Here is a 144,179-nt window from a genome sequence, read left to right as displayed (position 1 = left end):
TCAACGTAATATTACCGTATTGCGTGTGTATAAGGACCATAAATGGCTCCTGTTCAGAGACATGGTTACGAAGCGGATTTCAAACTCCAGGCTGTCAGTCACGCAGTAGAAGTTGGGAACAGAGCAGCTGTGAAATCTGTATGTTATTATGCTCAGCGTCTTTTAGTTTACATTTTGACTGCACAATTGTGAGTTCTTTGTTATGCACAAAACAACATAGTTTTATTTTATTTATAGAGCATCATTATTTAATAAATGCTCATAATTTATTTTTGAGTAGTTTTTTTCATGTACATCTATGCTGTATGTTACTAAAAGTGCCTGTGTGACATCTGGGACAGCTTTGACTAAGAACTGTCTTTTTGTTCTTACTTTATGGCTTTAAAAAAATATCGAGATATGAATTTTGGGTCATATCGCCCAGCTCTACCTGACAGCATTTACACACTGCTGTCTGACTGCATTCAGCTGACACTGAGATGAAGCAGAAAAGAAGCAGCTGATATTTGGACAGCACACATGATGGTAAGGAGGATTTCAGCTGACGTGCACATGAATGATTTGTGTTTCCTCTGCAGGTGAAGGTAGAAAGTGTGTGTGAGCTGATGTGGATGTGAATTCAGCAGCATGGATCAGTGTGAGGACAGAGAGGAGGGAGTTCCTCCCTCTAAAACCACTCTGTGTGGGGAACATGAGAGCCAGACCAAAGCTCAGAGGTGAGATGACCATCTCTAACTGTCCATGACTCTTCTCCATGTCACAGCTCAGCACTTTTCACTATTCACACTCAAAGCTGTGTATATGTGTGTGTGTGTGTGTCACGTTATAGTTCAGAGCAGCGGTACACACTGTATTCTGCCAGACCTGGGCCCAGCTGCAGATCCCTAACGACTGACTTGTACTTGGAGTTACACGTGTTTTTTACTCGAAAGCGTCTCCCTTCCAGTTTGTCCTCCTCAATGTTTTGCGGAGTGAATCAAACACACGACTGTACTAAACTTGAACCTGAATCTAAACATGAACTGATGCCTGAAACAACAAGCATACCTGAACAAGAAGCCTCTGCAACTTTAAAGTAAGTCACTGAAATACTAGTAACAGTAAAACCACAGAACTGTAAATCAACAGAGTGTCTGTGATTAAAAGCCTGAAGTAAAGGTGTGTCTCACAAATCTGCTTTCTCACTTTACATGAAACACTTCTTTATAGAGATATTAACCATGCACAGTTAAATAATTCATTAAAATTGGATCATCTCTCTTCAGTCTTCAGATCCTCGGTTGTAAACATGTCATGGATCAGGATCAGGCTGGGCCCCGGCAGATGATCTGTCCAGTGTTGAACAGCAGTTCTGTAAGTCATGCTTCATCCTGTTTCAGGTCCTTTTCTTGATATTAAAAAAAATGTTATTTCCTCTTTTGTTCCTGATAAGCAGACTCTGAGGTAAATATCACATTACATCCACAGCCACAGCAAAGGGAAGTGTCCTGATTTGAACCTGAACAAGTCATTATTCTGTCTCTTCTTCATTTTAGAAAACACCTATCCACCTCAGCGTACAACATCACGATTGACACCACATTCATGCTTGGCATAGAATATCACAGAAGATAAATGCACAGTAAATTTTTAACTCTAATGTGGAGACACCTTGAGATAGGAAACAAAATTGGGAAGCTTTGTCAGCCTCAGGGATCAACAGACTGCACTCTGATAACAAAATCACAGGCAGGATGACAAAGACCAAACAGCAAAGAGTAAACTCAGGTCACTTGGACCTCTAAGCAGAACACTGACGTAACAATTAGACTGTCCTTTTTTAAGAAAGCCTGTCTAAAATGAAACAATCCCAGGTTAATGCAAAATTGGACTATTTGTTTATACAAGCAAAGTTAAATTTGATGTTATTCACAAAAAAATGTTGAAGTTTATGGCTTTAAAGCCTATCCGGTCTTTAAGTGATGACGTGACAAATCCTACTTCCGGGCCTAAAGTAGTCTGCGTTTAATATGGCTTTTGTGTTGTTAACATGTTTAATGTTTTGTATTTTCTTCTATTTAATCTCAAAAAGCTCCTAAAAACAGTCAGTGATCACTGTTGACCTCCCTCGGCTTTTATTACCGCTAATCATTTATTTAAGCTCAGTTTTTAAAACCTTACGATGTAACTACAGCACAGCCCATGCAGCAGTATATGTATGATTAACCTCGTATTGTGGATGGATTATCTCACTTGTTCTCCTGGCTGAAGTTTAGTCCTTTTACAGCATCCTGCCATGCGATTACATTTGTTCCTGACCACCGAGAACCCTCACGTTAACTTTTATCGAGTGGAAAAAAAGTTAGCTTGTTTATATTATGCTAACATAGCTGTGTCGCTAGCGGTCACGTAGCACATCATTATATACCAACTAGCAAAACTTCAGTAACCCTACAAACGTCACTGCTGTTTAGTTTTCTGTCTTCATTTATGTTGGAAGTGATAGCAGAGCTGTACGTTTGAATTTGTTTCCAAAACCCCGCAGTCAGGACATGCTATATTGTATTTAGATGGAAGCTAGCGAGCTAACTTCCTGCTAACTTCTAACTCCGTTAAATGTCATAAATTCCGTTTTCATGGATGCCTGGATTTTAAACTCAATTGTTACACCTGGTAGAGCAGAACACTGATCATTTTATTAACGATGAAAGACTTTAGACAGTTTTTAACTCTCAGTAATGCCACAGTGATCGTTTGATATATGGACCTGCAGCGGAGTTTAGGCCCAGACACGGCCAGTGACATCAGACTTAAAGACCGGATATTTATGTATCTGTTGTGTTTGACCAATCTATTTGTTGTTTTTTGATGTCGGTGAGATTTTGTAAAACGACCCTTTCTTTGTTCATTGTTTAGTGTACATATTATCAAAAACGTTCTCTTACTTTATCAGATAAAAAAGACAGACGGGCTTTTAAAGGAATGGTTGTGGGAAACTCTGGAGACTTTGGGAACTGAGGAGCTGAAAAACTTCAAGTGGTGTCTGCAAAATGTTACTGAGTCAAAGGATGGCTTCAAGCCAATCAAAAAGAGTCGACTGGAGAACGCAGACAGATTGGACACAGTGGACCTGATGGTGCAGATGTACGATACAAAGACTGCAGAGGTGACGAAGAAGATTTTAAGGAAGATCAAAAGGAATGAAGGTCTGCTATTTAGAGGAACTATAAAGCCTGTACATGTTTTTTCAAACAATAATAAAAATGAATCCATTATTGGTTTTCAACAGGACAACCCTTTCCCCAAATTCTGCTGCAGGATCAACCAGCTAATGCCACAGGTATGTGTTCATTATGGTACTAAGTCATACTACACTAAGACTGATAATATAACTGTAATATATGTAATAAAAATGGGGGGAGATCAAATAGCTGCCAGTCTGATTTAATCTAAACCTTTCTCACCTTTCCACAATTCACTGACATTCATTTGTGTGAAAAGGTGAGAAAGACTGCCCAAAAAGGAAGTCTACTTCATCTCTCTATAACTCAGTTTGATATTTAACTGCAAGAAGCTTTCAACTCCAGTCAAACAAATCTTTAGTTAATCTGCTATATGAGGTGGACAATTTCTCAGTTTCCTAGACTTCCAAAAGTACTGTATTTCTCAGACTATAAGGCACACTTAAAATCGTTTCATTCTCAAAAATCGACAGTGCGCCTTGTAATCCGGTGCGCCTTATGTATGAATTTTTCCTTAATGACCTTGAACCGATTTTATGTGGTACACGTAGGGATGGGTATCTTTTAGGTTTTATCCGATACCGGTGCCAAATCGGTACTTTTGAAACGGTGCCGGTGCTTAAACGGTGCTCGAACCGGTGCTTAAAGAATGGAGAACACAAACTTTGTCCAAAAACCTCTGATGTTTTTATTTTTAGCAGTCTCTTTTTTTATGCAAAATGATAACTAAGTTAGCCTTTTCTGTTGATACAACATATCTCCTTTGGTTGGAACCGGTGCTTAAACAATGGAAAACACAAACTTTGTCCTAAAACCTCTCATGTTTCTCTTCTTTTTTTGGGGGGGGGGCAAAAGATAATCATATTAGCCTTCTCTGGAGCTATACGGCTAAGCTACTTACCCAGAGTAGTGATGGGATTTCCAGCTCTTTTTAGAGAACCGGCTCTTACGGCTCGGCTCACTAAAAAGAGCGGCTCTTTCAGCTCTGAACCGGCTCTTTAGGTTGTTTTGTTGCTTTAATTAATTTATTATTAACAATAATATAAAATTATGCACAAAAGGAATTACTAATGTAAAAAAAGTGGATTTATTTATATGTGTTTATATATAAATATATGCGGTGGCCCCTAGAGACAAAGCACGTACAAACTCCAAAAAGCACGTACAAACTCCAAAACACATTTCTAGCGTTAACTGAACTTCCAAAACAGAGCTACTTAGATCACTTAAATTACACAATTGAAAGCATATGTGTATTGTTTGTGTATTTATACACAAGCACTTATATATATTCAAATAATTAAACAAAAATGTTCATTTACCTGTTACTACCACGCACGATCTGATTTCGTCGTGTTGGTGTTGTTCCCAGATCATCATACTAAATGTTGTTCCAGGATCAACATTGCAAGTGACCAATCAGAATGTTGTGACGTCATACTTTTGCGACTTCGGGAAAAACCGCCGTAAAACAAAAAAATGTACTTAAGCTGCGAGAAACCGCCTCTGTCCACCGATCAATGGACCCTGACCCTAATCCGAACCCTAACCCTTTAATAAACTGTAAGCAGAATTGATATTGTCCTTCCAACATTGGAATTTCATAAATGCACGAATGGCTTGGCGCGCAAAATAATAACGTCACAACAATGTGATTGGTCACTTGCAATGTTGAACCTGGAACAACATTTTCATGATGATCTGGGAACAACACCAACACGACGATATCAGATCATCCTACTACCACACACCAAATCCGGTCATTGGTACTTGCTGGCTTGTGTAGCCACTAGGTAACAAAAGCTCAACACTGCGCCTAGTATTCTAGAGCACTTCTGTTGTGTTTTGTATGTGTTTTGGAGTTTTTACGTGTTTTAGAGTTTGTACATGCTTTGTCTCTAGGGGTCACCGTAAATATACTTTTATTTATTCACTCCACATAAAATGTAATAAATAAATCATATAATACAAAAACCTATGGAGGACCACAAGAGCCACGCGCATCGAAATAAAGATTTCTGTGCTTAAATAATTAATTGTAGAATAAATTCTGCATTTGTAAATTCATTTTTGAATTCCAATTTAATAAACTGCATTTCAAAATCCTTTTTCCAATTGCACTTTAATAAACTGCATTTCAAAAACCTTTTTCCATTTGCACTTTAATAAACTGCATTTCATGAAGTCCAGGTGCTGGTTTTCCAGTGTGTGCGTCTGATGGCCCAAAGCTGACTCAGAGGTGTAACACCATCAATGGCTGCAGTATGGAACAGATGTGGGTGTGTCCTCATCTCCCAGAGGAGTCCAAATCGTCATCAAACAGCCCTACAGACACAAAAACGTGAAAATATAAAGAACCAGACTATCAGCAGTGATTTAAGTACTTTAAGACCTCTGTGAAAATCATTTACAGTATATATCACAGAATTTAAGGCCTTTATAATCACAGAGCATACAGAGAAAAGTACTAAACTGAATCAATTTCAGCTTTCATTTTTCATGATGTATATTGTATTAATAATTAAACTTCATTATCTGTGTCTTTACCACACATTTGCCACACACGTGTAGATACTGTAGGTTCAGTGAATGCTTAAATTGCATTGATTAGAATATACTGGACATTCAAAGCTAAGATTCAGCGCACTGTGTTAGAGGCTGGGATTTGATGAATTCATCATATATACAACCTTTGATCATCATTTATGTCCAGTTGAGAATGAATCTGTGCACTCACATATTAAATGAACTGAAATCAGTAGTGTGATCTCCAGTCTTGATATAAGGAATGAGAGAACTGACAGCTGTTATTTTAATCAGCCTGTCTCAGTTGTTTTAACTCTAAGTATCACAAAGTAATGTGGTAACATCTGGACTGACGAGTTTACTGTCAGCATTTTAATCGCTAGTTTAAAGGCTGTAGGTTGCAGCCATTGCTCTAACACTGTATAAATGTAACAGGGCTCAGTGCTGGTTCTAACAGTCTGAGCTGCTTCCAGCTTTATTTGTGAAGAGCACAGCAGCTTACAAAACACGTAGCTAGCTCGTACAGCTGCGATGTAAAATTTTCATGAGCTAAGATGACCTTAAAATAACGGGGCTACGTGAGGTGATGCTAGAGTTAGCCATATTAGCACGTTACCTTCAACAGGTGGTCAGACTGTGAAAACAGGCACTCAGTCAGATGTTGGGCTCTCCGTTTCGCTGCAGGATCCCTTCATTCTTCACATATCCGTGTCGAGCCGAGTGTAAATCCTGAGGCTGAACGGCCTTTGTACATGCACACACGCTTCGTAGCAGGGCGAAGCTATGAGCTAGAAAAATCCAGGCTGGCAGACAGCCTGTGTCTGTCCAACCAATCAGAGAACTCCTTACATCCCACGGTGTGGCTAATTTGAATAGCCGCGAGGAAGTTGTTAATTGAAGAGCTAATCCAGCAGCTAATCCAGAAATTAATCCCTGAGCGAACAGGAAAGGGAAAAAGATTTTGAAATGCAGTTTATTAAATTGGAATTCAAAAATTAATTTACAAATGCAGAATTTATTCTACAATTCATTATTTAAGCACAGAATTCTTTATTTCGATGCGCGTGGCTCTTGTGGTCCTCCATAAAAACCAACTAGTCACAGTTCAACTTTTAACTATTTAAATTTTCAGCTTTTTCCTTTTAAACAAATTTAAACTGAAACAACACAAAACACTGCAAACCACAACACAATTAAATATAAATTAAAATATGAAAACAAAAAGAAGATGCACATTCTCTGTAATATGGGCCTGCATGAATAAACTTTCTGAATCAACTTTTGGGTTTTATTTCCTATTTATTTATTTAAAGTGGGCTGCAGATATTTTTTTTTAAAGTGGTGGGTAATGTATGTAACAACTCAAACGAAATGCACCGTGACTGGTGCACAATGGGTGTGGTGCTCATGGTCAGAGTTAGTGATGTTCGATTCGTGAACGAATCGTTCAATACTCGAGAATCACTTTACTGACTCGTGAATCATGATTCACAAGCGCAACTGACTCACTGACTCATCCCTGTTGCTCTTAGCAAACTAATTCCATTAGTAGAAATATATCTAGCTTATAATTAAAATTGTGGGGGAAAAAACAACAGCCAGTTTCTTAACAAAAACATTTCTGCTCTGAACTGGAAGAAAAAACCCTGAGTAGAAGCTCACATCAAGACAATAGCTCCTCGGTTCACAGTAGCATCGCTCAGCTAGCATGCTAATGCTAACTGCTAACTAAAAGCAAAGGATCCAGAATTTGTTGCGCTGGCTGCTGAGCTCTGTGGGTTTTTGCAGCAGCTCTACCTGTACTAGATGCACCTGCTCCTTGTCGTTTCTATCTCTGACTTTATGTCCTCTACAACAGTTTCTGGTTTTTTTGCTAGTTCTTCAAATGTTCAATAAAAACATGTATACGAAGAAAGCTTTGTAATGAAGACTGTCATTTCCAAAACACTGCCCCGCCCCCCCCGCGGTCCGCAGCGCTGTTGAAAAGGCTGTGGAAGTCCCTGTATAAAGCACGTAGACCTGTGACACAAAAATCACCAAACTCGGACGACCACAGACTGTTTTCCTTCGTGGTGATGAAGGAAAACGCTGGGTTGGCATGTAAAGGGCATTTATTCCTTCAAGGACCTGCAGTTCAAAAAGTGCCCTCTGACAGCCAAACCCACCTGTTCTCTGATTGGATTGTTACATTTGTGATTGACATGACATTGACCAATCAGATGACAGGAAGAAAAATCAGGTCAAAATTGTACTTGTAACTTGCAGGGGGTTTTGGCTAAGTCCACACACAAATTTTTTTACACATACAAATCTTTTTACGCACGCACAAATTCTTTTTACACATACAAATCTTTTTACGCACGCACAAAAATCTTTTACACATACAAATCTTTTTACGCACACACAAATCTTTTTTTACACATACAAATCTTTTTACGCACGCACAAATTCTTTCTACACATACAAATCCTGATTTACAAGTACAAAACTGATTTACAAGTACAAAATATTTATGACCACATTTTGAGCCCATACTCCCTCCCTTGCTGTGCTGAATCATAGTGTAAGGCGAATCACTCACTGACTCACCCCCTCCCTCCTGGATCACAGCTCGAACGAGTTGAACGAATCACTGACTCACTCACTCACCCCCTCCCTTCCTGTTACGAATCACTCACTCACTCACCCCCTCCCTCCTGGCTCACAGCTTCTTCGTCTTCTTCTTGGTTGGCAACCAATGTTAAGGCACTTTACCGCCCCCTGGCTCACAGCTCAGTGGACATTTAGATGAGAAAATATATATTTGACACATTTAAGGAAAATACCAATAAAATAAAATAAAAATAAATAAATGTTCCCTTTAGAATTTTTTTGCTCTAAAGAAAATAGTTGTTTTCTTTTACAATCATTCATCATTTACATTAAAAGAGAAACAAATTAAGTTTGAGTGAAAATATACATTTTTGCACTCTCTGGTCAACTGACTCAGTGACTCAAATGACTCAAGAAACCCGATTCACTTTGGTGAGTGACTCATTAAAACTCGATTCAGTAAAAAGAATCAAATTTACCATCACTAGTCAGAGTTAGGTTGCATCAAGTGTACCACAGATGAATCACTGAATTCAACCTTTATGTCCCCCTGAATACAGTTTAGTGTAAAGAAAGTATAAAGAGTAAACTGTCAGTTTAACGCAGACCTTCCCAAAGTGTGGGGCCCGCCCCCTGGGGGGGGGGGGGGGCGACATGAAAAGGAAAAAAACAAAAAACAAAAAAACAATGCTTGGACATTGCTAGCACGGGGTGCCTCCACAAATGCAAATCAGGAGATGAAGCATTGCTAAATATGTTTCCAAACCAACTTCATTCTAAGCCAAAGACTAGAAAATATGGTGAAGCATATCTTCCCTTTGGTTTCACCTGCACAAGTGCCAAGGTAGGTCTCCCCTGCATAATTGGTTTTCCCTTTGTAGGGAGCATGCGCTGGGCTCTCCAAATCATGGACAAACAGTATCCGACATTCTTGATTTTTAGTTCACAAACACTTGTTGTAATGACTAACTACTCCTGACATTTTGGAGATGTTAGCTCTTTATATAGTAAAATTACAGTGGGATACAAATAATATCAGGCTGATCCTGCCAAAATTTGTTCCCCCTATTCAAATCACGGACAAACAGCATCCAACAGTTGTTTATGTTTTTGAACCCATTTTGCAGAGGGATTGAAAAATGTATTGATAGCAATGTTGAATTTTATTACACAGGGAAAAAAACAACTACATGTAAAATAATCACACCGTGACCCCGCTGCCTTTCTAAATAGAGGGACAGTAGCTGTGTGTGTATATGTAAGCGTGTAAAACCTGCAGATAGTCAGATTAACAGTATTTTGTCTCTACCTGCTATTCTGCAATTCATCTCATGTAAACAATAACCTGCGCACAGCGTGACATGAAAAAAGGCACATACCTTTGACGTTGCATGATGAACTCTGTATTCCTCGTCCACATTTAAATGCAAAAAAGGAGTTTTAAAAAATCTCCGTTTTCGCTGATTCGAAACGCTGTTTACGTGTGGACGAAACAGCTGCGTTTTCAAAAATACATGTAGGTGTGGACATAGCGTAAAAGAGTTAGTAGTTTATTTTCTTACTACCTGTAATTTATTGCAGATTACTTGTATTTGCTTAATTGTTTACTAAATGTTTGAGGTGTGGATTTTTTTTTCCTTCTCTCACCCTCTCTCTCTCTCATTTTTTTTCTGCTTCACTCCAAACGCTGGGCAGAGGGGGGAGGGGCGGTAGTTACACTCGCAGTAGCACAGGAACAGAGCGGGAGGGAGAGAGAGAGAAAGAGAGCCAGGGACAACAGCGTCACATTAGAAAGGTATAGTAATGGTCCACAAGTATTTTCAGTTGTGGATGATAAAGGATTCAGAAAGTTTATTCATGCAGGCCCATATGACAGACAATGTGCATCTTCTTTTTGTTTTCATATTTTAATTTATATTTGATTGTGTTGTGGTTTGCAGTGTTTTGTGTTGTTTCACTTTAAATTTGTTTAAAAGGAAAAAGCTGAAAATTTAAATAGTTAAAAGTTGAACTGTGACTAGTTGGTTTTTGTATTATATGATTTATTTATTACATTTTATGTGGAGTGAATAAATAAAAGTATATTTACGGTGGCCCCTAGAGACAAAGCATGTACAAACTCCAAAACACGTAAAAATTCCAAAGCACGTAAAAACTCCAAAACACGTACAAAACACAACAGAAGTGCTCTAGAATGCTAGGCGCAGTGTTGAGCTTTTGTTACCTAGTGACTACACAAGCCAGCAAGTACCAACAACCAGATTTGGTGTGTGGTAGTAACAGGTAAACGAACATTTTTAATTATTTGAACATATATGAGTGCTTGTGTATAAATACACAAACAATACACATATGCTTTCAATTGTGTAATTTAAGTGATCTCTGTAGCTCTGTTTTGGAAGTTCAGTTAACGCTAGAAATGTGTTTTGGAGTTTGCACATGCTTTCGAGTTTGTACGTGCTTTGTCTCTCGGGGCCACCGCTTGTTTTTTTACATTAGCAGTATTGGGACTAACGCGTTATTAAGTAACGCGTTACAGTAACTACGTTATTATTGTGGTAACGAGCACGGTAACTAGTTATTATGCCAAAACCAGGAACGCGTTACTCGTTACTGGGATTTAGATAGGCTCGTTATTCGTTACTTCGTGTGGTGGCTATGGCGGAGCTTTCACAGATTCAATAACATTAGCAACTGGTGGAAGCCAGCAGGTGGATGAAGGAAAAGGGAGGCAAGAGGAGAGAGCCGAAGCGGCCGCCGGTCCGAGTGTCAGGTGAACTGGACTTCAGGTAAGAAGTTATGACCTGCAGTCTAATAATTAACCTTATGAACAAAATAAAGTTCAACATCAGTAACATCATAGCACCCACCCAGCTGTATAGAAACTCCGTCATGCTAGCTAGTACCCAGTACGAAAAAGTCAGCATAATGAAAATAAACTCCACCTAAACTTGGTTTATATCTGACCCAGATAGAGTTGCCAACCATCCTGTAAAAAACAGAATCGTCTGGTATTCAGAGAAAATATTACACATTTCGCATTGAGGTGAAAAGGAACACAGTTTGTCCGGTACTTCAGCTACAATGAAAAAGACACAAAGCTGGAGTTATTCTGTGTCTTTGCTGCACAGCTGCCTCTTCTTCTCTCATTCGCTCCCCCTCCCTCTCCTGTTTCTACTTCAATCATGAAACTGATCAATGATCAGCTGACCGGCTTTTCTCTCTCGTTTGTTTATCGCCCACTTTGCGCCAGAACGGGAAACTGGCGGATGTCGCACTAAACAACAGCAGCACGTTTAAGCTTGATCAGCTGTTGTTAGAATTTATTTAATATTAATTTCTAGTATCAGCTGATGTTTGCTGGAGCCACAGCTGTAAAGCTGCTGGTCATGATATCGGTTTGGTTATCTGGTGAGAGGGAAACATGAAGATGAAACCAGGAGATGTCCTTACTGAATCATCAGAGCTGAACAGGTGATGGAGAAACAGGTTTACCTTTTAGGTGACATGAATGAGTTGAAGGGAAGTTATGAACTGTTTCTGACAAATAACACCAGGATCCTTTTTTTTATGTAGTATCTCTACAAGTATCTCTACTTTTCCTTAAGTGAAGATCTTCTGTACTTTTGCCACCTCTAGGCATTAAGAAGAGGCTCTGAACAGAGCAGCAGTCCTGTGTATTAATAGTGACTAATGTGTCTCAGATATCTGCCTAAAATGTCTCCTGGATATCTTCTAACTGAGGGGTATAGAGAAAGTTCAACTTCGAAGAGAGCCCAGGGCAGACTTAGGACACACTGTTAAGATTTTTCTCTCAGCTGGCTTGAGAATCCTTTGGTAACCTCTAGAAGATTAAGGATACAGTGGAGGATAAGGGAGAGGTCTAGAAGGCTCAGGCAGCCTGGATCTGGATAAGTGGTAGGAAGATGGGTAGATTTTTTAATATTGTGCTGATATCCTACACTGTAAATGAAGAACTGATCACATTCATTGATAATGTTTTCATTGCTCACTAACTGTTACATCTTTCCATTTTTTCTTTCTGTATTAAGATGCTTTTGTTCAGTGTCAATGCAAAATAAAGTCCAAACTAAAGAAGAAGTTCCAGTGTGTGTTTGAGGGGATCGCTAAAGCAGGAAACCCAACATTTCTTAATCAGATCTACACAGAGCTCTACATCACAGAACAAAAGACTACAAAGGTTAATGATGAACATGAAGTCAGACAGATTGAAACAGCATCCCAGAAAATGCACAGATCAGAAACAGCAATAAGATTAGATGATATCTTCAAAGGCTCCACTGGAAGAGATGAACCAATCAGAACAGTGCTGACAAAGGGAGTGGCTGGCATTGGGAAAACTGTCTTAACACAGAAATTCACTCTGGACTGGGCTGAAGACAAAACCAACCAGAACATTGAATTCACATTTCCATTCACTTTCAAGGAGCTCAATGTGTTGAAGGAGAAAAAGTTCAGCTTGGTAGAACTTGTGCATCGTTTCTTTACTGAAACCAAAAAAGCAGGAATCTGCAGCTTTGAAGACTTCCAGGTTGTGTTCATCTTAGACGGTCTTGACGAGTGTCGACTTCCTTTGGACTTCCACAACACTGAGATCTTTACTGATGTTACAGAGTCGACCTCAGTGGATGTGCTGCTGACAAACCTCATCAGGGGACATCTGTTTCCCTCTGCTCGCCTCTGGATAACCACAAGACCTGCAGCAGCCAATCAAATCCCTCCTGAATGTGTTAGTATGTTGACAGAGGTCAGAGGGTTCACTGACCAACAGAAAGAGGAGTACTTTAAGAAGAGATTCAGAGATGAGGAGCAGGCCAGCAGGATCATCTCCAACATCAAGGCATCACGAAGCCTCCACATCATGTGCCACATCCCAGTCTTCTGTTGGATCACTGCTACAGTTCTGGAGGATGTGCTGAAAGCCAAAGACAGAGAAGAGCTGCCCAAGACCCTGACTGAGATGTACATCCACTTTCTGGTGGTTCAAGCCAAAGTGAAGAAGGTCAAGTATGATGGAGGAGCTGAGACAGATCCACCCTGGAGTCCAGAGAGCAGGAAGATGATTGAGTCTCTGGGAAAGCTGGCTTTTGATCAGCTGCAGAAAGGAAACCTGATCTTCTATGAATCAGACCTGACAGAGTGTGGCATCGATATCAGAGCAGCCTCAGTGTACTCAGGAGTGTTCACACAGATCTTTAAAGAGGAGAGAGGACTGTACCAGGACAAGGTGTTCTGCTTTATCCATCTGAGTGTTCAGGAGTTTCTGGCTGCTCTTCATGTCCATCTGACCTTCATCAACTCTGGAGTCAATCTGCTGGTAAAAAAACAAACATCATCCACAATCTTCTACCAATGTGCTGTGGACGAGGCCTTACAGAGTCCAAACGGACACCTGGACTTATTTCTCCGCTTTCTGCTGGGTCTTTCACTGGTAACCAATCAGATTCTACTCAGAGGCCTTGTGACTGATTCAGAAAGTATCTCAAAAGCCAGTAAACAGACAGTCTGCTACATTGAGAACAAGCTCTGTGAGAATCTGCCTACAGAGAAAACTATCAATCTCTTTCATTGTCTGAATGAACTGAATGATTGTTCTCTAGTAGAGACAATCCATTGGAACCTGAGTTTAGGGCGTCTCTACGCAGACGAACTGTCTCCCTACGGGTGGTCAGCCGTGGTCTTCATCTTACTGTCATCAGAAAAGGATCTGGATGTTTTTGAGCTGAAGAAATATGATGTTTCAGAAAGGGCTCTTCTGAGGCTGCTACCAGTCGTCAAAGACTCCAAGAAAGCTGTGTAAGTACACAGATATTTATTGAGATATTCAGCTTACTAGAAGAGCTAATCATTGCTCTGTTATTTTCCTTTTAGACTAAGTGGCTGTAACCTTTCACTGAGAAGCTGTGAAGCTCTGTCCTCAGTTTTAAACTGTGACTCATCTCATCTGAGGAAGCTGGATCTGAGTAACAGCAATGTGCAAGATTCTGGTGTGAAGATACTGTCTGCTGGATTGAAGAGTTCATACTGCAGACTGGATTCACTCAGGTCAGAACAGAGTTAATAGGCCTGAGAACTCTAAATGCTTGATAAACTAAATAATAATAATAATAATAATGAGGGTTCCAAGCACAGATGATAGGGCCCTTGTGTACAGGGAGTGCAGAATTATTAGGCAAGTTGTATTTTTGAGGAATAATTTTATTATTGAACAACAACCATGTTCTCAATGAACCCAAAAAACTCATTAATATCAAAGCTGAATGTTTTTGGAAGTAGTTTTTAGTTTGTTTTTTTAGTTTTAGCTATTTTAGGGGATATCTGTGTGTGCAGGTGACTATTACTGTGCATAATTATTAGGCAACTTAACAAAAACAAATATATACCCATTTCAATTATTTATTTTTACCAGTGAAACCAATATAACATCTCCACATTCACAAATATACATTTCTGACATTCAAAAACAAAACAAAAACAAATCAGCGACCAATATAGCCACCTTTCTTTGCAAGGACACTCAAAAGCCTGCCATCCATGGATTCTGTCAGTGTTTTGATCTGTTCACCATCAACATTGCGTGCAGCAGCAACCACAGCCTCCCAGACACTGTTCAGAGAGGTGTACTGTTTTCCTCCTTGTAAATCTCACATTTGATGATGGACCACAGGTTCTCGATGGGGTTCAGATCAGGTGAACAAGGAGGCCATGTCATTAGTTTTTCTTCTTCTATACCCTTTCTTGCCAGCCACGCTGTGGAGTACTTGGACGCGTGTGATGGAGCATTGTCCTGCATGAAAATCATGTTTTTCTTGAAAGATGCAGACTTCTTCCTGTACCGCTGCTTGAAGAAGGTGTCTTCCAGAAACTGGCAGTAGGACTGGGAGTTGAGCTTGACTCCATCCTCAACCCGAAAAGGCCCCACAAGCTCATCTTTGATGATACCAGCCCAAACCAGTACTCCACCTCCACCTTGCTGGCGTCTGAGTCGGACTGGAGCTCTCTGCCCTTTACCAATCCAGCCACGGGCCCATCCATCTGGCCCATCAAGACTCACTCTCATTTCATCAGTCCATAAAACCTTAGAAAAATCAGTCTTGAGATATTTCTTGGCCCAGTCTTGACGTTTCAGCTTGTGTGTCTTGTTCAGTATTGGTCGTCTTTCAGCCTTTCTTACCTTGGCCATGTCTCTGAGTATTGCACACCTTGTGCTTTTGGGCACTCCAGTGATGTTGCAGCTCTGAAATATGGCCAAACTGGTGGCAAGTGACATCTTGGCAGCTGCACGCTTGACTTTTCTCAGTTCATGGGCAGTTATTTTGCGCCTTGGTTTTTCCACACGCTTCTTGCGACCCTGTTGACTATTTTGAATGAAACGCTTGATTGTTCGATGATCACGCTTCAGAAGCTTTGCAATTTTAAGACTGCTGCATCCCTCTGCAAGATATCTCACTATTTTTGACTTTTCTGAGCCTGTCAAGTCCTTCTTTTGACCCATTTTGCCAAAGGAAAGGAAGTTGCCTAATAATTATGCACACCTGATATAGGGTGTTGATGTCATTAGACCACACCCCTTCTCATTACAGAGATGCACATCACCTAATATGCTTAATTGGTAGTAGGCTTTCGAGCCTATACAGCTTGGAGTAAGACAACATGCATGAAGAGGATGATGTGGACAAAATACTCATTTGCCTAATAATTCTGCACTCCCTGTATGTCCAGGCAAGCTGTAGTTACTTTAGTACATCATGGTTGGAACCTTTAATGTAAATTCAATCTACATGAGATGACACTGTGTGACCTAATATCGTGACATAGATATTGCAAGGCTTGAGATTCTCATGAAGCATGTGATGTTTGGGACAGATGGAACTATACTTAAGTTTTATTTGCCCCAAAAATGCTGTTTCACATAAAACAACTTTCCATCACCAAAATCTTTGGATTGAACTCACAATAGATGCAGCCAGAGTTGCACCTTAAAATCAAAATAGCTGATTTCTTATTGGGTTTTTAGTATGACTTTTTTGCACGTCTCAGCACATTACATGAGGGAGCTAAATTTCAGATAGACAAATTAAATGTAGCACCAGGGCCTAAACTTCGACAGAGGAGTCGTTAATAATGTTATATCCTCAATTTGTAGGACTCTGTGTCACGGCCAGCGGGGCAAGCTCTATGTAAATTATTAAAGGACCCAAAATGCGAGCACTGCTTCTGATGAGAGTGAGCTTTGTTGAAGAGGATGACAAACAACGAAAAAAGGGCGAGGGTGGTGAGAACAGAACTGACAAAACTAACCTGAAACCAGAGCAGAGAGATAACGCAGACCAGAGAACAAAACACCATATAATACAGACAAACCAGCAACACGCAGGAGAACACACAGGGCTTAAATACACACAGCAGTAATCAAGGGATGGGAGACAGGAGGGGAACACACCTGGGAGAAATCAGAGCTGATGAGACAGGGGAAATGTAATCTGAACACACTCACTTGAGACAAAGACCTTCAGAATAAAACAGGAAACTAGCAGACACACAGGACCAGACAAGACACTGAACTTAACAGAGTGACTCACGAGCAGACACAGTGACACCATGGACAGACAGAGGGAACACAGACAGGCATGACAGAAAACCCTAACACATAGCAAACCTAAACAAAAGACATAACAGAATAAACAAGAACATAGAATATTATAAAGAAACACAAAACACTGAGTCGTCAGACTCAGGGCCATGACACTCTGGTGCTTGAAAGAAACCAGAAAGATCTTCATTTAGCCTGGAATAAGAGCTTGCTGCTCTCTATATATGTTATTAGAAAACTTCTCTGTAAAGCTAGGACATCTTAGTCTTCATTGATTGAAGAAATTATGAACAATGCTAGGAAAATGTAGGACTGCTTTCATACATTTGTACAATCTTTCTAAAATTAAAAACATCCTGGATCAGAGTGATGCTGAAAAAGTAGTTCATGCATTTATTACTTCTGGAGTGGACTGTTGTCATTTATTACTATAAAAGCTCAGTGAAACACCTTCAATTGATCCAGAATGCTGGAGAATGTATATGTAGAATTTGTGGAACCAGTTCCCAGTTTGGATTTGTGAGGACTCTCTCTCTGCTTTCACAACTGGGTTTAAAAACCTTCCTTGTTCATAAAGACAGGGTTGGATAAGGTCACCCTGAATTCTCCCGTAGTATTTTTCTATTACTGATTTCTATTATATACAGCCTAGATTTGTATAGCATGTTACACCCAGAGGAATTTGTGGTGACTTGCAGGATTTACATTATGGATAGCAAATGTTTAGCTGATGAAATCAAATGTTTTCGATGCATTTCCCACAACTGCACACTTTGGAAATTCCCACCCTCTGGTCCCTGAAAGATTTCTTTTATTATTTATGTTAGCTGCAACTGTTACCAATCTGTTTCTAATTTCCAATGTTTCTAAATCTTGCTGGTTGATAGAGGCACTTTATTTACATTTCAAATTAAATGTTTTTTGTGTTTATTATTCTCTGTCCAGGCTCTGTGACTGCAAACTCTCACAGAGAAGCTGTGACGTTCTGTCCTCAGTTCTCATCTCACAGACTTGTAGCCTGAGGGAGCTGGACCTGAACCACAATGATCTGCAAGATTCGGGAGTGAAGATGCTATCTGCTGCACTGAAGAGGACACAGTGCAAACTGGAAATGCTCAGGTCAACAAGTGATAACTGGTAACACATAAAGTAGACCTATGTTTCCAGAAAGTCGGGCTTGTGTAACATCTCTATTAAAATAATTTTAAAACTATTTGATGTGTTGGTTCCAGGTGAAATATTCAAATGTACTTCCTTTACACAGCTGTAATTACATCCTAAAGACATTTTAAGTCTGAAAATTGATGATGAGTCAAATTGTAGAAAAATAAAAACGTGTGATATATAAATATCCACTGATGTCTCAAATCAAGTACAATGCTGGAAATCTTGATTTCTTGATCCAGGCTGGACTACTGTAATTTATTATTATCAGGATGTCCTAAAAAGTCCCTGAAAAGTCTTCAGCTAATCCAAAATGCTGCAGCAAGAGTACTGACAGGGACTAGAAAGAGAGAGCATATTTCTCCTGTTTTGGCTTCCCTTCATTGGCTTCCTGTTAAATCTAGAATTGAATTCAAAATCCTGCTCCTCACATACAAGGTCTTAAATAATCAGGCCCCATCTTATCTTAATGACCTTGTAGTACCATATCACCCTATTAGAGCACTTCGCTCTCACACTGCAGGCCTACTTGTTGTTCCTAGAGTATTTAAAAGTATAATGGGAGGGAGAGCCTTCAGTTTTCAGGCCCCTCTTCTGTGGAACCAGCTTCCAGTTTGGATTCGGGAGACAGACAGTATCTCTAGTTTCAAGATTAGGCTTAAAACTTTCCTTTTTGCTAAAGCATATAGTTAGGGCTGGACCAAGTGACCCTGAACCCTCCTTTAGTTATGCTGCAATAGACGTAGGCTGTCGGGGATTCCCATGATGAGTTTTTCCTTTCCAGTCACCTTTCTCACTCACTATGTGTTAATAGACCTCTCTGCATTGAATCATATCTGTTACTAATCTCTGTCTCTCTTCCACAGCATGTCTTTATCCTGTTTTTCTTCTCTCAATCCAACCGGTCGCAGCAGATGGCCCCGCCCCTCCCTGAGCCTGGTTCTGCTGGAGGTTTCTTCCTGTTAAAAGGGAGTTTTTCCTTCCCACTGTCGCCAAAGTGCTTGCTCATAGGGGGCCATATGATTATTGGGTTTTTCTCTGTATCTATTATTGTACGATCTACTGTACAATATAAAGCGCCTTGAGGTGACTGCTGTTGTGATTTGTCACTATATAAATAAAAATTTAATTGAATAACAAGGGGAGTTTAAAAGTGGCTTTGACAGTATTTTAGGAATTATTTCTCAATAGAAACTTTTTTATATTTGGACTGTATTCATTCAAACACTGGATACAATCGTGGGTTGACTTTAAAACTGAAAATCTAACCTCTTCCTAAGTTATTTTTCTTTTTACTATACAATGAGCTTCTGTTTTCTGCTGTGTTTTGTGTCTGCAGGCTGTCAGGGTGTATGATTACAAGTGAAGGCTGTGTGTCGCTGGCGTCAGCTCTGAGCTCCAACCCCTCTTATCTGAAAGAGCTGGATCTGAGCTACAATCATCCAGGAGACTCAGGAGTGAAGCTGCTGTCAGCTAGACTGAATGATCCACACTGGAGACTGGACACGCTCAGGTATGGAGAGCCCTACTGCAAGCTTGAGACCAAGTACAAGAACTAGTCTTTTGTTATATATAATTTCATATTTAGAGACCACATTCACAAGACTTCATTTTCAGAGAACCGTGTATATAAAATTCCTCCTCTTCCTTTTCCTGGTATATAGAGATATCTATCTATCGATCGATAGAGGACCCAAGCTTGAAGGATAGACCGCCCGCAGGGGCGAGAGGGGATTTTGTTTTTTTTTAATATTGCTTGATCTAACCCCCCTTCTTCTTTTAGGTTGGAGCCTGCTGGAGTTCAGTGGTTGAGACCAGGTCTGAGAAAGTGTAAGCCTGTTTCCAATGTGATTCATAAAAGCAAAGAAGCACACATTCAATGAACACCAAACAGATGAATAACCTCTGCTGTGTTTTTCATATCTCCATCAGATGCATGTGAACTCACGCTGGACTCAAACACAGCAAACAGAAAACTCAAGCTCACTGACAACAGCAGGAAGGTGGTATATGAGGGCTATCAGTCATATCCTGACCATCCAGATAGGTTTGACAGGTGTCCTCAAATGCTGTGTGGAAATAGCCTGACAGGTCGCTGTTACTGGGAGTTCGAATGGAAAGGAGATGTTCAGTTAGCTGTTAGTTACAGAGGAATCAGAAGAAGAGGAGACGGGCTTGATTGCAGGTTTGGGGAGAATGATCAGTCCTGGAGTCTCTTCTGCTTTGATAATCGTTTCTCTGTCTGGCACAACAACAGACATGCTCTCCTCCCTTTTTTTTCTCCCACTGTGTCCTCCTCTGTCTCTAACAGAGTAGGAGTGTTTGTGGACTGTCCTGCTGGCACTCTGTCCTTCTACAGAGTCTCCTCTGACACTCTGATCCACCTCCACACCTTCAACACCACATTCACTGAACCTCTTTATCCAGGAATAGGGTGTTTTATTCATTCCTCTGTGACTCGGTGCGATCTTTAGAAGAATCTTATCTGGTAACAAAATATACAAGTTGAGAGTGTGTTGTTTACTTAGATGATCTTGTACAACTCTTAAAGTTGAGTAAAATCCAGTCAAGTAATCTGCAGGTCAATGATTTAATTAACTGAATAACCATAATATTAATAACCTTTCATGGGTTAAGGACTGCCTGACACAGTATGTGAGACCTGGCAGTACTGTGTCTAACCTGGTGATGTACAGTACAGGAGCTCCACAGGGAACTGTAATACTGCTGTTCACCTTGTGCACCACAGACTTTCCAAACAACACCAGGTCACCAACAGAAATCCTCTGATGATACACCCGGACAGTCTCGGTCGTTGTGTCCTTGGGCAAGACACTTCACCCGTTGCCTACTGGTGGTGGTCAGAGGGCCCGGTGGCGCCAGTGTCCGGCAGCCACACCTCTGTCAGTGCGCCCCAGGGCAGCTGTGGCTACAATGTATTTTGACATCACCAGTGTGTGAATGTGTGTGTGAATGCGTGGATGACTGAATGTAGTGTAAAGCGCTTTGGGGTCCTTAGGGACCAAGTAAAGCATTATACAAATACAGGCCATTTACCATTTACCCTGGATGCATCATCAGTCTGTTGCAGGGCCACCACAGAGAGACTGACAATCATTCACACCCACAATCACATGTAAGAGCAGTTTAGAATCACCAATTAACCTAACCCCACTAACTGCATGTCTTTGGACTGTGGAAGAAGGCTGCAGTACTCAGAGAGAAACCACACAGATACACACCGCTGTGCTGCCCACGATGTAGAAAAATGTAACATGATTATGCAGGGTTTTAGGCTCGTAAAGTAAGTAATCAAAAATAAACTTTGAAATCACTTTAATCATAAGAGGATAGCTGTGGTGGCATTGCTTCTAAATCTATAAATAAACAATTAATGATCTGTAGTACTTGTAACTTAAAGTCGACATTTAACACCATATTTACGAAGGCTATTTAAATTACAAGCCTGAAATGTTTATTGGTCTTTTTTTAACCATCAAAATTGATCAGGATCAGTAATTGGGTATTTCAGACAAATGCATCACATGTCTCTGTATTAGCGTATCAAGCAGTCCTTTAAAATCCCCTTTTTATGAATACTTATCATTTTCAAGACCTGCTCTACCTACCAACCATTTTGAGTCCTTTTGTCCTAGAATAACAAAATATGTATATTTTTAACAAAATTATTTTCTCAGTTAAGGAAAAGTGTGAGCAATGTGTGAAAAAATGGTCTGAAAGTGGGTTGACTGATCTTTTTTTTAATATCTATATCTCAAAAAGTATGGGACTCAACAGGATGTGTGTATAAAACTTATTGAATCAGCACAGAATCGATATCACACAATGATCAGTGGAAAACAGGGAACTTGCAACTCGTTTTAAATTCAAACTGATGTTTTCAGTGTAATCATTATAAATGTTCAGTCCTTGAACCATAATCATTATTAGTGTTTTTTCTAAAAACTCCAGTGTTTTTTTCTATTTGGACAGGATGTATTGATATTTTTGTTTTTGTGGTACAACTTGTCTTATTTGTGCAATCCCGCATTAAAGTTGAAAGAAAACTGGAACTGTCACTAGCTTAACTTTCACTGGAACTTTCCAAGAGTGCAAGACCTTTAAAAAAATATTTTAACAAACTAATACTCAGACAAAACCACAGATCATAGATACACTAAAAGTATAGGACTTTTTATCTTAAACAGTCTTTGAGATATCAATGTTTAAACATTGTCTCAGATTTCAGTGTGCAACAAAAAAGGCCTGAAAGTGACCTTTTAAATATATATATGTTGAAAACAATTTGATTTATGAATCTAAAATTTGACAGCAACCATTATACATGTTCAAACTTTATATCACAACATTTTTATGTAAATTCGAGACGGTCGAGTAGAAGACCTGTGTTGTTTGAGGTGAATGACCCGTTTAATAATCAATAATCTTGTGAGACACATAAGCTTCGTTGTGACTCAGTGTGACCACTGGAGGGAAGTAAAGACTCTTTTGCAACATACAATCACGCTGCAGACTGCAGACAGTGCACAGGACAGTGGGAAAGGTTTAGTCATGCTTATAAGTCATCCAGAAATAAATTTAAACTTGGCCCAGAAGCAGCACCTGCTGTCTGGACTACAAGATCTTTCATTTGTTTCCATGTTCATTAAACATATAGATTACAAAGATATAGAGTTAGAAGTTTTAAAGCCCAGTTATTTGGATAGATAATGTCTCATGTGTATAATTCAGGTTTTTTTTATATTACATATTTTAGGTTCACCACCATGCACAAACACACACAGACACACACTCAAAAAATACTAAGTGTAACTGAATTAATATTTTGTGCTCTGTAATTTCATCCAGAAAACGTAACTGTAATGATCAGTGTTGCTCCTTAATCTGAAGCTGCTAACACGTTGCTCTGATGGTTGGATTAAAAGTCATTAAAGCTTTAAAGGTTTTTAAATCAGGCTTGAAATCATCCAAAACAGCTGATTCAATACAAGCTTTGTGCCCTCGATTTATTTAATGTAGCAAAACCTTGTCAGTCATTAACACAGAGCAAATGAATAATAAAAAGTAAATGATGTAGCAGGTGGGTCAGATGGGGTCAGTTCAGCTCTGAGTGGGCGGAGCGCTCAGTGGAAAAGAATGAGATAGAGGGGTGCAGCAGCAGATATGGATCTGTTCTCAGTGGTTATTAGGACAGAAAAGAAAGTCAACAGCCAATCAGAGCTTCCCTTTGTGCAGCAGCTGGGCTGTGTGGGTTTCTGTGCGAGTTGGGGGTTCTCACTTTAATGTCACAGTGACAGTTACGGCAACAGCCACAGTTGCACAATAATTCCAGGAAGTATTCAGATCCCTTCACTGCAGTGACTCCGTGTGCCATAATGATGAAATCGAATAAAGTTTTGTTTGTTTAGGTTTTTTTGTTTTTCGAAAAAAATTAGAAGTGAGGTCAGCTGCATCCTACAAAACCAATACGGGGAACACAAACTGGTCTTTAATAATGTTGGTCCTACAACATCTAAGCTGGTGTTTATTAAAATCAGTCATTAGGATGAATTTTAGGTTTGGCTGCACAAACCAACATTAAGATTAATCTGAGCTACACTAGTGTTACATTCAAGACGAGGTCATGTGTTTATTCACATGAATGCAGGTTTGACTTTAGTGCTCAGTAATGACCAACACAACTTAAAAATATATGTCAGAGATTTTTGGTGCAATTAGCACCATTCATGCAAAGAATATGGAAGAAACAGAATTAAACAGTATTATAGGAAAGTTTATGAAGTGATCGCATGAGAACAGTTCAGCACTGAGTCTCGGACATCCTGCTCATACGAGAAGACAAACCACACAGAGACAGACTCAGAAACCGCTGAAACAAACAACTTATTGTTCTTCTCGAAACAAACATGAGCGGTTCACCTCACATGTTTTTATTTCACTTCCACTTGATCATGTTTTTATTTTTTCCAGCTAAACACATGAAGTGAATCAATGATAAGTTTGGAATCAGGGCTTTCAGTATTTAGCTCATGTATGCTGGTGGAAAATTAGATGTCAGTGTCAGGAAATATTTCATCAACATTTGTTGTTTTCTGCCGCTTGTTTGAAGCATATTTATTTTTGTTGTGCAGCTTTAACAAAGTCAGGTGTTTGAGTTTATTGCAGTGTAATCTTGACTGTTAATCAGGACCATCTGGCCCCTTAACTACCAGAATACTTCAGTTTTAGTCATTTTCAAAAGTTAGCAAAAAATAGAAGTACGATCGATGAAATTAATACAGAATGTTTAGTAGAAAAAGTAAATACAGTATTCAGGGCAATTCAAATAAAAGGAAAATTTTAAAAACTAAAACAATTTGACAGACTTCAATCTGCTCGAAAGAGATTCAGTTCAAAAGTTAAAAAGCGATCCATGTTTGTTTGAAAAGTTAAAGGATGCCCTTGAGGGTAGCAGCGCTAACAGCTGCACTGATATCATGACATTGTTCAGAGGCTTTAAACAATCTCACCATGGAACACACAATAACACATAATTTACATAACTGATATATAGATATGCAGAACAAAAAAAAAAAAAACCCACACACACAACCTGAAAAAAAGCGGTCTAATATGATTAGTTAGATAAGTCTGTGTAGCAAAAGTAGCTATTTACTGGATGTCTGATCACAACCATCTCACAATAGAAAAAAATATTGCATTTGCTTTTTTTTAGAACAACCCCAATTCAACATTTTTTTCTGTGAACCATTTGGACATCTCAAAAATATATCAGTGGGTAAACAGGGTTTCAAGTCTCTGTAAAGATGAATTCTGTTACATCTTCAGCTTAAGTTGATGTAAAGATGATATCTTTACTTTACTGAGACTGAGTCCAGAAAACAACATCCACGGGTTCCTGATAGTTTGGTTCCTTTAGTTAGAGAGTTTTTAATTCTGTGTCCTTTAATAAGAAAATCACATTATCTGTATAAAGAAACATTTGATTTGCGATGTCTGAAAGAGGACAGAGCTTACAACTGGAGTTTGCTTTCATAGTTATATCTGCTTCCAATCATGGAGAACATGTTAAATAATATTTTAGGTCATAGAGCTAATTGTTGTTGAATGACATAAACACGTTGGTGAGATCCATAAATGTGTCTGCTAAATATGTCCTTTACAAAATGAAAGCCAATCAAGATGAACTCTAATTCTAATTTATTTTAACATTTAAAATTTCATATTCAAATAAATATTGGGTCATTGTGTTTAACACTTTTTTTTTGCACCAGGAAGGAATTTGTGATTTTGAATATTTACTTCCACACTATGATATCACATAGTGTCATGACTATGCAATCCCAATGATAGTGAACTAAAAATAAGGCTCAGACACACCTGCATGTTTTTTATCTAACAGATTTATGGTTTCATGTTATCTTTCTTTAAAATCCTGTTTGTATCTCATTAAACATTTGTTCTTCTTTTACCACTAGTCGTTGCCTATCAGCATGTATTGGGAGTGCTGCTGTTTCTATGTTTTCTACAAAATTAAACTCAAACAAGCAAGATTTTTTGTTTGCTTTATTTGGAATATTGCAGAGAAATACTTTGAAGAGCAGGCAACACTTTGTTTTAATTAAACAAATGCTATAAATGATGAATTATCTGCTAGGGAGCTAATAATTCAGCCTTTTCTGTTTCAGCTCTTTTTTAATATTGAAATAAAAAAGAAAGTAAAAAAACAGCCAAAATGCTGCACTGTTACAGATTTTTCTAAATCCTGAGTGATAAATGATATAAAAAGCGATAAGCCAAGAAGAAGGAAACAGTCAGTCAGCTGCGTGTTTGCAGCTGCGTCTGACGAGCCTGAGCAGAGAGACTCCACAGCAGTACACCAGACTCTTCGTGATCAGCACCGTGTACACCAGGCAGAGCAGTTTTACTTGTTTTTGAGACACAGGATGTTCTGATGATGGACGTTCTGTTAAAGTTTGATTGGTGGAAAGTGTATCTGGTGGAAGTTCTTTTGGTGGACTTTGAGAAACTCCTGAAACAGAAAAGTCACATTTGAGTAGCTGCGTAGCCAATTTCATGCTGAAAAGGCAACAAACTTTCATTACCTTCCTCTATTTGTCGCTCCACCGTCCCCCCCTCGTGTGTGACAGAACAGTCATATGTATGTGAGTTCTCGTCTCGCTGATGGATCAACAAGATGCTGGCAGTGTAATCGGACTCTATGACGTCCAGCTGTTCTGTGCCACCAGGGGGCAATGCCAGCGAAGATCCGTCCTGCTCCTGCCTTTTCCAGGTGATCTGGACCACAGGAGGAACCATTTGTGAGGCCACACACAGCAGGGATCTCTTCTCCTCCAGATGATCACTGGATGCTGCTTGGTACACTGTCACCGAGGGCTTCAGTACCGGCATATCTGAAGTTTGACAGCAGACACAGAATTTCACTCAGTGTGACCTGACAGGCTTCATTATCACCAAACTACCCATCAGTGCCTGTCGGCCGTGTAATGGCTCATTTTAAACACTTAATAATATTCAGATGATTTATTGTTATAATATACAATATAATAGCATATATTAAAGGCAGAATTATATTTATCAAAGTTAAACTGATTTCATTAACACACAATATTTAATACAATTAACTCCTTTGTCCTTTACGTCTCTTTTATCACAATTTAAATTATAACAATACAATGTAACACATCTATAGATGTAAAAATAAATCACATCCTTCACGTATTATTGCTACAGTATTGATAATAAAAGCACGTGTACTTCATACATTATGGTTTCTGTATATATTTGAAGCATATAGTTTGTAATTATTCTAAAACGGTTGCAAATAAGATTTCATATATACGATGTGAATATTTGTATATCGGTTTTTATAATATGTCAGAATTTAATTGTATCTTTGTTTTCATTATGATTTTATATTTGGGATCTCTTAATCTCTTACAATATATAATTAAGGTTAGTATATAAGTATTACAGTAATTTCATCTGAAAACATTTATGAGAAATATTCGTACATGGGATTTTTTAAATCTATATTGCGATTGATATAAATAAATATTTTAATGTCATTTTAATGACATTAAAATGACATTTAAGAAATTTCCAGTATGCACAGAGAGAGAGAGACCAACACATCATTAGATCAGTAACTTCAGAACTTTTTTCATTGTGTTCACATTTGTTCACATGAGACGTTATTTTTTCATGTAGTTAAACAATAGCAATTATTTGAATATGTGGAACATAGCTTAAGGCCCTCAAAGGATACACAATCAATTCTATATAATGCACTACATTTAATTAAATACCGAATTACATAGCTTATTATATAATTTCAAAACTTTTCTTATTTTAAGTATGATGTCAAGTCCTAAATTTCCAAATTACATCTACTATAATATTTGAGATTATATTAAGCCAGTAGTCATTAAACTTTCCTTAAATGTGTCTTATGGTTCAAATATGAATAACATTTTATTTACAAATTTACTGTAAATATGTCCACAATGTTTAATTTGAATGATTTTGTTTTACAAATCCCAGTGAATCTGTTGTCTTTTTGAGCTTACAAACAAATATAAAAATAAAATAAATAAAAAGGTGTTGAAATTTGTTAGATAAGGATTAGTTGTAACCCTGCTCACATCAGACTTTTAGGACTTTTCACGATTAAAAAAAACAATGAATACCTCACATATACAGTGAGATTCACATTTTTTTTCGACCTTAATAAAAACACATTTAAAGTCGGGCATAACGGAAACTGGCTTTGAACAAATTGTCATTTTGAACGCTGTAAGGAAAATGAATTCATTTGTTCTTACCTGTTACGTACAGTTTAACTCCAGAGCCAAAGATCCTGTCCCCTCACACAGTGACACAGACCAGTACAAAAACCTGTCTGATGGTGAATGTGGCAGCTGAAGTAAAGCAGTGTCATACACCGATCAGATGTAACATTATGACTCTGCCTGATTTTGTGTTGGTCCCTCTTTTGCTGCCAAAACAGTCCTGAGGCATGGATTCCACTCGACCCCTGAAGATGTGCTGTGATATCTGGCACTGAGATGTTAGCAACAGATCCTTGAAGTCCTGTAAGTTGTGAGGAAGGACCTCCATGGATCACACTTGTTTGTCCTGTAGATCCCACAGATGCTCAGTTACTGGTCACTGTTTCTTCTTTGGACCACTTTTAATGCATAGTGACCACCGCAGCAACACCCCACAAACGCTGCATTTTTGCAGAAGCCGGGTTGTCTAGACCGAGTCGTGTAGCCATCAATATTTTGTCAAACCTGCTCAAATCCTTACACTTGCCAGTTTTTCTGTTTCTAACACACCAACTTTGAGGAGAAAATGATTACTTGCTCCTTAATACATCCTACCCACTAACAGGTGCTGTGAAAAAGAGATAATCTTGTCACCTGTCGTGGTCATATTGTAAGGTCTGATTAGTCTATTTCAGCTCCATGATTTGGTTCTTTGATGTTCACACATCAACCTCCTCTTTCTGCTTTAGTTGAGATGAATTAATGTTGTAAAAACTGCATGAAGCTGAATATTCTGCATAACTTCTGCCTCCAGATGATGAGCTACCTGAGCTGACCTTTGTTTCACAAGTTTCTTCTTGTCCAAACAGCAGGTTGGCAGTTTTCCTCCAGAATTAAACTTCTCAACAATGTTTTGATGGAGTAGCACTGTAACAGGATTCATTTGCTGTGGCAGGGTGTAGTCTGTGGCTCAGCTGCACAGGAGGGGTGTTGCAGTGGGTTCAGGGACAGTGTCAGGAGAGCCTGGTGGACACAGCTGACAGCGATTGTCTGGAATCAATGAACGGTCTGCAAAGATAAAACTGTGCAAATAATTCAATTTAACTGCACCGGCTAACGCATCTGAGTGTGTTTTGGGACCTAGTAACAGCCAACAAGTGTTACAATATCAGTATGCACTTTGGTCGTCCTCTGGTTTCTAAGAACAAATATCTGTCCAGCTAAATGGTTTCTTCTGTTTGTTCAAGATTATAAAAATCAGCAGACACACAAAAAATTAACTCCACAGACAAAATAGAAACTTGCTGCATGTTTTGTAGTTTAACTGCCTGCAAATCTAAGCATAATTATTATGATGAGTCCTCATGGAAATGTAGAGAACCAGCACATGACAGCAATGACTGTAAAGGAAAAGAAACCAACCTGTATGCTCTGTGCAGATGTGCAAGGTTACAGAAATAAGAGTTGGACAATCAAAGCCACCAAAAAGACACCAAAGCACAGCTTGAACTCGCGGATGTGATGTAACTTTTAGCGTTGGTTGACATTCGTGAGGATGACAGTCACAACTATAATGTTACTAAAGGGTGTGTTTGGCCAGTTGGCTATACTTTGAGAATCCTGGATTCAAACTGTTGTTTTTCATTCATTTCTTCTTCTTTTTTTTCAAAACCAGATGCTTTGTGGTTTCTGGAGCTGTGATCACTGTTTGTGGTGTTTAGTTTTCCCTCAGTTGCTGATCACCAGCTGTTCTTGTAGAGGAATATTGCTTCCCAACAAAATATAGACACTTCTGTTTGATGTTTGTCAGAAGAAGCTAATATTTGTGGATTTTTACAGTCTGCTGTTTTTGACCTGAATGTGAACACATGGCACTTTAATCTGATACTCCCAATTTTGTCATCTTTTGGCTCTTATTGAATTTATTTTGGTCTTGATTATTTTTACTTCTTATATAAATAGAATACAAACTAGTTGTTATGGTTTTAAAGGTGATGCCTGCGTCAGTGTGTGTGTGAACCTGGTCTGTGGTCTGCTGCTGTTCCTTTGATGGTTTTTGTTCAGTCTGCAGGGATCTTTATGTCACTGTGAGAGCTTTGAGCACAGCAGCAGTAGTAGATGGCTGAATGAACGAGGCTAACTGCATTTATCTCCAACTCACAGCTGTTCTCGTTTTTCACAGCTGAGAAATCTTTTTTCTGAGCATGGTTGTAGTCACTGTTGACTTCACCAGTGCGTATGTTAATATGAAGAATCACTCTGAACTTATCATTGTCTTTCTTCTGGTACCAGTGCACATAGCTGCCACTGCACTGGGCAGTTCCACAGCTGAAGGAGACTTTTTTGCCAGGTGTCGCAGTCAAAGTTAAATCTTTCTGCATCAGCTCTGCAGCCATGGTAACCAGCGCTGCAAAGACACAGAGAGAAAAATGTCAGTTTGATGGTGTTTCTAACATGTAGTTTTTGTTGGGATTAAACTCACCTAAACACAGACAACACAGAGCAGCAGCTGGGAGGAAAAGCATTGTGTGAACCGTTGTGTTCAGTGACGTTTCCTCTGGTGAATCTGAGGAGAAGTGATTCTTTGATAGAAACGAGGCCAAACAAGGACAGTTTATATGATCAGACGAGGACCACATGTTTCTAACAACTCCTAAAACCTCCCATTAACTGCTGCAGCTGTCAGTGCTGCTGCTGAGTGACAGCTGAGGCGTGTGTTGCAGTTTTCCACTGAGACTGAGGTTTGCAAAACATTAACCTTCAAATATAGAGTGGAATTTATTTATTATTTCAGTCGTATCTTTTCTTCACTTTCTATGAAGTCAGTCAACAAAATGTCTTAAAACTATGATGACTTCAAAACTAAAAATATTTGTTCCCACAGACACAGACTGAGGAACATAAATGGACTTGATGTAGTCTGAAATATTTTTGACCATGTGTGGAAACAATAGTATCATCAACATACAAATCCATGATATGATACATATCAACTTTTAACGTTCAGGAGGAAAAACCTCCCATACAACTGGTCTGTGACATTTTTTCTTTCTTATCCACCTTTATTGTGTACTCCCAGTACTCCCAGTTAGCTGTCAACTTTAATTACAAGTATTAATTTTACCCTTTGACGGTATGAACATTTCGATTTATGATTTAAAGTACTGAAAATTTCTCTAACTGTTGTCTCTCAGACTGAGATGGAGCTGTGGTTTCTTGCTTTTCCTCTGATGGTTTTTGTTCAGCCTGCAGGGATGATTTCACACTGTGAGTACTTTTGTAACAAGAGCAGTAGTAGATGGCTGAATGAACGTCTTTAACTGTTTTTAGCTCCAAAGCCCAGCTGCCCTGATTATTCACTGCTGAGAAATCATTTTGCTGAGGGTGGTTATAGCCTCAATTTATTGCACCGCTGCTTATGTCAATAGAAAGAAGCATTCTGAATAATTCTCTTGTGTCTTTCTTCTGGTACCAGTATACAACAGTACTGCTGCACTGGTCAGTTCCCCCACAGCTGAAGGAGACACTTTCTCCAGCTCTCCTGGTCAGAGTTAAATCATTCTGTATCAGCTCTTCAGCCACAGTAATCACTGTGGTAGAGACACAGACAGGTTAGTATGGCAGTGTTTGTTACAGATGGTAGACTCTTGTTTCAATAAAATCACTCACCTGAACACAGACAGCACAGAGCAGCAGCTGGGAGGAAAAGCATCGTGTGCAGTGATGGTTTCTCTCCTGAACCTGGAGAGAAGTGGTGTTCTGTTAGGCTGATGCAGAACAATGGCAAGTTATAAGATCTTACAAGTACCACGTGGTTTCTAACAGGTCCTCCAACCTCCTCTTGTAAGGGTGGTGCTGACTGACAGCTGAAACCATCCTATAGTTTAAAGGAACATTTAAATGTTTTCCCATAGAAGGAAATGTATTTGCTTTTCCAACCATTCATCTTTATTCATAGTTCAGAGTTTATTCATACTTTCTGTGAAGAGATAAAACTGTGTGACTTATTCTGCTATTTTAGAGATGCAATGGACTTGAATTCCACAAAGATCCTGATCTCTGATTTTAGCTTTGAAATATTTCCTTTTCCCCCGTCAACCTAGACGGGGGAAAAGGTTTCACATAAGTGGAAGATGGATGGATTTTCCCTTTCAATTCATTAGTTCAGTTTCCATTGCTCATACTTCTGATTCTTGTGTTTGATGATCCAACTGAGTGGAATAACAAAACTGCAGACTTCAGTGTTTGGAGATCAATATTCTTTATAGTGTAATTACTTTTTAAGACACTGATAAAAGGTTTTAACATTTACACTGAAGTATGTAACTGACGCCAGTATTTGAAAACCAGTTATGTTTTTCACATAAAACATGAAGATATTTCTTTGATCTTTTTTCATATTTAGATATTTATCTATCCTTAATTCTTCTTAATTGTCACAACAGATTGTGGATTACACGTTTATGCTCTGCTCAACTTTACTTGCATAAACCGTTTGTTCTGGTTGTTCCATCGAACTTAGAGCAAACAGGGAGGTTGCAGAGTGCCCCCTGGTGGACCAGCTGTGAAACATCAATATTCATGACATTGTCATAGTGTCACTGTGACATACTGAAAGGTGTTTCTCTTGTTTAATCTGTTTTTAATTGTTCATTTACTGATCACTCTAAATGCTGATACTGATATATTGTCAAATCAACCAATATATCAGTGAGGCTCTAGAAATAACAAACCAACCACCATCTGAATCTTATCAGCGTTCACATGTATTCTTACACCATCACAGTACAATAACACTGTTGTAGAAGATGAGTGCACTCCACTTCCATGTTGTTCATAGATACATAGACAGCTTTCCTGGAAGAGTGATCTCCTCTCTGTTGGTCTACCTTTAAAATTTTAGAGGTAATTAAGAAACATTTGGAGTTTCGATATATAACACACTGAAAATTTAGAACTAAAGCCACCAAAACAATTGTTCCATTTTTTCTTTTTTCCATTTTTTTAAGATAATAAGCTTTTGACTTTGATTTGTGGAGATCTAAATCCTGAAAATTTCTTTAGCCTTGTGTTTTTCTCTCAGACTAACATGGAAGCAATACGTGTGAACCTTACCCCTGTACTCTCAGTACTCCCAGTTAACTCTCAACCTTGATTACAAGTACTTATTCTACCCTTTGATGGTATGAACATTTTCATTTGTCTGATTTAAATACTGAAAATTTCTCTAACTCTTCTCTCTCAGACTGAGACGGAGCTGTGGTTTCTTGCTTTTCCTCTGATGGTTTTTGCTCAACCTGCAGGGATGATTTCACACTGTGGGAACTCTGAGAACAGGAGCAGTAGTAGATGGCTGAATGAATGACTTTAACTGTTTTTAGCTCCAAAGCCCAGCTGTTCTGTTTCACCACAGCAGAGAAATCATTCTGCTGAGGGTGGTTGTAGTCTGAAGTGATTGCACCAGTGCGTCTGTTAATACCAATAATCACTCTGATTTTGTCACTGTCTTTCTTCTGATACCAGTACACAGCTGCAGTGCTGCACTGGTCAGTTCCCCCACAGCTGAAGGAGACACTTTCTCCAGCTCTCCTGGTCAGAGTCAAATCATTTTGTATCAGCTCTGTGGCCATGGTAAATAGCGCTGCAGAGACACACACAGGTTAGTATGTCAACGTTTGTTACAGATGGTCAACGTTTGTTACAGATGGTGGCTTCTTGTTTGAATAAAACCACTCACCTGAGCTCAGGCAGCACAGAGCAGCAGCTTGGAGGAAACACATTGTGTGCAGTGATGTTTCTTCAGCTGAATCTGAAGAGAAGTGGCACTGTGACAGAGCAGAGGCCAAACAAGTATTAATAAGATACTGTTTGAAATCACGTGACGAGGCTCACGTGATTTCAAACGGGTCCTCAAACCACCCTGCAGCTGAAGATCATACAGCTGCTGATTAACAAGTGATGCAGTCTTGAAATTTTTCCACTGAATCTGAGGTGTGAAGAAGAATAATCATCAGTGTGAAAGTCTGAAAACTGCTTGTTTAGCCATGCGTGTAAACTACAGTGTCATAGAAAACATTTCTTCACACTGTAACAACACAATAACATGTTTGTAAAAGATGTTTCAGCTCCGCTTTTTGTGTTCTTCACACATATGATAATCTTTCCTGCATGAGTGATCTCTCTTCTGCTGATCTCTCTGTGGATTATTAGAATCAGAACGTCTTTATTGTCATTGTCACAGGTACAACTAAATTAAAAGTGGTCCCTGATCAGTGCATCATCCCTAAAAATATGAAAATATAAATCAAACAATAAATAAAATACTTAAAGTGCTAATAAGAAAAGTATTAGCAAACATTCACATACATTCCCACGTACATGCTTCAGTCAGCACACAGATTAATGCAAGAGTGGTGTGATGGACATTTCTTGTAGCAGCATTCAGACGTGTTATTGCAGTTGGATAAAAGCTGTCTTTAAGTCTATTTGTCCTTGCACTGATTGCTCTGTACCGTCTGCCCGAGGGCAACAGTTCAAACAGGGAGTGTCCAGGATGTGAGGTATCTTTTATGATGTTTTGAGCATTTTTAAGACAGCGGGTGTTATGTAGATCTTCCAGCATGGGGAGAGGGCAGCCAGTGATCCTTTGGACGGTGTTAATGATCCCTTGGAGTGCTTTCCTCTCAGCCACTGTGCAGCTAGTGTACCAGATGCATATGCAATATTTAGTACACTCTCAATGGTGGCTCTGTAGAAGGACACCAGCAGTCTCTGTGTGATGTTATTCCTCCTGAGAATTCTCAGGAAGTGCAGTCTCTGTTGGGCCTTTTTCAGGAGCTCAGAGGTGTTTGCACTCCAAGAAAGGTTCTCCTCCATGTTGACTCCCAGGAAGCGAAAGTTTGCCGCCCTTTCTACACAGTCCCCATTGATGAATAATGGTGGGATCTCTGCCTTTTTCCTTCTGAAGTCTATTATGAGTTCTTTGGTCTTTGAACTATTGAGGAGGAGGTTATTGGCCTTACACCATGACGACAGCTGCTCCACCTCGTCTCTGTAAGCGGACTCGTCACCCCTGGAAATGAGCCCCACCACGGTGGTGTCGTCTGCAAACTTCACAAAGGTGTTGCTCTGGTGGAGAGGAGTGCAGTCGTGTATGTAGAGAGAGTAAAGCAGTGGAATGAACACACAGCCCTGGGGTGAGCCAGTGCTGAGACTCAGGGTTGAGGATGTGTGATGGCCAACTCTGACTCTCTGTCTACGGCATGAGAGGAAACTGTTGATCCACATGCAGGTGCTGTATGGAAGCCCCAGGTCTTGTAGCTTGACCACCAGTTTGTGTGGAAGGATGGTGTTAAAAGCTGAGCAGTAATCCACGAAAAGTATGTTAGTTACGGCAGCATGGAGTACTGTGGCAACAGCGTCTTCCGTGGACTGGTTTGCTCTGTAGGCAAACTGGTGTGGATCCAGGCTGCAGGGCTGCTGTGATGTATCTGAGGATATTCTTCTTCCAGGGTGAGGGTGGTGCTGCTGTGGGCGGCGTGTTGCTGCTGTGGCTCCAATACCTCCGGTACCATGGCGTCAAAGCGGGCGAAGAAGATATTCAGCTCCTCCGCTAGTGCCAGGTCACCTTCCGCAGCTCTGAGGTTGATTTTATAGTTTGTTAGATGCTGGATGCCCTGCCACACCTGCCGGCTGTTGTTACTCTCCAGATGGTCCTCAATCCTCCTCCTATAGTCCCCCTGTTGCCAGACCTGAACGCCATGTTCCTCTCCTTCAACAGCTGCTTGACGGGTCCCGGGTCATCCAGGGCTTTTGGTTGGGATAAGCCCGGATACATTTGTGTACTGTAACAGTGTCTATGCAGTGTTTTATGTAGCAGAGAACACTGTCTGTGAACATTTCCAGGTCCTGATGTTCAAAGATATCCCAGTTAGTCCTGTGAATTAGAGGTGACTGATTTCATTTGAAGAGATTTCAGGAGTTCTGAAATGTGTAACTTCTTATCTTATCATTAAAACCATCAACACTTTGTTTCTTTTTCTTCCTTTCTGTTAAGATAATAAGCAATTAGAATGTAAACTTTTATTTAGTGCAAACATACTAGACTAGAAAACTTCCCACTGAGCTCTCAGCCTTCATTACAAATAGTCATTTCACTGTTTGCTGATATAAAGACTTCGATTTGTGTGATTTAAATGCTGAAATTTCTGTAACTCTGTTCTTGTGTCTCAGACTGAGATGGAGGTGAAATATGTGAATGTGGGTTGTGGTTTCTTGCTTTTGCTCTGACGGTTTTTGTTCAGCCTGCAGGGATCATTTGGCACTGTGAGAACTTTTAGAGCAACAGCAGTAGTAGGTGGCTGAATGAACGTCTTTAACTTTCTTTATCTCCAACTCCCAGCCGTCCTGTTTCTTTACAGCTGAGAAATCTTCTTCCTCGGGGTGGTTGTAGCCTTTAGTAATTGCACCATTTTTCGTGTTGATAGAAAGAAGCATTCTGAATGAATCTCTTGTGTCTTTCTTCTGATACCAGTCTACAATGGGACTGCTGCACTGGTCAGTTCCCCCACAGCTGAAGGAGACACTTTCTCCAGGTCTCCTGGTCAGAGTTAAATCACTCTGTATCAGCTCTTCAGCCATAGTAACCATCACTGTGGAGACACAGACAGGTTAGTATGACAGATTGGTACTGATGTTGTGCTCTTGTTTGAATAAAATCACTCACCTGAACACAGACAGCACAGAGCAGCAGCTGGGAGGAAAAGCATTGTGTGCAGTGATGGTTTCTCTGGTGAACCAGGAGAGAAGTAGAGCTCCAATGCAGCTGAGGCCAAACAAGGATGACTTATAAAATCATACAAGTACCACGTGGTTTCTAACAGATCCTCATAACTCCCGTTAGCTCCAGCAGCTGACGGATTACAGATAAGACTGCTACTGATCAACACTGAAGCTTCTGTGTGGTTTTTAAACTGGTTTGAATTTCATAAGGCACAGGTAAACCTTGTGTTGTTATCCTGCAGATAAGGTGGAGACACTATTTACATTATAGGAAAAATAAGAATAGTCTCCTTTTAGGAGTTTGAGGATTGATTGATGGTGATTTATCCCCATCTGCTGGTGAAAAGACTGCATTAAGTATCATCTTAACACTTTAATAATCACAGAGAAGCTTCATTATATTACTACAATTATTCGTCCATTTGACTTCAAACACATATGAACTTGAGTAACACTCCATTCTTAATCCATAGGGTTTAATATAATGTCTGCCCACTGTTAGAGGCTAACAGGGTTCAGAGTAACGTCCATGTCTCTGTGCCTGTCTTATGTTTCCTGTTTTACTTTGATAGTCCCGTGTTCTTTGTTAATGTTTTCCGTTTACTTCCCCTTGGTCTCATCATGTTTGATTACTCCCAGCTGTGCTCTCCTCCTGTGTCTCATTCCCTCATTATCCCTCAGTGTGTTTAAGCCCTGTGTCTTCCCCTGTTTGTTGTTGGTTTGTCTTTGCATCACCCATGACATTTCCCATGTTCATTGGGTTCTGTGTTCCCTGTCTCAGGTTTTTATGTTCCTGTGTATTATTTTTGTAGGTGCTCCCAGTTTAGGTTTTGTTTAGTTTTGCCATGTTCTTTTTTTTTGTTTGTTTCCTGTCCCTGCCGCAAATAAAAGCTTGTTCACAGTTAAGTTCGTTGTCAACCACTCCACTCCACTCCACTCCACTCCACTCCACTCCACTCCACTCCACTCCACTCCACTCCACTCCACTCCACTCCACTCCACTCCACTCCACTCCACTCCACTCCACTCCGCAAAACCTCAAAGAAACTTAAGACAAACTGACCTGCTGAAACGACACACAAGGGAACTTTAATACTGGCTTAGCTAAACCAAATGACACACAAGGGGGAAAACAAAATGGCTGCCACATAACCAACTAATACAAAACAATTAAACAAACTTGAAACACCCCCCAGGCAATGAATTGTGTGGTTTCATCCAATTAGGCTGTCAGTGGTACTTCAGCTCTCCTAGCCCTTTGCCACATCTTTTGCCAGCCAGGACGGAGAGGCCAAACCCCAGGTAACTCAAACAAAGAAAGATGTGTTAATATAACATAAAATAGAACTTTGACCTTGCAGTGTTAATATGTGTGCACACCATATAAACATTGGAAAGTGTAATGAAAAAAATAAATTTAATAAAGAAACAATATTGGACAATAAGTAGAATATATTTATAGTGACTGCAAAGCAAACTAAACTGAAGCAACTAATGGTGAGGTGTGGCGCTTACCATGTGTGGCTTGCCATCACACACCTCCCCTCTTCAGAGCTCCCGCTGGTACAGCAAGAGAGATAGTCAGCAGTAAGGTTCTCCTTGCCTGGTACATGGTGGACAGTAAATCGAAATGGCTGTAAGGCCAGGTACCAGCGGGTAATTTGCCCATTTGCAGGGCTGGACTGGGACAAAAAATCAGCCCGGGCATTTTGACTAGTGACCGGCCCACCACGGTATTATAGGAAAAGCCATAAAGCCTTTATAATAAACTTAAACCTACACTCAACCCCCTATTCTGGTATTCTAAACAGTACTTAGCAGAAATATAAAACAACCTAATTTATAATTACATATACCTAACTAAAAGGGTTGCCAACTCCCAGCAAAAAAAGAAGAGAGAAAAAAATAGGGAACCACTCCCCCACCCTCTGCCTCAAGATGCTTAACTGACAAAAACGATTTTAATTTAATGCACGTATAAAACAAATGCACAGAAGTCTATTATTTTTCTCCAGTAATTAAATAGATTCAACATCTTTCTTCAACAGAATTGCAGACTGCACAGATGGTACCTTAACAAAGGAAAGAATACTATAACTTACTAGGATATATACTAGACTTAATATTTACTGAATACAATAATGGATTTCTATACATTTTACATCAGATGAAAACTTTGGTTATAAGATTCAGATAATTATTTATTAAAAGCGAGACATTTTAAATAAGAATAATAAAGAAAAGTATTTCTTTGTGCCCCCCTTTCCCTGTTAATGCCCTACCTGGCCCCCTGGCAACACTTTGCTAGATCCGCCCCTGCACAGTTACCAGCTGTCAGCTGCGTAGAAAAGGATCCTGGTGTTATTTGTCTCTCAGAAACAGTTCATAACTTCCCTTCAACTCATTCATAGGTAAACCTGTTTCTCCATCACCTGTTCAGCTCTGATGATTCAGTAAGGACATCTCCTGGTTTCATCTGCATGTTTCCCTCTCACCAGATAACCAAACCGATATCATGACCAGCAGCTTTCACAGCTGTGGCTCCAGCAAACATCAGCTGATACTAGAAATTAATATTAAATAAATTCTAACAACAGCTGATCAAGCTTAAACGTGCTGCTGTTGTTTAGCGCGACCTCCGCTGGTTTCCTCTTTCTGGCGCAGAGAGAAAAGCCGATCAGCTGATCATTGATCAGTTTCATGATTGAATTAGCAACTTTCTAGCTGATGTAATACGGGACAAATCGCATTCCTTTTCACCGCAACTTTCACGTCCTCGGCTGTAATTGGTCCAGCCCAGAGTCGATCTTGACCAACTGGCCAATCCACCATCATTCATTTATACCGGTAAAAAAAAGAAAAGAAAAATAAAACCCCATCGGCCCATAAAAATGAAAAATCACGAGCGGCCCACCGGGCAAATGCCCGGTATGCCCGATGGCCAGTCCAGCCCTGCCCATTTGTGTCCTTCATCTTCTCAAGCCACTGGAGTGCTTTGTGATCCGTTTCCAAGGTGAAGTCTCTTCCCAGTTGATAGTAGCGGAAGGAGTCCAGGGCCCACTTGATTGCTAATGTCTCCTTCTCTAATGTGGAATACCGAACTTCCCGTGGAAACAGTTTCCGGCTGATGTATGCCACTGGAGGGTGGCCTCCCATGGTTTCCTGAAGGAGGACAGCTCCCAGGCCCCGATCTGAAGCATCAGTCTGTAATATGAACAATTCATCAAAGTTGGGACTGTACAAAACAAGTTGCTTACTTAGTGACTGTTGGATGTCATGAAATGCTGCCACTGCCTCCTCTGTCCACTGGATGTGATTGGGGGAATGTGATCCCTTCAGGTCTGTGAGCAGAGCTGCCCTGTTGGAGAACTCAGGGATGAAACAACGGTAGAAACCAGCTATGCCCAAAAAGGATCTCAGCTGCTTCCTTGTTTGAGGCAGGGGGCTTAATTCCACAGCCTCGATTTTGCTGACCTGTGACCTGATAACCCCCTTACCAATGACATGGCCCAGGTATTCTGTCTCAGCATCAGCGAAGACACACTTTGACGGATTCACCGTCAACCCAGCTGAGTGCAGGTGGTCCAGAACAGTTCGCAGGTGTTCCACGTGCTCCTCCCTTTTGCTGTGGATAACAATATCATCTAAGTAAGCTGCAGCAAAGTCAGAGCAGTCATGGAATACCTGATCCATTAGTCGTTGGAAAGTTGCTGGAGCTCCATGTAATCCAAATGGCAAGACTGGGAATTGGAAAAGCCCCCATGGTGTTCTGAATGCAGTGAAAGAGAGATTCTAAAACATGGCAAGAAAAATATTGGGACTGTTAAAGACAACAAGCTGTGAATGTAGTGATCAGTGTGCTTCAGCAAAATCCTCCCTCTGTTAACATTGATGATAGTCACAATAAATCCATTTATAAAGTCAAACATGCAGAGAACAGACTGCTGTGTTCATTGTAATGACCACACAGGTTTACAGATGTTTTTTAAGCTCAGTCGGTTTGGTTCTTCCTCACAGCCCTTAAAACTTTGCGTTTGGTTGATTTGTAAGTTTTCTAGATGTCTGTGTCATCAGGTTTGTTCTAAACACTGGCAAGCAAAGCTAAAAGCTGGCACAGTGTTAGGTTTTAATTTTAATGAATTGAAAAATACATATATAGTTAAATGAAAAAAAAAAACTTAATTCCTTCTTTACTAAAAGGTAACATTTATCCCATTCTGATCAATCATAACAGTCAATTTGACCAGAACATTTTAAAATCTTCCTCTGGTGAACGACCTCTGAACCATGAAGGAACTTCACTTCCCACTGCTGTGGATGCTGTGTGTCCTGTAACACTGTGTGATGTTCGTTTACTGTGAGTCTGGAGTTTGGGTCATAGTGAAGCTGCTTGTATTGTCTACGAGATATTCTCAGCTGAAGCATCAGTGGGGAAAAAAAAAAAAAGAAAAGAAAAAAATATTTGCCAACATTTCTTTTAACAGTATAAAGATTCTCTATGACTGCAGACTATGCGAGTAGCACGTTATAGTGCAGATGATCTCACTTAATGCAGGAAATGACATTGTCGCGCAAAAACCTCATTCAGTCGTGGTCATGTTACCTGGTATTTTGAACCAAGCTTCCGAGCAGTGTTTTTAAACATCTGTGCTTCACAAGCTCGACTCAGTGCCGAAACATTTGTTTTGAGCTTCCCATCCCCAGTAAACAGGTGTGTTTACAGGTTGTAGCTGCAGAAGCCTCCTATTGGCCAGTTTGCTTGCAAATTGACTCCGTTTGATCGGTATGTAACTAATCTTTTTACTGTAAATGCTTTTACTACTATGCATTACAGGAAGTCTGGGCCTGAGTGGGTGGTTTGAAAGCTTTACAGCAGAACCGCTACCTCTTCTGTGTGCTGCGTTTACAGAAGTGCTGCTTTGCATTTTTTTGCCTTGTTTTGCCTTCTCGTTTGATGTGTCTGCAACACTCTTGTTCAGGTTTTTAGAAAAGCCTTTGAGCCCTATGTGGAATATATGGAAGCATCATAATGTACTGAATTATCAAATTAGAGCAGTGGTATGTATAATAATTTGTAATAGTATTATGAAGTTATTAATTTGTTTTGTGTTTGTGTAACCGCTAAGACCGGTGGATCTAAAGCAGGGGTCCCCAATCTCAGTCCACGAGGGCCGGTGTCCCTGTAGGTTTTAGATGTGTCCTTGATCCATCACAGCTGATTTAATTGGATAAATTACCTTCTCTACATGTCTTGAAGTTCTCTAGAGGCCTGGTAATGAACTAATCATGTGATTCAGGTGTGTTGATCCAGGGTGAGATCTAAAACCTGCAGGGACACCGGCCCTCGTGGACTGAGATTGGGGACCCCTGATCTAAAGCTTCACCACAAAGTCCATTCACATACAAGAAGAAGGGGAGGGAGGGGGTCAGCGCTCAGGGCACAGAGACTAAATCGGCCTTAAACACACCATTTATTTCCATGGAAAACAGACACAACCAGAATTACAAATACAGTTTAAAATCCCCCTATACAATAAAAAGAGCGTTCTCAATACGCTAAAAACCCTGCCGGCAGAAATAACTATACGCTATCAAAACAAATGCTAAACAAATGTTTCCCATATGCTAAAATTCCCCCGACAGGGTCCAGCCACACTCGGGCAAATGTTCCTTATCTGCAAAAGAAACATTTGGTTTCTGAATGTTTGATATGTAGATTTGCTTCTGTGTTACATCGAGTTGGTGATTTTTCTGTACATGTCCTCATCTGGCATCCCATGAATTTACAGTCCATGTACAGTTGATTCATTGATTCTTTTCATGTGATATTTTATATAGCTCTCAATAAACTTTTTACACTGAACCACATCTCTGTCTCAAGTATAGTGGACCTGGGATCCTTCTTGATAATTATTATAGTTTCTAACTAAATATTCTCTGGGTGAAATTTCCAGGATAGCGCAGTTGGATTTTCCCTATGATTGTAAAAACTTTAGAGCTCCTGCTACACCATTCTAGTGTGACATGTGTGACATCACTGGTTCTTTGCTCTCTTCCTCATTATTCTCACCTCCTTGTGCTCTCACATTGTCTGTAATGTAATAATTAGATGGCTTGTCCTGTTTAAACAACTGATTAACATCTTCACAAGTAAATGGTCACAACAGTACTGCAGACAGACAAACTCATAAATCTCTACTTAGACAACTGGAAGGTTGTCTTCATGTTTTCCTGTTTGTTCACAAAGCAAACTTCTGTCATTCCTTTGTTCTTCTTACTGCAGTGGTTGGAGTGGTTTCCATACCTAATCGAATCAGTTTGGATCACTTTGCTTCACCTGAACACCCTGACAGTATTTACACACTGCTGTCTGACTGCATTCAGCTGACACTGAGATGAAGCAGAAAAGAAGCAGCTGGTATTTGGACAGCACACATGATGGAAAGGAGGATTTCAGTTGATGTGCACATGAATGATTTGTGTTTCCTCTGCAGGTGAAGGTAGAAAGTGTGTGTGAGCTGATGTGGATGTGAATTCAGCAGCATGGATCAGTGTGAGGACAGAGAGGAGGGAGTCCCTCCCTCTAAAACCACTCTGTGTGGGGAACATGAGAGCCAGACCAAAGCTCAGAGGTGAGATGACCATCTCTAACTGTCCATGACTCTTCTCCATGTCACAGCTCAGCACTTTTCACTATTCACACTCAAAGCTGTGTGTGTGTGTGTGTGTGTCACGTTATAGTTCAGAGCAGCGGTACGCACTGTATTCTGCCAGACCTGGGCCCAGCTGCAGATCCCTAACGACTGACTTGTACTTGGAGTTACACGTGTTTTTTACTCGAAAGCGTCTCCCTTCCAGTTTGTCCTCCTCACTGTTTTGTGGAGTGAATCAAACACAAGACTGTACTAAACTTGAACCTGAATCTAAACATGAACTGATGCCTGAAACAACAAGCATACCTGAACAAGAAGCCTCTGCGACTTTAAAGTAAGTCACTGAAATACTAGTAACAGTAAAACCACAGAACTGTATCGTATTAAAGAAAAAATCTACAGAGCGTCTGTGATTAAAAGCCTGCAGTAAAGGTGTGACTCATAAATCTGCTTTCTCACTTTGCATGGTTAATATCTCTATTAAGAAGTGTTTCATGTACAGTTAAATAATTCTTTAAAATTGGATCATCTCTCTTCAGTCTTCAGATCCTCGGTTGTAAACATGTCATGGATCAGGATCAGGCTGGGCCCCGGCAGATGATCTGTCCAGTGTTGAACAGCAGTGCTGTAAGTCATGCTTCATCCTGTTTCAGGTCCTTTTCTTTATATTAGAAAAAAAGTATTTCCTCTTTTGTTCCTGATAAGCAGACTCTGAGGTAAATATCACGTTACATCCACAGCCATAGCAAAGGAAAGTGTCCTGATTTGAAACTAAACAAGTCATTATTCTGTCTCTTCTTCATTTTAGAAAACACCTATCCACCTCAGCGTACAACATCACGTTTGACACCACATTCATGCTTGGCATAGAATATCACAGAAGATAAATGCACAGTAAATGTTTACCTCTAATGTGGAGACACCTTGAGATAGGAAACAAAATTGGGAAGCTTTGTCAGCCTCAGGGATCAACAGACTGCACTCTGATAACAAAATCACAGGCAGGATGACAAAGACCAAACAGCAAAGAGTAAACTCAGGTCACTTGGACCTCTAAGCAGAACACTGACGTAACAATTAGACTGTCCTTTTTTAAGCCTGTCTAAAATGAAACAATCCCAGGTTAATGCAAAACTGGATTATTTGTTTATACAAGCAAAGTTAAATTTGATGTTAGTCGCACAAAAATGTTGAAGTTTATGGTCTTAAAGCCTATATTTATGTATCTGTTGTGTTTGACCAGTCTATTTGTTTTTTTTCTGTTAACAACTCAGATGTTGGTGAGATTTCATAAAACGACTCTTTCTTTGTTCATTGTTTAGTGTGCGTATTATCAAAAACGTTCTCTTACTTTATCAGATAAAAAAGACAGACGGGCTTTTAAAGGAATGGTTGTGGGAAACTCTGGAGACTTTGGGAACTGAGGAGCTGAAAACTTCAAGTGGTGTCTGCAAAATGTTACTGAGTCAAAGGATGGCTTCAAGCCAATCAAAAGAGTCGACTGGAGAACGAGACAGACTGGACACAGTGGACCTGATGGTGCAGATGTACGATACAAAGACTGCAGAGGTGACGAAGAAGATTTTAAGGAAGATCAAAAGGAATGAAGGTCTGCTATTTAGAGGAACTATAAAGCCTGTACATGTTTTTTTAAATAATAATAAAAATGAATCCATTATTGGTTTTCAACAGGACAACCCTTTCCCCAAATTCTGCTGCAGGATCAACCAGCTAATGCCACAGGTATGTGTTCATTATGGTACTAAGTCATACTACACTAAGACTGATAATATAAGTGTAATATTTAAGGGGGGAGACCAAATAGCTGCCAGTCTGATTTAATCTAAACCTTTCTCACCTTTGTGTGAAAAGGTGAGAAAGTCTGCCCAAAAAGGAAGTCTACTTCTTCTCTCTATAACTCAGTTTGATAGTTAACTGCAAAGAGCTTTCAACTCCAGTCAAACAAATCTTTAGTTAATCTGCTATATGAGGTGGACAATTTCTCAGTTTCTTAGACTTCGAAAAGTACTGTAATTTTCAGACTATCAAATACGGTGCATTTCTCGGCTTTTAAAGAAATGCTATGCGTCGCCAGGTGTTTCATCAGATTGGAGGTGTTACCTCCTTTGCACAGTATCACCTTAAGGCACTTGTTGCAGGCTGCTTAGTTTGTATCTTTTGCTGTGAAGTACAGTTAGACTTTTGACCGCTTCGCCTTGGGCATTTTTAATCTGTTGCTCTGCTCTAAAAGAACGTACGTACCTGGGCCCGCCTACTATCCTTGGAAACGTAAAATGATTGACTAGAATCCAAAGTGTATGACATCTCACGAAAAAATAAAAGCACTGAAATAAAGCAACAAAATGTGCGCTGCTTTTCGGTCTGGTTACTACCGTTTATGTCAGAACCGGTGCCATATTGGTACCCATCCCTAGGTACACGGCCCTCAAATCTGTCAAAATTGTCAGAGTGTTTACAGCTACTGTAGTCAGTGTCCTTGGGCAAGACACTTCACCTGTTGCTTACTGGTGGTGGTGGTCAGAGTGCCCGGTGGCGCCAGTGTCCGGCAGCCTCGCCTCTGTCAGTGCGCCCCAGGGTGGCTGTGGTTACAATGTAGCTTGCCATCACCAGTGTGTGAATGTGTGTGTGAATGGGTGGATGACTGGATGTGTAAAGCGCTTTGGGGTCCTTAGGGACTAGTAAAGCGCTATACAAATACAGGCCATTTACCATTTAATGCGTACTTTGCTTCAACATAATATTACCGTATTGTGTGTGTATAAGGACCCCAAAATGGCACCTGTTAAGAGACATGCTTATGAAGCAGATTTCAAACTCAAGGCTATCAGTCACACAGTAGAACATGAGAACAGAGCAGTAGCGAGAAAATTCAGCATTAATGAATCAATTGTGCGGAAGCGGAGGAAACAAGAAGAATGAGTTGAGCAAAGTTTGACTGTTTTGTTTTGCTTAATTCGCATTATAATCCCGTGCACGTTATGATCCGAAAATATGTTAGATGATCCGTGAGTCACTAACAACAATGCTAGCAGATTTTGTCCACTAAAGTTTCATGATGGAAAACCCAACATAAATTAGTGAGAACCAAACTTCTATTTTTACCTTAATTCCAGTTTATGTTAAAACACACACACAAACCCACACAAAACACTTTTTTTATAACTCCATGACACACTTTAGCTTCAAAAGCCTCCTTTCCCTTAACCTTCACATGTTGTCCATGTCTAGCAGGGTGGGTTAGAGCTTTGTCGGTGATTCAGTGTTCAGTGATTCAGTGGTGCATTTTCATTTTCCTTCTCCCACGGCAAAGTCTTGTTTTGTACTGGGGAACATTGAGGAACTCTATTATTTTATGGGGGAAACTGAACAAATGGACAATTACAGTGAAACAATGATCGGTGTGGGTGGGAGAAACAGTCTATCAAATCAAATTATTTAATTAACTTCTCTTCTAATGAGTTTGTCCATAGAGAACAGCATATTTGAGCATAACAGTGATTGTAAGTCCATCACATAATTAGATATGAAGCTGTATGTTATACTTTGAGAGGGGCTGAGCTTTAATTGATATATGTATCAAAAGATTAATTGCTGGATCAGTGGAGTCACTAATACTAGATGGTCTTGTTCATGGAGAACTATGGAGGTTGAGGTAATAAGCAAATCAGTCCAGCTTCTGCATTGGTGTTGACACAATACTAGTTTGTTGTAGTAAAGAGAAAACGGATTCTTAAGGTGAAACTGTTGATAGTCTTACCATCAGCAGCTAGCTTTGGGTAGTGGCCAAAGGAATAAGGCCATGTATACAAGTGGTGAAAACATGCTTCCTTTATTGGCAGTCTATGCTTAGCCTTAGAGACGGGGTAAGCAACTCTCACATTAACAGAGGTGGGACGGTATCTGCACTTATGTATTTATTTTTCTGACAACTTTTGGGTTTTATTTCCTATTTATATTTTTAAAGTGGGCTGCATATGTTTTTTTAAGTGGTGGATAATGTATATAACAACAAAGTATATAACAACTTTAGGTTGCATCAAGTGTACCACAGATGAATTATCTGAGCCACTGAATTCAACCTTTAGGTCACCTGAATACAGTCTAGTGTAAAGAAAGTATAAAGAGTAAACTGTCAGTTTAACGGATGGAAATCAGCCAAGATAGTTTGTGAAGTATTGGCTTCTTTCTCTCAGTTGTGTAAAGAGCAGTAAACCTCAGATCAGCACCAGCAGCTCAGCTGATCAAAACCTGCAGACAAAGAAAGTCTACTTGAGCTTTCAATAGAAATGATAATATTATCAATCATAGGGTCACCCTCACCTGCCAAATCTCATTATCCTCTTACTGTACACATTTCTTTGGTTTAGCTTTGGGAGCAAGGTTTTTAAAAAAGTCTGTATTCACATTTACTAATATTATTTTGTTATTATATTAATACAGCACAAGGATTTCACTTTGACCTAAGTGAAGAAGTTGACACAGCCCTTCAACTTTTGCCAAAGTATTTTTTTAAACAAGTATCTCTACTTTTCTTTAAGTAAAGAGCTTCAGTAATTTTGCCACCTACAGCCATTAAGAAGAGCCTCTGAACAGAGCAGCAGTCCTGTGTATTAATAATGACTAATGTGTCTTAGATATCTGCCTAAAATGTCTCCTCTTCTAACTGAGGGATCTTGAGAAAGTTCAACTTACAAGAGAGCCCAGGGCAGACTTAGGACACACTGTCAAGATTTTTCTCTCAGCTGGCTTGAGAATCCTTTGGTAACCTCTAGAAGATTAAGGATACAGTGGAGGATAAGGGAGAGGTCTAGAAGGCTCAGGCAGCCTGGATCTGGATAAGTGGTAGGAAGATGGGTAGAATTTTTAATATTGATAAATTGATATCCTACACTGTAAATGTAGAACTGATCACATTCATTGATAATGTTTTCATTGCTCACTAACTGTTACATCTTTCCTTTTTTTTCTTTCTGTATTAAGATGCTTTTGTTCAGTGTCAATGCAAAATAAAGTCCAAACTAAAGAAGAAGTTCCAGTGTGTGTTTGAGGGGATCGCTAAAGCAGGAAACCCAACATTTCTTAATCAGATCTACACAGAGCTCTACATCACAGAACAAAAGACTACAAAGGTTAATGATGAACATGAAGTCAGACAGATTGAAACAGCATCCCAGAAAATGCACAGATCAGAAACAACAATAAGATTAGACGATATCTTCAAAGGCTCCGCTGGAAGAGATGAACCAATCAGAACAGTGCTGACAAAGGGAGTGGCTGGCATTGGGAAAACTGTCTTAACACAAAAATTCACTCTGGACTGGGCTGAAGACAAAACCAACCAGAACATTGAATTCACATTTCCATTCACTTTCAAGGAGCTCAATGTGTTGAAGGAGAAAAAGTTCAGCTTGGTAGAACTTGTGCATCGTTTCTTTACTGAAACCAAAAAAGCAGGAATCTGCAGCTTTGAAGACTTCCAGGTTGTGTTCATCTTAGACGGTCTTGATGAGTGTCGACTTTCTTTAGACTTCCACAACACTGAGATCTTTACTGATGTTACGGAGTCGACCTCAGTGGATGTGCTGCTGACAAACCTCATCAGGGGACATCTGTTTCCCTCTGCTCGCCTCTGGATAACCACAAGACCTGCAGCAGCCAATCAAATCCCTCCTGAATGTGTTAGTATGATGACAGAGGTCAGAGGGTTCACTGACCAACAGAAAGAGGAGTACTTTAAGAAGAGATTTAGAGATGAGGGGCAGGCCAGTAGGATCATCTCCAACATCAAGGCATCACGAAGCCTCCACATCATGTGCCACATCCCAGTCTTCTGCTGGATCACTGCTACAGTTCTGGAGGATGTGCTGAAAACCAGAGATGGAGAAGAGCTGCCCAAGACCCTGACTGAGATGTACATCCACTTCCTGGTGGTTCAGGCCAAAGTGAAGAAGGTCAAGTACGATGGAGGAGCTGAGACAGATCCACACTGGAGTCCAGAGAGCAGGAAGATGATTGAGTCTCTGGGAAAACTGGCTTTTGATCAGCTGCAGAAAGGAAACCTGATCTTCTATGAATCAGACCTGACAGAGTGTGGCATCGATATCAGAGCAGCCTCAGTGTACTCAGGAGTGTTCACACAGATCTTTAAAGAGGAGAGAGGACTGTACCAGGACAAGGTGTTCTGCTTTATCCATCTGAGTGTTCAGGAGTTTCTGGCTGCTCTTCATGCTCACCTGACATTTATCAACTTTGAAGTGAATCTGCTGGTAGAAGAAGAAACCTTATTTACAAACTTCTACCAATGTGCTGTGGACGAGGCCTTACAGAGTCCAAACGGACACCTGGACTTATTTCTCCGCTTTCTGCTGGGTCTTTCACTGGTAACCAATCAGATTCTACTCAGAGGCCTTGTGACTTATTCAAAAAGTATCTCAAAAGCCAGTAAAGAAACAGTCCGGTACATTGAGAACAAGCTCTGTGAGAATCTGCCTACAGAGAAAACTATCAATCTCTTTCATTGTCTGAATGAACTGAATGATTGTTCTCTAGTAGAGACAATCCATTGGAACCTGAGTTTAGGGCGTCTCTACCCAGACGAACTGTCTCCTGACGAGTGGTCAGCCGTGGTCTTCATCTTACTGTCATCAGAAAAGGATCTCGATGTGTTTGAGCTGAAGAAATATGATGTTTCAGAAAGGGCTCTTCTGAGGCTGCTACCAGTCGTCAAAGACTCCAAGAAAGCTGTGTAAGTACACAGATATTTATTGAGATATTCAGTTTACTGGAAGAGTTAATCATTGCTCTGTTATTTTCCCTTTAGACTAAGTGGCTGTAACCTTTCACAGAGAAGCTTTGAAGCTCTGTCCTCAGTTTTAAACTGTGACTCATCTCATCTGAGGAAGCTGGATCTGAGTAACAACAATGTGCAAGATTCTGATGTGAAGATACTGTCTGCTGGATTGAAGAGTTCATACTGCAGACTGGATTCACTCAGGTCAGAACAGAGTTAAAAGGCCTCAGAACTCTAAATACTTGATAAACTAAATAATAATAATAATAATAATAATAATAATAATAATAATGATAATGATAATAATAATAATAAGGGTTGCAAGCACAGATGATAGGGCCCTTGTGTATGTCCAGGCAAGCTGTAGTTACTTTTGTACATCATGGTTGGAACCTTTAATGTAAATTCAATCTACATGAGATGACACTGTGTGACCTAATATCGTGACATAGATATCTCAAGGCTTGAGATTCTCATGAAGCATGTGATGTTTAGGGCAGATGGAACTATACTTAAGTTTTATTTGCCCTAAAAATGCTGTTTCACAAAAACACAACTTTACATCACCAAAATCTTTGGATTGAACTCACAATAGATGCAGCCAGAGTTGCACCTTAAAATCAAAATAGCTGATTTCTTATTGGGTTTTAGTATGACTTTTTGCACATCTCAGCACACATTACATGAGGGAGCTAAATTTCAGATAGACAAATTAAATGTAGCACCAGGGCCTAAACTTCAACAGGGGAGTCGTTAATAATGTTATATCGTCAATTTGTAGGACTCTGTGTCACGGCCAGCGGGGCAAGCTCTATGTAAATTATTAAAGGACCCAAAATGCGAGCACTGCTTCTGTTGAGAGTGAGCTATATTGAAGAGGATGTCAAACAACGAAAAAAGGGCGAGGGTGGTGAGAACAGAACTGACAAAACTAACCTGAAACCAGAGCAGAGAGATAACGCAGACCAGAGAACAAAACACCATATAATACAGACAAACCAGCAACACGCAGGAGAACACACAGGGCTTAAATACTCACAGCAGTAATCAAGGGATGGGAGACAGGAGGGGAACACACCTGGGAGAAATCAGAGCTGATGAGACAGGGGAAACGTAAACTGAACACACTCACTTGAGACAAAGACCTTCAGAATAAAACAGGAAACTAGCAGACACACAGGACCAGACAAGACACTGAACTTAACAGAGTGACTCACGAGCAGACACAGTGACACCATGGACAGACAGAGGGAACACAGACAGGCATGAAACAAAACCCTAACACATAGCAAACCTAAACAAAAGACATAACAGAATAAACAAGAACATAGAATATTATAAAGAAACACAAAACACTGAGTCGTCAGACTCAGGGCCATGACACTCTGGTGCTTGAAAGAAACCAGAAAGATCTTCATTTAGCCTGGAATAAGAGCTTGCTGCTCTATATACATGTTATTAGAAAACTCCTCTGTAAAGCTAGGACATCTTAGTCTTCATTGATTGAAGAAATTATGAACAATGCTAGGAAAATGTAGGACTGCTTTCATACATTTGTACAATCTTTCTAAAATTAAAAACATCCTGGATCAGAGTGATGCTGAAAAAGTAGTTCATGCATTTATTACTTCTGGAGTGGACTGTTGTCATTTATTACTATAAAAGCTCAGTGAAACACCTTCAATTGATCCAGAATGCTGGAGAATGTATATGTAGAATTTGTGGAACCAGTTCCCAGTTTGGATTTGTGAGGACTCTCTCTGCTTTCACAACTGGGTTTAAAAACCTTCCTTGTTCATAAAGTCCGGGTTTGATAAGGTCACCCTAAATTCTCCCGTAGTATTTTTCTATCAATTATTTATATTATATACAGCCTAGATTTGTATAGCATTTTACACCCAGAGGAATTTGTGGTGACTTGCAGGATTTACATTATGGATAGCAAATGTTTAGCTGATGAAATCAAATGTTTTCGACACATTTCCCACAACTGCACACTTTGGAAATTCCCACCCTCTGGTCCCTGAAAGATTTCTTTTATTATTTATGTTAGCTGCAACTGTTACCAATCTGTTTCTAATTTCCAATGTTTCTAACTCTTGCTGGTTGATAGATGCACTTTATTTACATTTCAAATTAAATGTTTTTCATGTTTATAATTTTCTGTCCAGGCTCTGTGACTGCAAACTCTCACAGAGAAGCTGTGACGTTCTGTCCTCAGTTCTCATCTCACAGACTTGTAGCCTGAGGGAGCTGGACCTGAACCACAATGATCTGCAAGATTCAGGAGTGAAGATGCTATCTGCTGCACTGAAGAGGACACAGTGCAAACTGGAAATGCTCAGGTCAACAAGTGATAACTGGTAACACATAAAGTAGAACTATGTTTCCAGAAAGTCGGGCTTGTGTAACATCTCTATTAAAATAATTTTAAAACTATTTGATGTGTTGGTTCCAGGTGAAATAATCAAATGTACTTCCTTTACACAGCTGTAATTACATCCTAAAGACATTTTAAGTCTGAAAATTGATGATGAGTCAAATTGTAGAAAAATAAAAATGTGTGATATAAAAATATCCACTGATGTCTCAAATCAGGTACAATGCTGGAAATCTTGATTTCTTGATCCAGGCTGGACTACTGTAATTTATTATTATCAGGATGTCCTAAAAACTCACTGAAAAGCCTTCAGCTAATCCAAAATGCTGCAGCAAGAGTCCTGACAGGGACTAGAAAGAGAGAGCATATTTCTCCTGTTTTGGTTTCCCTTCATTGGCTTCCTGTTAAATCCAGAATTGAATTCAAAATCCTGCTCCTCACATACAAGGTCTTAAATAATCAGGCCCCATCTTATCTTAATGACCTTGTAGTACCATATCACCCTATTAGAGCACTTCGCTCTCACACTGCAGGCCTACTTGCTGTTCCTAGAGTATTTAAAAGTAGAATGGGAGGGAGAGCCTTCAGTTTTCAGGCCCCTCTTCTGTGGAACCAGCTTCCAGTTTGGATTCGGGAGACAGACAGTATCTCTAGTTTCAAGATTAGGCTTAAAACTTTCCTTTTTGCTAAAGCATATAGTTAGGGCTGGACCAAGTGACCCTGAATCCTCCCTTAGTTATGCTGCAATAGACGTAGGCTGCCGGGGATTCCCATAATGCATTGAGTTTTTCCTTTCCAGTCACCTTTCTCACTCACTATGTGTTAATAGACCTCTCTGCATTGAATCATACCTGTTATTAATCTCTGTCTCTCTTCCACAGCATGTCTTTATCCTGTTTTCCTTCTCTCAATCCAACCGGTCGCAGCAGATGGCCGCCCCTCCCTGAGCCTGGTTCTGCCGGAGGTTTCTTCCTGTTAAAAGGGAGTTTTTCCTTCCCACTGTCGCCAAAGTGCTTGCTCATAGGGGGTCATATGATTGTTGGGTTTTTCTCTGTATTTATTATTGTACGATCTACTGTACAATACAAAGCGCCTTGAGGTGACTGCTGTTGTGATTTGTCACTATATAAATAAAAATTGAATTGAATAACAAGGGGAGTTTAAAAGTGGCTTTGACAGTATTTTAGGAATTATTTCTCAATTGAAACTTTTTTATATTTGGACTATATTCATTCAAACACTGGATACAATCGTGGGTTGACTTTAAAACTGAAAATCTAACCTCTTCCTAAGTTATTTTTCTTTTTACTATACAATGAGCTTCTGTTTTCTGCTGTGTTTTGTGTCTGCAGGCTGTCAGGGTGTATGATTACAAGTGAAGGCTGTGTGTCGCTGGCCTCAGCTCTGAGCTCCAACCCCTCTTATCTGAAAGAGCTGGATCTGAGCTACAATCATCCAGGAGACTCAGGAGTGAGGCTGCTGTCAGCTAGACTGAATGATCCACACTGGAGACTGGACACGCTCAGGTATGGAGAGCCCTACTGCAAGCTTGAGACCAAGTACAAGAACTAGTCTTTTGTTATATATAATTTCATATTTAGAGACCACATTCACAAGACTTCATTTTCAGAGAACCGTGTATATAAAATTCCTCCTCTTCCTTTTCCTGGTATATATATAGAGAGAGAGAGAGAGAGAGAGAGATTTTTTTTTTTTTTTTTTTTTTAGATACGTTTATTTCTCATGAAATAATCGACATATTACCACACCTGTCACATTGAAGTGTAACACAAAATCAAGAAAAAGTTACATCAACACCTGCCCAAAAACTAATTGCCCCTCCACCACACTACAGATTGCCCCCCCTGTAACCCCAGACCTGAGAAAAAGTATGTAGGTCTGAGGCTGTCTTATAGAAATTAAATTCTAGCAACAGCCTAGACTTCACCATGCTGACAAACACAGGGACTACCCCAACATTCAGCCCTTCTGTCACCTTTCTCTTCCTGCTCATATACACTGCCATTTTTGCCTGTCCTAATAAAAAATTAAGCAGCTGGCATTTGTTCTTCCAAAGACGAGTAAATTTAAAACCACAAATGAAAATAGTCAGTGTAAAACCTTCCCCACATCTACTAAAGATGGCTTTTAGAAGCACAAACAGAGCCGAGAGGCGAACACATTCAGAAAAACAGTGAAACAGGGTCTCCCTCTGCTCACAGAATGGACATTTGTCTTCCACAGCAGCGTTAATAACAGAAACAAAAGAGTTTACAGCAACAATGCCATGAAGAATCCTCCACTGCAAGTCTGCATGTTTTTTCGTGAGGGGAGGCTTATAAAGGGATCTCCATGCTGGCTTGATGTCAGGTGCCAAGGAGAGATGGGTCCTCCACACCGTGTCATTGCGTCCATTCAGCTTGCCGTGATTGAGAGTTTTTACCAGCAGCCTATACAAAGTTTTTCCAGAGGCCCCTTCCAGGGACACCCCATAACATCCACATTATCCAGTAAAGGACCAAAGCAGTTCATAAAACCAGGAAACAGTCTGATGGAAGGATAAGGATCTAAATGATTCGGAGACATACTGCCATCACAATAACTTCCCAAAAGTGAACACCCAACTCCACCTAACTTGCGTTTCCAGTGATCCAAAAGCTGACCAACAACTCGAGTAGACCGTATCCCAAGCTGTGCAGTGAGTCCCTCCGGAGCATCTAGCCGAGGTCCAGCCAGCTCCACCACCCTCTTCAGAGAACAGACTTGTGCAGCGTGGAGCCGTCTGGATAAAGTAGTCCTCCCCCCGACAGGGCAATCCAGCAAGCTGCCAAACAGTACAGGTTCCTCCAGCAACCAGTACAGAAAATCAGCCTGCTGCCACCTCTCTTTCCTCAGCAGAGCCCATACAGAAAAAACACTCTTGTAAAAAGGTGGAAGAAGTGAAGAGTTCAGCTTGCTTGCGTCCATCAGAAACAGAGATAAATCCAAACCCATATTACCAAGCTGCTGAAGACTACAGCACGATACACCCCTCCATACAAGATCTTGGGGTCCTGTAAGCAGCCTCTGAATAAACTGAAAGCGAAAAGCAGTTCCTCTACTGGCCAAATGGACCAGACCTTGTCCGCCTTCCTCTCTAGGGAGAAAAAGGACACTCTGAGGAATCCAGTGCAATTTATCCCCAAAAAAGGATTCTTTGAATGTTAGACAAGAGGGTAACTGGGGGATCAACACAGGTCAACCGGTGCCACAAAGCAGAAGAAACCAGATTATTGATGACAAGAACCCGACCTCTGTACGACATGTGAGGTAAAAGCCACCTCCATTTGGAAAGCCGACCGTTGACCCTATCCACCACATTTTCCCAATTCTTCTGCAAAAAAGTGTCATTGCCTAAAAACACCCCTAAATACTTAAGACCACCCTTTCTCCAGATCAAACCTCCAGGCAGACTGAGCTGATCCCCCAGCTGACCTGTCACAGTTACAGCCTCACTCTTTTCCCAGTTTATTTTTGCAGAAGAAATACAACCAAAAAGAGAAACTGTGTTCTCTAAAACCTTGATATCTGTCTGTGAGTTGATCAGGACAATTAAATCATCGGCATAAGCAGACAACTTCAGAGGTACATTGCACCCAGGGATATAAACACCACACAAGTCCCGTCTTAATTTGTGAAGCAAAGGTTCAATTGCCAGGGAATACAGCATCCCTGACAAAGAACAGCCCTGCCTCACCCCCCTTAGAACACTGAAAGGACCACTCAAGACCCCATTTATTTTCAGGACACTTGTAATGTCACGGTACAGAACCTGAATCATGGCTACAAAACCTGGGCTGAAGCCAAAAGCAGCTAAAGTGTGCCACAAATATTGCTGTTCAACCCGGTCAAAAGCTTTTCTTGGTCTAGAGAAATGAGACCAACATCTATACCCAAAGACCTAGAGAGGTCCAAAACATCCCTAATCAAAGTGACATTATCACTTATCAGCCTGCCGGGCACGCAATACGTTTGGTCCCCATGAACAACAGAAGCCATCACGTCTACGAAGCCTGGTGGCCAGGACTTTGGAGAAAATCTTATAGTCTGTACAGAGCAACGATACTGGTCTCCAGTTCTTCAAATTGCGTAGATCTCCCTTCTTTGGCAGCAGAGTGATGACTGCCCGTCTACAGCTCAGAGGCAGCAAGCCTCTCTGCAAACTATCCGTGACAACCTCCAGCAAATCCTCACCCATCACAGACCAAAAGTCTTTGTAGAACTCAACAGGAAGGCCATCCATGCCAGGAGCTCTACCATTCTGAAAACTCATCAGAGCAGCATGAAGTTCATGCAAAGTTGGCCGAACCTCCAGTTTTCGATTGGTTTCAGCCGCCACCTGAGGGAGTCCCTTGAAGAATCTACTGCACAAACTAGGATTTTCTGAAAAATCACTCTGAAAAAGGTCCTCATAAAAGCTGACAGCAAACTTTCTGATCTCAGAAGGATCCGAGATTATTGAGCCACCGTCAGACAGAGAGTGAATAACTTTTCTTTGCCCATTCTTCTTTTCCAGTCCAAAGAAAAAGTGAGATGGGGCATCCATCTCCGTAACACTGAGGAAACGTGACCTGACCAAAGCCCCTTTGGCTGTCGTGCCCAACAGGTCGGCTAAAAAACCCTTTTTGGATTTGAGGGAATCTAAAAGCCCCCGGTTTCCTGTAGACGCCGCTAAACTCTGCAGTTCTACCACCTGAGTCTCTAGGTGTCTCATAGATCTGGTTATGTCCCTAGTAACATTACGAGTGAACTGTTGACACAATTGTTTGATCTGACACTTCCCAAATCCCACCACTGCTGGATACATGCAAAGTCAGATTTAGATTTCCGTGAGTGAGCCAAAAAAATTCAAAAGCTGTCCTAAAAGTCTTGTCACGTAACAGGGCCGTATTGAAATGCCAGTAGGCACTCCGTACATGAACATTTTTAATGAAAACAGAACAATGAACCAGACAATGATCAGAGAAACCAACAGGGGTTATCTGACAGTCCTTAAAAATACTCAAATGACGTTTAAATGAGTATATGCGTTCCAGTCTTGCCAAAGATAAATGATTGTCCTTAGAGTGACTCCATGTGTACTGTCGCAGATGACCATTGAAAAACCTCCACACATCTGACAGGTCCACAGCTGCAGCCAGCTGCCTAAGCCTCATGAAGACGCAGGATGAGGTTCGATGTGGTTCCTATCCAAAGGTGGGTTGTCAGTACAATTGAAATCTCCACACAAAAACAAATACTCATCATCACTGGAAACCTTAACAGTATCACACAGGACATCTAAAAAACCCATTCTGTCCACTCCTTTAGTTGGTGCATATACATTGAGAAAAACAAAAGTCACATGTTCATATTTGACTTAACTTTCAGCAAACACCCCTTGATTATTTCCTCTGCTTCGCAAGAAACAGGTAAAAAATTCTTAGAGAACACAATCCCCACACCTCCACTACAACTGGACTTATGACTAAAAAAACATTTCCCCCACAGCCCTTCCTCCAGTCACTCTCATTGTCACCAGTACTATGAGTTTCTTGAACCAACATAATATCTAATTTCTTGAAGTCCATAAGCTCGAAAAAAGCAGCTCTTTTCACCTCATCTCTAGCACCATTCAAATTTAATGTGCCTATTTTGAATTCAGACATGAGAGAAGCGAGACAGAGGAAAAAAGACAGGGACACATAAAGTGTGGTCTTAAACATCATCGTCATCATCAGCAGTAAGTGCTTGAGATCTCACTTTCAAAATCAGTTTCTTTAAACGATAAATCTCTTGGTCTGTCAACACATCATCAAGAAAATTCCCTGATTTTTTTGTCAAGACCCGAGACGACTCAACAAAAAGCTTAAGGTCTGGAAAATAATCCTCCACTTTCACCATCCTGAGGCCTTTGGTTTTCTGCAAGAATTTCCTGATCTCAGCAGGAGAGTACAGATACTGCTCTCTCCTGTTCTATTTCCTCTCTTAGCTTTTGACGTTTTTGTACTACAGTGGGCAGGTTCAGAGCTCTTCCTCTTTTGAGACAACTTCAGCAAATCCTCATCAAGCATGTTGTCATCCTCACAAAGATCATCACACACAGACTCAAGAGTCGTGTCAGCTGTCTGACTGGTGTCAGAAAAACCTGCAGACTGGTCATTAGTCAGATCCGTTTCTACACCATCAACACTTTTCAAAATGCCAGTTTCATCAGACCCATTACTGCTCGGAAAAAGCCGGTTTTCCACCGGCGCCCCGGCAGCGGGGTCTGCGGCGGAGCCGCCCGCGGTCTCAGCGGGTTTCGCATGAGCGATCGCCGTGTCCCTACCAGGAGCCCTGGCTGGGACCTGCTCTCCAACGGCATCATCCGCTGGCTGTGCGTTTCTTAGCCTCTCCGGACAGGAGCGAATTAAATGCCCCTCTCCACCACAACCAAAACATTTCATGCTCTCAGATGAAGCAAACACCATGTAGTTGAAACCCTCTATTTTGAAACTGAAAGACAGGTTCAGCTCGCCAGCGGGGTCTTTGAGGATCATAAAAACCTGCCTTCTGTGACACACAACATGTTTGAGGAGCACAGATTTGCACCCCAAAGAGAGCATCTTTATGGGCGAAACTAGTTGGCCATACCGTGACAGCTCCTTGGCTAAAGTTTCATTCTTAATAAAAGGAGGCGCATTCGAGATGGTAACCTTTTTAGCAGGGCTAACCAACGGGAGAACGGGCGTAAAGGTGTCGTGAATGACGACGCAGCTTTCCACCAACTCATTAACTTTAGGTACCTTATCAAGAAAAATAACAATCGCACCGTTCATACGGGAGGCAGATTTCATGCTGTCACAGCCCACCACCTCTCCTACAGCCAAAACAGCTTCCTCCACCGAGCAATTCACAGTCGGTATAAGTTTGACAGCATGACGGTGTGTCAGCTTCTCAAACTCTGCTCCACCCTCAACAGCGGGCATTGTGCCAAGAGAAGCCGGTAGCAAAAGCTACCAAACCAGCCGGCAACAAACAAAACACACCAACAACCGTGTGTCGAGAAAATAAACACACCTGACAGTGAAAATAGAAAAGAGGAACTCGAAAACAGAAATCCACTCACTCCGACACTCCCGTCCCCAGCTCCATGCACTCCGCCATTCACTCAGAGAGAGAGGGAGAGAGAGAGAGAGAGAGAGAGAGAGAGAGAGAGAGAGATCTATCTATCTATCTATCTATCTATCTATCTATCGATCTATCGATAGATCGATAGATAGGTAGAGGACCCAAGCTTGAAGGATAGACCGCCCGCAGGGGCTAGAGGGGATTTTGTTTTTTTTTAAATATTGCTTCATCTAACCCCCCTTCTTCTTTTAGGTTGGAGCCTGCTGGAGTTCAGTGGTTGAGACCCGGTCTGAGGAAGTGTAAGCCTGTTTCCAATGTGATTCATAAAAGCAAAGAAGCACACATTCAATGAACACCAAACAGATGAATAACCTCTGCTGTGTTTTTCATATCTCCATCAGATGCATGTGAACTCACGCTGGACTCAAACACAGCAAACAGAAAACTCAAGCTCACTGACAACAGCAGGAAGGTGGTATATGAGGGCTATCAGTCATATCCTGACCATCCAGATAGGTTTGACAGGTGTCCTCAAATGCTGTGTGGAAATAGCCTGACAGGTCGCTGTTACTGGGAGTTCGAATGGAAAGGAGATGTTCAGTTAGCTGTTAGTTACAGAGGAATCAGAAGAAGAGGAGACAGGCTTGATTGCAGGTTTGGGGAGAATGATCAGTCCTGGAGTCTCTTCTGCTTTGATAATCGTTTCTCTGTCTGGCACAACAACAGACATGCTCTCCTCCCTTTTTTTTCTCCCACTGTGTCCTCCTCTGTCTCTAACAGAGTAGGAGTATTTGTGGACTGTCCTGCTGGCACTCTGTCCTTCTACAGAGTCTCCTCTGACACTCTGATCCACCTCCACACCTTCAACACCACATTCACTGAACCTCTTTATCCAGGAATAGGGTGTTTTATTCATTCCTCTGTGACTCTGTGCGATCTTTAGAAGAATCTTATCTGGTAACAAAATATACAAGTTGAAAGTGTGTTGTTTACTTAGATGATCTTGTACAACTCTTAAAGTTGAGTAAAATCCAGTCAAGTAATCTGCAGGTCAATGATTTGATTAACTGAATAACGTCTGTGAAGGTTCTCAGTCATCCAGGTCATCGTAGTCAAAGGAGTTTGCAAAGAAAAGCGTCTGGACTTCTTTAAGTTGCTTGAAGACGTTTCACCTCTCATCCGAGAAGCTTCTTCAGTTCTAAGGTCAAATGGCCGAGAGTCCCAGATTTAAACCCAGTGGGAGTATCCCCCCAAGGAGGGACAAAGGACCCCCTGGTGATCCTCTAATCACATGAGCCAAGGTGTGAAAGCGGGTGTGGGACCTAATCAGCCAGGATTTCGGGTGAGCTCATTGTGAAACCTGGCCCCACCTTGTCATGTGAATTCCTGAGGTCAGATGGCCCAGGATGTGAGTGGGCGTTAAGGCGTCTGGGGAGGGAACTCAAAACTGGATTATAGATGGCAGACAGTTGGTGTCGTAAACCACCGCCTCTGTTCAAAGATGGTCGCTCACAGTGGACATAGATGGCCTCTTTCACTCCTCTTTCAAACCATCTGTCCTCTCTGTCCAAAATGTGAACATTGGCATCCTCGAAAGAGTGACCTTTATCCTTAAGATGCAGATGGACTGCTGAGTCTTGTCCTGTGGAGGTGGCTCTTCTTCAAAAATGAACTTTGAAATCAGTTTAATCATAAGAGGATAGCTGTGGTGGCATTGCTTCTAAATCTATGAATAAACAATTAATGATCTGTAGTACTTGTAACGTAAAGTCGACATTTAACACCATATTTACGAAGGCTATTTAAATTACAAGCCTGAAATGTTTATTGGTCTTTTTTTAACCATCAAAATTGATCAGGATCAGTAATTGGGTATTTCAGACAAATGCATCACATGTCTCTGTATTAGCGTATCAAGCAGTCCTTTAAAATCCCCTTTTTGTGAATACTTATCATTTTCAAGACCTGCTCTACCTACCAACCATTTTGAGTCCTTTTGTCCTAGAATAACAAAATATGTATATTTTTAACAAAATTATTTTCTCAGTTAAGGAAAAGTGTGAGCAATGTGTGAAAAAATGGTCTGAAAGTGGGTTGACTGATCTTTTTTTAATATCTATATCTCAAAAAGTATGGGACTCAACAGGATGTGTGTATAAAACTTATTGAATCAGCACAGAATCGATATCACACAATGATCAGTGGAAAACAGGGAACTTGCAACTCGTTTTAAATTCAAACTGATGTTTTCAGTGTAATCATTATAAATGTTCAGTCCTTGAACCATAATCATTATTAGTGTTTTTTCTAAAAACTCCAGTGTTTTTTTCTATTTGGACAGGATGTATTGATATTTTTGTTTTTGTGGTACAACTTGTCTTATTTGTGCAATCCCACATTAAAGTTGAAAGAAAACTGGAACTGTCACTAGCTTAACTTTCACTGGAACTTTCCAAGAGTGCAAGACCTTTAAAAAAATATTTTAACAAACTAATACACAGACAAAACCACAGATCATAGATACACTAAAAGTATAGGACTTTTTTATCTTAAACAGCTTTTGAGATATCAATGTTTAAACATTGTCTCAGATTTCAGTGTGCAACAAAAAAGGCCTGAAAGTGACCTTTAAAAAAAATATATATATATATCTATATCTATATCTATATATAGATATAGATATATATCTATATCTATATATAGATATATAGAGATATAGATATATAGATATGCTGAAAACAATTTGATTTATGAAGCTAAAATTTGTCAGCAAACATTATACATGTTCAAACTTTTGTATCACAACATTTTGATGTAAATTCGAGATGGTCGAGTAGAAGACCTGTGTTGTTTGAGGTGAATGACCCGTTTAATAATCAATAATCTTGTGAGACACATAAGCGTTGTTGTGACTCAGTGTGACCACTGGAGGGAAGTAAAGACTCTTTTGCAACATACAATGACGCTGCAGACTGCAGACAGTGCACAGGACAGTGGGAAAGGTTTAGTCATGCTTATAAGTCATCCAGAAATAAATTTAAACTTGGCCCAGAAGCAGCACCTGCTGTCTGGACTACAAGATCTTTGATTTGTTTCCATGTTCATTAAACATATAGATTACAAAGATATAGAGTTAGAAGTTTTAAAGCCCAGTTATTTGGATAGATAATGTCTCATGTGTATAATTCAGGTTTTTTTTATTACATATTTTAGGTTCACCACCATGCACAAACACACACAGACACACACTCAAAAATACTAAGTGTAACTGAATTAATATTTTGTGCTCTGTAATTTCATCCAGAAAACGTAACTGTAATGATCAGTGTTGCTCCTTAATCTGAAGCTGCTAACACGTTGCTCTGATGGTTGGATTAAAAGTCATTAAAGCTTTAAAGGTTTTTAAATCAAGCTTGAAATCGTCCAAAACAGCTGATTCAATACAAGCTTTGTGCCCTCGATTTATTTAATGTAGCAAAACCTTGTCAGTCATTAACACAGAGCAAATGAATAATAAAAAGTAAATGATGTAACAGGTGGGTCAGATGGGGTCAGTTCAGCTCTGAGTGGGCGGAGCGCTCAGTGGAAAAGAATGAGATAGAGGGGTGCAGCAGCAGATATGGATCTGTTCTCAGTGGTTATTAGGACAGAAAAGAAAGTCAACAGCCAATCAGAGCTTCCCTTTGTGCAGCAGCTGGGCTGTGTGGGTTTCTGTGCGAGTTGGGGGTTCTCACTTTAATGTCACAGTGACAGTTACAGCAACAGCCACAGTTGCACAATAATTCCAGGAAGTATTCAGATCCCTTCACTGCAGTGACTCTGTGTGCCATAATGATGAAATCGAATAAAGTTTTGTTTGTTTAGGTTTTTTGTTTTTGTTTTTTCGAAAAAAATTAGAAGTGAGGTCAGCTGCATCCTACAAAACCAATACGGGGAACACAAACTGGTCTTTAATAATGTTGGTCCTACAACATCTAAGCTGGTGTTTATTAAAATCAGTCATTAGGATGAATTTTAGGTTTGGCTGCACAAACCAACATTAAGGTTAATCTGAGCTACACTAGTGTTACATTCAAGACGAGGTCATGTGTTTATTCACATGAATGCAGGTTTGACTTTAGTGCTCAGTAATGACCAACACAACTTAAAAATATATGTCAGAGATTTTTGGTGCAATTAGCACCATTCATACAAAGAATATGGAAGAAACAGAATTAAACAGTATTATAGGAATTTAAAGTTTATGAAGTGATCCCATGAGAACAGTTCAGCGCTGAGTCTCGGACATCCTGCTCGTACGAGAAGACAAACCACACAGAGACAGACTCAGAAACCGCTGAAACAAACAACTTATTGTTCTTCTCGAAACAAACATGAGCGGTTCACCTCACATGTTTTTATTTCACTTCCAATTGATCATGTTTTTATTTTTTCCAGCTAAACACATGAAGTGAATCAATGATAAGTTTGGAATCAGGGCTTTCAGTATTTAGCTCATGTATGCTGGTGGAAAATTAGATGTCAGTGTCAGGAAATATTTCATCAACATTTGTTGTTTTCTGCCGCTTGTTTGAAGCATATTTATTTTGTTGTGCAGCTTTAACAAAGTCAGGTGTTTGAGTTTATTGCAGTGTAATCTTGACTGTTAATCAGGACCATCTGGCCCCTTAACTACCAGAATACTTCAGTTTTAGTCATTTTCAAAAGTTAGCAAAAAATAGAAGTACGATCGATGAAATTAATACAGAATGTTTAGTAGAAAAAGTAAATACAGTATTCAGGGCAATTCAAATAAAAGGAAAATTTTTAAAAACTAAAACAATTTGACAGACTTCAATCTGCTTGAAAGAGATTCAGTTCAAAAGTTAAAAAGCGATCCATGTTTGTTTGAAAAGTTAAAGGATGCCCTTGAGGGTAGCAGCGCTAACAGCTGCACTGATATCATGACATTGTTCAGAGGCTTTAAACAATCTCACCATGGAACACACAATAACACAAAATTTACATAACTGATATATAGATATGCAGAACAAAAAAAAAAACCCACACACACAACCTGAAAAAAAGCGGTCTAATATGATTAGTTAGATAAGTCTGTGTAGCAAAAGTAGCTATTTACTGGATGTCTGATCACAACCATCTCACAATAGAAAAAAATATCGCATTTGCTTTTTTTTAGAACAACCCCAATTCAACATTTTTTTCTGGGAACCATTTGGACATCTCAAAAATATATCAGTGGGTAAACAGGGTTTCAAGTCTCTGTAAAGATGAATTCTGTTACATCTTCAGCTTAAGTTGATGTAAAGATGATATCTTTACTTTACTGAGACTGAGTCCAGAAAACAACATCCACGGGTTCCTGATAGTTTGGTTCCTTTAGTTAGAGAGTTTTTAATTCTGTGTCCTTTAATAAGAAAATCACACTATCTGTATAAAGAAACATTTGATTTGCGACGTCTGAAAGAGGACAGAGCTTACAACTGGAGTTTACTTTCATAGTTATATCTGCTTCGAATCATGGAGAACATGTTAAATAATATTTTAGGTCATAGAGCTAATTGTTGTTGAATGACATAAACATGTTGGTGAGATCCATAAATGTGTCTGCTAAATATGTCCTTTACAAAATGAAAACCAATCAAGATGAACTCTAATTCTAATTTATTTTAACATTTAAAATTTCATATTCAAATAAATATTGGGTCATTGTGTTTAACATTTTTTTTTGCACCAGGAAGGAATTTGTGATTTTGAATATTTACTTCCACACTATGATATCACATAGTGTGATGACTATGCAGTCCCAATGATAGTGAACTAAAAATAAGGCTCAGACACACCTGCATGTTTTTTATCTAACAGATTTATGGTTTCATGTTATCTTTCTTTAAAATCCTGTTTGTATCTCATTAAACATTTGTTCTTCTTTTACCACTAGTCGTTGCCTATCAGCATGTATTGGGAGTGCTGCTGTTTCTCGCAGTTTTCTACAAAATTAAACTCAAACAAGCAAGATTTTTTTGTTTGCTTTATTTGGAATATTGCAGAGAAATACTTTGAAGAGCAGGCAACACTTTGTTTTAATTAAACAAATGCTATAAATGATGAATTATCTGCTAGGGAGCTAATAATTCAGCCTTTTCTGTTTCAGCTCTTTTTTAATATTGAAATAAAAAAGAAAGTAAAAAAACAGCCAAAATGCTGCACTGTTACAGATTTTCTAAATCCTGAGTGATAAATGATATAAAAAGCGATAAGCCAAGAAGAAGGAAACAGTCAGTCAGCTGCGTGTTTGCAGCTGCGTCTGACGAGCCTGAGCAGAAAGACTCCACAGCAGTACACCAGACTCTTCGTGATCAGCACCGTGTACACCAGGCAGAGCAGTTTTACTTGTTTTTGAGACACAGGATGTTCTGATGATGGACGTTCTGTTAAAGTTTGATTGGTGGAAAGTGTATCTGGTGGAAGTTCTTTTGGTGGACTTTGAGAAACTCCTGAAACAGAAAAGTCACATTTGAGTAGCTGCGTAGCCAATTTCATGCTGAAAAGGCAACAAACTTTCATTACCTTCCTCTATTTGTCGCCTCCACCGTCCCCCCTCGTGTGTGTGACAGAACAGTCATATGTATGTGAGTTCTCGTCTCGCTGATGGATCAACAAGATGCTGGCAGTGTAATCGGACTCTATGACGTCCAGCTGTTCTGTGCCACCAGGGGTCAATGCCAGCGAAGATCCGTCCTGTTCCTGCCTTTTCCAGGTGATCTGGACCACAGGAGGAACCATTTGTGAGGCCACACACAGCAGGGATCTCTTCTCCTCCAGATGATCACTGGATGCTGCTTGGTACACTGTCACCGAGGGCTTCGCTACCGGCATATCTGAAGTTTGACAGCAGACACAGAATTTCACTCAGTGTGACCTGACAGGCTTCATTATCACCAAACTACCCATCAGTGCCTGTCGGCCGTGTAATGGCTCATCTTAAACACTTAATAATATTCAGATGATTTATTGTTATAATATACAATATAATAGCATATATTAAAGGCAGAATTATATTTATCAAAGTTAAACTGATTTCATTAACACACAATATTTAATACAATTAACTCCTTTGTCCTTTACGTCTCTTTTATCACAATTTAAAATTATAACAATACAATGTAACACATCTATAGATGTAAAAATAAATCACATCCTTCACATATTATTGCTACAGTATTGATATAAACCATAATGTGCTTTATACATTATGGTTTCTGTTTATATTTGAACCATATAGTTTGTAATTATTCTAAAACTGTTGCAAATAAGATTTCATATATACGATGTGAATATTTGTATATCGGTTTTTATAATATGTCAGAATTTAATTGTATCTTTGTTTTCATTATGATTTTATATTTGGGATCTCTTAATCTCTTAAAATATATAATTAAGGTTAGTATGTAAGTATTACAGTAATTTCATCTGAAAACATTTATGAGAAATATTTGTACATGGGATGTTTTTTTATCTATATTGTGATTAATATAACTAAATATTTTTATGACGTTTAATGGCATTAAAATGATCAAAGATCAGTAACTTCAGAACATTATGTTCACATTCGTTCCCATGAGACGTAATTTTTTCATGTATAGTTGAAAAATAGCAATTTTTTCGATATGTGAAACATAACTTAAAGCGTTGGAGGCAAACACAATCAATTCTGTATAATGCACTACATTTAATTTAAATTTAAATTTCCAAATGACATCCACTACAATATTCTAGATTATGTTAAGTCAGTAGTTTTTTTTTAACTTTCCTTAAATGTGTCTTAAGGCTCAAATATGAATAACATTTTATTTATAAACTTATGACTTACTGCAAATATGTCCACAATGTTTAATTTGAATGATTTTGTTTTACAAATCCCAGTGAATCTGTTGTCTTTTTGAGCTTACAAACAAATATAAAAATAAAATAAATAAAAAGGTGTTGAAATTTGTTAGATAAGGATTAGTTGTAACCCTGCTCACATCAGACTTTTAGGACTTTTCACGATTAAAAAAAACAATGAATACCTCACATATTCAGTGAGATTCACATTTTTTTTCGACCTTAATAAAAACACATTTAAAGTCGGGCATAACAGAAACTGGCTTTGAACAAATTGTCATTTTGAACGCTGTAAGGAAAATGAATTCATTTGTTCTTACCTGTTACGTACAGTTTAACTCCAGAGCCAAAGATCCTGTCCCCTCACACAGTGACACAGACCAGTACAAAAACCTGTCTGATGTTGAATGTGACAGCTGAGGTAAAGCAGTGTCATACACCGATCAGACGTAACATTATGACTCTGCCTGATTTTGTGTTGGTCCCTCTTTTGCTGCCAAAACAGTCCTGAGGCATGGATTCCACTCGACCCCTGAAGATGTGCTGTGATATCTGGCACTGAGATGTTAGCAACAGATCCTTGAAGTCCTGTAAGTTGTGAGGAAGGACCTCCATGGATCACACGTGTTTGTCCTGTAGATCCCACAGATGCTCAGTTACTGGTTCACCACTGTTTCTTCCTTGGTCCACTTTTAATGCATAGTGACCACCGAAGCAACACTCCACAAACGCTGCATTTTTGAAAAAGCCCGGTTGTCTGGAGTCTTAGAGTCACTTAGCCATCACCATTTTGTCAAACTCACTCAAATACTTCCACTCGCCCAGTTTTTCTGCTTCTAACACACCAACTTTGAGGAGAAAATGTTTACTTGCTCCTTAATATATCCTACCCACTAACAGGTGCTGTGATGAAGAGATAATCTTGTCACCTGTCGTGGTCATATTGTAAGGTCTGATTAGTGTATTTCAGCTCCATGATTTGGTTTAGTCGAGATGAATTAATGTTGTAAAAACTGCATGAAGCTGAATATTCTGCATAACTTCTGCCTCCAGATGATGAGCTACCTGAGCTGACCTTTGTTTCACAAGTTTCTTCTTGTCCAAACAGCAGGTTGGCAGCTTCATTCAGAATTAAACTTCTCAACAATGTTTTGATGGAGTAGCACTGTAACAGGATTCATTTGCTGTGGTGGGCGTGTAGTCTGTGGCTCAGCTGCACAGGAGTTCAGGGGCAGTGTCAGGAGAGCCTGGTGGACACAGCTGACAGCGATTGTCTGGAATCAATGAACGGTCTGCAAAGATAAAACTGTGCAAATAAGTCACTTTAACTGCACCAGCCGACCCAGCTGAGTGTGTTTTGGGACCTAGCAACAGCCAACAAGTGTTACAATATCAGTATGCACTTTGGTCGTCCTCTGGCTTCTAAGAACAAATATCTGTCCAGCTAAACGGTTTCTTCTGTTTGTTCAAGATTATAAACACGGTAGAGACAAAAAAAAAAAAAAAATTAACTCCACAGACAAAATAGAAACTTGCTGCATGTTTTGTAGTTTAACTGCCTGCAAATCTAAGCATGATTATTATGATGAGTCCTCATGGAGGAACCAGCACATGACAGCAATGACTGTAAAGGAAAAGAAACCAACCTGTATGCTCTGTGCAGATGTGCAAGGTTACAGAAATAAGAGTTGGACAATCAAAGACACCAAAAAAACACCAAAGCACAGCTTGCACTCACGGATGTGATGTAACTTTTAGCGTTGGCTGACATTCGTGAGGATGACAGTCACAACTATAATGTTACTAAAGGGTGTGTTTGGCCAGTTGGCTATACTTTGAGAATCCTGGATTCAAACTGTTGTTTTTCATTCATTTTTTTTTTCAAAACCATATGCTTTGTGGTTTCTGGAGCTGTGATCACTGTTTGTGGTGTTTTGGTTTTCCCTCAGTTGCTGATCACCAGCTGTTCTCGTAGAGGAATATTGCTTCCCCCCAAAAATATAGACACTTCTGTTTGATGTTTGTCAGAAGAAGCTAATATCTGTGGAATTTTACAGTCTGCTGTTTTTGACCTGAATGTGAACACATGGCAGTTTTATCTGTTACTCCCAATTTTGTCATCTTTTGGCTCTTATTGAATTTATTTTGGTCTTGATTATTTTTACTTCTTATATAAATAGAATACAAACTAGTTGTTATGGTTTTAAAGGTGATGCCTGTGTCAGTGTGTGTGTGAACCTGGTCTGTGGTCTGCTGCTGTTCCTTTGATGGTTTTTGTTCAGTCTGCAGGGATCTTTTGTCACTGTGAGAGCTTTGAGCACAGCAGCAGTAGTAGATGGCTGAATGAACGAGGCTAACTGCATTTATCTCCAACTCACAGCTGTTCTCGTTTTTCACAGCTGAGAAATCTTTTTTCTGAGCATGGTTGTAGTCACTGTCGACTTCACCAGTGCGTATGTTAATATCAAGAATCACTCTGAACTTATCATCGTCTTTCTTCTGGTACCAGTGCACATAGCTGCCACTGCACTGGGCAGTTCCACAGCTGAAGGAGACTTTTTTGCCAGGTGTCGCAGTCAAAGTTAAATCTTTCTGCATCAGCTCTGCGGCCATGGTAACCAGCGCTGCAAAGACACAGAGAGAAAAATGTCAGTTTGATGGTGTTTCTTACATGTAGTTTTTGTTGGGTTGAAACTCACCTAAACACAGACAACACAGAGCAGCAGCTGGGAGGAAAAGCATTGTGTGAACCGTTGTGTTCAGTGACGTTTCCTCTGGTGAATCTCAGGAGAAGTGATGCTTTGATAGAAACGAGGCCAAACAAGGACAATTTATATGATCAGACGAGGACCACGTGTTTCTAACAACTCCTAAAACCTCCCATTAACTGCTGCAGCTGTCAGTGCTGCTGCTGAGTGACAGCTGAGGCGTGTGTTGCAGTTTTCCACTGAGACTGAGGATTGCAAAACATTAAGCTTCAAATATAGAGTGGAATTTATTTATTATTTCAGTCGTATCTTTTCTTCACTTTCTATGAAGTCAGTCAACAAAATGTCTTAAAACTATGACTTCAAAACTAAAAATATTTGTTCCCACAGACACAGACTGAGGAACATAAATGGACTTGATGTAGTCTGAAATATTTTCGACCATGTGTGGAAACAATAGTATCATCAACATACAAATCCATGATATGATACATATCAACTTTTAACATTCAGAAGGAAAAACCTCCCATACAACTGGTCTGTGACATTTTTTCTTTCTTTAACCACCTTTATTGTGTACTCCCAGTACTCCCAGTTAGCTGTCAACCTTCATTACAAGTATGTATTTTACCCTTTGATGATATGAACTGAAATTTTCTCTAACTGTTGTCTCTCAGACTGAGATGGAGCTGTGGTTTTTTGCTTTTCCTCTGATGGTTTTTGTTCAGCCTGCAGGGATGATTTCACACTGTGAGTACTTTTGTAACAAGAGCAGTAGTAGATGGCTGAATGAACGTCTTTAACTGTTTTTAGCTCCAAAGCCCAGCTGCCCTGGTTATTCACTGCTGAGAAATCGTTCTACTGAGGGTGGTTATAGCCTCGTTTTATTGCACCACTGCTTATGTCAATAGAAAGAAGCATTCTGAATAATTCTCTTGTGTCTTTCTTCTGGTACCAGTACACAGTGTTACTGCTGCACTGGTCAGTTCCCCCACAGCTGAAGGAGACACTTTCTCCAGCTCTCCTGGTCAGAGTTAAATCATTCTGTATCAGCTCTTCAGCCACAGTAATCACTGGGATAGAGACACAGACAGGTTAGTATGGCAGTGTTTGTTACAGATGGTGGACTCTTGTTTGAATAAAATCACTCACCTGAACACAGACAGCACAGAGCAGCAGCTGGGAGGAAAAGCATCGTGTGCAGTGATGGTTTCTCTCCTGAACCTAGAGAGAAGTGGTGTTCTGTTAGGCTGATGCAGAACAATGGCAAGTTATAAGATCTTACAAGTACCACGTGGTTTCTAACAGATCCTCCAACCTCCACTTGTAAGGGTGGTGCTGACTGACAGCTGAAACCGTCCTATAGTTTAAAGGAACATTTAAATGTTTTCCTGTAGAGGCATTTATTTGCTGTTCTAACCTATCGTCTTTAATTCATAGTTTCTGAGAGGACATAAAACTGTGTGGCCTATTCTGCTATTTTAGAGATGCAATGAATTGGAGTTCCACAAAGATCCTGATCTCAGATTTTAGCTTTGAAATATTTCCTTTTTCTCCGTCAACCTAAATCACATAAGTGGAAGATGGATGGATTTTCCCTTTCAGTTCATTGGTTCAGTTTCCATTGCTCATACTTCTAATTCTTGTGTTTGATGATCCAACTGCGTGAACAAAACTTCAGACTTCAGTGTTTGGAGATCAATATTCTTCATAGTATCATACTTTCTAAGACACTGATAAAAGGTTTTAACATTTACACTAAAGTATGTAACTGACGCCAGTATTTGAAAAACAGTTATGTTTTTCACATAAAACATGAAGATATTTCTTTGATCCTTTTTCGTATTTAGATATTTATCTATCCTTAATCCTTCTTAATTGTCACAACAGATTGTGGATTACACGTTTGTGCTCTGCCCAACTTTACTTGCATAAACCGTTTGTTCTGGTTGTTCCATCGAACTTAGAGCAAACAGGGAGGTTGCAGAGTGCCCCCTGGTGGACCAGCTGTGAAACATCAATATTCATGACATTGTCATAGTGTCACTGTGACATATTGAAAGGTGTTTCTCTTGTCTAATCTTTTTTTAATTGTTCATTTACTGATCACTCTAAATGCTGATACTGATATATTGTCAAATCAACCAATATATCAGTGAGGCTCTAGAAATAACAAACCAACCACCAAAACAATTGTTCCATATTTTCTTTTTTCCCTTTTTTTTAAGATAATAAGCTTTTGACTTTGATTTGTGGAGATCTAAATCCTGAAAATTTCTTTAGCCTTGTGTTTTTCTCTCAGACTAACATGGAAGTAATACGTGTGAACCTTACCCCTGTACTCCCAGTACTTTGTAGTCCTCCTCACATCTTTTGCGATGATGGCGCCAGTGTGTCCGGCAGGCCGTCTTCACTGCTCTCTGCTGCTTCTTAACCTTCTGCTTACATACTATTCAGGTGGCTCTGCATTGATTACCTATGACTGGCATACTCTCCTAAGTCTGCGGCCACCCTATACTTACGGGTCGTACTTTCATGGATCGGACCCGTGGGGGAATATAGGAGATACCACTCTGCCGCGGACGGATCACCTCTCAGGAACATACCGCCGACCCCTGCCTCCTTCGCGCAGGAGACGCTACAGGAAACGGGGCAAGCAGAGCGGTGTCCGTGTCCGCATTAAGGCTTACCTAAAGGCACATTTTGTGGCTGGCTTCGACGTCGATATGGATGCTTTCTGCCTTCCCTCGACCTTATGGGAGCAGTTTACCCTTAGGTTGTTCAGGCATCGATGGATTCGCCATGTTGAGTCGCAGGCCTGCCCTGCCAACCCAGTGGTTTATTCGCTGGCCCGGTGTTGGATTAGGGCTCCTAATGGGCTCCTTCCAACTTTCATTCGGCGTCTTTGACTCGGATGGTGCTATTAAATGTTAGACCGCTGACGAATAAGTCATTTATTGTGAGTGATCTTTTTACTGCTACAGGTTTGGATTTATTATTCATGACGGAAACTTGGATTCGTCCCGGTGAGTCTTTTCCTTTTTCAGAGCTTCTTCCTCCGAATTGTGCCTTTTTTAGCTCACCGAGACCCTTCCGGCAGGGGGGGAGGACTGGCAATGGTCTTTAGGAATAAATTCTGAGTACGACACCTGCCCTCCGCTATGTTCCCTAGCGTCGAAGCTCAACTGCTGGAACTTGCTGGTCCCCCCCCCCCCGACTCTCTGTGTTGTGATTTACCGTCCCCTGAAGTATAATAAGACTTTCATTAACGATTTTGCTGACCTTTTAGCATCTCTTTATTTAAATTATGATCGTGTTCTTATCACTGGCGATTTTAACATTCACATTTGTTGTAAAGATGATGTGTTTGCCAAGGATTTTTTAGCCTTAGCTGACTCTTTTAATCTCATCCAGTGGGTTAATGCACCTACCCACTTCAAAGGTCATACCCTTGATTTGATTTTTTCTTATGGACTGGACATTTGTATCAGGGACATCAGCAACATCGGAATCTCTGACCATTTCCCAGTCATTTTTGATGCTGAGTTATACAAAATGGTCCAGGACTTTGAGGGTCCTCGACATCTTGTGCACATAATCAATCCTGTGACTGTGGCTGAATTTTTGGCTGCTTTCTCCAAATCTGTTCTTCCTGACATTGATCATTCTACACCCTCTCCAGTTGATAATTTTGCTAACTCCTCCCTCTCTACATGCTCTTCTTTAATGGACGTTGTGGCCCCTATAAAGGTAAAACAGCTTAGAAGCTGCCCTCAACCATGGTTAAATGACTCTTTATGTGCTTTACGACGCATTTGCTGCCAAGCTGAAAGACGGTGGAAAAAAGATAAGCACCAGGTGTCTGTTGACATCCTTCGCAGGACCCGCCTGGAATTCCAGAAATCGGTTAGGTTGGCTAAGGCAGGTTTCCTGTCGGCTGTCATTACGGATAACAGTCACAATCCACATTTTTTATTTAAAACCTTTAACTCATTGATTAATCCCTGTCCTGTAACGCCTAGACTGGCTTCCTTAGCACTTTGTGAAGAATTTTTAAATCATTTTACAGGCAGAATCTTATCTCTAAGAGTCTCACACCCCCTGTGATGAGTCAGACACCAGCTTTGCGATGCTCCACTAACCTCAATCAGTTTTATCCAGTTTCACTCCCCACTCTCAGGGGTATAATTGATCACCTGAAAAACTCAAACGCTGCTCATGACATCCTTCCATCTCGCATTATTAAAGATGGGTTTAATATTATCGGGCCTTGTATTTTATCTCTAATGAACCTGTCATTGTTACTGGGCTATGTTCCGGCTGCCTTTAAACACGCTGTAGTGCAACCTATACTCAAAAAGAGCTGCCTCGATCAGAATGATCTCGCTAACTTTAGACCTATTTCCAAACTCCAATTTCTGTCTAAAGTCCTAGAGAAGATTGTTCACTCCCAATTCCAAACTTATTTGGATGCAAATAATATCGGGGAAAAATTTCAGTCAGGGTTTAAGCCACGCCACAGCACGGAAACTGCATTACTGAGAGTCTTTCATGACCTTCTCTCAATTGCTGACTCAGGGTGCCCTGTGGTCTTAGTTTTGCTTGATTTGTCCTCTGCTTTTGATTTGGTGGACCATAATGTCCTTTTAATGAGGCTTGAGCATCTGGTGGACATCACGGGCAGTGCCCTTTGCTGGTTTAAATCCTATCTATCAGAAAGGTCCTTTTCTGTCGGGATGGCTACCTACTCCTCCTCCATTGCCCCTGTGACCTCTGGTGTCCCCCAAGGGTCTGTGCTGGGTCCTTTGCTGTTCTCTTTATACTTGTTACCCTTGGGCCGAATCTTTGATAAATACAATATTTCCTTTCATTTTTACGCGGATGACATTCAAATCTATTTTGAACTGGCTGAGGATGTCACGTCGTCGTTGCAACACTTCTTTGATTGTATGAGTGAAGTTAAAAACTGGCTACTGAGCAATTTCCTTATTTTAAATGATAAGAAGACAGAAATTGTAATCTTTGATACTCCCATCTCTTGGGCTGAACTAACTGGTATATTTGGGCCCTTTGCTAACTCCCTTTCTGATACTGCGAGGAACTCGGGTTTTGTCTTGGACAGTTCCTTCAAGCTGGACAAACACGTGTCCTCTGTAGTTAAATCTGGTTTCTATCAATTACGTCTAATCTCTAAGGCCATGCCCTACATACCACGTAAGGACCTGGAAAAACTTATCCATGCCTTTGTTACATCAAGATTAGATTACTGTAATTCCCTTTATACTGGTCTCCATTCTGCCCTTATTCACAAACTGCAGCTCTTTCAAAACACTGCTGCGTGTCTCTTAACTGGAACTGGTAGGTTTAAGTCTATTACTCCAGTTCTCTCCGACCTGCACTGGCTCCCCATTAAATATCGCATTGATTTTAAAATCTTATTGCTCACTTTTAAAATCATAAATAACACCGCGCCCAGCTATCTTAAGGATTTCCTCAGCTTTTTATACCCCTAGGAGAGTGCTTAGATCAGCAGGTCAAATGCTCCTGGTGCGACCTAGATCCCGCCTTAAGACCACAGGTGACCGCACATTCGCCTCTGTTGCACCCTACCTCTGGAATAATCTTCCTCAAGCTATCCGCGCGTCTGATTCTATTCAATCTTTTAAATCTCGATTAAGTCAAAGGAGTTTGCAAAGAAAAGCGTCTGGACTTCTTTGAGTTGCTTGAAGACGTTTCACCTCTCATCCGAGAAGCTTCTTCAGTTCTAAGGTCAAATGGCCGAGAGTCCCAGATTTAAACCCAGTGGGAGTATCCCCCCAAGGAGGGACAAAGGACCCCCTGGTGATCCTCTAATCACATGCGCCAAGGTGTGAAAGCGGGTGTGGGACCTAATCAGCCAGGGTTTCGGGTGAGCTCATTGTGAAACCTGGCCCCACCCTATCATGTGATTTCCTGAGGTCAGATGGCCCAGGATGTGAGTGGGCGTTAAGGCGTCTGGGGAGGGAACTCAAAACTGGATTATAGATGGCAGACAGTTGGTGTCGTAAACCACCGCCTCTGTTCAAAGATGAGTCGCTCACAGTGGACATAGATGGCTTCTTTCACTCCTCTTTCAAACCATCTGTCCTCTCTGTCCAAAATGTGAACATTGGCATCCTCGAAAGAGTGACCTTTATCCTTAAGATGCAGATGGACTGCAGATGGACTGCTGAGTCTTGTCCTGTGGAGGTGGCTCTTCTATGTTGTACCATGCGCTTGTGAAGTGGCTAGCGCATGGCACAACATAGAAGAGCCACCTCCACAGGACAAGACTCAGCAGTCCACCTGCATCTTAAGGATAAAGGTCACTCTTTCGAGGATGCCGATGTTCACATATTGGACAGAGAGGACAGATGGTTTGAAAGAGGAGTGAAAGAGGCCATCTATGTCCACTGTGAGCGACCATCTTTGAACAGAGGCGGTGGTTTACGACTAGAGATGGACCGATCCGATATTAGGTATCGGTATTGGTCCGATACTGACCTAAATTACTGGATCGGATATCGGCGAGAAATAAAAAATGTAATCCGATCCATTAAATATCAAAAAAGCACCTCACAAAACTTGCGACACGGCGTAACTTTGTTCATAACCGTAGCACGTCGGAGCAGTGTGCTCACGTGATAGAGCGGCTGTGTGTATTTGTAGCCTCGCTACCAAACCAGCATTTCATCTCTGAGGAAGTTATCCCAGAGAGAAGTAAAGCAAGTGTGTAAGTTCATCTCTGAATGTTTGTAAAGCATTCCCATGTTAAGCTTAACAACCGATATATGGAGCGACTGCCTCTTCTCTCTCTCCCTCTCCTGCCGCTACTTCATGAAACTGCTTAATGATCAGCTGATCGCTTTTCTGTCGCAAGTCCGTCTCTCTTCTTTGTTTTTGGCCCACTTTGCACCAGAAAGAAGAAACCAGCGGCGGAACAACAGCAGCACGTTTAAGCTTGATAAGCTGTTGTTAGAATTGATTTAATATTACTTTCTACACCAGGATCCTTTTCTACGCAGCTGACGGCTGGTAACTGTGCAGGGGCGGATCTAGCAAAGTGTAGCCAGGGGGGCCGATAGGGCATGAACAGGGAAAAGGGGGCACAAATACATACTTTTCTTTCTTATTCTCATTTAAAATCTCTAGCTTTTAATAAATAATTATCTGAAACTTACACCCAAAGTTTTAATCTGATGTAAAATGTACAGAAGTCCATTACTGTATATAGTAACTATTAAGTCTAATATACCCTAGTAAGCTATAGTACTTTTTCCTTTGGGAAAGTACCATCTGTGAATTCTGCAATTCTGTTGAAGAAAGATGTTGAATCTATTTAATTATTCTTGAAAAATAATTTATTTCTGAGCATTTTTTTCACCCTGCATCAAATTAAAGTTGATTACATCGATTAAGCATCATGAGGTGGAGGGTGGGTGGTTCCCTATTTTTTTTTTTGCTGGGAGTTTGCAACCCTATTAGTTAGGTTGCTTAATATTTCTCCTAAGTACTCTTTAAAATACCAGAATAGGGAGGATTAAGTTTATTAGATTGATCAGTGTTGCTGAACTATGAAATATTTTGGGCGCAGTGTATTTTTTACATACAGGTATAACAGAATAGCTTTAGTGTTGTTGTTTATTTAAACTTGAGTATGAACTTATACAAAATGCAGCAATATATTAAAAAACAGTTTTATTGATTGAAAAACACACTATATCGGATTCATATCGGTATCGGCAGATATCCAAATTTATGATATCGGTATCGGTATCGGACATAAAAAAGTGGTATCGTGCCATCTCTATTTACGACACCAACTGTCTGCCATCTATAATCCAGTTTTGAGTTCCCTCCCCAGACGCCTTAACGCCCACTCACATCCTGGGCCATCTGACCTCAGGAAATCACATGATAGGGTGGGGCCAGGTTTCACAATGAGCTCACCGGAAACCCTGGCTGATTAGGTCCCACACCCACTTTCACACCTTGGCGCATGTGATTAGAGGATCACCAGGGGGTCCTTTGTCCCTCTTTGGGGGGATACTCCCACTGGGTTTAAATCTGGGACTCTCGGCCATTTGACCTTAGAACTGAAGAAGCTTCTCGGATGAGAGGTGAAACGTCTTCAAGCAACTTAAAGAAGTCCAGACGCTTTTCTTTGCAAACTCCTTTGACTACGATGACCTGGATGACTGAGAACCTTCACAGACAAATCTCGATTAAAAACATATTTTTTTTAGCCTTGTCTTCCCTGCCTCCTAAACCCTGCATTTTAACTGTACTGTAACTTATCTCTTTTGCTTTTATTAATGTTTTTATGTTTTAACCTTCAGCCTCTCGGCTCGTGCCTGCTATGCCTGGTATCATTGGTTAGTTATGTCTCCCACCTGTTAGTATATTCCATTTGTACTTATTTTATTATTTTATTTACTTGTATTTATTACTGCTCTTATTTGGTTTCTGTGAAGCACTTTGGCATACACCTTGTTTTTAAATGTGCTATATCAATAAAATTGTATTGTATTGTATTGTACTCCCAGTAAGCTCTCAACCTTGATTACAAGTACTTATTTTACCCTTTGATGTTATGAACATTTTCATTTGTCTGATTTAAATACTGAAAATTTCTCTAACTCTTGTCTCTCAGACTGAGATGGAGCTGTGGTTTCTTGCTTTTCCTCTGATGGTTTTTGCTCAACCTGCAGGGATGATTTCACACTGTGGGAACTCTGAGAACAGGAGCAGTAGTAGATGGCTGAATGAATGACGTTAACTGTTTTTAGCTCCAACACCCAGCTTTTCTGTTTTACCACAGCAGAGAAATCATTCTGCTGAGGGTGGTTGTAGTCTGAAGTGATCGCACCAGTGCGTCTGTTAATACCAATAATCACTCTGATTTTGTCACTGTCTTTCTTCTGATACCAGTACACAGCTGCAGTGCTGCACTGGTCAGTTCCCCCACAGCTGAAGGAGACACTTTCTCCAGCTCTCCTGGTCAGAGTCAAATCATTTTGTATCAGCTCTGTGGCCATGGTAAACAGCGCTGCAGAGACACACACAGGTTAGTATGTCAACGTTTGTTACAGATGGTGTCTTCTTGTTTGAATAAAACCACTCACCTGAGCTCAGGCAGCACAGAGCAGCAGCTTGGAGGAAACACATTGTGTGCAGTGATGTTTCTTCAGCTGAATCTGAAGAGAAGTGGCACTGTGACAGAGCAGAGGCCAAACAAGTATTAATAAGATACTGTTTGAAATCACGTGACGAGGCTCACGTGATTTCAAACGGGTCCTCAAACCACCCTGCAGCTGAAGATCATACAGCTGCTGATTAACAAGTGATGCCATCTTGTAGTTTTTCCACTGAATTTGAGGTGTGAAGAAGAATAATCATCAGTGTGAAAGTCTGAAAACTGCTTGTTTAGCCATGCGTGTAAACTACAGTGTCATAGAAAACATTTCTTCACACTATAACAACACAATAACATGTTTGTAAAAGATGTTTCAGCTCCGCTTTTTGTGTTCTTCACACATATGGATAATCTTTCCTGCATTAGTGATCTCTCTTCTGCCGATCTCTCTGTGGATTATTAGAGGTGATTGATTTAATTTGAGGTGATTTCAGGACTTCTGAAATGTGTAACTTTGAAATCTTATCATTAAAACCATCAACACTTAGTTTCTTTTTCTTCCTTTCTGTTAAGATAATAAGCAATTAGAATGTAAACCACTTTTATTTAGTGCAAACATACTAGACCAGAAAACTTCCCACTGAGCTCTCAGCCTTCATTACAAATTGTCATTTCACTGTTTGCTGATATAAAGATTTCAATTTGTGTGATTTAAATGCTGAAATTTCTGTAACTCTGTTCTTGTGTCTCAGACTGAGATGGAGGTGACATATGTGAATGTGGGTTGTGGTTTCTTGCTTTTGCTCTGATGGTTTTTGTTCAGCCTGCAGGGATCATTTGTCACTGTGAGAACTTTTAGAGCAACAGCAGTAGTAGGTGGCTGAATGAACGTCTTTAACTTTCTTTATCTCCAACTCCCAGCCGTCCTGTTTCTTTACAGCTGAGAAATCTTCTTCCTCGGGGTGGTTGTAGACTTTAGTAATTGCACCATTTTTCGTGCTGATAGAAAGAAGCATTCTGAATGAATCTCTGGTGTCTCTCTTCTGGTACCAGTATACAACTGCAGTGCTGCACTGGTCAGTTCCCCCACAGCTGAAGGAGACACTTTCTCCAGGTCTCCTGGTCAGAGTTAAATCACTCTGTATCAGCTCTTCAGCCATAGTAACCATCACTGTGGAGACACAGACAGGTTAGTATGGCAGTTTGGTACTGATGTTGTGCTCTTGTTTGAATAAAATCACTCACCTGAACACAGACAGCACAGAGCAGCAGCTGGGAGGAAAAGCATTGTGTGCAGTGATGGTTTCTCTGGTGAACCAGGAGAGAAGTAGAGCTCCAATGCAGCTGAGGCCAAACAAGGATGACTTATAAAATCATACAAGTACCACGTGGTTTCTAACAGATCCTCAAACCTCTCGTTAGCTCCAGCAGCTGACGGATTACAGATAAGACTGCTACTGATCCACACTGAAGCTTCTGTGTGGTTTTAAACTGGTCTGAATTTTATTATTGTTTTTTTTTATTATTGTTATCCTGCAGATAAGGTGGAGACACTATTTACATTATAAGAAAAATAAGAATAGTCTCCTTTTAGGAGTTTGAGGATTGATTGATGGTGATTTATCCCCATCTGCTGGTGAAAAGACTGCATTAAGTATCATCTTAACACTTCAATAATCACAGAGAAGCTTCATTATATTACTAAAATTATTCGTCCAATTGACTTCAAACACATATGAACTCAAGTAACACTCCATTCTTAATCCATAGGATTTAATATAATGTCTGCCCACCCTTTGTGGCTATAACAGGTTCATCTCTTAATGGAAGACTTTCCAAAAGAAGGCATCCCAACACTGTCCGCACAAAGAACATGAAATATGAAATTGTCCAAAATGTTTTGGTATGTGCTAGGTTTATGTTGGCACAAACCTATTCCCCAGTCACTCTCAGTCAGCTCCCCCGTAGCACTGCTCTTTATTGTGGTTACATGAGTATACATAGGTTCATTAACATATGACATCTCAACCAGGCATACATGTGAACAAAGAGTACCGTCTGTGTGTACGTGTAGGTATGCGTGGGTGTGTGTGTGTGTGTGTGTGTATGTGGGTCAAAATATGACCCTGCGAACGACTCCCCACAGCTGGTACTAGGAGCCCAGCGGACCACCTAAACAAAAGGCACTTATACTTAAACAGATACAGAGTAGGTGTCCTCCTATACTATAAATCAGAAAGAGAAGATACGACCTCTCTCATGTCCTATGGATGTGTGTGTATGCCAGAGCACTCTGGAATGCACACAGAGTCTTTGCAGACTACTAAGGATGAGACATTCTATCAATATGCAATTGATTATATATCTCTAAGCATATATGATTATATGTTTATAAGCATAAATGACAATCCAACAATAAAACTCTGACAGTATGCTGCAGGATTAAGAGCTCCTTTCACTGGAGCTAAGGGGAACAAACGGCTGAAAAGCAACCCCACACCATAATCATCCCTCCAGCAAACTTTACACTTGGCACAAGCAGGATTTGTGCAACACCTGACTTCACTAGGTGTTACAGGTAGAAGTCACGCAGACGTCACTGTGGATCAGATCACCTGTGGATTATGTCCTCTGAAGCCTCCCATTGATTGCTTGTATGTTGTTGTTGGGTTTTTTTGTGGCATATGTTTAATTATTTTACTTGGTAGTAAACAATAGTGATGGGCAAAGTGAGGTTTCGTGAAACACTGAAGCATTTGTGCTGGAATCGTGTTGAGGCCTCGAAACAATCTTAACGTCATGGTCCTGGGTTGGTGACCCAGTGTTTTGTGTTTTGAATTATTAATCGTCTTTGCTTTCATTATTATTTAGAATTTATAGTCTCTTGGTTTCTGTGCTCTTCCGGTGATCCATGTTCCCTCTGTCAGTCATGTGTTTGTTGTCTTTGTTAATGTTTTCCATTTACTTCCCCTTGGTCTCATGTTTGATTACTCCCAGCTGTGCTCTCCTCCTGTGTCTCATTCCCTCGTTATCCCTCAGTGTATTTAAGCCCTGTGTCTTCCCCTGTTTGTTTGCTGGTTTGTCTGTGTATCAACCATGACATTTCCCATGTTCATTGTGTTCTGTGGTCCCTGTCTCAGGTTTTTATGTTCCAGGTTTCTAGCTCCAGGGTTTTTTTTGTTCCTTTGTATTATTTTTGTAGGTGCTCCCAGCTTAGGTTTTTAGTTTAGTTTTGCCACGTTCTGATCTTGTTTGTTTAAACAAACAAAAGCTTGTTCACAGTTATATTCGTTGTCAGTGTCTGCACTTGGGTCCTGTCTCTCCACTCCATACATCTGCCAAGGCAGCCGTGACACTGAAACCATCTCCACAGTGACACATGCTCGCCAATTTGGAACAGCGCCTTCAGTACAACTTGAAGACGCTGTTCTGTGAAACAATGACGCAGACAAACAAAACTCCAAACTAAACTACTAATTACATCAGACTGTCAGTAATTATGATTAACACATGATTTTAGAGAAATCCTAAAACATTGCAAGAAAAAAGTCAAACATGCAGAGAACAGACTGCTGTGTTCACTGTAATAACCACACAGGTTTACAGATGTTTTTTCAGCTCAGTCGGTTTGTTTCTTCCTCACAGCCCTCAAACTTTGAATGTGTTTGGTTGATTTTTAAGTTTTCTAGATGTCTGTGTCATCAGGTTTGTTCTACACACTGGCAAGAAAAGCTAGAATATATATATATTTAAATGAAAAAAGACTTAAATACTTCTTTATAAAAAGGTAACGTTTATCCCATTCTGATCAATCGTAACAGTCGATTTGACTAGAACATTTTAAAATCTTCCTCTGGTGAACGACCTCTGAACCATGAAGAAACTTCACTTCCCACTGCTGTGGATGCTGTGTGTCCTGTAACACTGCGTGATGTTTTTTTTTACTTTGAGTCTGGAGTTTGGGTCATAGTGAAGCTGCTTGTGTTGTCTATGAGATATTCTCAGCTGAAGCATCAGTGGGAATAAAAAAACAAAAAGAAATGAACTTGTTTGCCATGGAAACTGTTCAGAAGTAGATGAGCTGTATTTAATGGATGTGTCTAACATTTCTTTTAACAGTACAAATATTCTTTATGACTGCACACTATGCAAGTAACAGGTTACAGTGAGGATGACCTCACTTAATGCAGGAAATGACATTTTTTGTTAAAAGTGAAAAAAAACTACAGAGCAAATGGAGTCAGAGCTGAAAACTGTTTTTTTTTAATCCACGTGTGTAATAATTAGAAGCGGTAATATCAGAAACACTAATTCAGTAATTACAAATGACTGTGGTGCAGTGTCTGGAAGCAGCAGGTACACCACCTGTTTAAACTGGGGCACGAAAACCTCGTTCAGTCGTGGTCATGTGACCTGGTATTTTGAACCAAGCTTCCGAGCAGTGTTTTTAAACATCTGTGCTTCACCAACTCAACTCAGTCCTGGAACATTTGTTTTGAACTTCCCATCCCCAGTAAACAGGTGTGTTTACAGGTTGTAGCTGCAGAAGCCTCCTATTGGCCACGTTGCTTGCAAATTGGGCGACTCATTTCTATCGGTATGTAACTTTGATTTGTTGCCATCTTAGCATTACTTCTGTCACAATCATCTTTTTACTGTAAATGCTAATTTTACTGTGCATTACAGGAAGTCTGGGCCTGAGTGGGTGGTTTGAAAGCAGAGGTTTGCAGCAGAACCGCTACTGCTTCTCTGTGCTGCTGCTTTGCATTTTTACCTTGTTTTGCCTTCTCACTAGATCTGTTGTGCAAGTTCTTCCACTTAAAAAGATGAGAGAGGCCTTTAATTTTCATCATGGGTATACCTCAGCTATGAGAGACAAAACGAGGGGAAAAAAATCCAGAAAATCACATTGTCTGATTTTTAAGGAACTTATTTGCAAATTATGGTTCAAAATAAGTATTTGGTCAATGTCACGAAATTAATATATTGTTAGTGCTTATTTAGTGCTTATTGTTACTTGTTTTTAATATAGTTTGCTTCCAGTCTAAAAAGGGCCAACTCTGAGTAGAATCTGAGCCAAGAGTACTGACAGGAAACTGCATGCTTTTGCAGAGAACAGGAAGCGTATACGGATGTAGCTTGTAATACTTTCAGACCTGAGCTTGTGTGTCCGTGTGGTCAGGCCTCCATTTCCGGAAATGTAAAATAAAGATTATTTTTTGAGCTTGACCACTCTGAGTTCAGTCTTTCTCTGTCGCCAAAAGAATTCAAAAGAACGGAATTTAATAATTGGTGCCAGTGACCCGGATTCTTTTGCGGCTGAGAGGACAAATTCGGCTTAAGGTGGGATCTGATATGAGGCGAACAGGAGACCAGTCTAAAAAGATTTAAAGGTAAGCACAAGCCTGTTCAAAGAAAAGCAAATTGTGCAGATTGGATGAATTCTAAATTATCTGTTTGCCGAGTTGATGATCGTTACCGTTAAATTGGCTCAGTAGTGGTGAAATTAAACTAAATTATAAAATCTGTTAAGTAGATTTCGGGTGACATGTCCATGGTGATTTTGGGTAATATGTGATAAATAAAAAGTAAAGTCTGGGGAATATTTGATGAAAGCTTATTGTTGTTAATGCTGGGGTGAATTTTAAAGTTGATGTGTTAGGGGCGTGTCAGTTGTGTTACGTCAGCCAAGAAAAGAGATTAGATTAGGACATTTGGTTAAGGGATTTAATTTCCAAATGGAATATAGGGTTGGACCCGAGCATCAGATAAATAAACTGGCGGTTAGAGTCCACAGTGATGCTTCCAGATTTATTTAAATTATTTAGGACGGTAAGGGCGATCCCTAGGAGTGCACACAAGTTCAGGGGTGGGAACCAAATCTGCATGTGGGTTTCTTCATATCATATTTTCCAGAAAATTGTGCCTTCATCATTTTGCCCTTACATAATTTTATGAACCAAGCATTACAACACCAGACATGCTACAACAAATATTACAAGACATTTTTTTACCTTCTTTAAACATACAGAATAACATATTTTGGATGCAACTGCCTATTTATTATTTACAAAATAAAACACTAACCTTTGACCATAATTTTGACTTATGATAATTTTCTTTTTTCCATTTTTTTCACAAACATTTCTGACTTTCTCATGATGTCAAAAACACAATCCCCCACTAACAAATATCTCCTGTTCCCCATACAGATGGGAAACTGTTGCCCTTGTAAACAAATGTTTTCTATACTTTACCTAATTTTCTGTGTTAATAGCCCTTAAAGATGACATTTGTAAATATGTACACAACCTGGAGTAGAAATGTTCCTTAAAACATGTCGTATTAACCATGCTTTTCAGTTTCATTTCATAATCACAACACTGTTGTATGTATTTACAACTCTTTATTAATATTTTGTTCATATAAACAATACACTTTTAAAACCTGTTTAAACTATAACTTTTTCAAACCGTTGTAAACTTTTTGTAATGTGTGATCTATCATTACCGTAGATTTACATTTACAGAACACTTAACAACACACACAAATCACAAATGCTTTTCTTTCACTACTGACAATCTGTTGTTTTCTATTTCAGTAATATGCTTGCCTTTGACTTTTATCTAAACACTAACCATGGCCTTTTCCAGATCTTTATCAAATGGCCTCCACATCTGTTTCAATATGCAGGGTTTCTCCACTTTCTAACAGTAGCTCCATCTGGTTGGACATGTCAGCACTGGCAATGCCAATACAGGCACCTCAGTCGGTCTTCTTCTTTTGTCTGTCAAAACACAAGAAACTACTTAGCATTGTAACCTTTACCTTTTTTCATCCAAAAACAACTACAATATGGTAATCACACGTTCTCCCTAAATCCCCACCTCTCACACATAACACATTACATTATCTTACACAAACACTCACACACACGTATGTGTGTGTGCAACATTATACAATATATAGACTATTGTCATATTTTCACCTACAGTAACCTGGTATGTATCAACATTTCAAAACCATAATTGTAAACATTGTGTTCACATCACATTGCCATTACATGTTGATACAAACTTATAGCTTCATCATACCCCAATCTTTGTTAAAGATGTTGTGTGCAGCTCTACTCCATAGGTAGACTGTTTCACCTTTACATGAGAAACCTTTATTTGGTCTCCCACATGACACTGCTCAATAGCTGCCACGCTCCACGGTGTAACCATCCTGAAACCACACAAATTACACAACACAACATTTGTTCATTAGTAATACAAAAAGGCCACTTAGTACCAAAATCAAAGCCATGATCTAATACAATCTGCTGCTCTACCACCAATCTAAAACATGACACATTACTTTCACTGCTTTTGGTATCACACTTCAGTTGCACCATTACCTGCTTTAGCTGCAGATTTCTTATGGGAACTTCTTGTTTCCCTGAGAGCATCTTCCTCACTGCAGAACATAGTAAAGTGCATTACATATAATATCACTTACAGTGAATGTATACATCTGTGACAGCTCTTTCTTTCTTCAATACTCTGTTTATATTCTGTTATTGTTGTTTTCATGAAAATTCTACAAACACCATGTACAAAATCCTTGGATACATAATACATTTAATAATTTTCTAAAACACTTGCAACACTTGAAATGCAAATGATAAAATAATAGTGATGATCATATTCTCACAATTTAGTGTATGTTGGACAACAAAAAATATTATTTTTACTTGTAAATACATAACAACAATAATGATTTCTTTGAAAACCTAAACCAATATCAATTCTGATAGAACGACAAAGACTTACCTCCACGACCTCCCCTTGTACTGTCATAACCCCCCTGTGGTTGAGCTCATCTTCAGACTCATTACAGGGGCAGGAGGATGCAGAAGATCCCCCACTTTTGCAAAAGGATTTTCTGCAACTGTAAGGGCAGGTGCTCTGAAAATCTGGGTCCGCAGTGATATTTATCACATAAGGAGTAGCTGGGCCTCTCAGTTCATACCCCCAATCATATACGTGACCCCCTCTTGGACTTTTGAGAATTCATTTAACTTTGTTATTTTTAGTACCATCTCCCCATCAGTGATGGCTGCCAACTTTGTAATGAGTGGTTTAGCCACTCCCTCTTTCACATCCCAGGTGATCACCCTGAGCTGATCACACATTTTCAAAACCCGAATATGTAATGGTGGGGGCTGGAAATAAGGCATCTCATTCCGGTTCCCAATTAATTTAATCAAAGCCATTCTGAAAACAAACAAACAAAAAAAAACACATTAACAGGTTAACACATTTCTGCTGGATCCAGTTCTGATATAACACAGTGACACCTGTTACTTTCATGTCATCTCTTTGCATTTTGATATCAACAAACAAATTATTAACCTCGAAAACCCTAAAGATCCTGCTCAAAAACTACATCCCACAAATCACAACCGTATTTCTCCCAAAATACAAACGATCTTTACAAAATGTTGATCTCAATATAAACTTCACACTTATCAGCCTTCAGAAAAAATATACAAAAATGACAACACATGTAAGTATGTCCAACTCCAAAACCTGACTATTGTCTTTTCCTTAACTTCATTTTTTTTTGGGATAGCTGGCTGGCTTTGAAGTATGTTACAATACACAAATACACTTTACAAAAGAACAAATCATTCTACAAAGATTCTGTCACCAAAATTTATGATCAAAGTGAAACACATCAACATTACAGATACATTAATAAACAGTAAGCCAGGGATAATGCATTTACCACTCTCTCAGTTTTCTTCTGAAAAAACACAAATGCTTCTTTCAGTTTTTACATACCTCTAAATGTTTGCTACTTCAACATTTTTTTCAAGTATCACACAATGCAACACACACACACACACACACACACACACACACACACACAATAAACCATGGAAATGACCAAAATACTGTCTTTGCTTTTATACTTTTCACATTCAATAACTTCATCTTCTATAACCTATTCCCTTTTTTCTGATTTAAAATTTTTAAAATTTGATTTTTCACGAGAAAAATGCACCTTCAAACCGTTTTACTCTCTATACTGAGTAAAACGGTTAGCCCTATACTTCCAAAAATACTAAGGAGCACTAAAAAAAAAAAAAAACCTACTTAATACTTACATCTTCCGATGTTCTTGAGAAAGCAGTAAACCTGTAAATCCCTTGAAAACTATGTAAAAACGCAAGTGGGTGTTACTAATTATGAGAAGGGTCTGGCTTAAGGGATGGTGATTTTTTTTAACAAACCTAGAGTGTTAAAAAAACACTTAGAACCAAATTTATTTATCAGCAGCATCAATAGTAACAAAAACACAATTTAGTTTTCGCTGTCAAAGTCGATTTAACTGAAGTTACGCGTTTCCGGTTAGTGTGGAGGCCACAATATGGTGCTCCCCAGTGGCTGCAGCCAGATGCTCTTGCTAATTATTACTACTTGTCACGTGATCTTTTTCTACCCGCCTGTTTGGATAACCAGCGTTGCTGTCATTAGTCGTGTCCAAATTCATGGGCTGCATCCTCCTGAGGACTCGGCCTTCGTGATCTACGTGGGCCGGGTCCTCAGAAGGTCAGGGTAGGCCGGAAGTAAACGGCTGTGAAATTGGACGGTCTAGCCTTCAGATTAGCGTCACCGCTGTCTCGGGGATTTTAATAAACTCGGCCGCCTGCTCCTTGCTATCTAAAATGTAACAGGACACTGGCGTAAATTCTCGACCATCTCACACTTCTGTTTAATCAGTTTTCTGTTTGACGTTTATTCAGCTGTGTGAAAACCAAGGAGGAACCCACCCAGGGGATTAATAAAGTTTTATTTTATCTAATCTAATAACTTTAATCTCAGCCAAACCAATTTACTCACGAACAAATAAAACACTAAAAAAAGCCAAACATTAACATTTTTAGGTTATCTAAGTGACTTATATATTATGTTTAACCCGAGTAGCGAAAGCGCGCGGTGATCTGAAAATGATGTGCCGGGAGTTGTGCCGTTCTCGGCGGCTTCAGTGACCCTCGAGCTCCGGGCTAGCTATCGAGCTGGTGGGTAACAGTCGTCTCCGAAAATGTTGAAGCACTTTTGCAAATATGCAATACCTTGATAAACCGAGCAGATATTTGAAGTATACACACCCACATTCTCACCTGAAAATATGTTAAAAGTGTATTTTGTGACCCAGAAAGATTAATAAGAGTAATTTTAAAACTTAGTAGCGGCCGCCGTTGCCGGAAACTGGAGTTTGGCTGGGCCGTGCTATGAATTCTGGGATATGGTGGGCCACGAAGGACACACCCAACCCATCGTTCAAATTCGGGGAAAAGGAGGACGCATTTGTCGGCTGCATTTAGAGGAGTCCACGAATTTGGACAGCCATCGGCGCGTCGCTGTGACGTAATCGGTCTACAAATGCGGCCTCAGGAGGATGCAGCCCATGAATTTGGACACGACCAATGTAATGGGGCTTTGGAGTTGACGTCACGCCACAATGCATTGTGGAAGCGCGGCACCATTTTAGCAGGCTACGAATCAAAACAAACACACTGTGTTGGAAGGAAGATTGCTACGAACCATACTTAAAAGCAGCTCAAAAGAAAAAGGACGTTATGGAGACAGATTGCGTCCGGATGCAAAGAGACGGTACTTGCAAAAAAATAGCGTGCATTGGAAATGTGGACCCGTGTGAAATATGGCTGTGGAGTAGAAACCCTGAAGACGAACTGCTATAGACTTACCCTGATATATTCTCGTACCTTGTCTGTGGAGTCAGCGAATACACAGCGAACCAATTTCGCAATTATAAATCTCTGGAGGCGCACATCCAATTCACCAAGGACTGGGTACAAGATTTGGCTATTTTTAAGCCTCCACGTTGTGAATACGTCGTCATTCAAACAAAGGTAAGTCAGCTTGAGTACTGCCAGTAAAATGCATTTGATTTCCCTACAAACATTCAGATTAGTGCAAGCATAAATTCATTCATGAGGGGGAAATTACAGTGAGAACATGTGGAGGCTCTGTTAGAGGGATAACATAGTGAGTTCAGTGCATTGATGTGACATTGTCCTGAAGGATTTAGTTATTCTCTATGGTTAAAGAAATTGCACTAATTAATTCATATTTATTATAAATAATCCTAATTATATATCTTGCTTCCGTGTTTATGTCCTGTGTAACTAAAAATACATTCTATTTTGGTTTTATACATTAATTAATGACCTGCAGAATCTCCTTATCATATTAGGTGATTCCTAATTGTCACTTAAAATCAAACTTTATGCTTTCCCCCTCTTGAAAGTGATTACATCCTTGCATTACATACTTTAGGCTCATTTTTTGCTGGCAGATTTAAAAAAACAAAAACAAAAAACAAAAACAACAACAACAAAAAATCCGTTTTCTATCGCCCATGCTGGGAGTAAGGGCGCCCTCCGTTTGCGAGGTGCGCCTGCTGCTTGCGGCACAGGGAAGAGAGGGCGGGGCGGCGGGGGATTCTGGCTGGCAGCATCTAATAACCAACTCGCAAAATAAAAGAAAATAAAAACAAACCAAAAAACTCGAAAACACCAGACATTATGATACAGACTTATAATTTGCACCGATGTTTTTTTTTCGAAATTCTATACCCGAAAAGTGAGCGCGAGAGCCCTCGGTGCGCCTTATTGCTGCTGAAGTCAAAGTAAACTTTATTGTCATCTCCGCTACATACAGTCCAGTATATAGAGAGATGACGAGGCTCCAGTTACAGCAGTGCAAGTAAACAAACAATATATATAAGAAGAGTAAGAAAATAAATATACACTTTAGGACTCAGGGTAAAGGGATCAATAACAATTTAAAATTTATAATTTATAGTTTGATGATTTAAAGTCTCACACACAACCCGTCGAAGGGGAGGGGGGCCGGCTGCTTCCAAATAGAGCACATTTCATTCATAATGTTGTAAATCCCCATTATGTATTCATGATTTGAATCCTGGGTTGTGCGAAATCCCAGAAATAAACCCTAGACAAAGTGAATCTGTGAACTAAGGTGTAGGTCTGTTAGGTTATGTTGTGGTGATCCTCGGGTTGGGGGATGGGTGTTCATACTGGGGTGCAAATTAAAACCAGTGGAAGATGGACAAGAAAAGTTCAAAGTCATCAGGTGCTCAGTTTAGAAAAAAAGAGAAAAGTGGAGGAGGAGAAACGAGCAAAAGATACAGGTAAGCAGATGTGTCATTGGATAATGGCAGGTCATCCTGAAACAATCAGAATCAGAATACTTTATTAATCCCTAAGGAAATTATGTGGGTTACAGTTCCTCCAAGAAGAAATGGTAAAAATACTAACAATAACAGACTAAACTCCAAACAATACATTATGTTACAGATTTTAATATTAATTAGTCCTTGTCAGTTGTTGATTTGTCCTGTTCTCATTGTATGACAAATTATGATGGCTGTTTGGTTGCCGTTTGCATAAAATGCATACTCTCTCTCTCTTCGTGTGTGTGTGTGTGTGTGTATGTTTCTGTGGTGAAATTCAGTGTGGTTCTGACAACAGTTTAATGTTAATGTACAATCCTTAATATGTTTTATGTGTGTGTGTGTGTGTGGGGGGGGCAGAGGCAGTGTTCGCCCAGGGCATCAAACAGGCTAGGACCGCCACTGCTATCACATATATAAGAGATTTCTAAACCTCATAACTTTAAACTATACACTTAATACATTTGACAGCACACAGATATGTATGCATATGGTTTAGCTCACTGGCCATGATTGTTCACCAAAGCCTGCTGATTCTTACAGTGAAGGAATGATATCGATTAAGACAGTGTTGGAAAATAATGGTGGCCAGACAAAATTTTGAAACTTTGGGCAAAGTTTGGACATTTTAACTTAGGCAACCTTTGTTGCCAGTGGTTTGGGCAAAAATGGCTCTATGTTGTGTTATTTTGAGAAGACATCAAATTTAAAGTGTTATACAAGCTGTATACTGACTGCTTCATATTGTATCAAAGTGTCATATCTTCAATGTTGTCCCATGAAAAGATATAACTTAACATAACTTAAAGCCTTGGAGACAAACAATAGATGCTCTGTAATGCACTACATGTAATTAAATACTGAATTACATTTCGCATATCATCTTATTTTACGTATGATGTCAAGTCATAAACTACAAAAATACATCTACTATAATATTTGAGATTATACTAAGTCAGTAGTTTTTAAACTTTCCTTAAATGTGTTTTAAGGTTTATGAATAATATTTTATTTATAAGCTATGACTTCCCTCCTTAATAAAAACATATTTAAAGTCGGACATAACAGAAACTGGCTTTGAACAAATTGTCATTTTGAACGCTGTAAGGAAAATGAATTCATTTGTTCTTACCTGTTACGTACAGTTTAACTCCAGAGCCAAAGATCATGTCCCCTCACACAGTGACACAGACCAGTACGAAAAACTTGTCTGATGTTGAATGTGGCAGCTGAAGTAAAGCAGTGTCATACACCGATCAGACGTAACATTATGACTCTGCCTGATTTTGTGTTGGTCCCTCTTTTGCTGCCAAAACAGTCCTGAGGCATGGATTCCACTCGACCCCTGAAGATGTGCTGTGATATCTGGCACTGAGATGTTAGCAACAGATCCTTGAAGTCCTGTAAGTTGTGAGGAAGGACCTCCATGGATCACACGTGTTTGTCCTGTAGATCCCACAGATGCTCAGTTACTGGTCACTGTTTCTTCCTTGGTCCACTTTTAATGCATAGTGACCACCGCAGCAACACCCCACAAACGCTGCATTTTTGCAGAAGCCGGGTTGTCTAGACCGAGTCGTCTAGCCATCAATATTTTGTCAAACCTGCTCAAATCCTTACACTTGCCAGTTTTTCTGTTTCTAACACACCAACTTTGAGGAGAAAATGTTTACTTGCTCCTTAATACATCCTACCCACTAACAGGTGCTGTGAAAAAGAGATAATCTTGTCACCTGTCGTGGTCATATTGTAAGGTCTGATTAGTCTATTTCAGCTCCATGATTTGGTTCTTTGATGTTCACACATCAACCTCCTCTTTCTGCTTTAGTCGAGATGAATTAATGTTGTAAAAACTGCATGAAGCTGAATATTCTGCATAACTTCTGCCTCCAGATGATGAGCTACCTGAGCTGACCTTTGTTTCACAAGTTTCTTCTTGTCCAAACAGCAGGTTGGCAGTTTTCCAGAATTAAACTTAAACAATGTTTTGATGGAGTAGCACTGTAACAGGATTTATTTGCTGTGGCAGGATGTAGTCTGTGGCTCAGCTGCACAAGAGTTCAGGGGCAGTGTCAGGAGAGCCTGGTGGATACAGCTGACAGCGATTGTCTAATCCTGCCTCCTTTATTTCAGTAACGCACTGGGATCTGAGGAGGAGAGGCACAAGAGCTGACGCTGTACTAAGCAGCTGGAATCAATGAACGGTCTGCAAAGATAAAACTGTGCAAATAAGTCACTTTAACTGCACCAGCCGACCCATCTGAGTGTGTTTTGGGACCTGGCAACAGCCAACAAGTGTTACAATATCAGTATGCACTTCGGTCGTCCTCTGGCTTCTAAGAACAAATATCTGTCCAGCTAAACGGTTTCTACCGTTTGTTCAAGATTATAAACACGGCAGAGACACAAAAAAACAAAACAAAACAAAAACTCCACAGACAAAATAGAAACTTGCTGCATGTTTTGTAGTTTAACTGCCTGCAAATATAAGCATGATTATTATGATGAGTCCTCATGGAGGAACCAGCACATGACAGCAATGACTGTAAAGGAAAAGAAACCAACCTGTATGCTCTGTGCAGATGTGCAAGGTTACAGAAATAAGAGTTGGACAATCAAAGTAGTTTTTCACTTCTTTGTTTTTTTTCAAAACCATGTGCTTTCTGGTTTCTGAAGCTGTGATCACTGTGTTGTGGTGTTTTGATTTTCCCTCAGTTGCTGTTCTCGTAGAGGAATATTGCTTCCCAACAAAATATAGACACTTCTCCTCTGAATTTATTTTGGTCTTGATTATTTTTACTTCTTATATAAATAGAATACAAACTAGTTGTTATGGTTTTAAAGGTGATGCCTGTGTCAGTGTGTGTGTGAACCTGGTCTGTGGTCTGCTGCTGTTCCTTTGATGGTTTTTGTTCAGTCTGCAGGGATCTTTTGTCACTGTGAGAGCTTTGAGCACAGCAGCAGTAGTAGATGGCTGAATGAACGAGGCTAACTGCATTTATCTCCAACTCACAGCTGTTCTCGTTTTTCACAGCTGAGAAATCTTTTTTCTGAGCATGGTTGTAGTCACTGTCGACTTCACCAGTGCGTACGTTAATATGAAGAATCACTCTGAACTTATCATCGTCTTTCTTCTGGTACCAGTGCACATAGCTGCCACTGCACTGGGCAGTTCCACAGCTGAAGGAGACTTTTTTGCCAGGTGTCGCAGTCAAAGTTAAATCTTTCTGCATCAGCTCTGCAGCCATGGTAACCAGCGCTGCAAAGACACAGAGAGAAAAATGTCAGTTTGATGGTGTTTCTAACATGTAGTTTTTGGTGGGCTTAAACTCACCTAAACACAGACAACACAGAGCAGCAGCTGGGAGGAAAAGCATTGTGTGAACCGTTGTGTTCAGTGACGTTTCCTCTGGTGAATCTCAGGAGAAGTGATGCTTTGATAGAAACGAGGCCAAACAAGGACAGTTTATATGATCAGACGAGGACCACGTGTTTCTAACAACTCCTAAAACCTCCCATTAACTGCTGCAGCTGTCAGTGCTGCTGCTGAGTGACAGCTGAGGCGTGTGTTGCAGTTTTCCACTGAGACTGAGGTTTGCAAAACATTAACCTTCAAATATAGAGTGGAATTTATTTATTATTTCAGTCGTATCTTTTCTTGACTTTCTATGAAGTCAGTCAACAAAATGTCTTAAAACTATGATGACTTCAAAACTAAAAATATTTGTTCCCACAGACACAGACTGAGGAACATAAATGGACTTGATGTAGTCTGAAATATTTTCGACCATGTGTGGAAACAATAGTATCATCAACATACAACTCCATGATATGATACATATCAACTTTTAACGTTCAGGAGGAAAAACCTCCCATACAACTGGTCTGTGACATTTTTTCTTTCTTTTCCACCTTTATTGTGTACTCCCAGTACTCCCAGTTAGCTGTCAACTTTAATTACAAGTATTAATTTTACCCTTTGACGCTATGAACATTTCGATTTATGATTTAAAGTACTGAAATTTTCTCTAACTCTTGTCTCTCAGACTGAGATGGAGCTGTGGTTTCTTGCTTTTCCTCTGATGGTTTTTGTTCAGCCTGCAGGGATGATTTCACACTGTGAGTACTTTTGTAACAAGAGCAGTAGTAGATGGCTGAATGAACGTCTTTAACTGTTTTTAGCTCCAAAGCCCAGCTGCCCTGATTATTCACTGCTGAGAAATCGTTCTGCTGAGGGTGGTTATAGCCTCGATTTATTGCACCGCTGCTTATATCAATAGAAAGAAGCATTCTGAATGAATCTCTTGTGTCTTTCTTCTGGTACCAGTACACAGTGTTACTGCTGCACTGGTCAGTTCCCCCACAGCTGAAGGAGACACTTTCTCCAGCTCTCCTGGTCAGAGTTAAATCACTCTGTATCAGCTCTTCAGCCACAGTAATCACTGTGGTAGAGACACAGACAGGTTAGTATGGCAGTGTTTGTTACAGATGGTGGACTGTTGTTTGAATAAAATCACTCACCTGAACACAGACAGCACAGAGCAGCAGCTGGGAGGAAAAGCATCGTGTGCAGTGATGGTTTCTCTCCTGAACCTGGAGAGAAGTGGTGCTCTGTTAGGCTGATGCAGAACAATGGCAAGTTATGAGATCTTACAAGTACCACGTGGTTTCTAACAGCCTTACAACCTCCACGTGTAAGGGTGGTGCTGACTGACAGCTGAAACCATCTTATAGTTTAAAGGAACATTTAAATGTTTTCCTGTAGAGGCATTTATTTGCTGTTCTAACCTATCGTCTTTATTTTATAGTTTCTGAGAAGAGATACAACCTTGTGACTTATTCTGCTATTTTAGAGATGCAATGAATTAGAATTCCACAAAGATCCTGATCTTAGATTTTAGCTTTGAAATATTTCCTTTTTCCTAAATCACATAAGTGGAAGATGGATGGATTTTCCCTTTCAATTCATTAGTTCAGTTTCCATTGCTCATACTTCTGATTCTTGTGTTTGATGATCCAGCTGAGTGGAATAACAAAACTGCAGACTTCAGTGTTTGGAGATCAATATTCTTCATAGTGTATAATTACTTTTTAAGACACTGATAAAAGGTTTTAACATTTACACTGAAGTATGTAACTGACGCCAGTATTTGAAAACCAGTTATGTTTTTCACATAAAACATAAAAATATTTCCTGGATCTTTTTTCATATTTAGATATTTATCTATCCTTAATCCTTCTTAATTGTCACAACAGATTGTGGATTACACGTTTGTGCTCTGCCCAACTTTACTTGCATAAACCGTTTGTTCTGGTTGTTCCATCGAACTTAGAGCAAACAGGGAGGTTGCAGAGTGCCCCCTGGTGGACCAGCTGTGAAACATCAATATTCATGACACCCTCACACTGGCACTGTGACAGAGCAGAGGCCAAACAAGTATTAATAAGATACTGTTTGAAATCATGTGACGAGGCTCACGTGATTTCAAACGGGTCCTCAAACCACCCTGCAGCTGAAGATCATACAGCTGCTGATTAACAAGTGATGCAGTCTTGAAATTTTTCCACTGAATCTGAGGTGTGAAGAAGAATAATCATCAGTGTGAAAGTCTGAAAAACGGTGTCATAGAAAACATTTCTTCACACTATAACAACACAATAACATGTTTCAGCCCCGCTTTTTGTGTTCTTCACACATATGGATAATCTTTCCTGCATTAGTGATCTCTCTTCTGCTGATCTCTCTGTGGATTATTAGAGGTGATTGATTTAATTTGAGGTGATTTCAGGAGTTCTGAAATGTGTAACTTTGAAATCTTATCATTAAAAACATCAACACTTTGTTTCTTTTTCTTCCTTTCTGTTAAGATAATAAGCAATTAGAATGTAAACCACTTTTATTTAGTGCAAACATACTAGACTAGAAAACTTCCCACTGAGCTCTCAGCCTTCATTACAAATAGTCATTTCACTGTTTGCTGATATAAATACTTCGATTTGTGTGATTTAAATGCTGAAATTTCTGTAACTCTGTTCTTGTGTCTCAGACTGAGATGGAGGTGAAATATGTGAATGTGGGTTGTGGTTTCTTGCTTTTGCTCTGATGGTTTTTGTTCAGCCTGCAGGGATCATTTGTCACTGTGAGAACTTTTAGAGCAACAGCAGTAGTAGGTGGCTGAATGAACGTCTTTAACTTTCTTTATCTCCAACTCCCAGCCGTCCTGTTTCTTTACAGCTGAGAAGTCTTCTTCCTCGGGGTGGTTGTAGCCTTTAGTAATTGCACCATTTTTCGTGCTGATAGAAAGAAGCATTCTGAATGAATCTCTTGTATCTTTCTTCTGGTACCAGTCTACAATGGGACTGCTGCACTGGTCAGTTCCCCCACAGCTGAAGGAGACACTTTCACCAGCTCTCCTGGTCAGAGTTAAATCACTCTGTATCAGCTCTTCAGCCATAGTAACCATCACTGTGGAGACACAGACAGGTTAGTATGGCAGTGTTTGTTACAGATGGTGGACTGTTGTTTGAATAAAATCACTCACCTGAACACAGACAGCACAGAGCAGCAGCTTGGAGGAAAAGCATTGTGTGCAGTGATAGTTTCTTTGGTGAACCAGGAGAGAAGTAGAGCTCCAATGCAGCTGAGGCCAAACAAGGATGACTTATAAAATCACACAAGTACCACGTGGTTTCTAACAGATCCTCAAACATCCCGTCAGCCCCTGCAGCTGACAGATAAGACTGCTACTGATCAACACTGAAGCTTCTGTGTGGTTTTAAACTGGTCAAACAGGTAAAACAAACAAACAAACAAACATTGTTCTAACCTTGTGTTCTTGTTATCCTTCAGATAAGGTAGATACACTATTTACATTATAAGAAAAATAAGAATAGAGGATTGATTGATGGTGATTTATCCCCATCTGCTGGTGAAAAGATTGCATTAAGTATCATCATAATGTAGCCTGGCTGAATTAACCAGCCCAGATCACAGATTATCTTCGGGGTTCTTTCAATCTGAATGATAAAGTAAGCGCTCACGAGAAAAATACAATACAATAACACCTCAATACTCACAGAGTATCATTATATTACTTAAATTATTCACCCAGTTGGCTTCATACACATATGAACTTGAGTAACACTCCATTCTTAATCCATAGGGTTTAATATAATGTTTGCCCACCCTTTGTGGCTATAACAGGTTCAACTCTTAATGGAAGACTTTCCAAAAGATTTATGAGTGTTTATGGGAATTTTAATGTTGGATGAGAAGCCCTGGCTCACAGTCTCGGCTCTCTGCTCATCCCAAAGGTGCTCTATGGGGTTGAGGTCAGGACTCTGTGCAGGCCAGTCAAGTTTTTCCACACCAAACTCATTCATCCATGTCATTATGGACCTTACTTTGTGCACTGGTGTGCAGTCATGTTGGAACAGGAAGGGGGCATCCCAACATTGTCCCCACAAAGTTGTGAACATGAAATTGTCCAAAATGTTTTGGTATCCTGCAAACGGCTGAAAAACAACCCCACACCATAATCATCCCTCCAGCAAACTTTACACTTGGCACAAGCATAATTTGTGCAGCACCTGACTTCACTAGCTGTTACAGGTAGGAGTCACGCACACGTCACTGTGGATCAGATCACCTGTGGATTATGTCCTCTGAAGCCTCCCATTGATTGCTTGTATGTTTTTGTGGCATATGTTTAATTATTTTACTTGGCAGTAAACAATAGTGATGGGCAAAGTGAGGTTTCGTGAAACACTGAAGCATTTGTGCTGGAATCGTGTTGAGGCCTCGAAACAATCTTAACGTCACGGTCCTGGGTTGGTGACCCAGTGTTTTGTGTTTTGAATTATTAATCGTCTTTGCTTTCATTATTATTTAGAATTTATAGTCTCTTGGTTTCTGTGCTCTTCCGGTGATCCATGTTCCCTCTGTCAGTCATGTGTTTGTTGTCTTTGTTAATGTTTTCCATTTACTTCCCCTTGGTCTCATGTTTGATTACTCCCAGCTGTGCTCTCCTCCTGTGTCTCATTCCCTCGTTATCCCTCAGTGTATTTAAGCCCTGTGTCTTCCCCTGTTTGTTTGCTGGTTTGTCTGTGTATCACCCATGACATTTCCCATGTTCATTGTGTTTTGTGTTCCCTGTCTCAGGTTTTTATGTTTCAGTTCCAGGTTTCTAGGTTCAGGTTTTTGTTCCTTTGTATTATATTTGTAGGTGCGCCCAGTTAAGTTTTATTTAGTTTAGGTTTTATTCACGTTCTACTTTTGTTTGTTTTCTGTCCCCGCAGCCAATAAAAGCGCGTTCACAGTTATATTCGTTGTCAATGTCTGCATTTGGGGTCCTATTTCTCTCCACTCCACACGTCTGCCAAGGCAGCCGTGACACTGAAACCATCTCCACAGTGATACATGCTCGCCAATTTGGAACAGCGCCTTCAGTACAACTTGAAGACGCTGTTCTGTGAAACAATGACGCAGACAAACAAAACTCCAAACTAAACTACTAATTACATCAGACTGTCAGTAATTAGGATTTTTTAGAGAAATTCTAAAACATGGTAAGAAAAATATTGGGACTGTTAAAGACAACAAGCTGTGACTGTAGTGATCAGTGTGCTTCAGCAAAATCCTCCCTCTGTTAACATTCATGATAGTCACATTAAATCCATTTATAAAGTCAAACATACAGAGAACAGGCTGTAATAACCACACAGGTTTACAGATGTTTTTTCAGCTCAGTTGATTTTTAAGTTTTCTAGATGTCTGTGTCATTAATTTTAATGAATTAAAAAATATATATATATATATATATATAGTCAAATGAAAACACTGTGTGATGTTTGTTTACTGTGAGTCTGGAGTTTGAGTCATAGTGAAGCTGCTTGTGTTGTCTATGAGATATTCTCAGCTGAAGCATCAGTGGGAATAAAAGAAAATGAAAACAAAAAAACTTGTTTGCCATGAAAACTGTTCAGAAGCTGTATTTAATGGATGTGTTTTTCTAATATTTCTTTTAACAGTAAAATATTCTTTATGACTGCACACTATGCGAGTAACAGGTTACAGTGAATGAAATGACATTTTATCTTAAAAGTGAAAAAAAACTACAGAGCAAATGGAGTCAGAGCTGAAAACTGTTTTAAATCCACGTGTGTAATAATTAGAAGTGTTAATATCAAAAACACTAATTCAGTAATTACAAATGACTGTGGTGCAGTGTCCGGAAGCAGCAGGTACACCACCTGTTTAAACTGGGGAACGAAAACCTCGTTCAGTCGTGGTCATGTGACCTGGTATTTTGAACCAAGCTTCCGAGCAGTGTTTTTAAACATCTGTGCTTCACCAACTCAACTCAGTCCTGGAACATTTGTTTCGAGCTTCCCGTGTGTTTACAGATTGTTGCTGCAGAAGCCTCCTATTGGCCACGTAGCTTGCACATTGGGCGACTCAGTTTGATCGGTATGTAACTTTGATTTGTCACCATCTCAGCATAAGTTCTTTTACAATCATCTTTTTACTGTAAAAGCTTTTTCTACTATGCATTACAGGAAGTCTGGGCCTGAGTGGGTGGTTTGAAAGCTTTACAGCAGAATCGCTACTGCTTCTCTGTGCTGCATTTACAGAAGTGCTGCTTTGCATTTTTTGCCTTGTTTTGCCTTCTCGTTTGATCTGTCTGCAACACTCTTGTTCAGGTTTTTAGAAAAGCCTTTGAGCCCCATGTGAAATATATGGAAGCATCATAATGTACTGAATTATGAACTTAGAGCAGTGGTATGTATAATAATTTAGAATAGTATTATAAAATTATTAATTTGTTTTGTGTTTGTACATTTGGTTTCTGAATGTTTGATATGTAGATTTGCTTCTGTGTTACATCGAGTTGGTGATTTTTCTGTACATGTCCTCATCTGGCATCCCATTCACCCTCTGGTAAGATACAGCTGTGAATTTACATGTACAATTGATTAATTGATTCTTTTCATGTGATATTTTAAATATCTCTCAATAAACTGTTGTTTTACACTGAACCACATCTCTGTCTCAAGTATAGTGGACCTGAGATCCTTCTTGATAATTATTATAGTTTCTAACTAAATATTCGTTGAAATTCCAGGATTGTGTTGTCGGATTTTCCCTATGATTGTAAAATCATTGGAGCTCCTGTGCCACCATTCTAGTGTGACTTGTGTGACATCACTGGTTCCTTCCTCACTTCCTCATTATTCTCACCTCCTTGTGCTCTCACATTGTCTGTAATGTAATGTTTCTCCATAGTTCATGGTAAAAACCTGTCCAGCTGTTCTGTCCACTCTCTTGTACGGAAGAGGATTAGGGCCACTAGGAAAAAAAAAAAAAAAAAAAAAAAAAAATTGGGCACGTTTTTTTTCTTTTTTCCAGAATTCTGAGAAAAAAGTCAGAATTCTGACTTTTTTCTCAGAATTCAGGAAAAAAAGAAAAAAAAAGAAAAAAAAGACGTACCCACTTTTTTTTTTTTTTTCCAGTGGCCCTAATCCTCTTCCGTACTCTTGCCACCAATTAGATGGCATGTCCGGTTTAAAGAACTGATTAACATACATAGACAATTTGAAGGTTTTATTCATGTTTTTCTGTTTGTTTGAAAAGCAAACCCGTTACTTTCTTCTTCTCACTGCAGCGTTTCAGCTTCCTCTGCCTCACACTGCTGTCTGACTGCATTCAGCTGACAGTGAAATGAAGCAGAAAAGAAGCTGCTGATATTTGGACAGCACACATGATGGAAAGGAGGATTTCAGTTGATGTGCACATGAATGATTTGTGTTTCCTCTGCAGGTGAAGGTAGAAAGTGTGTTTGAGCTGATGTGGATGTGAAGTCAGCAGCATGGGTCAGTGTGTGGGAAGACAGGACGCTCTAATGTGAGATGACCAGCTCTAACTGTGCATGACTCTTCAACATTTCACAGCTCAGCACTCACATCACTGCTCCATCATTGTTAACAGGAACCAACGTGGACATCCAGATAGACGTAGAGTGAGGGTTCAACCTGTACCTGACTATGAGGCCTTAGTACCCATTCGCAGGTACTGGGTGATGTATTTTTTTTCTTAATGTTGTATCTGATTTATTATTATATTAGTTATTATATAATTATTGTATTTTAGAGGATAGACTCTTGTCAGTGATATGAATTTTTTTGCTTTTATTTGGTCCACCAAGTCTGACATTTTTGTCTTACTTTTTTTTTTTAATTTTCTCTTAGGCTTTATTCAATTATTTAATTTTTTTTAAATAATTGAATTTTACAAAAATATGCATTTAAATAAGGGTTTTATTTCTCTCTCGTACCTTTGATTTCAGCGACCCTCAGGCTGTACCGACATCAAGACCTTTACAATCTAAAAAGAACAAAAGATAATGTGTGTGCAAATGTTGTTGGTGACTCAGTGTTTGTGAAAAATCCTCCATCATGTTTAATGTCAGCTCAGCTCTTTTTCACACACATTTCTATGTTCATATGTGAAGCGGTGTGTGTTCGAGTGTTTCCACAAACACAGCAGTCAGAGTGTAAAGAATGGATGTTGTGGGAGGTGTTTCTGTAGTGAAGAGGCTGAGTGTCTGTAGGACTCCAGTAGGGAGGAACTTCCACTCAGGTGTTCCAGGTTTACTGGATGGAGGAGGGAAGCATTATTATGATTGTGATGGCATATGAACGGTGTGTTGTCCTGTTGCAATATTTGACTTTATACTTGGGATTTAACAGGAAGCTACTAAAGAATATGGGAGAAATATGCTCTCTCCTGTTAGTCCCTGTCAGTACTCTTTCTGCTGCATTTCGGATCAACTGAAGGTTTTTCACTGAGTCTTTAGGACATCCTGATAATAAGGAATGACAGCAGTCCAGGCTAGAAGTAGTTTCATAGCTTCACCCTGAGATGAGATGTTTCTAATTATAGTAATATTAAATATTAATGAAATTATAAGAAGCAGTCCCACATATTTGTTTAATACGCACACTGAAGGACACGTCATACTCTAAGATTCCTCACAGTGTTACTAACGTAATGCCATCCAGAGCAAGCATCTCATTAGACACCATGTTAAGATTAAGATTTTATTTTAGGCCCAAGTATGAAAAATCATATTTTATATTCTAATTTAGAGAACATTTAGGAGAAGGAAATTAAATTCAGTTATTTGTCTTTAAGACATTCCTGCAGTTTAACTGATGGATTTGTGTATAACTGGGCACCAATGGAAATGCAATGCAGTGTTTTCTAATAATATATGAGATCAGGGAAGCATGTACGATGTAAAAAGTATTCTAGTCTGTGTTAGTACTTTGTAATGATCAGGGATGTCAGCTGTTTTACTTTGTTGTAAACATTATTTATTGTGTTTATTTTTACCAGGGGGCGCGGAAGCATAGGGTCACTATATGGATCAATTGACACAAGGTAATTTAAACCAGTGTGAAAAGAAATGAGAACAAAATGTTTTTTTTCCAGACTGTTGTTAGTCCAAGTTTAAAATCTCCTCACATTTCATCTATAACACCACTAATGTGATGAACCACCACTGCTGTGCCACCAGCAAACTTCAGCAGCAGGATGATGTCTGTCAGCAGTGAGATACACACAAAAAGATTCACTACGTTTAAAAATGATCAATCCAAGTAATATGAAAGCTACAAATGTGCTCTAAGTGTGATGTTTCCAAAGCTATAGCATTAACATAAAATAATAAGTAACGTGACAAATGAAATAACCATGAGAGTATGTAAGTAGTAAAAACATGAGCTGTCACTATACTGATATTGTATTTCTGTTGTTTCTTCTTGTACTGTCAAACAACCTTTCTTGTTAGGATTGGATGGCAGTGGTTAATGTTTGATGTCAGCCATGATGTTTATTGTCTCAAAAAACATAAGCAGCACTACAGGATGTCTCTAATCTTAATGGACCTTTTGTGTGTGTCTTCTTGATGACAGCCATACAGAAAGGCTTAGCTTAGTCACACATTCTAATGCACGACGCTCCAATATTCCCCCAGACAGGAGAGGTAAGAGGACACACACACCTACACACCTTAGCTATAATGCATGTAGATGACAATTCAGTCTAATTAATTAATGATCCAGGATTTGTACAGTACCAAAACAATAGCATACATAGGAATGTGAGTTTTTAATGAAATGTGAGTTTTTCAGTGAAGGTGATGAATTGTAATGAAATATAATATACTGTCACGGTGAGCTGTGTGGCAGGCAGGGGCTGGACCCGAACAGAGGATTCTACTAAAAATAGGACAAACTAAAAATAAAATACAGCAATACTTAATGAAAGAAACAAAGACAAACTAAGGCTAATGATCTTAAACTAGACAAATAACAACTCGACGAGACTTGACATTACATGACTGTTTAGAAATCTTTCTTTTTCTTTTTTGCTCTATAAAAATAGTTGTTTTTCTTTTTCAATCACTCATCTTAGCAGCAGGATTTACATGAAAAGAGAAACAAATTAAGTTTGAGTGAAAATGTACATTTTTTGCACTCTCTGGTCAACTGACTCAGTGACTCAAATGACTCAAAAAACCCGATTTACTTTGGTGAGTGACTCATTCAAACTCGATTCGGTAAAAAGAATCGAATTTACCTTCACTAATTACCAGAACTCTTTCTAGAATTTTACACGTTTCTCATGTCGTTTCACTGGTCTGGCCCAATTAAGGTCAAAGTAGCTTGTATGCTGCCCATGGTGTGAAATGAGTTTGACAGACCTGCATTATGGGCTTGCTCTATTCAAATATAATCCAATAGAGCCATCTAGTGGGCACACAGGTCAATAGCAGGATAGACATGGTGTTCGCGCCTCCACAGACAAAGTAATTAAGCTAGCCACTGGTTCTGCACCTAATATAAACATCACATGAAAGTAATAATAAACTGGTAAAGACTATACAAAGTCTGCACTACAAGAAATTGGGCCAAATTACACATAGGAAAGTTTTGTGATTAATTACCATGAGGAGAACAAAAACACCCTAAAGTCCATATCACACTACAATCGCCATACTTGCAACTCTGAAATATTCATAAGAAGGGTGCACGATCAAGAACTATACAGGTAAATGAATAAATCACATTTCTCTGCCACAGTCCACTTCAGCATCCCCTCAGGCACTGGCACAGCTATATGACTATACAGAAAATTATTCTGACTCTGAAACAATCGTGATCAAACAATGAACCTGGTATCAAAATATTGATCCAATTTAGATCCCGAATATGCTTTAACTTTAGTGAGCGAATTCCAGTGAATATATGATAATAGGTTCTTCATATTCTTGTATTAGGTGACTCAGAGGCCATGTTGAGGAGAGGAAATCGAAGCTTCTCTGAGCTGATGGTCCACAAAGATTTCAGGACTCAGCAGGTACCTTAAATCAAATTGCTTAAATATCTGCTGTAACAGAGTGAATCTTCAAATCTTGGTTTCAGAATTTTTATTGTTCTGAATCCAAGACTGCAGAAGCATTCACACACTTTGAACTTTTCCATGTTTTGTTACATTACCACCAAAACATCAGTGTATTTTATTGGGATTTTATGTTCCAGCTTACATCCATCTTTGAACCTGAAGTGGAAACTGAATCTGGAATCATTTCCTACAGGTAATCATTCTGCATAAAACTTTCTATCACATTATTTTGACAACTACAAGTAATAGTTTTCTAAATTAAGTACAATACTTAAAAATACTACTTTCATGCTATATGACATTGCTGGAGCTCATCAGGTTTCAGCTTGTGTCCAAATGGTGAGATAGTCTCTCCGGACCCCACAGTTATCTGCTGGGGGTTCTTGGCTTTTTTTAATGAGGGATTCATGACCAGTCCCATGAGATGTAGTGTAAAACACCTTTAGAGTATAAAATTAAAATTTAAAATTCTCAATTAATGAGAAGTAAAAGGTGGTGAAAGGAGCAGTAGCCAGAAAAAAGATACAGCTCTTTTACATGGACATTTTCATTCTAAAACTGTTCCAGACAGCGGTGTTGTAGACAGCATTTGTAAGCACTGCAAGGTTGAGTTTTCTTATCGCCGGAGTGCTTCAAGCCTGAAATATCACTTTAATCCTTTACACACTATTGATGCCAGGAAACCACCCACCCAAACAAGCAATGGCGGGAGTTTTCGAAAGACTATGTTAGATGCAGCATGTGGGAGCAGTATAGCAAGACAGCAGGACAAGCTAACATACGCCATAGCAAAGTGGATATCTACAAACTGCAGGCTGAATACGCTCATTCCAATCACCATCTGCACCTGTTGGCAAATGGCTCGCCTGCATATAAGACCAGTGCTCTCAATGAGTCTATGCCAGATCTTCTGCTAACCTGTGTTAGTGTGAGGCCACGAAGTTGTTCTTGAGCATCATATCAACAAATTTCCCACGTGTGGGACTAATAAAGGTTAAAGGTTATCTTAAATATTGAAGGCATGATTACACTGTGACAAGTTGCCATTTCTGGGCTTGGGACACATTTTCTCGTGATAACCTCCCCAAAGTGTGTAGCTGTGCAGTCCAGTTACAAATGTACTGAATTTCATTTTTTGCTTGGCTTGGATCATCCTCCCAGTCTCTTTTCTTAAATCAGGTCCAACACCCCTTGCAGCTTTCTGCTGAACAGTAATTTAAAGGTTCCCAAGGTTCCACCTCCTGCACTGCAAACAACAGAGAGTCTAACTAGTAATCGCAATAGCACTGATTCTTGTGAATAAACTTACACATCACAGATTTCAAAGTCTTTTTCAGCTGCTCCACCATCCGCTCAGTCTGAGGGTGGTAGATGCTGGTCCAAACAGATTTAATGCCCAGTAATTTGTACAGCTGTTTTAGTGTGCGAGACACCAACAATGTGCCCTGGTCAGTCAGGTCCTCTTTCGGGATGCCAACTTCAGAGATGGCCTGAAACAGTGCCTGTGACTGTGTACCAATGGTGCACAGCTGCACTGCTTCAGGATGGTAAAGCAGCAACGCTGATCATTTTATTAAAGATGAAAGAATTTGGACAGTTTTTAACTCTCAGTGACGCCGCAGTGTTGATTTGACTTTGGGACCTGAAGCGGATGGATTTTTGGACCCAGATTACTCCGCGAGGCTCCTGACTACAGTAGCTGTAATGTTCCGACAATCCATCAAGCAGTGCGGCTTTGTAACAGTTTTTGACAGATTTTTGAGCGCTGTGTACCACATAAAATCGGTTCGAGGTCAGTAAGCACAACCAGAATTCATACATAAGGCGCACCGGATTACAAGCTGCACTGTCGATTTTTGTGAAAATTTAAGCATTTTAAGTGCACCTTATAGTCCAGAAAATACGGTATAATAAGTTCATAATATACTACTTTTGAATTCATTATTGAATGTTGCATTGACAATGCAGTTAATCACAAAGAATCATGCGATTAATCACTATTAAAAAATTTAAATGCTGCCCAGCACTAATATCTAGAAATATCTAATATCTAAACCTCTAAAGTTGCATTGATTTATTCAAATAGCCTGTGCAGCAACAGTAGATAGAACATCTACTGACTGTGTGCTACAGTATGGACTTTATTTTACTTCCATGCATCTGTTTCCCTCTTCTTTCTTCATTTCTTTTTCCCCACAGATTCAAGTGTCCTGGTTCGGGTCTCTTCCAGTGTTCTCTGACTGGACTGGTGTTTGACATGACTCAGGAGGTGGAAGTTCTGTACAGGATTATCCAGTGGGATCAGAGTATCCTCCAATCAATTGGCAAGACAGCAGCAGGACCGCTGTTTGAGATAAAGGGCTGTGAGGATGCAATTCGTCAACTCCACTTCCCACACTGTGAAACAGATGAAGGTGAGCAAATTACTGTACTGACTGCAAAGTTCTACTCTGAAGAGCTTTTATTTTCAAAGGTCATGGTTGCAGACTTGGGAACAGAAAAAAACAACAAAACACTGCTACAGCAGTGCTTATTCTGAAATTGTTCCACAATTAAAAACTCAGTCTCTTTAAGAAGCTCTTTTAATACAGACCTGTTGTCAGTTAACCTGGTTAACTACATGGTGCTCCAGCTGTTTCTTTTTAAGAACCGTGTACTTTTCTAAACCTTTTGACATGTGCCGTTGACATCAAATTGAAAATGAGCTAATCTTTTTCATGAAACAGTAAAATGTCTAAACATTTGAGATGTTTTGTAACTCTAGAGTATGGAGCCCCGCAAGGGGCAAAACCTTTGCGAGTTCATCTTCATTTTTTTTTTTCCTCCAGTGTCCCTTGTGGGGCTCCGTACTGGAGATCTGGGTTTGTATTTTTTGTAGAATAAAATTATCCAACTGAGATTATTGTTCAAATTATAGACAGTTGTGCTTAACCATTTCCTGAGAATTGGATTTGAGCAAGTGACAAAAACTGTCTCTGTTTTCACAGCTGTGCTCTCTGATGACTCACTGTCTGTCATCAACTTCTCCGATGATGGATTTAGCGTCCTACAGCCACTGAAGATCACAGATACTCATGTGATTGTAGAAGTCTCTCACCTCTCTGCCTTTGGGCTTATCTGGGATTTCATAAAGAGGTTTTTGACCATAAAGAATCCAATTAAGGGCCAAGTTTTACTGTTTGTCAGAGCAACACCGATGGGAGCACAGACACAAAACCTTGATGTTTTTCTCCTGCCATGCAACGTCCCTCTGCACGAGGTAAAGTTGGATCAAATGCTATATCTTCATCGCTTTCAATACTTTTAGTGGAAGCTAAATATAATGTCAAAACAAAAGTGCTTTTATTAATGGGTATGAATGAGGTAAGGTGTATAAAGTGCTTTGTGTGTCAAGTTAAAAGTGCGATATAAAAACCAGTCTGTTTACCTTCTTTTTTTTTCTGAGGTGCATGAAGGAAGTTGAACACAGCTAAGCTTTCGTTATGTTAGGTGGCTGAGCAAAACCCCCAACGCCAGCTGGAGATGACGAGTATCACAGAGCTTTCTGTATTCAGCTGCACTTTGTTTTATGCTGTTCACATGTTCACATTTCATTTGTCTTCTGGCTCTTCTTCATACATGATGATTTTGGGAGCCGTCTACTCCAGTATACCTTGAGATTGTGATGTTACAATTGGCATCCACTAGGAGAGCGTTGTTCAAGCAAATATTTGACTGGAATAGAAGCCCCTGACTATGGTGTTATTTTTGTGCCTCTATTCTGAGCACACACAAATAATTTTTGCAAGTACAAATTTTGCATTTTGAGTTGGAAATTATTGTGAGTGAAAAAAAAATTCATTGCTGCGTTCAAGAAATGTATTTCAGTGTTTGCTATTATCCATAACACATACAATAACAGTCCCTCTCGCCCAGTCACAGACTTGGATGCAACAATTCTGATTGGCTGTTTTGGTCTCCAATCAGCTCGCTAGCTACTGCATTCCAGGAACACTGTCCAAAGTGTAGTTAAATCCAGTGGAGTGGTTTGGTTTAAACAAAAATTAAACCATCAATGGTCTTAAAAATTATATATTTTAAAATAAAATAATTAATCATACTAACCAAAAATGAATTTAGCTACAACCAAAACAGCCAATCAATTTTTGCATCCAAGTCTGTGATTGGTTGGTTTTGTGGCACATTTATAACAATGTACAGAAAGAGTTGAGTGTGCAGGGAGCAGAGATGTTGAGAGCGGGAGCGACACACTGAGAGTAGGTCTGCAGATGTCTGTGAGCACACAGAGCAGATCAAGAGCAAGAGCAAACGCCAACAACTGACCGGAAGGGGCTGTTATTGTGTGTGCTTATGGATAATAGTAAACACTGAAATACATTTCTTGTACGCAGCAAAGAATTTTGTTCACTCAAATTAAACTTTCCTTTGCTCAAAATAATTTTCTTCTCAAAATGGAGCATTTGTATTTGCAAAAATTATTCACGTGCGCTCAGAATAGAGGCACAAAATAATCCATACTCAACAGAATGGTTGAGATGTTTGTGCATTTCAAACTTGCAAGAAAATTTTGTACTAAACTCTATTTAGTATTTATATTAATCACTAAAATGTACTTTGTGTGCATACACCATTATGAGATGTAAAATTGTAATGAAATGCAAAACTGAAAATTATTTTTTTTTTAAAAACCCTAGTTGTTTTAGATACACTGCCTGGTGTCCCTGGACACATCATCAGTGATGTAACCTGGGGTCATAAGTGGTTCCGGGTCTTTCAACAATCAGGCCCCTTCTCCCAGGTCACCCAGCTAGGGTTGATCAAGCCCCAGCTTGTGTCCAGGTAGCTCTACCCTACATGCCACGCCTCTCTTCTTTTGATCCACAACCACCTCGACGCCACGTCTGCTGCGTTGGTGGCCAACTTGATGGCCCTTTGCTGGGATCACCCTTCGCACAGGGCTTTTGGACAGCAGCTTAGAATATGCTCCAAGGTTCCTCTCTTCTGACAGAGGAGGCAACCTGGTGTCTCCACCTTCCCCCATAGGTTAACATGAAATTAAAAAAAAACCAAAAACAGTACAAAATGGTGAGGAAATAATTTGGGGAATCTGAGCATCCGTAGGTCAGTAAATAAAGAAAGAGACCATTCTTTTCAGTTTTATTGCTGAGCACACTCACAGTGCTGTTTATTTTCAAAGGTTATGGTTGCATATTAGAGCTCAGAAACTTTCAAATGGAATCATTTAAACATAAAAAATATTTTATTTTTGTTCTTTTATTCTTGTGATGTTGAAAGTGATCTAATTTCTGATGTGTCACTTGGCCTCTACTGAAAATTAAGCCTCTAAATAAAATGTTCTGGTGTCTCCTTAAGGTAAAAGCACAGCAGCCACACTCTGTTTACATCCCGGTGCCTTCCAACTGTAAACTTGTCAAAAATGAGACTTACACTGTTCTCTGTCCAACAGCCAGGAAAATCCAACCCAAGGTAAATATTGTACAAGAAAAATGACTAATGCTACCTGTACTACTATAGAGAACAGGATCGCAGTTCTTCCTGGAGGCTGTTGAATCAAATATAAACAGAGATGGGAGGCATTTTGATAGCTTTGTTTTTCATACCCATCTGATACAGAAAGAGAAACGAGAGAACACAGAATTCTCTCTTTAGCAATAAAACATAAAGCTCAGTAGGTTGAGCTGCTAAACATGACAAAATATATCAATCATCAAGAAGAATCAAACTGCTGTGCTTGAAAAAATCTGACATCCTTAAACTCCAAAAACGTTTTGCTGTAGACTGATATGCTGAATGAAAGTCATTTTCTAGTGTTAACCTAAATTTGATGCAAGTACTAGAAGACATTTTACTGGCCTATTAGTTAATTAACCCACAAACAGAGTAAGGGACCATGTAGAACTGTCACCTGTTCAAAATGGACAATCATATACTGAGTAGGAACCATGACTGAAATAGAGTCCTCTGGTGATCCACTGTGAATGGTAACCATGCTAAAGCTTAATAAACCTGCCATGGATAAAGGCATTGACCTTGATTCTTGTTTTCAGAAAGCTGAATTTGACATGGAGTTTGGACCAAACTACTATGCAACGTTTGAGATCCGTTTTGATGTAAACACAGAAGAAGTCACTGTAACAGTTCAAGACCAAACCAACGAAGAAGTCTGGGAGCATGACATTGATATGGCAGGTAAAGGCTTCATCCTGCAGCAACATCATTTTGTCTCATAGTATCCAACACTATAGAAATAAAAAGAAGATTCCTCTTATTTCTCTGTGGCTCTTCATGCAAAATGGAAATGACAGAACGATTGGAGTGGCAGGATGGCCACTCAGCGACACCAATTGAACTAAAATTAATACTGAGTCAGTGTTAATGTTGCCAAAACAATATTGAAATGTAGTTTCCTCTGGTACCCTGCCCAGTTGGATCAGGAGTAACATATTGAGCCACTCCTTAAATCCCTGGCTGTCTTAGTGGTGTCCAGAAATGATCTGGGAAACTTTCTAGGGAAAGCCTGGTGATATCAGGAGAGACAGCATCTATTACACTTGGAGTAGAGAAGCTCTCATTGATAGGAATCTATCTATCATAGAATTTATTAAACCCCCAAGACATGACAATCCAGAGTTGTAACCAGGAGGCAGATTTTTGATTTAGATTACGTATTAATGTAGTGATAATTAAATCATTACCTAAAAGGGTTTAATTTGACACAGGTATCTAACTAATTATATATGATGAGTTTCAAAACGTATGAGTGTACAGTGTTAGTTACAGTTATAAATGATCTGCTGTCCTGTGGAACCAGTTCCCAGTGTGGACTCCCTACTTTTAAGAATAGGCTTAAAACGTTCCTTTTTGATAAAGCTCCTTTAGTTTTCACTGTAACTAAGAGATCCACTGATGCACTGAGCTTTTCTTATTTACTCACCTCACTATGTGTTTATTCGCTAACTCTGCATTTAATCAAGTATTGCCAGTTAACCTAACCTCACTAACTATGACTTTGGACGTTGGGAGAAGCTGGAGTCCCTGGAGAGAACCCACACAAACATGGGGAGAACATGCAAACTTCACACCGAAAGGCCTCGGCCAAGTGGTGGAAACAAACTCAGGCTGTGAGACAACAGTGCTAATCACCGCGCCAACATGCTTTAATATCTGTCTCTTTTCCACAGTGTGTCTTTTGCCCTGTCTTCCTCCCTTCACCCCTACTAATGTTTGTTCACTCTTCTTATCAGACCCACCCTAATTGTCTTCACCTGTGTTAATCACTTTCAGCTGTGCCTCCTTCTCCACCTGTCTCCTGTAGCAGTTGTCAGACGCTTCACCAGAAGAGTGTACCGCAAAGCAGGATGTTGCCTCATCCAGGTAACTTCAGGGTTGTCCATAGGTTTTCTGTACTATGGAGGTAGTTTGCATCTTATCCGGGTGAATATCCACGGTAACTCGTTTTGTGAGCCTAACCAGCTCCGGAGCAGGTTTGGTTTCAAATAAGAAGTCAGCAGATATAAAATCAATGCTTACTGACCAATCAGTTCTCCAGAAAGTAACATCACCATTCCTGGAAGATTTCTAAGACCCCTGATGGGAGAGTACCAGGGTTGAAAGTTCTTCAGTTGCATCTAAAGTCTTTTTGTTTTCCTGATTTTTAGATGTAACTTTATTCAATGTCAAAGTAAACTTTGTGATCTCTCCTATATACAGTACAGTGTGCATAGAGATGAGATCATGAGGTTCCATTTTATTTCAGTGCAAAAGACGAACAATAAATATAAGAAGTTTTATTTATTATTCGTTGATTTATTCTTCTTTTTTCTTGTTTGCAGCAAACAATTTTCCAACAATGTTATTATTCTATAAGCATTTTTGTGTGATCCTAAGACAGGACACCTACACTGCAGTTGTTAACCTCATATCCAAGCTGCATGTGTCACAGTCTGTGTGGCAGACTGTGGGAAGTGGGGAATGAGGACCCAGATGCAGGACTCTTAATGATGTGTGTTTATTTCCAGTGATGTAAACAGTTAACACAAAAAAACCCCGTGCTCTCCCCTGATTCCCGTGCTGTGTCTTCTTCCCAACTGCTTCGTGCTCTCCAATTCCGTGTGTCTGCACTCCCAGTGCTTCCTGCTCTCGGGCTTCCCATGCTCCTCCTGGGGGGAAACAATAGACAGCCGTCAAGACACACAACCCCTGCGAGTATACACTAACTTAGACTTTGCTCTCAAGACACTGACATGGAGTCTCACTCAATCATCCCACACTGGTGGGAGCTCCATCACACTCTTAAATAGCTTCCCCAAGGAGCCTGATCAGCGGCAGGTGCGTGGCATATTCTTCAGGTGTGGCCAGCCCCCTAGCAGGGCCACACCCACCAGGGCTGCAGGTGCCTGTCACCCAACCTACAGGAAACAGCCGCACCCACCCACACACACACACACACACACACACACACACACACACACCTGCCTATACCTTCCACGTGGAAACAGAACAGCAGCACAGAGCAGCTAAAACACATATAATAATAATAATAATCATAGTAAGAGTCCACACCGCTCATGGACCCTGGGTCCCTCAGACCCAGGTCCCTGACAGCAGTAGACAAATCCTGTGTTTGAATTCTGTTTTTATATTCAGTCTTTACTCTCTCATCCTTAAACAAATATGAGTCTGCAGCTGAGATAATACAAAATAAAACTCACAGGATCAGGTTTGCAGGTTTCCCTCTGACTACTCCCCTCCTGCTGCACCTGCACCAGCTGACTGACACTTATAAAATCAGAGCAGATTAATTTACATTATTTTAAACTTTTTTAAAATCATTGAAATCCCAGTTATATCATAGTTTGCTATTTTTTAAATTTATTTACCATAAGTCGATTTACAATCAATTCTAAATATAAAAGGGTGGATACAGTGACTACATTGCAGTTTTTATTATCAATATCTAAAAAAAACTGTTGACTGTAATGATCTGTTATGATCAGTCACACTGAAAACACAGTTTTATATTTGACTGTAACTGACCGTGAGGTTAGTTTCATAATCATTAACATGCTAATTGTCATGACCAGCGGTCAGTGATCAGTGGACCTTGATTATGTCAAATAACATTTTATGAGTTACAGTGTTTGAAATTCAAGTCTGAACCAATAGTACATAGTAGGACATCCATGTAGTTGTAAAAGCACGATAATATATTAATTAATCCAAGGTATTCAGAATATGTTACATTGACTCATTGACTAACGTAATGGAATACATTACAAAATACACTTTGGGGCATGTATTATGTAAACTGTAGGGGAATACATTTTAAAAGTAACCTTCCCAACACTGCCCACACATACCAATCATACAAACCACATCAGAAAGTGTGATGTGAAACTGTTCTTGGTCCACTGCCTGTTACCAGAAATTTGCACAATTCAAAACTTAAAAAGCAAAAACACAAACCAAAAAAGTCTGTATGATTCCATTTTGACTCTTTTCAGTTTTACAGCAGACAAAAATATACTTCAGGACTTGTCAATTTTTATTTGTATTGTCTTTTCCTTTTTTATTTCAGGTTCTCCAGATGTGAATGTCGCACCAAAGGTGAGTCTTAAGCTCTGTTAGCCTGCCCACTGTTGCTGCTCTTCTGTATGTTGATTTGCAGCCTGTTTTTACCCTGGCTCCCCCGTTATTGTTGTTTCTGTGTTTGCAGCGTCATATCTGTTGACCTAAGAATATTTCCATGCTTCAAAGTATTAATTACTGTGGATGGAAATAATAGATGGAATAATGTTTTTATTGCAAAAGTGGTCATGAATTAGACCCAGTAATCAGGTCAAGACTGCAGAACAGTGGGAAAGCTAATCAGTGGACGAGTCGAGGAGCTGGACTCCTGCGGCAAAGAGCAGCCAGGATGAGTGACATGCTTCCTCGTTGCTCTAGATACTGGAGATTTGGAAAAGGCCAACACGGATCAATTACAAATAACATCTTTTTGTGGATGATGGGATGAAGTCCCTCCTCAACTGTTACAAAGTTACATCAACATAATATTGACTAAATATAATTACAGTAAAGTAACATGGAAAATAACTAACACTAAACTCTGATTTTTAGCTGAAAGTTTCAACTGAGCTCCTCGAGATGCTGAATGATTTAGATGATGGGGACTTTGACACCTTTAAGTGGCACCTCAAGTCTGAGCTGTGGAAAAACATCAAGCCCATCCAAGAGAACAAGCTTACGAAGGCAGAGCGGCATGCAATGGTGGATCTCATGGTGCAGAAGTATGAGATAAGTGGAGCTGTAGAAGTGATGGAGAGCGTTTTATTGAAGATCAGCAGGAATGACCTGGTGGAAAAGTTAAGACTCTTAACTGTGGATACATCAATCTGACATTTAGATCAGATATTGAACAAATCCTGAGTAGAAAATCTGGGTTTAATATTGGCAACAAAAGAAATTTACGCCCAGTTCAATTAAATTCCATTCAAGCTTTTATTGGACTCATGGTAAAACTGTGTAGACCAGTAAAGAGAGGTGCACTCAAACTAGGATGATGAAAGAAGAGAGTTAAAATATGATTAAAATTTACTTAAAATATTTTTTTATTATTATTATTTTTGCTGCAGGCTGTGTGAAGCTGCAGTTAAGTCCACATTCCATATTGTAACATTAATCTGACACGCTTCAGGTCTATGGGAAATATTTGACATATATGTAAGTATCATTGTGGAAATTTTCCATTTAATAAAGCCTGCAGACAAGCAGTGAGCTGTAGCTAACATTCTTTAATCAAAACACAAAAACGGAAACCAAGCTTGGTGAGAGAATGCATCATCGCGGGGCAGACGATCAGCCTAGCATGATGTTATTCCCCCCTTTTCATATATATATTTTTTTAGGGTAAACAGTGTCTCAAGACAGACTGACACTTGAATTAGTCTGCACAGCAGATTTACTGAAAATAGCTTATTTGCATGCTAACTACTACACCAAGTCCTCAAATTGTAACGAGTTCTAAAGTTGTAAAGAGTGCAGCTTGAAGCGTGCTGGTGACCCCCTGCTGTAGGGGAGACCGGGGATAGTTGTAACATTTTTGACATTTCTGTCTGTAAATTGGAGCTCTTTTAAGGTATTGGATTCAAAATGTAATGCAAAGTATTTACATGTCTCTGCTATTAAATAGTGCAGCTATTTTCTCTGCAGCACAATTACCCATTGCATGGTGTAGTCTCAAACACAAAGAGTGAAATGTTACAATTAACCCCATAGTCTGGGTTAGTTGTAACATATCCTGAGGTGAAATGTAACACAATGAAATAAGGGTACTGACAAAACATTAACATGTAATCTTTTTTATTCAACACATGAATGCACTTAGAGCCATTTATGTAGCTGTGTGTGTGTGTGTGTGTGACAGAATGCAGAAATCTAGCTATTGAACATATCCCCCCCCCCCCCCCAAAAAAAAAGACAAATTATGGAATTTTCTGGAACTAAATATTTGATTAATTTTGGTTGGTCATCCTTGAGTTTGGCCTCATTGGCTCAGTGGGCATTATAACCTACAACTCTTGCAACAACTTTTGAACATAACAATGAAGCTAAAAAATGTAGTTGTGCACCAGCATCGCAATTGCATTACTTTTTATCATGGCTTACCTTGGTGTGGTTTGCAAAGTGCTTCAGAAAGATGAGGAAATCTGTTTCTTGCACCCATCCTGATTTATTTCCACTACCAATACTTCCTACTGGCCCATCTCTGACACAGTGGTCTGCATAATGTATGTGTGGGAACACAAACAGTGGAGGAATTGTGTTGCCAATGGCATTAACCGCATATACAAAGGCGACCAGTGAACCTCTCTCTGCTGATGTTGTGGTCCCAACTTGTTTAAATCCCATTCAGGCATTTATTGGACAGATGGTAAGATAATGTGTTCTGGCTCTTAATTTTGCTTAATTTTTACTGTGTGCAGAGAGAGGTGCACTCAGTGACATCTGTCTGTCAAATTTGCTTTGTTTTGTTTGTGTGCGCAGTGCTGAGAAAATAGTCACAGTACTGTGTCCCTGTAATTAACACAGATGAATAAACCCCATCATGTGCCCGCAAAACTCTCTCAGTCAGTTCAATTTATTAAAGAAGCAAAATGAGAGGCTAATGTGTATTTTTATTTTAAATGAGAGATCTCATTTATGTAATCACACACTGAAACATAAACCTGCTCACCACTGCTGCTTTCCTGAAGAAACAGGAATATTGGACAAATTAGCAGCTATCTTTAAAAAATAGATAGGACCCGTTTTAGCCAGTAACCAGGTTTCTGTAAGATCAAATTAATTAATATCTTGATCAATTATTAAATCATGTACTAAGAGGCTTTGAAGAGTGAGACGTAATTGCTGAAGAATCCACATTTAACGGTTTCTTTTGTCTTTGATTCAGTTGAGGATAAAAATTCTTTCTTTGTAATTTTGTTTGCTGAAATTATTTTTTACTGACCTCTGATGTAGCCAGGTGTCATTACTGGTGAATTATTATTTTACTAAATCTGTTTATCTTTAGCCAGCAGTTTCAGAATTTATTTAATGTCAGCTGGTCTGGTCCCTGGAAGACAATGGACAATAGCTGATGTATTGTCTTGCTTTCCATTTTCTCAGAATAGAGTCGCCAATAACCAGAGTTTGTTTCTTCCTCGCAGATGTTTCACCAACTGGGAAAAAGCTCTTTGAAACGTGAACAGACTGGTAGTGTGTCAGCACAGAGGCTTCTATTTAGGGCTACACTGCACCCATATCCTCATCCTCATCCAGCCAGCCTGAGTTCCTGGATGCTCAGGAATCTCTACTAGGGACTAGTTAATGTTAACTAAGCTACCTTTGCTTACAGTGACTACAGGATATTGACTACATACTGGATTTTCGAGGGTGGGGAACTAGGTCTCGAATTCACTTAGTCTTTCCTCCACAGCTACAAACAGCCTACATTTATTACAAGTATATTAATTGTTAAAGGAGGCCTAAGTACACCCTCTGTTGTGATAACAATTTGGCGTAAAATGCTTGTAAATTCAGTAGAAATCTAGTAATAGAAGTCATAAAGTCCATGCTTGTGGTAGTATTAATAGCAGTAGTAGCAGGATCGTGAGTAGTTGTAGGTAGTCCAAAGACATGCAATTAGTGGGGTTAGGTTAATTGGTGCCGTAGGTGTGAATGTAAATGCAAACGGCTGTCTGTCTCGCTGGCTACGTCCACACTGATGCTTTTTTGTTTGAAAACGCATCATGTTCTCTCCGTTTGGCCTCCCGTCCACACTGAGACGGCGTTTTCGCTCAAGGAAAACGTAGCATTTTTAAAACGCTCTCGAAAACGCATACATTTGAAAACGGTGCTTTCGCGTCGCAGTGTGGACCGTGAAAACTGAGACTTTCTAAACTGATGACGCATGTTAGTCATATGATGCAGTCATGTGACCAATTAAAGTAAGATAGCGGAGGGCATTATACAGCAGTTGTTTTGTTTGCTCTCAGTTTTGACAGCCCTATTAAAGGTTAATATCAGTCTGTACATGCTCCAGATAGCTTTTCTTCAAATTCTTTAACTCTCAGTCGCTTTTGCAACTTTGTACTTTTGTGTTACTCGCAGCAACAACTCCACCTCATTGTTAGTCCATTTAAAAAAAACTTGGTGCTTTTTCTCAACATTTTGCCGCAATGTTTCAAAAAGCCAGAAAGTCAGAAATGAGGCAGGTCGAATCTTCTTGTGTTTCACGCATGCGCAGTACTGGAACGTAAGCGTTTTCGGCCGTTTCAATGTGGATGCACAACTCTGTGAAACTCCGCTAGTGTGGACGCGGAGCGTTTTCAGACAAAAACGCTGTTTTCAAATTTATCCGGGCTAGTGTGAACGTAGCCTCTGTGTTAGCCCTGCTTGCCCCATCCCTAAGCCTATGGTAGGATTTATGGCAGCACTATGAGACCGAACTGGATATAAAAATAATGATGTTTTTTCTTGTTTCCATTGTTTATGCCATGACTTATATCCTGAAAAAAATATGTGTATTATGTAAAACTAAAGTCAGCAAAGGGAAGTGATTTAATGTGGTCATCATGTACAGCTTACAAGGAAAACACGACTACTCAGAAAGAGCTGTTTTTTCATTATTTGTCATCATCACTATGGAGCATCCATTGTTCTCAATAACTAGAATAGTAGAAGTACCATTAATAAAACAAACAGAGCGGTAGACTAATTATACATTAGTAAACTTTCTAAAAGTGCTGATTCTTGTTTGTGTTTGTGGAAAGACTTTTACTTTCTTGCAAGAATTCTATGGAATAACTGTAAAAAAAAATAACACAGGAAAAGGTAATTGATTTCATATGGTAATCGTACACTATGTTCCACACATACTCCAAATGATGTCACTAAAATTTTGTTGTCATCATTTCCTGATCAAAGTGCCTGGATTTAACTTGTCTCCTCAGGTCCTCTTTTAAAGGCCAATTCACATATAAAATGATCCCTTCAAGGCCCATCACTCTGGATCTGCTGGTTTTTACAGTGCAGCTGAACACAAAGTCATTAATATTCCAGATACTGATGATCACTACACATGTGTACAAATAAGTTGATTATGTACTGCAGAAGGGGCAACATGGTGGGTAGCACTGAGTGGTTAGGTCCTGGGTTTGAATCCACCATCTGGCTGTCGCCTTTCTGTGTGGAGTTTGCATGTCCTCTGCAGGTCCTCCGGCTTCCTCCCACAGTCCAAAGACATGTGTGGTTTGATTAACTGGTTATAAATTGAATGGTTGTCTGTCTCTCTGTGTTAGCCCTGCGACAGACTGGCGACCTGTCCAGGGTGTACCCTGACTAGCAGACCTAGAAGTACGTTGGGTCTGTAGTGTCAGTACTACCAAATGGTGTAGTTTGTGTTTTGGCAGAGTTATAGTACTAGAAAATGTGCCACCTCATTGAAGTTATTATCTACTTTGATTTGTTTTACTCAATATGAGTATGAATGTGTTTCTGCAGTAACAGCTTGGAGACAAGAGGTGGAGCCACTTGATCAGCTGGGACATGATGAACCGATGATCAGCTTTGGCTCTCATGTTTTAAGTCTGTGTTATTGCTGTTGTTACTTATCAAATCACATATACTACTAGTACTACTTTGTTAGCATTAGAGTCAGTATTAGAGACAGTTTGTCCTCTTCTGAAGTTATTTATGATGCTATCACAGCTTTTGATAGATATTGACGTACAACAATGTTGCTGTTGAAGTGTTGTTTTACTATTTTGGTACCATTGTCAAAAATCAGTCAGTAAGAGCTGAAAATCTGTTATGTTAACCAAAACTGCAGAGGTTAGGGCAGAGGTGTGAAAAGCTGGTATTTATGGTGTTTTGTGCAACATTACAACAGCCAAACTGACTGTGTGAAACAGGAAGTGTAGAGCAATTCTTAGTCAATCACATCAGAGGTGAGCTGCTTTCAGACGACTCCGTCTTGTTGTGGATGCTGAAGCTGATCATGGTTCTCCTGTGGATGATCCTGTTGGTGCTTCTGCTCTGTGCAGAGGCCAAGAACGTGACTCTAACTCTAACCTGCTGTTATGGCAGTTCAGGCAAACACTGGTACAGTCAGTTCAGATGATGCATCAGGTGCAATGTGTCACTTACAGATTCTATGTTCTGCTTCTTGATTTTGAAGCCAACATTTAATTCTGAGAAACAAGGACTGATTGGATTGACTGAAGGACATTTTTTATGCTGTGCACATGTTCTGCCTCATCTCATATAAGCACCCAGCTTCTTTTACTAAAAAGAAAAAAATTTTCTAAGTTGCAATGTGTAAAAATAAAGCAGGAAATAAAGTACTTTATTTTCAGGTGGTAACAATGCTCAGTAGGACCTCACTTAAATAATTTTACTGAAGCTAAAATGATGACAGAGCTGTAGGAATGAACTCTAATCTATAAAAGCACCATTATGCACAAACACATGTGGAAGAAGACGTTCTTATGAACTCAGAGCCTCCAAGCCCAGCAACAAACATGCTGAGATTGAACTTTCTTTCCTTTGATTGTTTTAGCGTTCCAGTATGTTGGAGCTCCCTGCTGCAGGTCCACCTGAGTCAGAGTGACATGGAGACATTTATGGTCTGATCAGCCTATGAATGACTGGCTGTTTAAACCAAACAGGAGAGTGCTGCATCTGAAAGCTGAGGCCTTAAAACAGTTAACTGTCTTGCATTTGTATGAAGCTGTGTGGGTGATAATTGATTTTTAAGCAAAAGAGTTAAGTCCGTATTTTAAAATATATTTCAATCACTGCTCCCACTTGGCTGATGGTTTTCAGTAGGAAAATCATCATTGTTGGGTGCAGCTGAGTGTGAGGTGACTGGCATGGTGATCGTGTCATGATTCTCAAGTGGAAACGTGTGGAGTACCCAATTCTAACTGGGTAAAAGGTGCTGTTTCAAGTAGAGTATTAGAGATATCGGAGCAGAAACTTATCGGACAGACTGGTGCAGCATGTGAACTGGGGTTCTGTGCCACTCTGTGGTGCTGAAGAGAGAGCTGTGCTTACCATTGGAAAGAAAATGGGCCCAGACCTGGAAGTTGCAGCTGGACTGGACACCTGTCTTAAGGGGAGCTAGCTTAACTACCACTCAGTAAATGTGTTGTTTCTCTAGTTTTGTGGTTGTGTCCTGTTGACAAATGCTGGGACAAAGCTGAGGAAGACAGCATTTTGTTTTTTATCATTTAGGATGAGTTTATTAATGGTTTGCGGCTGTTGGTTTACCTGCTCAGGTTCATTTGAACAAGTTCTCACGCAGGCATAAATAAAGTAAAATGACCTCACTTCTATTTCTTCTATTGTTACAGACTGAACAACTGAAGGAAGCAGTATGAAGCTGTTAGAATCTGTTTAAATTTAACCCTTTAAAGCCGGTCGGAGCGGGCACGCTCCGTTTTGCACAACCATTTTTAAATCCCGGTAGCACTGTAACCACGTAAGCTAGCGCAAAAATTTTTTTTGCATATGAAACCGAAGGAGTTGTACTTACATTTTATGCCATCAGCTTGTCCTAGGTCACGGTTTCCTTCCACATATAGCTTTGCAAAAACTGCATAAAAAGCACTTGCAGCAACAAAAACATAATATTCCAGAAACACGCTTTGACAATCTGATCAGCTGTTCGTAACACTTCCTACGTCCATCAGCGCGAACTATCGCATGTCCGCCATGACCTGACCTAAACCGGAAGTGACGTTATTTTGTGGAAATGTAGTTTTTTACCATCAGGGCCTTATGAGGCTATACTGGTGTTTTTAAAAGTTATCTTTGACTTTATGACTTTCTGTATCGTTTCTGGGATGCTTAGAACTCAAATTGCACTGCTGGAAATAGTTTATTTTGATGCATATGCTGCTTTTTTCCAAATTTGCATCATAATATTTATTTTCGTTTTTCCTGCAGTATATAAAAATTGGTGTATTTCAAAAATAAAACTATGAAGACACTTCAAATAAATTTCCTGTGGTGGGAAACTATTTTGTGCAACTTTTTTGTATTTACAGTTTTGAGGGATAAGCCTCTTATATTTCTCTAACTAGAAATATATGTTAAAAAACAAAAATGATTTTCAATTTTTTGGTAGTTTATTGCACTTGTTTGCAATTTATGTAGTTACTATGCACTTAATGCATACATATTGTTAAAATCTGGGCTATAATGGTTGTATTGATGTATATCAACTTGAAATGCTCCCAAAAATGGCACTACAGCATGTAAAAATATAATATAAGCTCTGGCGGACTTGGTTCTATGGTAGGTCTTAAAGGGTTAAAGTCCCTATTAACCCACATGCCACAGTACTGCCTTGAAGTGGTAAAGTTTTAGTTCCCGTGCGACATTAAGGGGATTTGTGGGTTTTGTTTTTAGGTTTTTTTTGTTTGTTTTTTCAGACGTCACACTGACTGAAGTCACCATGTAAAGTAGGAAGTGTAGAGCACTTCTGTGTCAGAGTCCATCAGAGCTGAGCTGCTTTCAGACGACTCCGTCTTGTTGTGGATGCTGAAGCTGATCATGGTTCTCCTGTGGATGATCCTGTTGGTGCTTCTGCTCTGTGCAGAGGCCGAGAATGTGAGAGAGGTCAGAGGAGAGCTGGGGACCAATGTCACTCTAACCTGCTCCGATCAGACAGCAGACACACACTGGTACATGGAGATCTACAGTCAGTTCAGAGCATGTATCGGCCGCAGTTTTTCCTCAGCAGGCTCTACCTACTGCTCTCCTGGTTTTGAAACCAAATTTTCAGTCCTGGGAAACAAACTGATAATTAAAAACTTGACAGCAGAGGACTGCAGGCTTTACTTCTGTGGCATCGAGAGAGGAGGCAGCATTCATTTTGTTGAATCTTTCCACCTTGTCTCAAGTAAGTAGCCAAGTTTTTTATTTTTATTTTTTTGCTTTTGCTGTAAAACATATGAACATATGATTAACAAGTGATTAGTTAGTTCTCAGGCTTTATGACGTATTTGCAGAAAAGCACATTTTGAGCAGGCTAACATGATTTCTCTTTTCTGTTTTTCATGTTTTAACTTGTTATCTATGACCACATTCTTTATAAAGCGCCTTGAGGCGACTTTTGTTGTGATTTGGCGCTATATAAATAAAATTGAATTGAATTGAATTGAATTTATTTTTTGCATTCACTTTGTTCTCAAGTCTGACCTTCATAGTCATTCGTATTAGTAAGTGTGAGAATGAATGCAAAGGAAATGAGATCATGTTTTTTTCACATTCAAACTTCCCACCATTTTTTTTTGACTCAGTCAAACTGTCCTCTCTGAAGGTCCAGCGTGGTGGGTTTTAACATGTCCTGAGATACTGTAAAAGAAAACTTTGGCAGTTAGAACCTAACAAGTAATAACTCAACTTGTGAGCTTGATACATTTTTCTTTTTTCTTTTATTTTGCACTTACTCTGGGTACAAAAAAGTTACTTGCAGCTTCAAGGATGGATTTCATAAGGCAAACGGCTGCACCTATTCTGATTTGCTTGATTTCTTGAGTGAAAGCAATCCTTCTTTGGATAAAAATTATAAAAATAAATAAATAATTAACACGAAAAACCCAGCAGAGTTTTGTTATAGTGGTTAGCAATAAGATGGTGTATTGATACAGGTAACTAGATGGGTTTTTTGTTGTTGTTGTTTAAAGAAATAAGAGTTTTCTATCATGGCTGTATGCTACCTTATATCTCTGATATATGGAAAGTATGTTTTTCAATGAAAATTTATAGACGGTGGGCGTGTTTCAAGTTGCTGATTTGTAACTATAACATGTTCTCAGTTGATCTTTTTACCTCTTTGTTTCCAGATGTCATTGTTCCTCCCAACGACCCACAGAACGACTGCTATAAGAGTCGCCTCATCATCATCTGTGTCTCAGTGGCTGCCTTTATCATTCTGATAATCAGTGAGTGTGTCACTGTAGATAAATTTAGCACATTTTCTAACTTCAGATCAGAGTATCTAATGTTTGAATAGATGTTTCTGGCAGCACATATTAGAAGTGTTGGTCGAACTTCAGTCCATATTTATTTGAATCATTTTGCACTGTGACCAATCACTCTTACAAGTGAGGAAGCAGCTTTATACTGTCAGCGACTGCACAGAAATCAGTGTATTATAAGCATATGTCTGGATCTGTACATCTGGATAAACAAGATGAAGTGACTCACTGCTCTGTTGGCAGGTTTTGTCGTCATATTGCTGTGCTTGAAGAGGAGCAAATACTACGACCGATGCTTCAGGTCACATCTGTGATGCTACAGAGCTACTGCGGGCTGTGCAGGTAAGCAAAAACTGTGATTGCTAGCAAAACTGATGCTGTGTGTGCTACATAAACCATAACTACTGACAGTACTGGTACTAGGATCACTCTCTATAATGGTTAAAAATGCTATGACCAACATTAACAGGCAATAAGTTGTAATGACAAAATGGAAATATGCATGTGATGTCTTCTGAAATTAATAGAATCTAAAACAGCTTCGTTCATTTAAGATTCCTGGTCATTTATGTTTGCTGCTTCAGACCATCCAGGTGTGCATTATCACAGTTATACAGTTTTCCCAAGAGAGGACGTCCCAACAAATTCACCCCAGTCCAGCATGCAATAGTATCCTCCTCTGTCACACTGATCTTCTCTGAGAAGATCTTCTTTTACTCTTTTACTCTTTTACTGCTTGGCAGCTCCATATTTAACATCATTTGTCCAAAATATCTACTACCCATCCTCTATGTGCGCCCAAAACATCTCAGCCTTGTCTCTATAACTTTTGATTTACCCCATTATTAATGTTTTCATGTGCATTTGGATGAGCTGCATCAGGGACAAACATAATCAAAGTAATGCGACATCACAGCCTCTCTAACTTTAGCTCCAAACCACTCAGCCTGAGCCGTCCCTCTGATATACTCATTTCTCAGCCATTATCTCCCAACTGTACATCAGCAGGTCTCACTGTGGTTGGGTTAAAGTCATACAGAAATGGTTACTTCAAAATTATTGCTCCTAAAGTTGGTTCTGTGAGCTATTAAATCATGAATTATATTTAGTTTTTCACAGGACTCCTTCCAACTTCCAGTGGGCTCAGCAAACACTTTTCTGGTGGGTTTATGGCCTCAGGAGCTCCTTTCAGGTCTTCCTGAATGAAACATGATGCTCATTTAGGAAGTCATGTTCACATTAGTACAGAAAGAATGAAAAGCAGGGCATAATTTAGGGCAGGGCTGGTGCCTTACTCAATTGTGAGGTATGGTTTCTTAAGGAACACCAGTGTTTTGGCACGAAAAACATGATGATCAAGTCAAATGAATGAGATGAACCAGTGTCAAAAAATTATCTTCAAAACCAAAGTGAAGCAGCAAAAACATCATTTTTCCTAATAAAGACTTGAGTCTGACTCTAAAAAAGACAGTTGCCCACAGACCTGCGTGTTAAAATGCTGAAAAACAGTTTTGATCTCTATATCTATTTTACTCCTTCAGAGTTGCTGCTAACGCTGCAAAGACGATCACTGTAACTATTAAAAGTACTCTAATAGTACTATTTGTACTACCCTGTACTGATTACTCATTTTCTGTTTCAGGGTAGGTGACCCTCTTCCAGCAAGACATCACGGGGTTTGATTCATTCATTTCATTTGTAGTGTGTAGTATCAGTACACAATATATTTCATGATTTGTTGTAACAGTATTAAAAAGTAATTTGTCTGCTTCCACTTTGTTTCACTGTGTAATAAAAATTACATTTATTACAATGTAACATTTGTTCTTTATTTTAATTCATATTCATATTTCTATTTCTAATCTATTTCTTAACCGTGGGAACATTTAAGAAGATCAGAAGACACCGTACAATTTAAACTGAGCCTTTTGTGTCATGTAGCAGCCAACTGTTACTTTAAACATGTCATTGTCATCTCTGGTACAATGATTTTGCTGTTAAAGTTGCTATTGTTCTCATTACTAGCATCACTACTGCAGCATTGTCATTAAATCATTGAGCTGCAGAAAACAGTTGAATATCTCTAATACTAAACCAAGCTACTGAGTTTAAGCAAGGCCGTCAAAGTAATTCTACTTCCTGAGCGCTTGCTCATTTTTGTGGTTTTTAAAAAAGTCTGATGTCATATCAAGTGACCATCTGAAAAAGGAAGTGTAGAGCACTTCCCTCTTAGAATCACATCAGAGCTGAGCTGCTTTCAGACGACTCCGTCTTGTTGTGGATGCTGAAGCTGATCATGGTTCTCCTGTGGATGATCCTGTTGGTGGTTCTGCTCTGTGCAGAGGCCGAGAAGGTGACCGAGGTCAGAGGAGAGCTGGGGACCAATGTCACTCTAACCTGCTCCAATCAGACATCAGACCCACACTGGTACATGGAGATCCACAGTCAGTTCAGAGCATGTATCGGCCGCAGTTTTTCTTCAGCAGTCTCTACCTACTGCTCTCCTGGTTTTGAATCCAAATTTTCAATCCTGAGAAACAAAATTGTGATTAAAAACTTCACAGCAGAGGACTGCAGGCTTTACTTCTGTGGCATCAAGAGAGATGGCAGCATTCATTTTGTGGAGACTTTCCACTTTTTGTTAGGTAAGTACCCAAGTTTCAATTTACTTTATTGCTGTAAAACAAATGATTAGTTGGTGTTCAGGTCGCATGATGTATTTGTAGAAATGCACATTCTGAACTGTCTAACAGGAGTTTTTTACTGTTTCAACATGTTTAGGAAAGTTGTGAGCACATCCTTGCAGTAATGTGGGATGTATGTGAATATTTGTTCTTAACCTCTAACAATACCATTGGGCTGTGGTGACAGTCTTTTAAGCCCATGTGCATGTGAGCATGGATAGACTCGTGGTATATGGCAATAAACACACATGTAAAATGGAAAATATGGCAAATGTATTTGTTAACAATAAAATAAAATTGAGGGGCAAAAAGAGTTTTGTCTTCATAATCATTACAGCAGTTATGCAACAGGGAAAAAACTGTGATAATACTCAATAAGTAAAGCATTGTTTTATAATTATGGTGGTGATGAGGCTGAACAAACAGACATGTTTCCACAAACAGACCACTTTTTATAAATCATCTCAATCTGGGTCAACGAATGTAGAAATCGTCTCTAATCTACTGACTTGTGCTTTACTGATCACTTTGAGGTCACCGTTGCATCTAGCTGGAGGTGAGGGTTTCAATAGTATTGTAGCAAGAGCTGTAGTCATATGGTTCCTGATTCAGAATAATTTGACTTTAAAAAAGCACCAGAAGAGCTATTCTGCTGAATACTGCTGTCGTCACAGATCTGCACGCAAAGTGTGCTTGACCATTGGTGTCTTGGCTCCATGGTAATACTAAACACAGATAAAAACCAGTCCTCTTTAGTCACATTAGGATGAGTGGCGAGGAACTCGCGTCCCATTTGCTTTGTGTTTGTACTTCATGTGTGAACATTAGATCAGGGCACCAACACCAGAAGACATCTTGTGCATATCTAAATAAGAACGAGTTGTATACTTACAGTTGGTAGGCAGCTGACGTTCTTGTTCGTGTGTTAATTAAATATTTTCCTTTTCTCTACATTTAAGTTGCCTCAGCAATCAGAGTTAATTTAACTTGTTAGTACCTTAGTTTAGATCACTGGTTGTGTTTGGAGATGTGAATCTTCTGCACTGTTTTCAGAATAATTTGTCAACAAAATGCCCCGATTGGAAACTTTAATTATCATAACTGTAACTGTTCTAAAGAGATAAAACAGAATACTTTTTTTATTTTCCTTGTTTTCCATTAAATCTCTCCTTTGTTCCTCTTTCATCTTTCTCCAGATGCGTCTACCAGCAACCCACTGAAGGACTGCATCATGACTCAGTTCATCCTCACGATATCCGTCTCAGTTGCCGCTGTCATCATTCTGATAATGGGTGAGTGTGACTGGAGATAAGTTTAGGAGATTTTAGTCTGAACTGTAAATACCGACATCCACTACTAGACAAGCCACACTATTCACCGATGAACACGACCCAAATTTATCTATCACAGCATTCACTGGAGCTTTAAAAGCTGGTATTTAAAAAAAATAAATAAATAATAAAATGAAAAATAACTCACTGACATCTGTACTAAAGGAACAGTTAGGACACGAATACTTGAGCTCAGCTACGCTCTGTCCTCATATCGTGACCTCTGGTTTGGTAATATTTGCACAGACTTTTTGAGAAGAGCATAACAGTGTTAGTCACATTTAACCTGAGGCTTGTCGCCCATGATTAATTCATTTCAGTGCTCTAATGTGTTTTATGTATTTTTAAACATGATTCTATCTTTTCAAACACACTAAAGTTTGATATTTTAAGTATTTTATGATTAACTTTGATCAAAAAGTTCTTTAATATCAGGAAAAAGAGCCTCTACAAGACCACCCACATCCTTCATTGACTGAATCACAATCATAACACAATTTTTGATCTTTCATTAATGTCTGTTGTTAATCGACTGATCTGTTGACCAGCAACCACTAGTAAATAGTAGAAATAACTACTAGATAGTTTTTGTACACTATTTTTCTTATTTATTTCTTTAATATTATTATTTTTTTTATTTTCTAATATATCTCTAATTCAGGTTTTCTTGCTCAACCCTGATTGTCTGTGAATTTCCCCAGTGTGGGATTAGTAAGTTTATGTCTAACTTCTTGGCAAAGAGGAACATAGGAAAATGATGATGAGTCCATCATTTATAATTTGTGCTAATCCAAATCACTTAAAAAAGCTTGTCAAGAACATTCACCTTAGTCAACAATGCCGATCTAATGGAGTTCTTGTAGTTTGTATTTTTGACATGGGTTTTATTTTTATTTTGAGTTTTTGATTTCAAGTCAGTAAAGCTTCAGTTTGTTTGTTTTCTCTTATTTCAGTTTAGCTTTTCTTAGTTTCAGTTTTACTTTTAGTTCACTTAAGTATTGTGATATAGCAGACATTTATCATGGGGATTTTCAGAACTCAGAATAAACATTACAACCCAGCCACTCTCTGAAAAGCCAGTTAGTCATGTAGACCCTGAGTCTCAGTGAAAAGATGACACAAACCTCTTCAGAGAGGAAGTGGACAGAGATGTTCAAATTGACAAATAACCTGTATATTTTTATTTTATTTTAGTGTTTCAGGTATTTTCTTTTTCTTGCATGTCTTATTTGATTTATTTTGGGTTGTTTGTATTTTACTTGACTAAATCATTTTGGGAATGGCAGCAGTATTCAGACCAGAACACATTCTTACATTCATTATGAGACATCCTGTCCTGACTGAGTTTGAAGGTGGAGTGATTCGGTGATCTGTTGGCAGGTGGGGTTTTGATACTGCTGTGTTCGAGGAAGAACAAAAGTAGCAAACAGGTGGAAGAGCCTTCAGCTCACATCTACGAGAACGCAGAAACACTGTGGGCTATTCAGGTAAACAAACCTTCCACTGTTACTGACAGAACTGATACTGTGAGTTTTAATTTTCATTGCAAATATTTTTCTAGAAACTCCACAATCCTATATATCTGTATATTTGGTAGTTCAGTTGAGTAACGAATGGAGCGCTTTAGTATAGCATGTAATGTCGTAACACAGAAGAGGATATCACTTTACAATGCTGTGTCACAATATAAAATAGCATCATACTATAACAATCATAGTGTATGTGAATAGGTTTGTACGTTGTCTGCTTCCCATGGACAGTGTGGGGGTTTGCTACTGTAGTCAATTTAAACTGTATGAAGTCTTCATGGCTTTGAGTTTGCTCCATGTCCACACAGTTAGATGTAGCTGGCACCATTCAACCACACTTCATACTATTGTCCGACTTAACACAGATAATAGTGCTGAAAATGTTAATTTTAAGCCTTCAACAAGGAACTTAACTAACCAACTGTAGAGATCACCGCATTATCTTTATGAACTACACTGTGTAGCACTTTTCTACTCTGAGCACCCACAATGCATTGAATCTGCTGAGCCACAGTCACCCTAACATCTCTAAAAACTGTTTTATGTTTGCATCTGGTGATGACATTGCTATTGGTACCTATGATATCAATACCACTGCTTAAAGTGGTAACACAATACTGCTTCTTCCCTATACTTATGTTGTGTTTCAGGGCAAGGTGATCCACCCCTACCGAGCAAGACATCACTGAACGAGTTCTTTCAGACGCTACAAGACTTCATTTGTTGTATTTCACTGAAAAACATACAAACATTTGTGCACATTTCTTCTCTGCAGCAAATACATTAATTTTTTGCTAGTGCTGTAGAGCGTTAATCTCGTTAAAATGATGTTAACGCCATAACCGCGTTAACGCGACAAATCTGCATTAGCGAGTCAATGTGGATCGCCCCGTGCGTGGGGCTGCACAGCGTCAACGCATAGATTTGCCACGTCACTGCGGTTATGGCGTTAACGTCATTTTAACGAGATTAAGGCTGACAGCACTACATTTTGTATATTATCAGGTTTGTTGGAAGACATCTGTCCACTTGAGATGTAAAACTTTCCAATCATATGGAAAGGTGTGCGTTTTAAAAGATAAACTATAAGCTGCTGTCAAACCCTGTCAAGATGGAATCTGAAGGCAGACAATGATTCAAACTTGTGGGTTCATTTTGCAGTATTAGTACTAGGTGGAGGCAATAACAGTATTTATGATACTAACAGAAATTTTATAAAATACACTGAGTAACAGTAGTAAAAGAAGTACAAACATAGTTAATGTCAACATCATAGGTAGTAGTTTTCGTTAAAGTTCTTGAAAATGGAGCAGTAACCTATTAATAGATGTAGTAAAGTCTACGTTTGTGGTAGAACTGATGCAGTAGTAATAACAGCAAGGATTATGGGTAGTTTTTGCAGGAATTTTATAGCGTTACTGTCAGACAGGATGGGGTTGGTGGGTAAAACGTTTCCTGACTTCTTCTTTTCTGCAAAGATTCTGGCAACGCCTGAAGAAAAAGTAGAAAAGAGGAAATAATTTGAAGTGCTAATTTTACAAACGTTTCCAGGGAAATATGGCTACTCTGCATGACTTCACCATTAAAATCCTACTGTCATCACTTCTTCTGCACACAACGATGTGGCTGAATTTAACTTTAAAGTCTTCACTCTCAGAAACAGCCAAATGTATTAGATGTGCTGAGTGTGTTGGGAGGTTCTTCAGAACCACTGAGGTATCTGACGTACCACATCTTTTGGTGTGCAGCTGATCACTTATGTAACAGATGGTCCCTACAGTCATGTGTAAAAACTAGATTTTTGCCTTGAATAAGAGTTTATAACTCTGTCAGGCTGGAGATGGAGGGCAGACCTTTCTTCTTATTTGACTGTTTCAGTATTGGCTTTTGTACCAGACGTTTTACAGTCATAGCAGTAACAGTAACTACTGTACTGTTTGTACTTCTGCTTTTGGTTTTCTCTTATTGTTAGCAATATAGATGGTAGCAGGATTTGTAATGATTATAGTAAATGTTGCAGTAACTTACTAATAGATGTAGAAAAGGCTGCCCTAGAAGTAGTAATACCCTTGGTTAAGGGTAGTTGTAGCACAGGACCTGTAAAACCATGCAAATAGTATAAAATGGAGTTTGTCTTTGACTCATTTGTCTGTTTCCACTTGTTTGTTTCACTGTGCAATTTAAAAAATGTAAATGGAGTCAAATGTTTTATACTTTTTACTTAATTTAATTTATATTTAACTATCTTTTTTTTATTTTCAAGTCACTTTCTTTTCAGTATCAGCTATGAGCTGTTGTTAAGGGAAGATTTACGATGTTCAGAAAATACATTATGATCCGAGCAGAATTTCATTTTTTTTTCCATTTTCATTTTCTTTCAATTTGTATTTTAAGTTCAGTTTAATGTCATTTCTCTGTGATTTACCATCTCAACACTTACATTTCCTCTTACTAATAACATCTCTGATACATACATATGATGCAGAGTAGTTTGCAAAGAAATCCTTAATAACGGAGAGCTCCTGTAATGCCTGATTTATTAAAACAAGTTAAACAGGTTCAGACTGCACCAGCGTCTCTGAGAAATTAACTGGCAGAATGAATGCACAAAGTTTAACCATTTTTCTGTAAATGTTACCAGTTAGTCATGCAACCCTTTTAATTACATTTTTTAAATTGTATATATCAAGATTTATGCTTGAACTGCTGAGTTGTTGGTTTTTTTTTTTAGATAAATGATGACAGGAAATCCAAATTACAAGCACCTGATTTCACAGAACGTGACGCATTGCCTGAAATTAAACAGCATAGAAAATGTTTAAAGTGAGCTCAGGCTTACACATCTGCAGCAGTAATATTAATCATATTAATATATTAATAATCCATGAAATCCATTTCATAATAATTCACAATATACAGCTACAGTTACATGTGTAGTGGGTTTTTCATAGTGTTTTTTTGTTATTTTTATTTAAAATAATCCTCTACCTTTTGACTGTCATGGATTTGCGGTGTAGCAGGCAGGATGTAGGACTCATAAATAAAGAGTGAACTAAAAGAGGCAGCTTTATATTGGCTGTAAATGACTCTTCACACATACAGGAAACAAAACCAAAAGCAAGGAACTAGAAATATGAACTTGAATCAAAACACTATTAAACTTGGACACTAAGGAACTAAACTGGGAAACAGAGAGCTAGAAAACTACGAAGAGCACGGAGGAAAAAACACACAGCAAAGAGGATGTCCACGAGGGTTACAGACGTGACAACAAGCAGCGGAAGACTGAGGACTAAAATACACAGGCAGGCTAACGAGAGGATGGGGAACAGGAAGAACACATCGGGGACTAATCTGACGTGATGAGACAGGGGAAAAGCAAAACTCCAAAACACTGAACAAGCAAAGTAACACAGGAAGCATGACACATAGACGTGGACTTGACACTGAGACACAGAAACATGACAGACTCGGGAACAGCGGGAACATGAAGCACAGAGACAAGACCTGGGACACAGGAAAGACATGAAGACAAAACTAAGACTGGGCATATAACACAAAACTATAATACAAAACTCAAAGAGTATAACTAAACCCAAAAAACACAAACACTGGGCAGCCAGACCCAGTGCCCTGTCATTGACATTGTCTGCTAGTGGCAAATTTTAGGCTGATCACTGTAGAAGTGACAGATTTTACAGTTTGTCAGCCAAGGAAGGAGTGCAGCAAGCTTTCATGTTTCTCTTGCTTTCTTTCATGTAAAAGTTTGTTCCTCATTTCTTCTTTTACTTCCTATAAAGGTTATTGCATGCCACTGGTAGTACCAGAGGGTGCATGCTTGTGTTTCATGTTGTAGCAGTATTATGGTACTCTTTACATTACTTGAAGTGTCGGATCACATAACAATTGGACTTAATGTTACATTTTGAAATAAATACTATAGTTAAATGTATAGAAATGTGAGTTTTTCTCAGGACTGGATTGGGACAAAAAAATCGGACCACACATTTTGGTCTAGATTCCCCCCCAAAAGAGAGATATTTATTAAAACTCAGGCGGTGTGATTTTTTTTTTTTTTTTACAACTTCCTCCATCTCTTCCCCCTGAACTTCTCCAAAGCAACGAGGGACAGCGATGGCTTGTTACTAGTTGTTAACCTTCACTGTGATGAGCTCTGAAACCTGAATAAAACTCAGTAAGCAGTTTTAGAACTACTCTGTCACGAAATTTTGAGATGAAAGTGATGTTAAAGATTGGCCTGTAATTAGCTAAGATGGCTGTTTCAAAGTGATGGCTTTTTAAGAAATTATTTAATTATTGCCAGCTTTAACTCCTGTGGCACATAGCCCATTAATACATATAATATTTAAGATTGAAGCATTAATTAATGGTGGAACTTCTTTGAGCAGTCTTGTACTAAGCGGAGTTCCCCCGCTTAGTACATCTGTACTGGATAGTGATGCACCGTAGCTCCTTTCCAAAATTCTCTCCATTCATCCTTTATATCAGCTAAACCAAGTAAAAAAAATGCACATGCCAAATTTATTTACAGAGCAAATTCCATTACATGTAAACTCAATGTGTGCACCAAGAGATAAAAACATAAACTATATAGGTCTACAGTGTCTCAGTGTAAATAAAAAACAAAGAAACAAATGATAACTAAAGGGTTTTGAGTCTGTTTTAAGTGTATGAGTAGATGTGTGGACCCAGGTCAACAGACAGCTGGAGTAATATGGTCAGATTTCCAGTTTGTGGAAGCTCTTTCTTAGTGCTTACACATACTGCTGCTGCTGCTGAATCCTGAAAATAGAGCATCACAGTTTTCCCAGTTTCTCAGAGCCCTTTTGAGATCAGACTTTTATGTTATAGAACAGTAACAGTTCTGGTAACTCTGTTGATGTTTCTTGTAAAAATCCAGATCATTGTCCAAAATAAGGCCAAGATTCCTGACTTGCTCACTGTGCTTCAGAGACAGGGATGATTAATATGAATGTCTCTGACTGTTTGGATCAGCAACAAATATTTCTGTCTTATCGCTGTTCAAATCTTAAAAGTTTTTCAGAAATCCAGTAGTTCATGTCATCAGTGCTGCTCAATTATTTGTGAACAGGATTTTGGTAATAAGAGGAAAACGATGAATACAACTGTGTATCTTCTGCATTAGAATGGCAGGCTTTATTTTGATTCTTTTTGACAGTATCAATTTAGAGCAATGAAAAAATTGACGAGCAGTTGGCCAAGAATTGACCCCCAGTGAACTTCTGATTAAATGTTTATTCAAACCAGTATCAGGGCAAGAGGTGAACCAGACATGCCAATCTACCATGTGCATTTCAAGGTTAGCCTCCACAAAACATCAAATACACACACATGCTGAAGTTGCAGTAATCTGCAGTACCTCTGCTGGTACTGGTACCAGCAGTACCAGCAGAGGGAGATATTGGATTTCAAGCAGGAAAATAGTGACAGGAAAGTGTTAATGGTTTCTGGTGATTTAGGACCCTTCAGTGTACTTCACACTTTCCTTTCTCACGAGCAGTTTTCAGTTTGGATAGAGGAGACAAACATCTCTATTTAAAGATAGGCTTAAAACGTTCCTTTTTATAGAGACCTGTAGCATGGAAGGCTGGATCAGGTGACCCTGAACCCTCCCCTACTCTGCAATAGGCCCAGGCTGCTGTGGGATTTCCATCATGCACTGAGCGTTTCTCCTTCACAGCAGTAATAAACAGCTGGAACCTATTAGGATGGTTTTATGATTTGTTTGGGACTGTTGGTTCATTTCTTGCACAGCTATATTGAAAATAAAATATTCTCACTCTTGTTATTAAAACAGAACAGCAGAAGGAAGCAGCATGAAGCTGTTACCACCTGTTTAAATTTAAAGTCTCTTTTAACCCAAAGAGCAAAGTGCTAGCTAGAGGCGATAAAGTTTTACATCCTGTGACAGATGTAAGGTGTTTTTGGGGTTTTTTTATCAGACATGCCACTGCCCAAAGTCACCATGTAAAGTAGGAAGTGTAGAGCACTTCTGTGTCAGAGTCCATCAGAGCTGAGCTGCTTTCAGACGACTCCGTCTTATTGTGGATGCTGAAGCTGATCATGGTTCTCCTGTTGATGATCCTGTTGGTGGTTCTGCTCTGTGCAGAGGCCGAGAAGGTGACCGAGGTCAGAGGAGAGCTGGGGACCAATGTCACTCTAACCTGCTCCAATCAGACAGCAGAGATCCACTGGTACATGGAGATCCACAGTCAGTTCAGAGCAGGTATCGGCTGCAGTTTTTCCACAGCAGGCTCTACCTACTGCTCTCCTGGTTTTAAATCCAAATTTTCAATCCTGGGAAACAAACTTGTGATTAAAACCTCAGAGCAGAGGACTGCAGGCTTTACTTCTGTGGCATCAAGAGAGAGAGACAGCGTTCATTTTGTGGAGACTTTCCACCTTTTCTCAGGTAAGTACAAGAATTTATTTTTGATTATTGCTGTAGGATTAGTGAGTGTTTAGGCCTCAATACACATTTTCAACTGGCTGACAGCATCTTAAATACACGAGTAAGTAGTTTTTGTTACTGTCGGAAACCATCTACTTTTTTATTATAACTTGAGAGTTGAGGAAATTTGGGACGACTCCTTATACTGTCTTGTGATAGTACAAGATTATTACATGCAAACGTTTGTTTTTGAGTCTGACCTTTATAGGCACTACTAAGTGCTATAATGAACACAAAGGAAATGAGTTCATGTGATACGTTTTCAAATTCGTGACCACCCACACAAACTGGTACACACACACACACACACACACACACACACACACACTATAAACATTTAGCCACCAAAAACTACTTGTTTTGGTTTAGGAAAACTGGTGCGTTGTTAAGACTTGCTCCGGTGTACCAAGGAGCTTGGAAAGAAAAGCGACTGGACTTCTTTGAGTTTCTTAAAGACGTTTCATGTCTCATCTGAGAAGTTTAATCAGTTCTAAGACTAATTGGGGAAGAGTCCCAGATTTCTGAGACCACTGCGAGTTGTCCCTTATGAGGGTCACAGACCCAATATTGATCATCTGCCTAATCACATGAGCCATACTCCTGTGTTTTTATATGAGTATATGAGTTTCCTGTTTAGTGTTTCTCAATTCCTGTTTCGGTTTGGTAGCGATTTAGACCTTGCTTTGTTTCACCTCCTTCGCTGCCTGTGACCCATTACCCCCCCGATCCGACTACACTGTTTATCTTCATGTGTTTAGATACTTGTAATCTTGACTTTGCCTTTAGTCTGTTGTAGCACTTCTTTCTCCTCCCTGTGTGTTTCGTTACCGATTTTCAATTTGCCTTCTCCCAGTTTGCTTTCTTTCTTTTATAAGATTTTGTTAGGAATGACTGAAAGATTCATTGGGCTGGGAAAAAATATATATCACATATGCAGGACACCTTAAACTAGTTTTTTAATTAAGCAGCAAGGCAGAACAAACTCGGGGCTGTATCAAGACACGAGGACTAAACCCCAATTCAACCAGACCCAGAACTGATCCAGAATTAAAACAGGACTACAACAGTTCAAAATCAAAACTACATGATGGTAGCACTAAAAATCATCATAGACCTGCACTACACTTATTTTTAACTCTACCAAAGTACACTATTTAGATTTAGAAAAGTTTATATAATTATTTAGCCTTGTTGTGCAAACAAGCCTGCATAACTTAATAAATATAGAATTTGAAAAGTAACAAATGGGATCTAAAAAGATACACTAGGTACTAGATACATGTTGTATTGAGTTTTGGCAAACAACCATTTGACTAACATGTGTGTCTCACCTGCTCTTGTTCCATCTCTGTTCTGTCCTCATTCTCTCTCTCCCTCTCTGTTCCTCTCTCTCCCTCTTTGTGCTAACAATCACGCAAAACACCAACATCATCAAATACACAGTTGAAACCAGATATTTACATACTGTGGCGAGCTCAGACAAGGAGGAGACAGAGGTGTTGTTTGGTTTTGCTTCCCGTGAGTTAGCCAGGGAGCACAGCCGTTTATTAGCATTCAACCGAAAACACAACAACAACAAAAAGGCGCTCTCTCCACCCAGAAACACACAGTTGCAGAGAGAGAGCATCACCTGTAACCATGGCAACATAACACTGCCGCCTGGAACAACAGAACATAGCTGTCAAACCCCAAACAGCCCTGACCCGCTACAATTCTCTTCAGATAAAAACACAAACACTTTTTTAATTGTAACATCAAATCAGACTAAATGTTTATTTTTTTAGCTTGATAAATATAAAAAACATATTTGTTAAATTTAAGAGTAAAGAGAGAAATTGTCTGTATTTCTTAATTGCAAATGGCACCAAATTGTATTTAAAATTGAGCCACACTTATGGAGCTCCACAATTCTTTTCCTGGTGTTTTGGTTGATATCTCTTGATTTTCCCATGACAAAGAAACAGTAGTGATGTGCGGATCGATACTGAAATATCGATTCCTCCGATACCAGTCATTTATGTTCTAGAATAGATTCTTATATTAAAATGTCGATATTTTAGTAATTTAGGGTAAATTTGAAGTTTATCATTAACAGGAACACAGTGGAAAGAAACTATATCATTCGGATTGAACTGTTGTAGTACTGTTATCTACATTGGAGGGAACTACTTCCTCTTCCGCCTTTCATAGTCATATGCGAAATATGGCTGTATAAATGTGTCTCAGGCCCTTGGCGTGCGCACTCACAACAATGCCTGAGCGTAAATGGAGGCATGTGCGGACGTATTTTACCTCCACAAACAGCCGAGACGTGGTTTGCGATACATGTGGCAAGAAAGTGAGGTGTTGTGGCAACACCACTAACCTTGTCAAACACCTCAGAGTAAATCATATCACAGAATATGACAAGCGTATGTTGAGGCAAACTGAAGAGGAGGAGTGGACAGGGACAGGTGCTGCTAGGGCGAGACGGAGTCCTTTAGTGTTGCAGGCAGGCAACGTGTTCAAATAGCCCACAACTTCAGTTTTTTTATTTCTATATGATGAATTCTGCATTATTAAGTGATAAGAACAAGTAGTCTGATATCCTGCAATCATGATGACGCTATAATTTCAGATACAATAAAAGATACAATAAATAAAATAAGTTTTTGTACAAAGTATCGGTATTGGATCAGTATCGTCGATACCACACTAAATTTTACTTGGTATCGGATCGGAAAGGAAATAGGTATCGCACATCACTAAGAAACAGGCTCTGTGTTTTGGGGGTGCCTTATATACATCCACAGGTGTGCCACCAATTTACTCACATGGACTCTACTAACCTATTAGAAGCTTCTTAAGCTCAGAATGGAATCGTCTGGAGTTTTCTTATTAAGAGCCTCCTCGCTCTCCTCCGACCATCTCTGCACTGTGCATGTGGCTGCTGGCTACCTGCACAGTTTAATGTTGCATTGACGTTCACATTTCTAGACACATATATTCACTTTGTTTGTGTTAAATTTAACACATTGTTCTGTATTAATTAAAAATTAAAATTCATCAGAAAGCAGCAGAAAGTCTCTCACATTAACCCATCCAGCAGCGTTCAGAGTGAAGGTGCACAAGTTGGACTTCCTGTGAGGTACTTGGTGCTTGTGGGATTTTATCAGTCTGTCACATCGGCTGAAGTCAGCATTTGAGACAGGAAGTGTAGAGGACGTCAGAGTCCATCAGAGCTGATCTGCTTTCAGACGACTCCGTCTGTTGTGTGCTGAAGCTGATCATGGTCCTCCTGTGGATGATCCTGTTGGTGGTTCTGCTCTGTGCAGAGGCCGAGAATGTGACCGAGGTCAGAGGGAGAGCTGGGGACCAATGTCACTCTAACCTGCTCCAATCAGTCCCCAGACATATACTGGTACATGGAGATCTACACCCAATTCAAAGGATATATCGGACACAGTCATTCTTCAACTTCTCCTTTTTGCTCTCCTGGTTTTGAAACCAAATTTTCAATCCTTGGAAACAAAGTTGTGATTAAAAACTTGACAGCAGAGGACTGCAGGCTTTACTTCTGTGGCATCAACAAAAAAAAGAACATTCATTTTATCGGCACGTTCCATGTTGTGTCATGTAAGCAGAAGTTTTTTCTTATTAAAAAAACTGTAAAGTTTGCTTTTCTAAGAAAGACTTGCAAAAATAATTTGATGAAATTCCGAAGTGATTCATGTTGGATATTCACATAATTATTTAAGAAAGTGACTGGAACAGCCTGCTACTATCATCTCTTCCTGACTTCATCAAAGTTTCTGAATTTAACTTCTCTGTGTGTTTTTTGTATGTTTTAGATTCTCAGTTCATCTTCATCTTTTGTCCCACTCTTTCTTTTCCAGATTTCCCTCCATCCTCTGTTTCAGGTCATCAGCAACAGAACAGCTCCATATCAGAGTATCAGCTGATCATCATTTACCACTCAGCCTTCATCCTTACCGCCCTCATCCTTCTCATACTGGGTGAGGCTTTTATTTAACAGCTGCTACTTTAGCACTGATCAATATTTGTGTCACCAATGTAGACGAGCTAAATTTAATCAAACATATTGCAGGAAAAACAACAACCAAAAAAACCCTCTAAGTACGGTGAGCCTGAGAGGTCGAAAGGACTAGAAAACAGATAGAAAAACAGTGCAAAAGCACCCCAAACCCAATTAAAGTAAATGCTGGTTATCAAACTCTTTTGCTGCTAAAGTATTTTAACCTATATTTATACCCACATTCTATATCCATACTCCATACTGGTACTCAGGTTGTTGCACTCTATTTATCGTATTATTTTATTACTTGTTATTCTGTTTTGTTTTGCTGTTTTTTTAAACTATTTATTTATTACTTTAAAAAAAAAAATCTGTTTCTTCGTTATTCTGTTTCTTTTCCTTACGGGACCGTATGTACATAATTTCGTTCCACCTCATGTAAACATGTGATGTGAATGACAATAAAGCTCCTTGAATCCTTGAATCCTAAAAAACTCAGCAAAAATACCCCCAAAAAGGCTCAAGCGAAACAAAAAAAACCAAAAAAAAACCAAACGAAAGAAATAAATCACGAAAGAAAACTGAAGCGTTTCTGGGGGAAAAAAAATGGAACAGCAGGAGCAGAGGCAAGCTAACTGTAATCAGCTAATAGCAAACGTGTGTGTACAGTATTATATTAATCATGTGATTCAAACACACACTGCCTTGCATCTTTTCTCACTCACAACACTGATGAACCCTCGGCTTCTTTTGAACGTGTCCCAGGCTACGTCCACACTGGCCCAGATACAGTAGATTTGAAAACGGCGTTTTCGTCTGAAAACACTCTGCGTCCACACTAGCGTTTTCAGTCGTTTTCACAGAGTTGTGCGTCCACATTGAAACGGCCGAAAACACTTACGTTCCAGTACTGCGCATGCGTGAAGCGCAAGAAGAGTCTACTTGCCTCATTTCTGACTTTCGGGCTCTTTGAAACGTTGCGGCAAAATGTTGAGGAAAAGCACTGAGTGTTTTTAAATGGACTAACAATGAGGTGGAGTTGTTGCTGCGAGTAACACAAAAAGTACAAGGTTGCAAAAGCGAGTGAGAGTTAAAGAATTTGAAGAAAAACTATCAGGAGCATGTACAAACTGATATAAATTTTTAATAGGGCTGTCAAAATTGAGAGCAAACAAAACAACTGCTGTATAATGCACTCCGCTATCTTAGTTTAATTGGTCACATGACTGCATCATATGACTAACATGCGTCATCGTTTTAGAAAGTCTCAGTTTTCGCTGTTCACACTGTGACGTGAAAGCACCGTTTTCAAATGTATGCGTTTTTGAGAGCGTTTTCAAAACACTGCGTTTTCCATGAGTGAAAACGCCGTCTCAGTGTGGACGGGAGGCCAAAACGCAGAGAAAACGATGTTTTTTCAAACGAAAACGCATCAGTGTGGACGTAGCCTCAGTGAAGTTGTTTGCATGTTTTGATTTCTGTCAGTTCTGCAGCTTGTCAGTCAAGTTTGTGTCCCGAGAAACATGTTTATTGTCTTTCCTGATTTCCTATGTTTTATTCAACTTTTGTTGTCTTTTTTTGTTTCCATTTTGTTTCGTATGCTTTTGCAGTGTTTTTCTTTGCTGGTGTTATCTTAAACTGAATCTCGTTTGACCTCTCAGGGCCACTATAACGAACTCTGGTGTTTATCAGGATTACGTTCTACTTCAAATTGAAAAATAAAGCACTAAACCTATTTTTTAATATAACTTATTAATATTCATATTCATGTCATTATTACTATTATTTACTTTTAACAAAAAGTGATGTTCACATGTTTATGAGTCTCTCTGCAGCTTTAATATTAACTCTCTCTGGTTATTGCTCTGCTGGCAGTTGTGCTTTTTACGTCTCTGTGGGTGAAGACAAAATCTCTCCAGGTGCGCAGCCCTCGACCTGTGACCAGCTTGAATACAGAGACTCTACAGAGCGCCCAGGTAAACAAACCACTGCTGGAGCTGCTAACACTGACATTAGTGTGAGTGCTGATCTGATCCAACCAGAACTACTGTTATACAGTACACATGTACATATATACATGTGAGCTGTATTTTTTTAAAATGATATTAATGCTAATATCAGTTGTAATTATTACTACTTTTCATTTGATTTCATTTGCAGAGCGCCAAATCACCACAACATTCACCTCAAGGCGCTACTTCTGCTACTAGTTTTAACTACTGCTGCTAATGTTACTAAAATGCTAAAGCTAAGATGGATGCAGCCACTTTGAAGTCAGCTACTAGTCTTAAACCATGACTCACCACTGCTTTAACCCACTCTGTGTGTGGATTTAGTGTTGCTAATGCCATTTTTCTGCTGCTGCTAACCTTACTACCAATATCAATGGAACAACCACAGAGTACT

The 144,179-nt window shown here is 39.5% G+C and overlaps 5 protein-coding genes, 1 long non-coding RNA gene and 2 gene segments (V, D, J or C); 4 read left to right on the top strand and 4 right to left on the bottom strand.

Annotated features, from left to right (window-relative positions):
* Window positions 1-858: 858 nt before the first annotated feature.
* On the top strand, window positions 859-20,958 carry LOC116330989 (NACHT, LRR and PYD domains-containing protein 12-like). Its single transcript, XM_039606821.1, has 10 exons — window positions 859-1,075; window positions 1,266-1,353; window positions 2,933-3,185; window positions 3,269-3,319; window positions 12,392-14,156; window positions 14,232-14,405; window positions 17,899-18,090; window positions 19,457-19,630; window positions 19,901-19,947; window positions 20,050-20,958. The coding sequence occupies exons 1-10, from the start codon at window positions 960-962 to the stop codon at window positions 20,589-20,591; spliced, it is 3,402 nt and encodes a 1,133-aa protein (XP_039462755.1). The 5' UTR covers window positions 859-959; the 3' UTR covers window positions 20,592-20,958.
* Window positions 20,959-25,697: 4,739 nt separating this feature from the next.
* On the bottom strand, window positions 25,698-28,997 carry LOC116325012. The segment is given in 3 exon segments: window positions 25,698-26,170; window positions 26,244-26,552; window positions 27,984-28,997. Coding segments are annotated over 2 exon segments (525 nt in total).
* A 15,889-nt stretch (window positions 28,998-44,886) lies between these two features.
* LOC120436108 (NACHT, LRR and PYD domains-containing protein 3-like) lies at window positions 44,887-60,740 on the top strand. The gene is made up of 8 exons (XM_039606514.1): window positions 44,887-44,972; window positions 45,056-45,106; window positions 48,365-50,129; window positions 50,205-50,378; window positions 52,346-52,537; window positions 53,907-54,080; window positions 59,938-59,984; window positions 60,087-60,740. The coding sequence occupies exons 1-8, from the start codon at window positions 44,900-44,902 to the stop codon at window positions 60,626-60,628; spliced, it is 3,018 nt and encodes a 1,005-aa protein (XP_039462448.1). The 5' UTR covers window positions 44,887-44,899; the 3' UTR covers window positions 60,629-60,740.
* A 5,556-nt stretch (window positions 60,741-66,296) lies between these two features.
* On the bottom strand, window positions 66,297-71,518 carry LOC120436025. The segment is given in 5 exon segments: window positions 66,297-66,566; window positions 67,893-68,864; window positions 69,811-70,196; window positions 70,272-70,355; window positions 71,433-71,518. Coding segments are annotated over 4 exon segments (525 nt in total).
* Window positions 71,519-85,719: 14,201 nt separating this feature from the next.
* Window positions 85,720-86,893, bottom strand: LOC120436009. Its single transcript, XR_005610047.1, has 3 exons — window positions 86,834-86,893; window positions 86,529-86,661; window positions 85,720-86,221 (listed from the first exon to the last, which is right to left on the bottom strand). It is a non-coding gene; the product is annotated as an uncharacterized LOC120436009 (long non-coding RNA).
* Window positions 86,894-94,415: 7,522 nt separating this feature from the next.
* LOC120436291 lies at window positions 94,416-96,318 on the bottom strand. Its single transcript, XM_039607054.1, has 3 exons — window positions 96,226-96,318; window positions 95,039-95,122; window positions 94,416-94,963 (listed from the first exon to the last, which is right to left on the bottom strand). The coding sequence occupies exons 1-3, from the start codon at window positions 96,266-96,268 to the stop codon at window positions 94,416-94,418; spliced, it is 675 nt and encodes a 224-aa protein (XP_039462988.1). The 5' UTR covers window positions 96,269-96,318.
* A 4,765-nt stretch (window positions 96,319-101,083) lies between these two features.
* On the top strand, window positions 101,084-117,329 carry LOC120436165. The gene is made up of 15 exons (XM_039606629.1): window positions 101,084-101,173; window positions 101,572-101,644; window positions 102,524-102,607; window positions 102,692-102,772; window positions 104,102-104,146; window positions 104,680-104,750; window positions 106,047-106,126; window positions 106,309-106,364; window positions 108,371-108,585; window positions 109,159-109,430; window positions 111,545-111,658; window positions 112,240-112,381; window positions 113,477-113,566; window positions 115,770-115,798; window positions 116,312-117,329. Exons 3-15 carry the CDS (start codon window positions 102,573-102,575, stop codon window positions 116,588-116,590), a joined length of 1,509 nt encoding a protein of 502 aa, XP_039462563.1. The 5' UTR covers window positions 101,084-101,173; window positions 101,572-101,644; window positions 102,524-102,572; the 3' UTR covers window positions 116,591-117,329.
* A 6,962-nt stretch (window positions 117,330-124,291) lies between these two features.
* On the top strand, window positions 124,292-135,294 carry LOC120436290. Its single transcript, XM_039607053.1, has 7 exons — window positions 124,292-124,640; window positions 125,587-125,685; window positions 125,996-126,063; window positions 127,955-128,366; window positions 129,602-129,697; window positions 131,117-131,223; window positions 131,916-135,294. The coding sequence occupies exons 1-7, from the start codon at window positions 124,292-124,294 to the stop codon at window positions 131,952-131,954; spliced, it is 1,170 nt and encodes a 389-aa protein (XP_039462987.1). The 3' UTR covers window positions 131,955-135,294.
* The last annotated feature ends 8,885 nt before the right edge of the window (window positions 135,295-144,179 follow it).

The sequence above is a fragment of the Oreochromis aureus genome, linkage group 23, assembly GCF_013358895.1.
Source record: "Oreochromis aureus strain Israel breed Guangdong linkage group 23, ZZ_aureus, whole genome shotgun sequence".
NCBI lineage: Eukaryota > Metazoa > Chordata > Actinopteri > Cichliformes > Cichlidae > Oreochromis > Oreochromis aureus.
This window is presented reverse-complemented; position numbering and strand designations above follow the sequence as displayed.

Bases quoted from the DNA above. Each gene is read 5' to 3' on its own strand.
- LOC116330989 (XM_039606821.1), top strand. From the start codon at position 960: ATGTTTTGCGGAGTGAATCAAACACACGACTGTACTAAACTTGAACCT. The intron at 1,076-1,265 runs GTAAGTCACTGA...ATCTCTCTTCAG, and splicing joins GAAGCCTCTGCAACTTTAAA to TCTTCAGATCCTCGGTTGTA. The intron at 18,091-19,456 runs GTAACACATAAA...TTGTGTCTGCAG, and splicing joins AGGTCAACAAGTGATAACTG to GCTGTCAGGGTGTATGATTA.
- LOC120436108 (XM_039606514.1), top strand. From the start codon at position 44,900: ATGGTGCAGATGTACGATACAAAGACTGCAGAGGTGACGAAGAAGATT. The intron at 50,130-50,204 runs GTAAGTACACAG...TTTTCCCTTTAG, and splicing joins AAAGACTCCAAGAAAGCTGT to ACTAAGTGGCTGTAACCTTT. The intron at 52,538-53,906 runs GTAACACATAAA...TTGTGTCTGCAG, and splicing joins AGGTCAACAAGTGATAACTG to GCTGTCAGGGTGTATGATTA.
- LOC120436291 (XM_039607054.1), bottom strand. From the start codon at position 96,268: ATGCTTTTCCTCCCAGCTGCTGCTCTGTGCTGTCTGTGTTCAG. The intron at 95,123-96,225 runs GTGAGTGATTTT...ACTTCTCCTGAG, and splicing joins TCTGTGCTGTCTGTGTTCAG to ATTCACCAGAGGAAACGTCA. The intron at 94,964-95,038 runs GTGAGTTTAAGC...GTGTCTTTGCAG, and splicing joins TCTGTGTTGTCTGTGTTTAG to CGCTGGTTACCATGGCTGCA.
- LOC120436165 (XM_039606629.1), top strand. From the start codon at position 102,573: ATGGGTCAGTGTGTGGGAAGACAGGACGCTCTAAT. The intron at 104,147-104,679 runs GTAATTTAAACC...TCTTGATGACAG, and splicing joins TATGGATCAATTGACACAAG to CCATACAGAAAGGCTTAGCT. The intron at 112,382-113,476 runs GTAAAGGCTTCA...AATCACTTTCAG, and splicing joins GCATGACATTGATATGGCAG to CTGTGCCTCCTTCTCCACCT.
- LOC120436290 (XM_039607053.1), top strand. From the start codon at position 124,292: ATGGTTCTCCTGTGGATGATCCTGTTGGTGCTTCTGCTCTGTGCAGAG. The intron at 125,686-125,995 runs GTGAGTGTGTCA...GTGCTTGAAGAG, and splicing joins CTTTATCATTCTGATAATCA to GAGCAAATACTACGACCGAT. The intron at 126,064-127,954 runs GTAAGCAAAAAC...CTTCCCTCTTAG, and splicing joins AGCTACTGCGGGCTGTGCAG to AATCACATCAGAGCTGAGCT.